We start from the raw sequence: 144,179 nt of genomic DNA on the forward strand, positions 1-144,179 counted from the left end.
ACACAATGCTGAGGAGACAACAACTTTCACCCCTCAGCACCTCTTTATAGCACCATCCTGGGCATAGGTACCCCTTTGAATCCATTGCTTCCTCCTTCAGGTCTTCCACCTACCTCTCCTCTTTCTTGAGTGACCTTCTTGAGCTTTGCTGCAGCTTTGGCATGTTTCTCCCTGTCCCCAGGGGTTGCCATGGCTGATCAAGGCATGTCACTGACACCTCATCCCACACCAGCACTGACCACCATGTCCTGGCCAGTGTCAGAGCCACAGTGATAACTGCTTCCTCTGATGTTGGTGAGGTGTCTGCAGCCGCATCTCGAATGTGTACTTGCAAAAAGCCTGCCAAAAAAGGTAACTTAGTTATGTCAGGCAGTTCTTCTTTTCAGCTGGTTCACTGGTTTGTTCAAAGACTTGCATGAAAGCCAGAAATGTGGTTTCCTTTTGCAGAATCTCTGCAGGTTGCACCTCTGAGCAGTTGTACCCATGTAAGCTTCATGGCCAATTCTCCTAATTTGCTAGGCATTGCATTCATTTGCATGCATGTCAAAGAGACCTGTAATTCTCCAAATCAGCCCAAGAGCTGATAAAAATGTGAGTAAAACATTCTCTTTTTTTTTAATGTGTGTGTGAGGCTCTTTTTTCTTCAATGAGAGAAATATTTCTTTTTGAGATATGGCCCTTTCATCCTCATGCTCCCCAAGACCTCTTGGCTGTACACCATCATTACCTGGAAGCTTAATGATACTTACTGGTTGCTCCAGCTCCTCCTCTCTCAGTCTCTGGTGCTCTTTGCTCCTGGTGCAGAAAAGGGCAAGATCTGAGTAAGCACCTCCAGAGCCATCTTCATAGTGGATACTGATGTGAAGGAATTATTCAGCCCTTCAAGAACATATTTAGCTTCCTTAATTGCTCTATTTTAAGTACAGGTGACTCACTCCTCAAATATTTAAGCAGCCTTCCCAATATATAGGTTACTTGGGAAATCAGTGTTTTTACACTTCTAACTTTCTGTATGCTAAAACTCATTTTGATCTTCTAAGACTGGGAAAAAATGTTGTCCAGTGAAGAGCATGAAAAGCTTGGTCTGAGTTGTCCAAAACCAGTTGTGAGATGCTTTGAGCAAGTGCTTTCAGAACAGTCTAAGGATCTGGTGGAGAAAAGTAAAAGAAGATTCAGTGACTGGGGAAGTTAGAGTCAGAAAAGCCATGTGCTCATAGCTGGGGAAGGTAATTATGCACTGCAGTTCACTCCAAGAGGAGGGCTGGAGACTCTCCATCTTACCTTCTCCATCACTGCAACATTATTGAGCCCAACACAAGGTATCCAAGTGAAAAGCCAGAACATTTTGGCAGCTTTGCAAGGCTAACCAAGACCCAAAAGCTGCGAGCTCTCGGCACAAGCTTTCAAACCCAGAGAGATGTGACATGTGGCCTGGTAAAAGGCTGGGCAAACAACCACAATGCTGAGCTGCCTGTCAGGTGGCAGCTGCAATCCCACCACAAGTGACAGCTGCTGGTGGTGGCAGTCAGTGGCACTGGGTCTCAGTCTAAGCTGCTCTCCAGCTCCTGGCACAGGCAGCTGCCAAAGCTGGCCAGCCCAGTGGCCGGGTGACGAGCCCCCAAGCAGCACTGTGGTGCCCAGACATGTCCAGGGGTAAGAGGTGTTGGACACCAGCCCAGGGGACACAGGATTTCTGCCTGGCAGGGCAATAACCACGTGTGTTGTGAGCCCAGCCACAGTGAGAGCCAGGGGCTGTGCTGCAGGATGGAGAGCGTGCCTCACGCTGTTCCCCCCCTGACCTAGAGGAGCTTTCTCTGAGCTCTGGGGTGAGCAGATGCTCTTCCAGGCCTAGACAGAGCCCTGCCCAAGGCCAACAAAACACTTCATTCTTGTGCTTGCTCATGAGGCTGGAGGCAATACTGATTTTTAGATATGAAGCCCTTCAGCCTGTCAGGTTCCTGCTGATAATAATGTTGCTTTTGACCACCAGACCAAAAGCTCATTGATTCTTTCAGATGGTGATTTCTCCTAGTTCTGTCATGGTTTGGTGATTCTCAGCATCTTGAAGCAACAAACCATGGTTTTAATTTGAGTTTCTTGTAAATCTCCCTGCAGCCTTCCTCTCCATTTCTTAACCAGACACCACAAAAAGGCCCTCATTTCCTTGGATCTCTCCTTACTGCTCTGTGGTTCACGGCTCTGGGGCCACTGCCACAGGTCTCCAAATCCCCCTTCTTCACTTCCTCCTGAACAAGATTCAAAAACAGAGGCTCACCCTCTTTCATGTCAAAGGAAAGGGTGGGATTAAAGAGCCAACTGAGCTGTTAACAGCTCTTGGACTTCAGGTGGAAGTGTGGCACTCCTCCCTGCCCCCCATCCTACCTCTTGGTAGGGGGAGGTTGCATTCCCCAAAATCTCACTGCAGAGTCCAAGCATTGCTTCCATCAGGTGATAGGTGTCCAATGGACTCTGCTTCCCCTCTGTCTGCAGAAGAGGAGCAGGACAGTTCTCAATTCAGCCACAGCCTACTGGATGTTGTGGGATGTGCCTACATTTCCAACAGCACTTCTCACTTTCCGTGTTGCCTTTGCAGGCAAATTTATCTACTGCCAGATGTTGCTTACCTTGCTGAGTCTGCAGCTCATGCAGGTGCCAGAGTTTCACATGGATTTGTAGCAAAAAAGTTGACAAGCCTTTTGCAGGTTTGCTGTTGCTGGCAGGGTGCTGAGTGGCAGCAAGGGAAACAGGAAGGCTCTTGTTCTGCTCACTCCCATGATGCATGGAAACCTAAGAAAAAAGCCAGGCAGGCAGGAAAGTGATGGCTCCATATGGAGGCTTAGGATGCCAGGGGTCAGCTCTGCCACTCAGAGACATGGAAGATGGGGGATTTTGAAAAGAAAAATGGCGTTTTACAAGCATCAGGAAAATGCTTTCCAAATGCCCATGCCAGCTGGACAGAGCCTTGCCTGGAAGATGTGTGGATAGAGGGCCTGCAGCACAGGCAGCAGATTTGCAAGACAGCAGCCACAGGGCAGCTCCCAGGGTTGGAGGGATGGTGGTGGTGGTTACCAAATGTGTGTGTACACATTCCCACTGCCCAAAATGCCCTGCCTGAATTTGGAAGCAGTCCCCCTCCAGCTCAGCAAGGAACATTTCTACACTGGAGCTTCTGACCTCTGTCATATCAACAGGCACCAGATGTGGGGATATTGTTCCAGATGCTTCATCCCACACTGTGGCATCTGCAAATGGGAGGGAGACAGAAATGTCTGATCCCAACCTGAACCAACTGCCTCAATGGTTCAGAACAAGGTTTTGGTCTTAACCCATTACAAAAAGCTGGACAGTCCAGAGTGCCTTTACCAGCCTGCTAATGAAGCAAGAGCACCAAGGAGAGAAATATGAATCCCGTTTCTGTGCCAAAAGTGAATTCAGTTTTGGAGAGAAACTGCATAATCAGTGCAGTGCATCCAGTGATCTCTCAGCTCCAGTCTGCTCTTTTCCCTCCCTAACAGGATTTTCCCAGCACTACTTACCTCATCAGCCTTTCCTTGGGACTAAGCCAGGAATCCCAGACAATCTGTCCTGTTGCCTCCAAACAACTTTCTATCTGTCACTAACAGGTCTGCAGCATCCATATGTCCTGCAGCCTTTAGTGCTAAAAACAGTCTTAATCTCCTTCCTCAGCACCAGTTATCAGAATATCTGAGGCAGAAATAGATGTTAAATTTCAGATCATTAGCAGAAAACAGAACCAATTATGAAAAAAATAGCCAAGAGTAAGAGATCTTGCACTGGATTAAAAATAGATTGGTTTTATCCATTCTCAGTGCTTCAGCTGAGCGTGCAAACTGCAGGCTCTGCAAGTTCAAAGGGGAAATGTGTCTGGCTTGGGGGCCAGCAAAGCTGCTCTGTGTGGGGATGTACTCACCTGGCTCGGGTCTGAAGCACAGAGGAAGGTGTGTGCACAGCACAGTTTGTGTTGTGGGCCTGGCATGGCTGGCAGGGGACACCTGGGCAAGCCTGGCTGGGGAGTGGGCAGGGCTGGCTTCTGCACTGGGTGCCCATCTCTGCTGGGCATGTGGGGCCACAGGTCTGAGAAGGCAGCAAAAGGGGAGCAAAAGTTGCTTTTCCCATGCAAATCTGTTCAACATTTTGGTCTCTGACACAGGTCATGGCCTCCTCAGGGATTTGAAATCATCAGAGAAGAAAAGCTGCCCATTAGGCTCCCCTCAGTGGTTTTGCTGCAGGAATGTAATATCCTCTGACAGCATCCTTCCCTCACACCTTGCAAAGCTTGGAGCTGAAAACCACCACCAAAGGAGAGGCATAACTTCTGCCACCACTGACGTGCCCTTTTGATTGCACCAGCGTGGCAGGCACTGACTAAACAAAAATCTGTCCCAAAGCAGGGAGGAGGAGGAGGAGGAGGAGGGGAGGATGCCAGGAAAGCAAACACAAGGAACAACCAAGTCTCCAGGAGATGAGGTGTGTCTTCCATCTCCCTGTCAGGGGAAATTTTGAGAAAGAATGCTTTCCAGCTGTAAGGGAACACTGAAGCTCAGTGGTGCTAGGGGACAGTTTCAGCTGCTGCTGTTCCCCTGCTAAGGATTTGGGCTCCAGCACCAGGTTCACCATCTGTGACCATCACCACCCCAGGGCAGGCAAGAACCCCCTGCAGCCACAGCTGGCCTGGTGGGTGACAAGCAGGGGGAAATAGTTCATCTGGACCCAAACAAGTCAAGAGCTTCCAATGTTAAGATGGAACACTGACATGAATATTATGTGAAGATGGATTATTTAAATGCCTTGAGAGTTTATTTTGGCTGGGACAAGCACAAGGGCTCAGAGAAGGGAACAAAAAAAAAAATAGAATACAGTTTCCATGAGGGTTATTTGTTCTGCATCATCTCAACAGAGTCCCAAAGCACTATTAACACTAGGCTTAAGTTCATTTTTTGGGTTCTGTAGTGCTGCTGGGAAATGGTTTGGAGGGTGTCTACAAATATACACCTCCCCAAATAAAAAGCTGGAAGACATGAAATAAGGAGGAATATGTGAAATAAAGAGGGAATAAGAACATGGAAAGTTTGCATGAAGAAGAGTAGCTGCAGCTTGGCTACACAAGAGCTTAATCTATTCCAAGTACAGTAAATGAAAATAAAACTCTGAGTCAAACCTTATTTGTCCTGTTAATTCAGCTAAGAATAAAGTCACAACACAGAGGGGAGAAAAAGATATACAAAACAGATTTAAATAGCTTAAACTAAACCAAATCATTTAGCAGTACACACTTACAATAAAAGCAATTAGCATGCAAAATATTAAGAACCTATCCTGTCTTTAAAATATCTATGGGCCACAAATAGAGGTGCACAAAAGACAGATTATGAGCAAATCTCAACCTCTTATACCATCACTTCTCAAATTAATTATCTGATAATCACCATGGCATTCATTTACAGAATAAGTATCCCATTTAAAATTAAACCTGCACGTAAATAGGAAAAAAAGTTAATTAACAAAACAATAAAGTACCCAGCAATGCAAAAGCTCTGCTGACTCCACTCCCCAGCAGTGGCAAGAGTCTGATGGAACTTTGTGCTGAACTCTCAGATTGAGGCACTGGGGCCTACACTTCTGGCAGCAAAGCAACGCATGCTGCCATAAAAAATAAGTTGCAAGTTTGTCAGTGACAGGGAAGCACAAGAAAACCTGGATCCCACTTCAGTGCAGCTTATCCTTATTTCTACCTCCATCAAATAAAGCACATAAGCCTCCATGGAAATCACACACTTGCATCTTGAACTGAATAGGGATAAGCAAAGAACATGCTTAAATATTTTGCAGAATTAGATCCACAATCTTAATTTCATACTGCAGTAATTCATTCTCTGAAAAATCTGTTTCTATGGAAACTTATTTTGGATCCAGCAGAGAGATTTTTCCCTTTGATTCTCACTATTAGAGTCAGTCTTTTCTCTTGTCTCTTTCTCTAGAGATATTCTAAAAAAACAGATTTCCTATTTCTTTGCCTGTTTCACAGCAAACCCCTATCTCTAAGTTCCCTCATTTGTTAAGCAGAAAAAATTCTCAACTATCTTATTGTGATAGTGTGAAGTCTTTGAATGCTGTAGAAAAAGAAAGGATAATGGATAATCTAAAAGCTTCATCTTGCCTAGTGGCCTACAGATTAACATGATTTACTGTACTGAAAGGGAATTCTAATGCTTTTAAAAGCATATTTAGGAAAAAACCCAAAACTGTTTGCCAGCCCTCCCTTTGCCCTGGCTAGGTGTGCTGTCCTTTGTGGAGGAGGAGCAACAGCCCTCCATGGAAGGTGTGAATGCTCCCCAGGTGTACACAGCAGCAAAATTATGGTTTTGTCTTTATTTCCTGATAACTCACTCCTCTTTTTGCTGTCTTGGCTGCTCTGATCATTGTGCAGCTGTTACATGCACCTGGCTATTCTCACATGAAGGTTTTGCTTCTGAACGACAGCGGTCAGCTCAGACCCCATAGTTTCATACGTGAAGCTAAGACTGGTTAATTTTTGCCACCATGTCTCACTTTACAGTCTCCTACACAAAAGTCATCTCCTGTTTAGTTACCCAGCCATTCAGCCTCATAGCACCCTGTGAATTTCATCAGAGTCAGCCCTTGCTGCTAATGCCTTGATTAACTTAATATTATCTTTCTTTGTTTAGCAATCATCCTCTTTTCCAGCCCATTTCTGCGTTCCTTGAGCAGCACGGGTCTCATCGCTGGTGACCTCCCTTTTCTGTCAGAACCACTTACCTTCTTTTCTGCCTGGTATTTTTAACAAATAGCTTAGCCCTGCAAGGAGCTGCCAGTTTTGTCCTATCATTACTTAGCTTCTGTAATAGCCATGGACATTGTGGAGCCTCTTTTGGCTCCACACAGACTACAGCCACGAGATTTTCCCCATTCGCATGCTGACTCCTTCAAAGAACCTAACAGATTTGTGAGCCTTTTTCAAAAGCCAGACCATTTCTTTGCTTAGTGCAGAGGTCAATCCTCCCTGCAGGTGCCTGCAGGTCCCTCAGATTTCTCATGTCTGCCTGGTCAATGGCAGCATCTTGTAGAGACATCCAAACCTCTGAATACCCACAGGAGGCATACAACAAACTCCAGCCTCATCCTAGACCCAAAAGCCTTGTGTTAGTGAAGACTATAATAAATATAAATATAATAAATATTCAGACATTCTTTCTTCAAGATAATTCAGGTCTTTCCCCAAAAGAATCTCAAGAAGATGCCATTGTCCAGTATCAGCTACCAGGCTCCCAGGTCACTGCCTCTGGATTAAGGACTCCATTGCAAGGAGCCTCTGGGTCTGTCCCAGAATATCTGTCAGTTGTGTCTTGCTCGAGTTCAATTAAACACCCAAATGATAGCACAAAATCTAACCTCCCATACCTTTACCTCACCTGGAGAATGCCCCAAATTGACGTTCATGTTCTGAGACCAAAGAGCAGGATGACCTTGCAGGATGTGCGCCTCCAAACGTGGCCATGTGACACCAGGACAGCCTCCCAAGGACAGAAAGCAGGGGACACCGTGCCACACAGAGTTACCCTTGCTCGCTGTCTCTTTAGCCCTTCAGTAATTCCTCTCTGAATTGCCTGCCTCTCCTAACATTACCAGGCAGCAGCGCACGTCCCACTCCATTAAGCCTGTAAGCCACTGGCTGGATGGTATCTGACTCGCATCCGTTTGCAATTTCAAACGGGCATTTGCTTCAGATCAAAGCAGCAGCGGCAGCAGGAGCAGAAATTAGCATCTCGCAGCCTCTCTCTCCCTGGTTTCATTGCCACAGTGTGTCTCCTTCATTACCAGGGAAATGAAATGTCTTTACAGTTCAGGCTGCCTCTCTGCCTTTTTATCCCGCGGCCACCGCGTGAGGTATTGCCGCCGCATTTAACATCGATTGGTCATGGCCCTTCTCTTTCAAATGGGACAGTGGACCTCTCCTCCCTATTAGCATCCCACGAGGGGGCTGGGAGGAGTCACAGCCCCTCCTGGTATGCCATACTGCTTCCAGCATTCACCCATTAATTCCCTCATGCCTAAAATAATGATAAAACCCCTGTTCTCCCTCCAGCAGGTCAATTTTCACACTTAGTCGACAGCCCTAGAAATGAAAGTTCCTCTCACCCCTACAAGGAGTAGGTACAGCAGAGGTACACACATTAATCTTGTCAGTCCCACACCACCACAAGCGGAATCTTTTCTGGGGAGTGCAGCTGGCTAAGAGGACACTGAGCTGGTTCCTCTTGCCTGCTGTGGCAGCAAACTGAGACACATTCCACCCTACCACCTCTCATCCATCCTTCTCACCTCCAGCCTCACAGCCGTGCTGCTTCTGCTCTGCAAGGAATTATTCCTTTCCTGCCCTGTGCAACTGCAACTATAACAATAATTACATAATGCCATATTATCCTCTGGAAGAAAAGAGAGAGGAGCAGGTGATTTGAGAAGGACCAAAAAAATCCAGCAGCAGGAAGATCCAATGCAGCAGTTTCTAAATGGCTAAGGAAGGTTCAGAGTTCTGTGAGTGCTTCTGCTTTGTCTAAGTTGCCAAAGACCAAGGCCAAAGGATACACAAAACAGGCAGGAGCTGCAGGAACCAGCTGGAATGCAAAATGGCATCAAGTGAGACCAAAGCACATAATGAAAACTGCTTCTTTTACTTCCAGTTTTTAAATATTTTATCACAGGAAGAAAACTGAATGTCAGATTTCCAAACCAACTCAGAGTTAATACGAAGTAATTAAGAGATGCTGCTTGAGAGGGGGCATCCCAGGACAACTCCAGGTCATTTGTTTGGAATAATTTATCAAAAGTTTGGCAACCTTTCTCAGCAGCCTTGCCCTGGCAGTCCAGGACAGCACGCTGCTCTTGTGCCCTCTGCCCCAGAGCAGCAGGGCAGGCCAGGAAACCCTGAGCCATCAGCCACAAACTACCTCCTTGCTTGCAAACCACTTCCCTCCGCTCCTGCACGGCAACCAGCTCATCACCCACCCTCCCTCTTGCCAAAAAAGGTCCTCAGTGCAGGTGAGTCACTGGTATGATCCTTTGTCCCATTGTACATTGGATAAATCACTGAGCACGGGCTTTTTCCCTGCCCAAATGCAAGGTGCCATAAGAGCATTCCAGGAAGGACACACAATGCAGGGGTTATAGTCCCATCCATCCTGCCCTTACATCATCCATCCAAGCTGCAGCAGTGTGCTGCTCTCCCCTTGCCTTACATTTTCCATACCTCCCTCTGAAAACCTTCCATACACAGCACAAAACTTCTGTTTTTATAGCTCCACGCAACCACTTCCCAGTGGATTAATTCCTCATGGACCGAGCCCTCCATTGCCCTGTAACCCTTTTAAACTGCTTTAAAAAACTGTGAAAGGACCCTGCATCTCCCTGCCACATGTTGCCCTCACACAGAACATTCATTCCCTGGGCAAGGGCACATGTGGGGGACAGGCACTGCTGTGCTGCTGCACCATTTCCTCCCCTTCAGGTGGGGAATGTAACAGCTAAATATATATTTTATCAGCTGTTCTAATTTATATCACAAGCTGAATTTGAACAAAAGGTGTTGATGGGGGTGGGTGAAGATTGTCAAGAGCCTCAGCAGCAAAATCAACATCCTCCCCCTGTCCCACATCTCTCTCCCTTCTCATGCATTTACCACAGCTGAAAGAATTGTTGTCTTTAAAAAGAATTGTTGTCTTTAAAAACAGGACAGTTTTGGAGTTTTACTGTGATAAGTTACAATTCTAAGTTCCCTCATGGAAAAAAAAAGACATCTTAAACATTTAGCTGAAAGGTTTGGCAGTGACCCAGCAAAGCCAGAAGAAAAAATAGGGGGAAAAGCCCACTGCTGCAAAAACACACATTCTCCTTGCAGACCCTTTCATCGAAGCCCTAGGCACACTTACAAACTTAAATTAACACCTGGATGAATGGGAAGCTGCTACTTGTGGAGCTCTGGTTAACTGAGCTCTGGTTTGATGTCTACATGCTCTGGTTAACTGAGCAAAAATGGCACAGAAGAAGAAAGCGCCCTCTTGATGGAGAAACCTCCCTCTCTCTGCCCACCTTTTTCTCTCAGTCCACCAGACACGACAATCTCGTGTTGCAGCTTTTTGTGTGCAAATCAGATGGCAGAAAAGATCCCTCCACAGACCCATCATGGGCTCCTGAGGTGGCTGAGTGAGGGGGACAGCACAATTCTGGGGGGTGCACCAAACTCAGGTCACTCAGACAGCTCACACAGAGCTCTTTTGGAGATTGACCCACACATTTGACTGCTACAGTAGGGTAGGGGCTGTCCCCAGCACTCTGGTAATGAGTAGCAACCTAAATAATTCAGATTTTTGACTAGAAAGATGGTTTTATGAGGTTCATCCTAGGCCACATAAAGAATGGGCTGTCAAGCCATCTATTAGTAGTTTGCTGTGGTAATATCTAAGGAGGTGTGAGATACCAAGTTAAACGAATAGGGCAAAATTATATTTAAAAAGAAGTGGAAACTGAGCACCATCTTTTTAACTATAATCCCCAGGGAGACACAGGGACAAAGTACTTAAAAGTACTAAAAAGAATGCAAGAAAAAAACGAACCCACTACTTTTTTGTTTGTTTTGAACAAAACCAAAGCAGACCTACCTATCTCCCTTGCAATAAGACTGAAAACCTTGTGGGAAGGGATAAGCAGCAGGCATCATAGATTCTTGACTTCACCAAGGTTTGTAGGCTCCCAAGGTATTCTTGGGCAAACTAAGGAAACAATCCAAATGAAAACCTGGATAAACAGCACAAAATTAGCAGATAAGCTACGTGCATAGATTTATTGTTAACAGTTGATAGAGAAAAGCAGTTCTTTCTTTCCTTCCCTGCGCCCTTACACATCTACATCTCCTTTCCATATCCCCTAAACACAAACTAGGCACCAGGTGGCCAGCTCACACTGCAGCCTTCCCTTGGTGGCCTGCCTCCTCTCCTTCATCCACCTACCACTTCCCATGAAACCTGTAGGAGTTTAATATCCCAGGAGCATCTGCTTCTCTGTCAAACAGACGGAAACCGGCCTATGAGTTAAAGCTTTACCAAGGCAGGGCTAAGACAGACAGCAGGATCTTCCACAAACTGGTGCCAAAAGCTGTTCAACACCCCCATGAAAATGGGGCTGCAGTTAGACAGGAAAAGCCAACAGCCTGAGCACACAGTGGAGACACAACCTGCTAGACAGCAAATCTGCAGGACAGGAGCCTGATAGTCACGAGCCAAGCGCAAACAGCGCCGCGCCGTCACACGCAAAGAGGAAATCAAACATCCTACTGGGATGTGTAAACAGGACATAACCCACAAGGCAGGGGGGAAACCTCTGCAGAGAGCCCCACATGCAGCTCTGAGCCCTCACGCTGTGGGAGAGGCAGCTGGGGTCAGGGCAGCAAAGGGAAAAGCTGCACGGGGTCCAGAAAACATCCTGCAGGGAAAGACTGAGCGAGCTGGAAGCAGCCAGCACTGACAGAGGTGGCTGAACAGGGAAACAGGAGCAGATGTGTGCAAAAACTGCATCTTCAAAGGACTGAAGCACCTGCCAGTTCTTCAGGATAAAGTCAGGCAGCTTTCCTAATTGCAAAGAAAGTGAAAGAACGGGTCATCTAGAGGGGCTGTGGTGTCTCCAAATCCCTCTGTGGTCGCAGGAAGCAGGTCTGTGTCTGCTGTGGTTTCTATAAAGCTACTTTGGTCTGAGGACAGTGCTCAGAGTGTTGCCCTGATACCTGACCTTACAGCTCCCTGGGACCATTCCCAATACCAGATATTTTTCAGGTAGCAGAGTTCCTCAGCCTTGAAAAGGTGAGCCCAAGCTGGATAACAGGGTATAGAGGAGCTGCCCCACAAGCACACACATGGCTTTTTTTATTATATGGGACAACCTGGATGTGTCTAATACCAGACCCCAGATGTGCAACTTCCTGACCCACAGATAGCCCAGGTGCCAGGGGCTGGATGCTGTCTTCTCCTGCAGCAGAAGCAAAGGAAGGAACTGGAACTTTGTAGGCTCACGTCTGAGATGGTTTGATGTCTACATCTTCCTTCTGGGATCCAAGACTCCATTCCAGTCCTTTACTAGGTCAACAGGATTTGGTTTTTTGTGGATGGCTGTGATGCCTCTGCTCTGGACTTTCTTCATGCCCAGCTAGCCTTGCTCAGTCCTCATGTTCCTGTGACAGGTTTTGGGATGAAGACACATGTAATTTTGGAGAGGTGATGCTCTTTGGACGCAGGCACTCTCAGGATGTGAAAAGAGCAGTGTCCAAGAGCTTCCCCAGCAAAGAGTGGGCAAAGGCAAGGGTGATGACTGAAATGGGACACCAATATTCCACTTCCTGTTCTACCACTGGTTTTTAGCCTGGATACCACATAGATTTTGTCAAGACACCTAAAATTAGTAGAAATGTGGTACTTTTGTGTCACAGCACAGAAAGAGCTGTTTTTCCCCTTATTCCTGCAGAGGAATAACACCACTTCCATCCACTGTGGGAGATGCATATTGCAAGGGCCTCCAAATGTACCACAACAAACAGAGCAGGAAATGGCTGAGTACCTAACCTAAAAGACAGAAACACTCGTTATGAAAACCCTATTTGCTTAATAATTCCAAAGCTGCCTCATTCCACCAAAAGCAAACACACAATTTTAAGGATTTATTGCAAGAGCTACTACAAAACAATAAAAAGCCCCTCTGCAAGTACTCAGTCCTCCCCAGCTGTCCAGCTCTGCTCCTCCAAGTTACACCTGCCTCCACAGACCAGCTAAGTTTTCTTGGCCTCTTCATTCCCTTCCAGTTCCATCATCCATCCAGTGATGTTGCTCTTCTTGCTTTTCCTGAATTTGCAGTACCAGCAGAAGACAGCAAGGGCCAGCAGAAGGATCAGAACCAGTGGTAAGTATAAGATGAAGTTCAGCAGTGGTGGGGATGAGCAGATCCTAGACAAAACAGTTGATTCTGAAGGAAAAAAGAAAGAAAAAGTGAGGCCCCAAGCTAGTTTGAGTTTCTCACTCCTAAGTGCTATTTTCTTAACACTTTTCCCTCAATCTTCAACAGCTACAAATTTTTAAGAATTCATACAGGCTACCTGAGGAGAAGGGAGAGAGAAACCAGGTAATTTGCCTCAATTTCTTGTCTGGGGAGGTCAGATAAGGCCCTGGCTTGTTCATCTGAAACATCCCAACAGAAACAGCCCAGTTCTTCTGCTAACTCATTCCAGACTGGGCTCAGTGAGGAAAAGCAACACACCCTGCCTGACATCAGTGACCGTGGGATGAGGTAGAAGTCTGTCAGAGGCTGCACCACTGAGCAAGATGGGATAAGAGGAAAGCAAAGAACACCAAATCAGGAGGTGCCTGTCCCCCCCAGACATCTGCCCCTCCTTGTTACTGCTGATCTGCTATCGTATTTCATCCCCAGCGAGCTGCAGGCAGCTGTGAGCACCATCCTCATCCCTGGCAGCTCCTGCAGAACAGCTCCCCAGCAGAGGTGAAGGCTCCTGGGTACTTCAAAGATACCTGCATCACTGGAGGAACACACATGCACACACATGGCCACCCAAAAAAAAAATTAAAAAGAGAGAGAGAAAGAAAAAATACCCAGCTAAGATTTTTGCCTTTTGTGAAAACCATGAAAACCACTTGGCAAAAACACTTATTCAAAAATTGGAGGAGAATTTACTACCAGTTACTGAGCAATTTTAGCAATGCTTTTTCCACCAGTAATGGGTAACAAGAGATAGAGGGAGCTGATGAAGGAGAAATCTTGCGTGCTAGAGAGCTGTGATGGATACCAGCAGCAACACGACAGCAGGGGGGATGAAGTGCTGTCAGTCCCTCTCTGTGCAATTAAATCCAGATTAGCTCTGCTGTAGGTGCAAAGTCATGAGAGCAGGCCTGTTTCTGGCTGTGGGAGCAGCAGGCAGAGGGAAGGGCTCTGCAGGGTCACTCTCTCCATGCTGCTCAGTTCTGGGAATTGCTGCAGAAGCCAGAACTCGTGTAGGCACCCAGGCTGGCTTCAGGCATGGCAGCTCCAGAGCTGAAGGCAAGCACAAGAGCAAGATCCTCTCAGCTGGGTGCCTCATGATTGATTTCACAGTTTAGATTTTTTCCTCCATGTGGGTGATCTGAGCCTCCTATTTTCCCAAAGCAGCAACAACTCCTGCCTATTACCTTCCTAAAAACCCTGCGTGCACCTGACTGAAACCTGTGCTTTTATTTACTTAAACTTCTGCATGCAGAATCCAGTCCTACCTTGTGATATATATCTTATATTAAAACTATACTAAAAAAATAGAAGAAAGGATTTCATCAGAAGGCTAGCTAAGAATAGAAAAGGAATGATAACAAAGGCTTGTGACTGACCGAGACAGCTGGGCTGTGATTGGCCATTAATTAGAAACAATCACATGAGACCAATCACAGTTCCACCTGTTGCATTCCACAGCAGCAGATAATCAATGTTTACATTTTGTTCCTGAGGCCTCTCAGCTTCTCAGGAGAAAAAAATCCTAAGGAAAGGATTTTTCATAAAACATGTCTGTGACACCACCTTTGCACCCAGCAGGTGCCCCCACTCACCCCAAAGTGAAGTTTAGAGAGACCTCAGTCTAGACAGACTTCCCAGAGAAGTCACACCAAGAATTTTCCCCCCAAAACACTTAGGTCCTGGCCGCAGCACGGCTCTGGGGAGAGGAGGTGATCAGCCCCTGGCACCCAGCAGCGTTACCTGGCGGGATGGTGATGAGCTGGGTGTGCCCTGAGCGTGCCAAGGCCTGCAGAGCCCAGTCCTTCCCCTCGCCCTGCTGCTGCCATTCCTGCAGCTGGCAGTAATATGCCCCAGCATCTCCCCTCTCCACGCCGCTCAGCGTCAGGCTGAAGTCGCGGGCGGAGGCGCGGCGCAGGAACAGCCTCGCTGCCAGGCGCCCCTCGGGGTACTGCACGGTGCCATCGCGCTGCAGGGACAGCAGGGCACTGTCACGGCCGCTGCCCTTCGCCTGGAACCAGGTGGCTGAGAGCTGTGAGCGGGGCGGGAGGGCGCTCTGCAGCCGGCAGGGCAGCGTGGCCTCCTCGCCCTCCCGCGCGGAGATGCTGCCGTTGGTTTTCTCCATCTGCAGCTTGAGCTCTGTGGGGGAAGAGGGAGAGCAGAAAGAGATGTTGCGGTGTTGTACAGCTGTAAAAACACTTCTGCCTGCACCCACAGGCTGACAGGAACCTTCTGGAGCAAAGTGTGAGGGATTGGAATGGCCTCCCACAGGCCCCTTGCTGCTGTGACTCATTCTCCCTGGGGTGTTGTGTCCCCCACCTTGCCCATCATCTCTGCCCCCTGTGCAGTAGTACTTCCTACCCCCTCCAAATAAGTGATAAAGGCATCTTTTGGACCAAAAGCTATTTAGGAAGCTGGTATTCTCTGATCCACTTTATTTAGGGCTGGAGAGAGGCTGATTGAGGGAAGAACTGAGCCAGAGAGATCCACCATGCACCCCAGAGGGGCAGTGATTAAGGTGAGAGCAGCTGAACCTCCAGTCTTGTTCCTTAGCAGCAATGTGCTGCAGGGTAAGGAAAACCTGGGGTTTTCCTTCAGAATGCTCAGCAGCACCAGGTAAGGGCAGCTTCTCTATTCACAGCATTGCACAACCACCCAAGTGCACCAGGTGTTGGAGGGAAAAGAGAAAGGCCAAAATTCACTTTGTTATGAAGCATTCCACTACATCTGCCAGTAATAAAAATAGCAGCTCGGTTGGCTTGGGAGGATGTGGTAAATCTTCCTAATTCCCTATTTCCCTTTGAGAGGCACTGACAACTCCTGCATCCCTAAGCCTCTGATCCAACACAAGAGCTGCTGCTTTTCCTAAGCCCTGCCAGCTTAGGAGAGGCCTGGCAGGGGCCTGTCATAAGTTGACCCAACCTCCTCCAGCAGCACTACACAAGGGATAACACCTGCTCACCTGAGAGTTTGAACTTCAGCGTGGTCCTTCCCGATGTTCTCTCTCCGAGCTTGTACCAGCCATCCACCAGCCAGAGCCATTCCTCCACCACACAGTAGTAGCTGCCCTCGTCCCCCACGTTTGCAGAGAGAATCTGCAGCTGGAATAGGCTGCTGGACACCCTCTGGCTCAGGAATCGTGACTTTAGTGCAGGAGAGCTGAATTCAGACCCGTACTCCAGTACGCTGGTGTAGTTGGCCCTGAGGATTTGCAGGGGTTTTGTGTCTGCCAGAGGAGGCAGGAGGTACCAGGTAACAGCAAACTGTGAATTTTCCTGGGCAAACACAATCCTGCACTGAATGGCTGCGTTACCGCTGGCAATCTCCACAGAGCTGTCTTTCGTATCAACCTGAAGCTTGCTCCCTAAAATGGAGAAACAAAACAGTCATGCCAGATGCAGCTGCCAGTACAGGATACTGACAAGGAGGGGAATAAAGCTGAGAGAAACACGCTGGAAGAGGAGTAAGGAAGAGGGCACACAGAGGACAAAGGCTCATTAGGGGATGCTGGAGCAGAGGGTGGAGGGAGGAGGGAAAGAGCAAATCCACACACCCTTGTGTGTACACACAATAGCAGGGAATCACAGCTGGGTGTTAGTGGGCAGGAGAGCAGCAGAGGAGGTGCCTTGGAGACCACGGAGCAGGAATGGGGGATGGAGGCAGCCATTGTGTTGGAGCTGGGAGGCAAAGCCTCTGTCTGAAGCCAATGTGTCTGTCTACCACTGCTCCCATCAGCAGGCTCACACATATGTGACAAAAGCAGCCCACAGCTTTGGAGACTGTGAACAAGTGTCTTTTATCACAGAGTGACTACAGAGCCTCTGTGGGTTTCACTAACAGTTGCCATGTCAGGTGTTTGCTGTGGTTATTAACCCAAAACCACACAACAGAGTCCTGCACACCCCTGTGATCACACCCAGTGATTGTTCAGTGCTGTGCACTTGAGGAGAGCAGAGGGATGGTGCTGCCTTGGGCAGAGGGAAATCCTGATCCTGATGTGTCTGTGCTGCTCTGAGGGAACCTCTTCCCACAGCACATCACCTGTTGCTGGAACCTCTCCTCCAGCAATGAAAATGCTGCAAATCCATATCTTTAAAGGTTCTCCAGCCACCTGCATTTCCCCTCCATGCTCAGCAGTCAGGGGAAGGAATACACACAGGTATCCACCCTTGGGTAGGGAGAAATTACTCACCAGGAGACACCATCAGGGTTTTAAGGGACTGTAGGCTGAGTTTCCATTCTTAGCACTTTCCTTGCCTATGAGCTGAGCAGCAGGACACCCTCTGCCACAGAGGCTGGGGACAACTGAGCAACCTTAAGGCTCAGCCCCTGGGCGCTGGTCTGGGGACAGGCAGCAGAGTTCACACTGAGATGGTCCCTCAGAATGTCTCAGACCCCTGCCCTTGTTCACAGGCTCAGCAGGGCACTCTCCCTCCCAGTCCCAAGGGATGTGATTGCAGCAGGTGGTGGAGAGGGCTTTGGGACAGGAGGGAGCTGTGGCTTCTCCCACAGGGGCTGAGGGGGAAGGAGGACACTGCAGGAAAAAGCTTTCACATTTCCCCTTCCTTCAAGTATTTCTTCTCAAAACTCAAGCAATCCACTTCAGAGCCCTTGACTACCTCTCTTGAGACTGGTCAAAGCAAAATATCCCAACTGGTATCTCTTTACATCCCTGTAGAGCCTCTGCTTCTGTGAAATCTGCCAACAAAACCTCCCTGCTTATTCTTTTCTCTTTGCACCCCATTACTCTTCCTTCTCTCTACAGACAAACACATTTTCACCAAAAGGTTGGCAGTCTCCTCCAGAGAGGCACTTGCACAAGTCCCAGTATCTGCTTATTGTCTCAATTCAGTGATGAGGATTTCCACAGCAACACTCACTGGGATGAATGGGAGGTGGATGTTCCCAAGGGATCACAGTGCTGTCCTGCATTTCACAGTGTGCATTTGCTGCTCTGAAGAAACAGGCGTGGGCAAAAAGCAGAAGAGAGGGGACAGCAGTCACCCTAATTAGGACACTGCGCAAATTTATCAGATCCACCACGAAAACCACACTGACTTGAGCACACCTGGGAAATAGATGCCAGTTGATGTCTTACACTTGAGTATTTAAAAGCACACTTATCCCAGAGCTGGCTCTCTGGAAGCACAAATGTTCAGAGGGGGATGCTGAAGATACCCCAAAGCCATCTAGAGAGGGTTCTGGGCAGCCTGCTCTAGGGGGCCCTGCTTGCACAGGGAGATGGACCAGGTCACCTCCAAAAGTCCCTGCCAATCTCCACCATCCTGTGTTTCTGTGACAGGTGAACTGACCGCACTGGAAAAAATAAGACACTTAATTCTGAACTTCATCTGCTCAGCACCAAGGATACCCCTCAGCCAGTCAGTGAAGTGCCAGGGAACAAAGGGGCAGGCAGGGTCTTGCTTGAGTATGGCCTAGCCTGGCACCCACTCATGGGCAGAGAATGCTCCAGAGAAGGAAAAGCTACGAGATCTCAGAGAGGAGGCACAGGAACCAAGCCTTGAGTGCTTGATTTTGTGGAGGAAAATTGCTGTTACACTTTCAGAGATCGCCTCAAGAGGAAGCAGAGCGTTTGCTGCAAAGCCCCTTTGTTTTAACTCCAGGTCTCCTCTCTCTCTGCTGCTAAAGATCATTTACCAAAAGGGCAGAGGAACTGCCTGCCTCTTCCTTTCTCACATAAAAGCCATGATGCTGTTCTCCCTTTCATTTTCAATTTAATTAACCAAGCTGAGCACCTCAGCACCCATCTCCCTGTGAACCTTGCCTGCTGACTCTTGGCTTGCTCCTAGCCCAGGAGCAATGGAGCAGGCAGAGGAACACAGCCCACGTGGGCTGCTGGCCTGGGGGACACGAGGTGAAAATGCCCACTCCAGCTCCACTGGAGAAAAACGAAAAAGCCCACTCAGCTGCACTGAGAGGATCATGGAGCACTGATTATGAGATCCCACCTTAGATACTGAAAATTGAAAAGATCTGTCCTCCTTCCCTGTCTGCTATAATCTTTCATGGATGTCCTTCCTGGCTGAAGATGGTCTCTGGACCACAGCAACATGTAAACTCCTAAAGCACCAACTGACATCAAGTAGTAAACAAAGTGCTGAAGCAAAAAGTCAAGCACTCCAGTATCTCTGCAGGCTCCAGCTATAAGGTTTTATATGAGGAGAAGCAGGCTGGTGATTTTCATGATTTGCAGCTTCATTTTCTGCCGCTTCCCCTCAACCCTATTGCTGCCTGAGCCAGCTTCCTCCCCAGACTTCCCAGCCTTCCCAAATATCCTCCACTGGCTCGTGCTGCCTTTCCAAGAGAGGTGGCACTAGAGGCAGCAGGAACCTCCCACTGTGCATCACCCTCTCCCAGTTCCCACCATTCTTTATGGAGTCACAGTCTCCAGCAGCAGCTGCAACACATTTGGAGCCAAATGTTGTAGTCTCATGCTGCTGCCATCTCCTCTGTGTAGATGCTCTGCAATTACACCTGCTCATTGCCATTTACACTAGAGATGTGTGCCCAAAGACGCTGATTATTGTCACCCCTTTGCCTCAGTGCCACCCTGCCCCAGCTGGTTGTAGCTCCAGAGCATCCCAGCAGTCAGCTCCACAGGGGTGAGGAATCAGTAACAGTGGAACAGGAGAGAGCACCAGAGAAAAGAGCCCAGACAGGGTAGGGAATGTATTAGCCTATGCCACAGTAAACCCATCAGTTAAAATACACGAAAAATGCATAATTTCAGTTCACTGGGCTGTGATTCCAAAAATCCAAGGATTTTGGAGGAAGGAGCACTTAATGCAAGGAAAAAAAAAAAAAAAGAGCAAGAGCTCTCCTTTGCTGGCAGAACAGACACGAGGGCAAAAAACCAAACCAGCCCATGTTCTCACACCTGCCTGCAGAGGCTCACTCAGAGGCTTTGGCCAGGACAAACCCTGCAGTTCCTGCAGCAGCCCCAGCTGTGAGCAGGGCACGCTGGCTCCGTGGTGCTGCCTTGGGGGCTGGGGTCTGTCTGCTTGCAACATCTCTCTTCCATAAGAGGATGAGGCTCCCAGCGGGATGCTGGCAGGAGGGATGGCAGCGCAGCCCCGGCCTGCAGGGGTGGCCATAAAAGGGAAGCCTGGGCAGGGCCCTGGCTGTGCAGCCCAGCTGTGCCTGGCAGGAGATGCCTCCCCACGGAGTCCCGGCACCCTGAGGCTCAGTGCTGGCTCCCAGCCCGGCCGAGAGGCCTGGTGCTCTCTCAGCATGCCTTCAATATTCTGGTCAGCGAACACAGGCATACCCCAGCATCAGCTTCAGGGGCTGGTCTCTCTCCACTGCCTCCCAGAAACCCACACTATGGGGGTGTACCTTGCACCCCAAACATTCAGCTGGGCTTCTCGGGGGGCTCTGCTTCTTCCCAGAAACCAGGCTCAAAATCCTAGTGGCAAGGCTGATCCCTATTTGCTTGGTGTAATCTGCAAACAAAGAGATACTGCCACTTGCCCACACCAAATTTGCCTCCAAGGTTTTGTCAGGTGCCGAGGAAGCACCAGAACAGGCAGCACCATCTCCTGCGGCCCTGGGGTCGCCCCAGACATCAGGGGCCCTGGTTGCCCCTGGTGACATTTATTGGATTTAAAGTTGCAGGAGAGACCTCTGCTGAAGGGTCTGCTTACCTGGCAGCACCACTTTTATTCCCACGGCATTGGAGCTGGTGCTGGCTGCCGGCCGCCCCAGGGGCAGGACGTTCCTCCTCCAGACCTCCACCTCGCACTGGTACGTCCCCTCGTTGGCAGGCAAGGCGCTGTGGATGTGCAGCCTGAAGGAGCTGTCAGTCTTCGCCAGCTGGGCTTTCCCCTGGAAGCGTGGCTGTGCTGCCCCCCAGAGCACGGTGCCATTGGGAAGGACCTGGACCAGCTCCTCTAAGGGACTCGTGGGCGGGTTGGGCTGGAAACGCCACCGCACAGACACCGGCACCTCCTCCAGGGCGTAGCTGGCACCCACCTGGCAGAAGAGCTCAAAACTCTGCCCGTAACTGACCGTAGCAATTCGGCTTCTCAGTGTGGCCTGCAGACCCAGACCTGCTCGGGAGGAGAGAGCCCTTGGCTTGGGGACACAAATCCTGCCCTTGGCATGGGGACCCAAGTCCTGCCCTGTGCCACCCCACTGCCACCCTTCCCTTCCCAAGAAGGAAGGCCATGGTCACTGCACACCATGGAGATGAGCAGCTCTGCACTCAGAGGGCAGGAGAAGCAATCAGAGGCCAGCACCAGGGGGTATCTCTGATAAATGCCACCAGACAATTCAGCAAGTAGCTTTGTGGAACTTAATTACTGCAAGTAATTATGCTGCTAGAACAGATATTTTGTATTCCAGCTTGAGGAGACATGCCTGCTGGGCAAGATACTGCCCCTCAGGTCTCTAAGCATTTTAGCCATTGTCTCCTGCTGGTCTCTCCCAAAACACACCATGGAGGACTCTGGCATCTTGGTAGAAATGGGGAAATTGAAGTACTGCAGGGCCAAGTGGTCAGCCCTAGGTCACCCTTCAGCAGCAGAGCTCAGAGCAAGCAGGCCCATGTTCCACTGATGTGTCCACCTGTTGGAACCCAGGAAATTCCTCTGACTACCCTGGAGGACTCGAGCCCCTGCCCGGGGGCTCAGAGACCTTGTCACAGAGCCCAAGACCCCTGTGCCTTTGATTTTGACCCATGGAAAAACAATTACCAAAGAGAGTTTAAGTAGGATAATAGTTTGTCACAGGGTGAAAAATAGATTTTTTTGGGTTTTAGAATGGGGCTCGAGGTCCCAAGATGGAGGAATTTGGACGTACCCTGTCCTCCTTCCTTCTTCTTTTTAGCCTCCATGTTCTGGGTGATGGTGGCACTTTTGGATTGGTTTAAGGTAGAAACTCACTGTCTAACATAGGTGATAGGTATTGGGAAGTTATTGTAAATAACGCACACGTAGTTTTTAGTATAAGAAGATAACACCACCTCTGAGGGCAGCCAGTGTGCCTTAACCCAACCTGCCAGACAAACCTTGGTGGGTCGGAGAAAGAATGTTAGAGATAAGAAATAATAAACAGCCTTGAGAATGAGAATAGAAGAATCCTGACTCCTTAGTTGACTCAGAGTCACTCTGACCAGCAGAGAACCTGAGATCCACCCACTTCTCCCACCCAGAAACAGGGACAGCCAAACTCACCTATGGAGCTGACCATCACCGCTGCCTCCCCCTTGCCTGTCCAGTTCCGGCCTCGGGACCACTGCGTGGCTTCACACCGGTACTGCCCGCCATCATCCTCATCCAGCGTGCTGGGGATCACCAGGGTGAAGGTGCCAGAGCTCTCTTTCTGCAGCCTGAGGCTCCCCCGAGCCCCTCCATGCCGGTAGGCGCTGCCCAGGTTCAGGGCACCATCCTGCTCCATGGCGGCCACCAGCTCCCTGTGCCCCGGCTGCTGCGGTGGCAGGTGCCACCAGCGCAGGGACACGGGGCCGGTGGCTCCCTGCACCTCACAGTGCAGGACCAGGGCGTCTCCTGCTGTCACCCGTGGGGTGCTGGTGGACACAGACAGGCGCAGGTGGATCTCTGCAAATGACAGTGACCGCGTTGGGATGCTGTGCTCCTTAGGAAAAGCCAGAGATACTCTAGCGTTACATGGAAGACCAGATCTTGATTTTGGAAAAGAAGAGGAGTTGGGGTGTAGTAATTACATATCCTCTGAACAGAGAGAGACTTGCTTCTCCCAGGAAAATCCTGGGAGGCTGTGTAGAAGCTGTGAGAAACTTAGAGGAAATAATTCAAACAATTATTATCTCTCTTTCTGTAACCATTGTTTATAGATATGGTTCTCCAGAATGTGCTATTCATAGTTCACCAATAGGGTGAGAGAAGATTCCTAAAGGCCAATCAGGTCTTAAGTCCACCATTGTTTCTATAAGAACTGTAGATTTCTAATAAAAAAGTGGTTTTGCATGCCTTCTGATGATAGAGTCTCTGTATCACCTTTAGCTGTCCCCAATACCCCTTCACTGATATTGGAGAATTGCCTGAAATTTTCAACCAGCCTTTTCATATAAATTTGGAGAAAGCATTGTGGTTGCAGTTTTTTGGTTTTGTTTTTGTTTTGTTTGTTTTTCTTTTTTTTGTTTTTTTTTGTTTTTTTTTTTTTTTTCTTTCTGTTTTATGTCTTGGGACACAGATACATAAAGAATGAGTTAAGAAACAGAGTCCCAGCAGGCAGCTCCTGCTACATCAGAATAACCATTATCTAGCTATGACAAGGAAACCAAGAGCCTCCTACACACTTTCCTTAGAGTGGTTTCTCACAAATCATCCATCCAAAACAGTGAGAGTACCCTGATGGAAATGGCAATGATCCCCCCTCCCCAGACATGCCAGTTCTGCTGGGTTTTCCTGTGATTTTCAGGAGTAGCAGCAGATGTTGCTCACAGTTTTCAGTACAAGAGGACCCAGACTCCTCAGAATTCTACCCATTTGCCCCAGAACTTACTGTGAAGAGATTGGACTAAAGGTTTACACTTTGTTGACAGCTAATGTGTCTGTCATGCTAATATGTGCTAAAGCAAATGCTTTTCCCATTATCTATCAAAAACTATGGCATATTTACACTCTTGCTGCCCTTGTCAAGATGAGGCCAGACCTAAAGCATTTCCCAGTCAAGGATCCTGCAGACTTCACCCAGCAGAGCAGCTGTTAGGCTTTACTAACCTACTGGCTTCACGTCGACTTGGATGCCTGATGACACAACAGTCTGGATGCTCTGCAAGTCCCCAGGAGTCTTCATTTCTGACACAGAGCACTGGTAGGTACCCTTGTCCTCCAGCCCCACCTCAGAGATGGTGAGGACATAAACTGTGTTGCTTGGCTTGAATGCTCGGAGCTGCCCCAGCCTGGCTCTCTCCTGGTATTCTTCCTCCCAGGTCAACACCCCGTGGGGGTCAACCCTGGCCACTTCCTTGTTGTTGAGGAGCCAGACCACTTTGAAGTTGCTGCTCTTTGGGGCTTCCACCACACAACTGAGCTGCAAGCTGTCCCCTTCAGAAAGGGAGGGTTCAGCGGCAGTGAGGTCCACGGAGAGGTCTGTGCCTGTGGGCAACCAAAAAACAAGGAGGGTGGTGGGTGGCCCTGCCCATGCTTCCCTCCTGCCTGGCAGCGCCAGTGGCCTTGCAGAGGGCAGCAGGAGGGAATTCTCTGTTAAAATGTGGGGGTTTTTTTCATAAGAAAAGTGATCAGGATGGAAAACTTGGACCCTGGGGAGAGGGTTGCCAGCTCTGGGCACTAAGCAGCAGTTGCAGGTGGAGGAAGAGCCAGAGCCCTGGGGAGCTGAGCTCCCCCCTTAAGAGCAGATAAACCCAACAGAGCACTCACTGGGACAGCCTTTGGCCACAGCCTCCCGCTGCTCAGCTCAGACATCCAAACTGAGGGCTGCCCTAACTCAGAGGCATCAGCTTTTGCAGGTGCTGCTCTGCCTCACCTCCTGGAGCTGTTTTACCTCATGGAACACCTATCCTGTAAGCCAGAAAGGGGCACAAAGGGCTTTTATCACAGTGGTGGTTTTAACTATGCTGCTTGTGATAGAAAAAGGTATATGAAGGGCTGGCTTTCAAGTGGCTTGTCCGAATCTACTGTGGCTCTTCCTGCATGCTGAAACCCCCAGTGGCTACTGTGGATTGTGGGCAAGAGATGCTCTCCAAGCTGGAGAGGACTTAAGTTCCTACAGAAAGCAGAAATTTCAAGACTTATCACATCATGGGGAGGCAGGAAGGAAAAAAGAGAAGGCGGATCCTGCTCCCCATACCAATTAGCAGTAGGTGCTGAGCCAAGAAGGCAGTGACAGGGGGAACCTGAAGTCATCTTCCCCTTGGCAGACCTTCTTGGGCAGTCAGTCAGCTGTGTCTGAGGTAGGGACCCCATCTCTGGGTCCTATGGTAGCATTCACCTTCCTCACTGGGCATTCACCTTCCTCCCCAGGCACTCCTGGCACCAACCTGGCTGGACAGTGGCTGCAAGCAGGAGACCCACTGAATACCCCAAAACCATGACCCCACAAAGCACTGGCTTGGCCAAAAACCTGGAGGAAGGACTGAGCCCCCGTTCCCTGGCTCACACCACTGTGTCCCTGGGTCACTGTGGTGCCCCATGAGTCTCAAAACACGGGAAAGGTTATGTGCTGTAGTTTGGAAGGAAAACAGAGCAGCTCCCAAACCACAACTGGAAGGGCTCAAATAATTTACCTAAAGCACAGCACCCTGTGAATTTAAACACTGGTTCATAAACAGTTTGGGAACAGGAATCCCAGCTGCTGCAGATATGTTTGGCATTCCTAAACATTTGCTGCAGAGTTTATAGAAGCCCCTGGAGCAGCTAGCCATGGTCAGAGTGGCTGATGGCTCTCAGAGTGATGGGGTGCTCAGCCCTGGGTTCCCCCACTGGGTGCTGGAGGAGGAAAGCAGCCCTGCAAATTTGATGGAGGGCTTGCACACCCACTGCTGTCCCACCATGGCAATACCAGGAGCACCAACTCTGCCACCATGAGGTCCTCTCACCACCCTTTAACACTTACCACAGGACAAATATCAAACTCTGACAGGGTTTCTAAATAATCCCATGGCACTCATGCCTGAATCCACACACTACCAGTCATGACAAGCCCTCCTCAACAAGAGGATGCACAGAAGTGCACTGACTGCCATTGCTCCCCAGGCAGCAGCAGGCTTGGAAACCTTTGCTGCAAACAGTGCACAATGAGGGGAATAAAGCTTACCCACTCAGGTTTCAGGAGACAAAGTGACAAGAGAGCACACTTCCCTCCCCCTCCTCCTGATACCTTGCTCCCCTGAGGCACATTCAGAGTGCTGAGTTCTCACCCGTCTGTTCTTTGGTTTCCTGATCTGACTCACTGCCCTCCCACAGGACATCAGTTCCCCTCACTGCCCCAGCTCTGCTCTGAGGCCTCCTCCACCCACCGTGAGCAGTGGGGACAGGGTACACCACCTCCACAGGCAGGGCTTCAGTGGGAGACTTGCTCCCATTTTACTGCACCCTGTGTTAAAGGGCACCAACTAGCCACAGCCTTGTCTTGGCAGCTTTGAGCTAAAGCTTACTGGTGAGAGAGAGAGAGAGAGAGATTCTCCCTTCCCCTGGGCATGGCTACTCACACACATCTGGGGGAAGAGCAGGGTGAGGGAGCACAGCCAGCAGAGGCTGTGGCAGCAGGGACAGACAAGCCACCCCCAACAAGAGCTGTGCAGCACACACAGCCCATCCCTGGGTCCCTCCATGCCTCTGCTGAGGCACAGTGACAAGCAGCTGACTTTTTTAAGGCCACAAGAGCCTCGAGGCAGTGTAACAACCCTGTTTTCCACACTCTGGAGTTAGGACTGCCAAGGATCCATCCAGGCTGCTGTGGGCACACGCTGTGCCCTCTGCTAACACCTCACACGGGTCTGTGAGGCTGTGGCCTTGCTGCTGGCATCGGGGATTCGGCTGCATGAGGAGCCAAAACACCAGCAGCTCCTGAGTCAGGGCTGCCATGGCCCTGAGCTCAGCCCAGCCCACCCCCTCAGTGCCCAGCCAGACCCACCAGTGTGTCCCTGGGCTGCGGCACGGGCAGGTGAAGGGGCACTGAAATCTGCTGCTGTAGAGCCTGGAATGCACAGGGGAGCTGGAGCCAACAGGTGAGTTAGTTTGTAAAAGGTCTTACCCCGGCTCAAAACTGCCAGCCAAGTCCTCTGAGTTTGGTTGCGGGAGATGTCCTTCCATGTCTTGTCAGGATCCTCAATCCACTCAGCTGCCTCACAGTACAGCTGCCCCTGGTCAGATGGCTTCACTCCCCTGATGATGAGCTTGTACGTGGTGTTCCCAACCTTGTTCAGCTGCACATTCCCCTCCAGAAACCTCTGCTCATAAGAGGGCCCTGGCTTCAGGATGAAGTCCTTGGAGAGGGTGAGGATCTCCTTGGCAGGCTGCTCTCCTGCTCCCTGAAGAAGGTACCAGCCAACTGAGAGATGGGTGTGCTGGGCAGTGGCCTTGGACACCTCACAGGTCAGCTCCACCACATCCCCTTCCATGTGACTGAGGGCCTGGGGTGCCATGGAAGCCGAGAGTGTGTCTGGAATCACTGAGCATGGGGAGAAACACAGAATCACAGAATATCCTGAGCTGAAAGGAACCCATGAGAATCACTGAGTCCAGCTCCTGTCCCTGCATAGGACAACTCCCAAGAATCTGCAACCAGGGCCTAAGGGATGTGACAGCACAGGAGAAGAATCTGTAGCTGACTGACAAGGCTTCCATCACCTTGTGTTGAGGTGTGAAGGGACTAAAACCTCAGCAAACAAGAAAGAAACAGTCAATCTCTTTACAGTGCCCTCTTCATTAGGCAACCCCAAGGAGATTAGAACCCATCCCCTCATTGTCCCAAATGCAGACTGGTGCAACACCAAGATGAAGGAGAAAACAGGGCTGAACACCAAGTGGAAGCACCATACCACCGTGTAGACTCAGTGGGCTCACAGCTGGGCCTTTCCCTCTGTATCTCCACCCCATTGCCTTCCCTCCCCAGTGCTCTGCAGGAGCTGCTACTTCCCTCCACCTGTGAGTATCCTACTTGGGTCAATTCCCATACCCACAGAGCCTGGGAACTCCTGCCTTCCCAAGCACTCAGCTGCAAGACGCTGTGTCTGTGTCAGGAGCTGAAGTCAGGCCATGGGAGAGCAGAGGCTTCCTTTTCCTCCCCTTGCTCTGGCTGGGAGGCAATAACCACAGAATCACAGAATAATGAGGTCGGAAGAGACCTCTAAGATCATTGAGTCCAACCTATGCCCTAACACCTCAACTAGACTATAGCACCAAGAGCCATATCCAGTCTTTTTTTAAACACATCCAGAGATGGTGATTCTACCACCTCCCTGGGGAGAGCATTCCGGTACTTTATTATTCTTTCAGTGAAAATTTTTTCCTAATACCCAACCTATACCTTCCCTGACGCAGCTTGAGACTGTGTCCTCTGGTTCTCTCAGTTGCTGCCCGGTGGGATAGACCGACTGTCAGAATTCAGGACATCCCTCTGGCTGTCCTGGATTGCCAGGATCCCTGCCAGGGGGCTCAGACACCCTGGTACAGAGCCCAAGACGCCTGTGTCTTTGATTATGACTCATGGAGCAAATTACCAACCTTATATGAAGATCTACAAGCCAAGAAAGTATAAGTAGAATAATAATTAGTTTGTCACAGGGTGGAAAAATAGATTTTTTTGGGGTTTTTAGAATGGGGGTTCAGGGGGCAAGATGGAGGGATCTGGGCGTGTCCAGCCTTTCTCCTTCTTCTTGGCCTCCATGTTCTGCTGTGATGTTGGCACTTTTAGATTGGTTTAGAGTAGAAGCTCACTGTCTAACATAGGGGATAGGTATTGGAAAGTAATTGTAAATATTGTACATGTTGTTTTTAGTATAAAAAGATAACACCGCCCCGGGGGCAGGCAGAGTGCCTCTGTCTCTGAGCAGATCTTGGCAGGCCAGGAGAAAGAATTTTATAGATAAGAAACAAAAAACAACCTTGAGACCGAGAACTGAAGAGTTCTGACTCCTTCTTCAACCGCTGGGCTGGGAAAAGAGACTTTCTAATGCATCTCAGGGTCACTCTGACCAGCTAAAGCCCCGAGAACTGACCTGTCTACAACCTCCCTTCAGGAAGTTGTAGAGAGCAATAAGGTCACCTCTAAGCCTCCTCTTCTCCAGGCTAAACAGCCCCAGCTCCTTCAAACGTTCCTCAAACCAGAGAACACGCAAGGTGATGGATATCTTGACATAGCTACCTCAGCCCCACTCATCACCCCTTTCCCCAGTGTCCCTCTGACAGATGAGATGTCCCTGTGGGGACAGCAGTGACCTGTCCCAGCGGGAGCAGGGCTCTCACTCTGGGCCCACCTGTGAGGTTGGTCTTGGCGCTGTAGCTGCCCAAGTACCTCTCGTCGGTGTTGGGCGTGTGGCACTCGTACTGGCCGGCGTCGCGCTCCTGCAGCTCGGTGATGTGCAGCAGCACGGCGTCCCCCTGCAGCCGCTCCACGAAGATGCCGCGGCCGCGCACGCGCTGTGTGTAGATGGCGTAGGGGAACGAGGGGTCCACGGTGCTGACGATCTGCACCTCCCGCTCGGGGGCCGAGGGCAGGTAGATGGACCACTGGAAGTTCTGCTCCGCCGGGCCCTGGTAGCCGCTCACCTTGCACCACAGGGTGACGTGGGAGCCCTCCGTGCGGTACAGGGGGCCCTCCTGCACTGTCACTTGCCGCTGGGCACTGGTCAGACCTGTCAGCACACACGGTGTTTGCAGGGGGGCAGTTACAGGAACAAGCCCTGTTACAACAGAGCCCTGAAATTTGTCTCCTGTCACACTTGTTTCCTGTCTCTTCTCTCTCTTACACTAGGGGGGTCACACAACAGAGGCCAGAGCATCATGGCCAGAGGGCTGCCAAGCCTGTTCTTGCCTGAAGAGCCTGTCTCAGGCAGCACTGCAGGGGAAGCAGCAATCAGGCTGAGAGCACTGGAGGAAGCTTGTGGTGCGTTAAAATGAAGAGGGCCAAGCTCTCGGGTCCTGCACAAAGTGTGGGGGACAGGGAGCATGGGGGACAGGGAGCAGGGGTGCAGAGCTGGTCACTGTCAGAGGAGGAGATGCAACACAGAAGCTGAGGCACACGGGACAGTGGAGGTCAGCAGCAGGCTGGATGCTGCAGAGATGCTCCATAGGCAGAAATGGAGGAGAGCACAGGAGAGGGGGTCAGAAAGAACTCTCCTCTGAAGGCAGGGGGCACAAGGAAGCATCAAGAGCTCCCTCCATTTCTGCTTGCAGAGGGTCTGGGGATTGCCACCCACAGACCCTCCCCTTCCATATAGCACCCAGCAGTGACATTCACTCTGGAGCTCAGCATGCACACCAAGCAGAATGCCCACAAGACATGGGTCCTGAGTCAAAAAAACAACTGTGGTGGCCAGGGAAGAGAGCTGGTGACAGGGCTGCCTAGGAAACCTTCAGAAATTTCCTGGAAGAGGGAGTGAGGTAACACCCTCCGCACACTGCAATCAGCCACTCAACAGGGACGTGCATGTCCCCTCACTGAAACCCTCTTAGGGTTTGGGCTCTCATTTTGGAGTGAAAACACAAAGCAAAAGGAGCACGTGCTGATGCACCTCTTCCCATGGCAACGGAGCCAGAGCAGCACTGGCTGAGCCCCCCAGGCCCTGCTTTCCCCACAACACTTCCCAGAAAGCTCCAGCCACTGGGCAGGGCACTCACCCAGGAAGAGGAGGAGGAAGAGGAAGGCAGCTGCCAGGCACTGTGCCAGCCCCATGGGAATCCTCTCTGCTTGGATCCTCTCCCAGAGGGGCGCTGGTGGGTTCTCATGGGCGATGGCGGCAGCCACGCCGCTATTTAGAGAGAGGCTGGGAGGAAACTGTCTCTCAGTGGTGGTTTCCTCTGCTCAGAAAGGCAGGGAGAAGTCACGGAACGGGGTGCATCAGCAAAGCAACACCCTCTGGGAGGTGACAGCCTGCACCCTGTCCCCAGGCCACCTGGGCAAGTGTGACAATGCCCAAAGCCCCTTCTGCCACTGCATCCATGCCAGATGCCCACCTGTGGGCACCACTGGCTGTGGCTTTGCTGTCCAACAGCAGCTCATGGGCTAAACCTCTGTCTCACTCCTTCCCTTTTATTGCATGGAGTAGCTTGCTCCCTGCTGACAGTGAGGAGGGGACAAGGGGCTGGATTCCAGGGAGGGATGGAAGCAGATTTCTAGGGATGGATGAAGGCTCCTCCAGCTATTTATTTCCCATGGCTGCAGCCAGCAGCATGATGCCTTAGGTAGGGGCTAGAGTGGCACAGTGTTCCTTGCAGATGGCTGATCAAGCTCTCCCCACTCCAGTGTCCCCAGTGGGGCGTCCTTCCCACCAGTCCATCCACCACATGGTCAGGAGGATCATAGCAGCCAGTCCAGCCAGCTCGTTGGTTCTTGAAGGACCACCACAGAGCCAGGAATTGGCCAGGAACTCTATCCTGTATGCAGATCCCATGGATGTGGGAGATCCTGGCCCAACACTTCTGGCAGCAGCAATGGGACCATGGGGAGCTGCACTGGAGGGCTGAGGTCAGGAGGCTCCAGTGCAGTCCCAGGGGCTCTGGCACATTCCCAGAGACAGGTGCTGTGGCTGCATTGCCTGGGACATGCTGCTGGCTCCTGCTGGCAGGTGCCAGGGGAGTCCTGGGACATGGTGGGTCATCCAGGGCCACATCCTGGGCAGGGAAAACCCAGTCTCTGAGGCATGTAGCCAAAACACTAGAGATGGGCTCAGAGGCACTGCTGAAATTATTTGTTTGGTGGTTTTTGTTTGGTGAGGGTTTTTTGGTTTTGGGGATTTTTGGGGGTGGGGTTGTTTTCTTTGTTTTGGGGTTGTTGGGCTTTTTTTCCCCAGGTGGCACAAAGCATTTATCCCTGAGCCATGCTGCTCCTGCTGCTGCCAGAGGGATTGACTGAATGACTTAATTAGCTCAGGGATTCACAAGCAAAATCCAACCATAAAACAGCTCCTCTTGCTAGATCCCAGGGGGCTTCCAGAAGGAATGAGATTCATGTAACAACCCAAAACAAACACCAGGTCCCTCCTTTCCCCATTTATAAAACCAACTCATATGACAGGCTGGGAGGTGGAGGCAGAGGCCTCTTGCTGCAAGGCTCAACCCTCCATCAGCCAGCTCCTCACCAGCTCCTCAGAAAACCATATCCAGAGCAGGGGACAGGCTGTGTCAGCAGGCAGAGGTCCCTGCAGGATCCCACCTGTACCCTGAGGAGGGTCTGTGCCCTGTGGCAGCAGGACAGAGCCATAACTCTGTGGTAGGCTTACATTCCGTGCTGCAGGATTAAACCTCCCCATTTCAGAAGGAAAGGGATGGAGAGGTTTGCTTTCCAAGAGCAACCTACTGCCAGCACTGCCCTGGGGGATCATCCTGTTGACAGTAAGCCAACCCACTTACCACTTTGGAGGAGGGAAAAGCATCAAAAGCATCTCTGCTACAGTGACAGAGTAAATGGAAAGGAAACTTGGAGTTCAACCTCAGTGAGCTTCCGACAGCCAGTGTGCAGATAAACACACGCTTGGGGACAGTTTAACTCCAAGCTTGCAGCTCTAATGATGCATGAGTCGCAGTTCACATTTGCAGTAGAGAAACTGGGGAGAATAGGACTGCCTGGCCAAACTGTATCCCTGGCAATAATGATGCTCTGTGGACAAAACCAACAGTTCCTTCTTCCTGGGGCTGCACAGTCTAAAACTCACTCTCTTCCTCTCTGGGAAATCAGAGCAACCAGACATACAGCAGGGCAGGGTGAAAGGAGGGGATCAGAGAATTCTTTACAAAGACAGCACTGCCATTAGAAGCCACATCAGGGAGTCCAAATCCATGGGGAGAAAGATTCCCTTGCCCTATTTTCCCAGGCATGACACCAGACAGGAAATATGATCCTTGGATAGCAGAGGGTCCCTGCCTGTGCCTACACAGAGCAGAGGACTTTTCTCCTCTGAGCCAGGTGCTGCATGTGCCCAGGGCCCCACCTGGTGAACTGAAGTGCTGCACAGTCCCATAGGGATTAAACACTCTTGGCCTCTGGCTCCTGGGACAGCCTGGCTACTGCCAGCACCACAGCAGGGCCACCTCTCAGTGCACTTCAGCAGGGTACAGCTATGTACCAGAGCATAAAGTTGGAAATTGGGTTGCCCAGACCACTGGCTTTGTCTTTCACACTGGTGATGACCATCTTCAATTGCATGCCTTCATTCTCCTGCCTCTCCCTGGATCCCTTCGAAGGTGCCCTCACTGGATGTTGCTCAGCCATTTTGGGTCCAAGCTTTACAGAAAAACGCCACCAAAAGCACAGCATGGAAGGTTACCAAGCTACCATGGAAAGTTACCAAGCAAGGTGGAGGCTCTGCTAAAAGAGCAGAGCAGCCATCAGCAACATCCGCAGTGACTCGGAAACCTCTTGGCTAGACAAGTGCTGACATTCACCTTACACACTGCAGTGAGCCTGGGGAGAGATGGAAATAAGGCAGGCTCAGCCCCACATCAGGGCAGAAAGGCTGTGGAGGAAGCTGTTGAGGGTGAAGGAGGTGACTCAGTAATCAGTGTTTATTTTTAGGGGGAGGAGTCTGTTGAGACCCAGAAGTGGTTAGGCAAGCACAGGGGAAAGGCTGTAACCCAGATCCCAGTCTGGCTGTATGATCCCTCACCCCATTTGGGCGCCTGGGGTTAGGGAAGCTGTGGTTTCCTGCGCCTGCAGCCATCCACTGAAAAGTCACAACAAACACCACCATCCAAAGGAAATCAGACCTCAAACCATGTTGCAGGCAAGTCCAGCTTTGCACAGGAGGGGTTTTCAGCCTGTGTGGTTGTAAACACCTCTGTGCCTTGCAAAGAGCAGCTGCAGAGAGCTCCCCACATTTCAGGCTGCTCTTGTGACCAAATGGGGTGGGGGAATACGGCCAGGTACAGGCTGTAGGCAAGCTCTCCAAAAACGCTGCCTCTGCCTCAAAACTAATTAGATTGACAGGTCTCTGGAGCTCTGTCTCCCACCCAGAAATGCCACTGCTGTCTGCCCACAGTGATGTGGAGAGGCAGGAGGACAGGGAGGGATGGAAGCTGCACCTTTGAAAGCAGGAGGCTGGCGCCAGGCAGGGTTGGAGAGACAGAGGGAAGAGCACAGCATTAGCCGGGATAATCTGGCAGTCTTGGGGGACGCGCCAGAAGCCTACAGATAATCAGGGGAGCTGGTGCAACAGACTTTGAAGTCTGCCATCAGGTTTTCTCAGCCCGGCTCAGACATCAAAGGCAGCTGGTTGCTGCCCCCAATTACAGAGCGAGCCGGCCTGCTGCCTGCCTTCCCCAAGGCCGGCGGCTCAGCCGCGCTCCCCCGGGCACGCGCTCACGGCCAGAAACCTCCTGACAAAGCAGAAATGCCCAAATTCCCTGCAGCTCCTGCTGGAGCCAGGCTCACTTTGCTGGGAGCTCGCCTGGCTGCCACGTGGCTTTCACCTTGGGCTGTGGGAGCCAAGTGAGATCTCGGTGGATACAGATCTGCCCACTGATGTGCTGTGGGGCCTCTCAGTCCCAGGAAAACCAGACAGCCACAAAAAAAGGGGAAGACTAACAAAAGAGAAGAAAATAACAACCTTTTCTCATTGTGGTGGGAAAGTTGCTGCCTTCAGTCAAATCTTGCGTGGCCCTCGTGGGACATGGCTCCAATGCAGGGCAAGGTCAGGGTCTTCATGAGCAAAACACTCCAGCAACACAGAGAGGCTGTTGGGGTCAGTTTGCACTGAAAAAACACAACACAGTACAGCAAGTGAAAGCAAATAATTAAAACCACAAACAAAACAAGAGAAATTGAAATCTAAGAGCAGAAGTGGCTGAGAAGCAGAGAAAAACCTGTCTTGTACCAGCTGCAGCTTCTAAGGAGTCTGGCCACGCTGAGTAGCAAACAGCCAAGAACACACACAACTCTTCTTCAATGAACCGGTGTTTGCTCTTATTTGCACCATCATTTCTACTGGGAAACAAAAAAAAAAACAAAAAAAAAACAAAAAAAAAACCAAAACCAAAAAAAAAAACCAACCCAACAAATCAAAGAAGAGAAGAAGAGAGCAGCCTGCCCTCCATGAATCCTGGTGATCCCCTCTGCAGCACACACAGGGCCTGATCACGTCACAGTGAAGTCTCCAAGTGCAGCCCCCCTGCCCAGCCCGGCTTCTGCGCAGCACCAGGAGCCGCCCCCGGCCCGCTCTGCGCTGGCATCTGAAGCAGCATCAGCATCTTTTACACAAGCAGCATCATGAAAGGCTCTTTGAAGCACAGCAGCAGTGGGATGAGCCTGGTTGTTTCAGTTCCCCATGGACAAGAGCCTGGGCAGAGGCCGGGGAAGAGAGGAGGGAGGTTAACAGAGGGATAGGAGAGCAGTTGCATTGGAGTTTCTGGGGGGGAGCACAGGACGGTGGTGTTACGTGTTGGGAGAGAAACTAGGTTTTCATATTAAGCTGCTTATTTAGGTCTCTAAGTTATGGAGATTCTGCACTTCAAAACTAATTAGATTGACAGAGCTTGGATTCGATTACAGGATTTCCAGAAGCAAGAGGGTTTGAAAAAAATCAAATTAAATAGCTAGCCTGGAAATGCTTGCAAGAGAATTAAACACCCATTGCTGCAACCAATTGTTAAATGCATCTAGGCTGGGAAAATGACAACTCCTATTCCCAAAACCCACTGCACCAGTGGCTGCAGCAGGGAGGTGCCCTCCTAACAAACCCAAGTGGAATATGGACAAAACCATGTTTCCCAGTCCTAGAGGTAGGCAGAGGGTCCCAAGGCACTTCAGGAAGCACATGCCTCTCCAGTGGCAGTGTGTGAATTTTTCCCCGCCCTGAGGCTACTGCAGCGAGCAGAGCATCCAGGAGCTGTAGGCGGGCAACTGCAGGACTGGGGCTGAAGAGGGAGGAGCTGGAGGTCCCACGGAGCAGCACTAGGGCTTGCAGGGGAAACCTCACCACATAAAACCCGACCACCTACATAGACAGAAAGTCCCATCCTTACTAGCCAGGACACCAAAGTGTTTTCTGCACCAGAAGAGTGGGGCTGGCCCAGCACTGCCAACAACATGGGACCATCTCACAGCTGTGCTCCTGAAATGACAAAGCAAGGGAGCAATGGCAGAGCTACACTTACACCTCACCTACCATCAAAAGCTTTGCTCATCTGCCTGAAAGAACTCCCTCTTTCCCACTCCTCTGAGATCACAGGAATAGCAGTGGCTTTTAAGGCCCAACAGCAGAGCCAGAGTGGCCTTTTTTAAAATCCCAGAACTGCCAGCTTCAGTTCCTCTTGAAGCTCCAAAAGCATATTTTCTCTCTTTTCTTCAAGCATCCACATGCAGGTGTCCAAAGAAAGTCAGCTTGGGGCCTGAGGGGCTGCCAGGGGAACTTTGCCTCCCAGTGTAGGATGGGCTGGGTGTGTTTAGCTACCTGGCCATGCAGTAGATGCTCTGTTTCCTATATGTCACCTTTTCACCCTCCTTAGGTTTGGGTAGAGCACTCTGGACAGCATCATCCCACACTGTCACACCAGCACCACAAGGCAGAGCACATTGTAGGCAATACTGAGGCTGCTGCTGCTGCTCTCCCCCATTTGCACTACAGAACTGGCATCTTGGCTATCGTCACAGAAAGGCTAAGTTGTGTTTACTCTGAGCCAAACAAATTCCCTTCAAACAAAAGGCAGGAGCTGCAGTGAACTCCAGGGAAAGCCTGCAGGGTACACTGCTTTGATTAAACAGAGATGGCAGGAAGAGTTGCAAATGTACACAGTACATCTCACTTGTTTGTGCTCGGGTTGCCAGTCTCAGTGTGAAAGCAACTCCCCCTTCAACGTTGCCACTGAAGGGCTTGATAAAGGATGTGCTCAGGACTGCAACACAGCAGCAGCAGCAGCTATCTTCCTTTTGCCTGACACCTTCCACACAAGACAGCCTGCAGAACTCCCCTGCTCCTCACAGGGACTTGGAGAACACCTCTCACCACCAAAATGTGTGTCTCAGCCAAGCTGGGAAGAGGTGACACTCTGGGAACATGCTGCTGCCACCAGTGACACGAGGTAAAGGAGGGTTTAAAGACAGCAGCGCCATGCCCAAGGGTCCTGAGAGCTGTCTTGTTAACACTGTACACAGTCGGGTCGAGGAAAGGGAATTTAATGAATAGCAACTCACAAAAGACCTTTATAGACCTTTTCTGAAAAGACCTTTTCTGCATTCATCCATGCAGGGAACTGTAGGAGACAGAAAGAAGAGAGGGGCAAAAAAAAGATAATGGCACAAGGCAAAGACATCTCAGCACGGACCTGAAAGGCCACAGGAAAAGCCATCAACTTCAAAAGGACCTTAACATCTTATTTCTAATGAAATGGATTATTCTACCAGTCCGAGCTCTCTGAGCTGAAGGGCTCTCCCTGAAAAACCTGAGACGGACATTTCTGAGCTAGAGGAAGGGGCCATGCTTTTGTCAGCCTACAGTGATGGGGGCAGGGGAGAGAGTGGACAGTGCCAAAAACCAGCTAGTAAGGTCTGTCCCTGCAGAAGCCAAAACCACAATAAAGTAGAAAAATACTTTTTTTTTTTTTTTTTTTTTTTTACTGGAAGACTCACCTTAAGGCAATGATTTTCCTCTAAATGCTCCAAGAAGCTTGGTTACTCACTGTTGACACAGCCACTAGGAAAAACACCTTCAGAGGGACTGGACACTGTGGATAACACACCAGGGACTTCAGTATGAGGCAGGGTTGGCTCCAGTAGCCACAGAGCAGAAAAGCTGCCTGGCTGAAGCCCAGGAACCTGCAAAAGGATAAAAAACACAGAGTAGACTGCATTCATCCTGATAACCATCATCCAAGGGCTGTTGCACAGAGGTGTTATACAAGTAACAAAATGGAGATCAGAATCCATCCTGGAAATGTTTTCATGGATATATAAGCTATGTTTGGAGAGAACCTGAGGACCCGTCACCTGTCTGTGGGTTGAACAATGACCACTGCTCCCTGCTGGGACTTCTTCCCTCCTTCCCAGTCCATCACTTGATGGAGCTGCCATTACCTCATTTCTCTCAGCCCCTACCTGTCTGCCCAATACTTTTATACAGGTATCTTGCCTAATTCTCATGTCTTGGGAGAGCTGTGATTTCCTCTACAGCAATAGTGAGAAACAAGTGTCTACAGTTCTTATTCTGAGATGTGTATCTCAGATAAATTACATTCTTTAATTACCTGTTTCTCAAGTCCAGGGTAGCTATCCTGGGTGTTAACAATGAATCATGTTGTTGTTATTCTGAAAAATGAAAATGTTCAGCACAGTGGTCGCTTGTCTGGAGCTCCTAGACACCGAGCAGAATTTGTGTTATGATAGCAAGCAGATGGAGAAAAAAGGCTAAACCATCTTTCTTAGAAAGAAAAACTGTCCCTTCTGCTTTGGCAAAGGGAATATAAATGTCTCTTTGGAGTCACATCAGAAATCCTTACTTTCCTTGCATATTGCCTGGAGTCCTCATGAGGGAAGTGGCTACAAAACATTTGTGTGTATGTGCACAGGGTGCCAGCCTTGCAGGTGATTCTGCAGTGGGCACTGGGCTGCAGTTCTGCAGCCTGAGCTCTCAGCAGATGATTCAAGATCACACTATAACAATGGATTCAAGAACACTGTGACAACGTACCCCTGCTCTCCTCCAGAGAGTGAAGCACAAAAGGCCATCGTCCTTGAGATGCAGAGAGACAAAGGCAAGAAAAGGCCCCTGAAATGAAGCATGAAAAACAGAAGAGATAAGGCAGAAGGAAGAAAACACAGATTAAATCAGCAAACAAGTTTCAGCACACTAAAAGGATGTACCTGAACACCAAAGGGGAGGTTACAACTACTGCACTTGCATTCAGAACATGCATTTGGCTGTAACCACACACAGCTTTCACACATCCAGGCAGATGCTAAGCAGCATGGATATTTTCTCTTTTTACCACAGTCCTAGCATCCCAACAATTGCACATTATCCCAGGGCCTTTGTAGAGCTAAGTCAGCACAGAGGCAACAAGAGCTACAGAGGCAACACCAGTCCTGTCCTCTCAGGCATCTCTGGGTTCTCAGGTGCCCAGGTATGTTCATATTGCCAGCTCTGCTGCAGGAGCTCTGGAAGCACATCCTCCCTTCTCTCCTAGCTCCACCCTTTAGGAAACTTTTAGGAACTTAGTGTCTTTGGCACTCCTTACCATCCATTAAGTATGTCAAACTATTGCCAGGATCATAGAAGCAAGGAACTAGAGGGCATAAGCCAGGTTTAAGTTGCTAAGAAGAAACAGAACTTTGTGCCCATTTGTTCTGCAGCTTCATCACTCACCTCTGATGACAACAGACTGAGTCTGTGGTCTAGTCTAAGGAATAAAATGTAATATATTGCTAACTTGCTTTCCCAAAGCCTGTATTGCAAAGTCCTGCCTCTCTACCCCCTTGGCAGAGGTGGAAGCTCTTACGCTTCTGGCACTTGATGGAATGCAACTCTGCTGCCAGGGAGAGGAGAACAGCTTGTGTCTATGGCAGCTCTCCTGAGGGACCTGGAAATCCACAGGGCCTGCTTTCCTCCATAACCCAGGATCAGTCATCTGCTGGCTACAGCACAATGCCATTTTCCTCAGTAGCAGAAGGAGACCCCTGGCAAAAGGCTGTCTGACTGAAAGCTACACGTGGCATTTGAGGTGTATTTGGCACAAGGATGAGAAGTGGTTTTTCCTTCAGTTAGCACATCCCACAGCTTCAATCAGTCACTAAAGACTCTCTCTTGAAACACCATTTGTCCTGATACCTGCTGTGCAGACCTCAGCCCCCTGCAGCCACAGAAGTGTGGGAAGTCCCACAGGAAAGGCTAAAGCCACACATTTCCTTGGAAGATTTGCATGGCAGGGCTTCAGCTTCACATGACAAAGAGGAGGCAGGTCTCCTCATGCATCCTGCTTGACACCAGTCAGTTCCAGCCCAGAGAGGGTTTTTGGACTGGCCCTGACCTGAGCAGGGCAGTCAGCCAGAGCCACAGCAGCACCAATAGGGTCTGTCAGAGAAAAAGGACAGCCAAGCATGTTGCCTGAGCCTGCTGTTATGAAAGCAACTAAACTCTCAGGCTCTGGCACAAAAGTGCTTTTCAGACTGCCCCCATGGCAGCAGGCCATACCCCCATCAGCAGCTGGGAGAGCTGAGTCCATGGCAGGTACAAGGCAGTGTTAGAGACCTGACACCTCCCATCACTCACTGCAACACCCAGGCACTTACTTACCAGTACCCCCTTGCATTTCCAGACTTATATTTTTCAGCTTTCCTTCTTATAACAAAATCCAAGCACGTTTACAACAATGGTATTAAGACCCAGGTCATCCCAGGGGGTGGGGGAGGCAAGTGAATTCCATAAAAGCTCATCCAAACTTACCTGTGAGCTGTAACCTGCACAGCTCGAGGCCAAGGACTGCTGTCCCACGAGCACACCACTCCTTCCTGCTGGCCCTGTGTCAGAGGCTCTGCTGAGGGACCATTTGTGACATTCCTACATCTCGGCTGATGGCTCCTGCTGCTCCTTAAGGATTTAGAGCTTGGTGCCACCTCCCAGCTTCCTGCAAGCAGACTCTGCAGAGCACACCTTTCCATCTAGAAAGAAGCCAAAGGTACAAAGGTACACACTTTGCTGTCACCTGGCCGGCACTGCAGCCTGTCAGACACAGCACACACCACTCTGAACACAAACTCACCTTGCCAAAGCCTGCCTTGGCCTCCCAAAACCACTGCTGCCTCAAACAACTTCCTGCTGGAAAGGACATGTGCTGCTTTTGGCTGGAATAAAGTTCATTTTCTTCACAGTATCCAGCATGGGGCAGTGTTTTGGATTTGTGCTGGAAGCAGTGCTGATAATGCAGGGATATTTTCCTTACTGCTGGGCAGAGCCTGCACAGAGCCAAGGCCTTTTCTGCCTCTCTCCCCACCCCAGCAGCGAGTGGGAGCACAAGAAGGTGGGAGGGGACACAGCCAGGACAGGTGACCCCAAGTTACCCCAGGGATATCCCAGAGCAGACAGTGCCATGCTGGGCATATAAAAGTGGTGGGAGGAGGAGGAAGGGGGAACATGCAGAACACAGGTGTTTGCCTTCCCAAGTCACTGCTACGTGTGACAGAGCCCTGCTCTCCTGGGGATGGCTGAGCACCTGCCTGCCCAGGGGAAACAGGGAATGAATTCCTTTGTTTCCATCTATGGCTTTTTCTTTCCCTATTAAACTGTCTCTATCTCAACACATGTATTTTTCTCACTTTCACCATTCCAATTCTCTCCTCCATCCCACTAGTGGGGGAGTGAGCAAGTGGGGGGCTGTGTGGGGCTTGGCTGCCAGCTGGGATCAAACCATGACAGCAAGTCACCTCCTTGCTGTATGATTTCAGTGTCTTTGCATGGTTGCTGGGGGTAAAAAAACATCCCAAACTCAGCCACTGGCAAAGAAAGCATGAAGTTTTCTTCCAACACTATTGATTTTCCTCCTGGTATTCTGGAAATGAGAAGCCTCATGAAGGGGTCAAGGAAGACTCAACATCTAACACCAGGTTTTACAGCAGATATTAAATATACACTCCCAACTGTGACTCTTGTCCTTAGCTAATCAAAATAAAACTCTTCCAACAAAAAGGGTGACTTACAGTGGGGTAGAAACACAATAGACTCAGAAAATAATTATGCTTCCCAATTCATCCCAGAAATGTAGGCAAATATTTAAAACTTACTGTAAAAATAGGTTCCTGCTTATTTTACAGGGTAAACACTGCTGGAAACAGGACTGTGAGGTTTACATTTTATACCTTCAACAATAGTGTCTGCATACATGCAGGGAACAAGGAAAGAACTGCCCCCTAGCTCAAACATCCAGACCCACAGCACAGACATAATCAAAAAGGACATAATCTTTATTTTAAACATAAAAAGAAACATTTTACACGGCATTGTTAGAACTATTCGGTACCTGCATTCCAGAATTGTGCCCAAAACTTTATTTTATAATTTTGAAATTAAAACAAAAGAAAGAAAATATCTTGCCCTTCTGCTGTATGATGTTCAAGGTTGCCCTGGATCGAAATTCCAAGTGCCTGGAGGAATTTACCAGCTTAACCAGGAGACACGGCAATGCAAACAGAGGAAGATCAATGTGAGCCCTTAGGATACTTTGACAATACCACAGGTTGCAGCAGGGAGGATATGGATGCTTGTACTGCACCACAGGCAGCTTACTCTTCTGACACTCTGCAGGTTTAATACACAACCAGATGCACACACACCTCCACTCACACAAACCCTGGTCACACACAAAATAATAATAATAATAATAACAATAAAAAACATGAAAAGTGACCTAGATTTTTTTTTCCCTTAGAGAGAAGATTCACACTCTATTTTTAAAAAAGGGGATAATACAAAATTGGCACAAGTAGAAGGAAACCTGGGGGCTAGGTCTAGCCCATCAGCTTCTAGCCTTCCAACTACAGCAAATACAGGGTGGGATGGGATGCAGCATTGCCTTCCAAGGGGCTGTCAGCAGTACAAGCTAGTGGCAAAGCTTCCTTCACTTGGAGTGACAAAGTTGTTTTTTGTGGGCTGTGGAGGAAGGTCAGCATTAGCTAAGGACACGGGGACCTTTCACTAGAGAAGAAGGGAGCCCTGACCAAAATAACCCTGAGTTTTTTTCCAGCAGGGAGGAAGTGTGCTATATTGTGTGTTTGGGAAGAGCTGGCTCATCCATTCCCTAATTATTGCCCTGCTCATCCATTCCCTAATTATTGCATTACGGTCACGATCCTCTCCCCCTAAAACTTAACCAAGGGCATAGATAGACAAGGAGTCAGTCTGCCAGGACAAAAAGTGACTGATGCTGTGCTTAGAACTTCACCACCACTTCCACCCCTCCCAAGATGCCCCAATGCCACAACCTTCTGAGAAGAAAGCAGATGTTAATGCAGGAAAGAATCTGCTAGATCAGCCAGCATCCCAAACATCAGAATAGTGTTTCATAACATCCCAGGAAAAAGCAAGATTTCACAACAGTAGAGACAGGAGAGGAAGAAAAATTCTTGCTGTCAAAGTAGTATCTGAGTGAATCCTTTCCTCAACTCCCTTCCTTTGGAAAGCATTGCTACAGATTTCTGGGCTTTCACAGTGGAAGCTGGAGACTGCTTCTGCCCTGTTCTTTAGGAAAGGCAGCTAAGTCTGCCTGCAACAGAGGTCTTTTCAGAGCTCTTCCAGAAAGAAAAACATCAGGCCAGAAAGAAAACTTGCTATGTACCTTCAGGACAAAACCTTTCAGAGGTTCATAGGTCTGGGGGTCCCAGTTTTGGAATACTACATGAAATGTCTTAAATAACAACTTGCAAGCCCCAACTCTGCAAATTAAGGCCATTTTGAAGATGTTTCATACTCATCTTTCAAAACTCCCTGGACACCTCTAAGCATACAGATGTGACTGCATGCATGTTCACACACAGGACACAGAGCAGCCTTCTGGAAAATCCCTTCACATCGGCCTCAGAACAAAGGTCACAATGCAAGACAGAAAAAAACAACCCACACTAAGAAAACTTAGCACAAAAAGCCTTCATAGGCCAGATACCAGACCTGCAGCTCCCCTGGAATATGCAGTGGGATGAGCTATTAGAGAAGCAGATTGTCTAAGACATAACTAATGTCTAATCAGGCAACAGCACACCACAGCCACTACCTTCCGTGGATGTTCTTCTTTACCACCTTTTAAAAGCCATGGTAAGGATTGAGCCCTGGCCTCACCTCTGCATTTCTCACCCTTCTTGATGCAAGCCAAACCACGGCTGTGACATCAGACTGTGGTGAAGTCCTACTTCCTCGTTGGTTTGTACACAGTATCTTTATTCTGACCCTTATTGCTTAGAACACCAGCCGTGCTGGGAAGACAGAACTGCCTGGCAAAGATGCTGCTCCCTCTCAGGAGCCAGGTCAGTGTATTTGGAAGACCAAAGCAGGAGTTCCATACTATAGCACCGAGGCATAGGTCTCAAGCCCAGGGGGAAAGCCCTGCTGAAAGGCTCATGCTCAAGACCAGGGCCCTTGGAGCCTGAAGGATTCTTGCTGCCCTCTTGGGCTTGCTCTTATTCCTATCCTGAGCTGCACTGCAGCTACTGCAGATCTCAGATTCTGCTCACAGGTTTGAGGGTTACCAGTGAGTGACTGGCAGAAGCAGCACTGAAGTCTGGTCTGTGCATTTGGTAATACATAGTTTAGGAGTCTCTAAACATGATCAGTTGGCCAACTGCAGATGAAGACCCCTATTTTCATAGGTCACACCATCACCTGGGGAGCAAGGTCTCCAACCTCCCTGCTGAGGCCAGCAGAAGGCTGAGCCCTGTCCCTAGATACCACGTGCCCCCCTGCCACAAGCAGAACAGGGTCTCAGGCACGATGTGAGCAGCTGTAGTGGGGAGAAGAGAAGGTGGAAGGGTGTGGGAGAAGGTGGCCCTAGGCAGACATCCAACAAATGCTTGTCTGAGAATCGACTCTTCAAGTTAGTTCCTACTCACCATAGCTAAGAGATTTGAGCACTGAAAATAAAAGGTTTAAAAAAAGTGCTTCAAAGACCTCCACCAGGCAAGGTACATGTCAGGATTAACTGCAATCTCTTGGAAAGCCAAGGAAGAGAAGGCATGCTGACAACCATAAAACAATTCTTTGCTGGAACAGCCTTATGATGGCTCCAGTACAGGAACCTTCCCCAGCCTTCAACCCAACACAGAGAAGTCTCTGAGATACCAAGGTGGAAAGAGAAAGGGAACAGGATGGTGTGATGGGGACAGAGGGGAAAGGTAGATTGGTTAATACAGTGAAAGTCTAACACTTACCAGCCTCTTTCCCATTCATCATCCTGCCCACCTTGCCTTCATACAGGGACATCTTTCCAAAACCACGAGGGGGGGAAAAACCAATGAACCAACAAACAAAACATTAATGAATTTTGTCACAGGGCCCTGCTGAAAGAAGGCTCAACAGTTTGCACATTAGAAGGACATGATCCCTATGCAGAAAGTGCTGCTGGAAAAGGAGAACTCCCAAGTTGCTAAATATGGCCTGATTGTTCTCAGGACATGATGTGTAACAAGGAGAAGCTGAGGTCCAGGCTGAAACCAGAGAGCAAACGCACTGTCTTGTCTGGGCCTGTGAGCAAGTGTCTCAGCACAGTCCAGGAGCCCTGTGAGTCTCTCCTGAAATGCAGTGTGCCCAGCTGGGTGCTCAGTCCATCTCCATCGACATGAGCCGGCGCCGCTCGCGCCGCGTTTCCTGCACCTCCTTCTTGCAGCACCAGCGGGAGCTGCAGTAGCCAATAAGGCAGGATAGGAGTCCAATGGCCGTGGCCAGGCCGACGCCGATCAACAGGGGGTACTTGAAAGCATTCAGAACTGAAAAAAGGAAGGCAGAGCCATTAGATATCGCTGAGAAACTCAGACATCCCCTTTATTTCTGCTTGACTGAAAAAGGAGAGAATTCCACATTATTCAGTCAGGGACAGATTAATTATTTCAGAAAGAAATTACGCTAATTTTCCTTCTTGATTTTCATCTTCCCAGGTTTGAAAAATTGGTCTTTTAGTCTCTCCCTTTCCTCTTCACCCTAATTCTTCCTCTATAATTTCAAAGCCTTGAAGAGGCTGGAAGCACCAGAAGAGCCCTGGAGTAAGACAGCCAAGTAGAGTTTATTTCAAAAATTATCCTCTCACGCATTTCTCCAAACAAAATATTGGATTGTTTCCCCATCAGAGGAAGAGTGTGGCTGCATTCTTTGTAATTTCCAAAAAGCAAGGAGTGGACTCCTCTGTGCTTTGAATTATTAGAATTACTATATATTTACCCTATCTAATCAACCTTCAAAGCTAGTGCCTAAACAAAAAAAAAAAAAAAAAGACAGATTTTGAAGTACCTACTGTTCAGTTAAAAGGCAGTAAGAACTGAAAGGGGTTTGGAAAGCACAGTTATAATAGTTATCAGCACAGTGGGGAGAACAAAAGCTTCTTGTTCATTTCAAGTTCATGGAACTTCCAAAAATGACCTCTCCTAGAAATATCAAGAAAGCAACTAGTTCAAAACCCCTCCTGTATTCATTTTACTCCTTAGCTGAATTCTGAGTGCAGTATCTAGTGTGCAACTTCCTGCTCATGAAGTCTAGCAACACTTGCAACTCTGGGTGGAAAGCAGACAAGGCATAAAGTGCAGGGAGCAACATGTCTTGTCATCAGAGAGGGAGGAAAGAGGCAGAGGTCTGATTTTTCTCTTCTCAGCTTTGACACTAACCACAATGTGACTAATTCACACAGCCCATCTGCAAACCAAGGCCTCCTCCAGCAGGCAGCAGAAGGGTTAACACCTGGAGAGAATGCTGTGCCCTTGACTAGAAGATGCCTCAGCTATGGAAAACATCACCAGGAGGTGATCAGGAAAGAAAATGCTCCAGTCTTGTATCTATCAACTGTTTAGGCAGAACAGATTCTTCTCCTCTGAAGAATCTTGAATCAGAAATTGCTGACCATCAAAAAAAAAAAAAAGACAAAATCTACTGAGGCACCTTTAAAAGCAGTTATGGGGGATGTTTGCCACAAAAGGACATAATAAGGTGTTAAAACCTAAGTGTTTCAGTGTCTCACCATCCATTTTCACAGAGAGGAAGATGGGTTTGGCTCTGATGTCGGGCTCCCGCTGCCACACGCCCGTGGCAGACCGCACCCAGGGGGTCACCAGGCAGTAGTGGTTCCCGAAGTCGTGGTCCTCGCAGCCGTGCACGCGCAGCCGGAATTCCAGAGGGCTGATCCGCTCCAGGCTCAGCTCGCTGCTCCCGTTCCTCCTGCCCTGGGTCACAATCCCCCTCCTGTCCAGAGAGGCCAGCAAGATGGGCTCTCTGTCCAGGGCAAAGGAGCGCACGGCAAACCAGGAGACATCAAAGGACATGTCATCTGTGTGGGGGGGACAAAGAAGAGTTCAGGTGTGCTGGTGAGTCCTGAAAAGCATCCACAGTGCCATTTCTCAGCAGAAAGGTTAATTTGTAAGCAGCATGGCCAGCACTGGTCTGACAGCAGAGGGGAAAAAAAAAAAAAAGAAACCAGAAAGAAAAAGAGACAGTCCCCTGAACATGTCCTTTCTAGGAAGATTCAAGCAGTGAACTGCAATGAAATGCATTGACAGGAAGAATGGAGTTGTACAGAAAGGGTGACTTACCACAGGGATGACACTAAAGTGATTTCTTGCCTTTCTGCCTGCTATTCTGATATTTGTATTAAACTCTGATCTAAGTTTTTACCAAGCAGGCTTAGCATCATAAGAAGTTCTACAGTTATACTGCATCTATAGCGAAAGGGAGTGGGAGTGCTAGATATTTGCTAGCAGAGAGTGATTTGCAGTCACTGTCTTCATGAGGGCCTTACACAAGCACTCAAGATCAGAAGGCTCTATCCTGAAGGCCCCTTCCTTACATTTAGATTTTGCCTAAATGAATACATATTCTGCACAGTGCACAAAAAATTACCTGTAACAGTACAAAACATTCAGGAGCAAAGCCTGACTGTGCTGCTTTTATACACTTTTCCCAGAGTTGTGGGTTACTGTGACACATCAGACATGATGCCTTGTGCAAGTTTCACCACCCAAAGACACAGTCTATAATATGGATTTGCAGGAACTCACACTTTTGACACAGCTGCCCCGCAGTCAGAGTCCATCAGCACACCCAGCTCGCTGTGCGTTCATGCAAGGTCCTATTGATCTCATTAGCAAATCTCAGTCCTAAGCCTATTAGGCAGATGTAGCTGAGTATCTACTTTCAAAATCACCACTATTCTTTGCTATCACGAGCCCAGCAACACCTGTCAGAGTCTGAAACCTGGCATGACCCACAGCACAGGCAGGAAAGCCTGCTCACCTGTTTCCTCACAGGTCCTCCTCCCTGGCACATCAGCAAACCAATGGACACAAAGTGGAAACAGAAGTTACTATTTCTGTCCTGAGTTTGGAGTACTGATACAGTGTGTGCACACCTAAGGCAGTCCCAGTGATTCTTGGCAATGTAGCAAACCTCCATTTTCTAGTATTGAGAGCTCTGAAAAATACAGTACCAGCAATCTGAAATTTGAAACTGATCTTTTGGCTAAATGAGTTTTTTTTCTCTTAAACTTTTACATTTGACCTTCAGGCTAATGGAAGCCCTAAGCCTGCTGTTGTACTGAAATTGTTTACAGATCTAAGTGAAGATGATTTTTAAGTCTATCAGGCAAGCTAGCACTTTGGAAAAGAAGGGAACTTCCATATTTTAAAGTAAAAGGAAGAAAAGAGAGTCTCAGCTCTTTTACCTAAAGTATATTATCAGCTGGCCATGTGGGACATTCCTCCTCACTGCAGAAAAAAAGCCAAACAAACCAGTGTTTGAGGTATAATTAATTCCTTCCTAAGGTGCACTGGTTTTACACATACCTACAGAAACAAAACAAAAATATGAGAAAGCACATGTTCCTAGGAGAGACAGTGTCTGACCAAAGTGTTTTGGGACACCAGCCAGTTTCCTGCCCCAGCCTGGTGCTCTGGGCAATGCACAGACCCTCAGGAGAGCACCTGGCCTGCTCTGCAGCTGGAGCAAGTGTCCCAGCCCTACACAGGGGGGTTCAGCACAGGTCACACGGACCAGCAGCCCTCAGAGCAATCCCTCTTGCCTCTCATCCTGCAAATGCTACAGGAGTTACTTGGCAAAGCACTTGGACCACTTCCCTTGAAACCAAAGTTAATAAAAATTACCATAAACACATGTTCAGTCAAAGAGACCAAACTTTGACCTCTGCTTTGTGCACTCATCCAAATGTCTATGGGACACAGGGCCTCTGCTGGAGAGAGCTCTGTTTATAGAAACCACTCTTCATCCCTGCTGTCTGTTTATGCCAAATATAGTAATAGCACTGGTCCACAGGCAGCACGTTGGGAATGACCAATTCCTTCCAAAGATCCAAGACTGACGCTTGCTTTTGTGTTTCCAGGTGCTGTAGGAGCATATGGACACCTTTCAGGCTAAGTGAACACACCACTGACCTTCCTCAAGCAATAAATTTAGATATTAAAAGATAATAATAATAATCTAATCTTCAGATCCTCAGGCAGCTTTGAAGAATTCCTTCTTTTGCATCTCAGATAATTTGAGGTTCCTGTCCCTTCACATGAGTACAGGCACTTGCTGTCATTTTGAAATATTTGAATCTATCTTCTGTAATTACAACGTGGGACAACATTATTATGCCAACATATTTTATTAGCCAGTATACAGTTTGCAATTAGTGACTCACTACAGACAGTCAGAGGGAGGCTTTGGCTCCGAGCACTCTGTCACTATCCTCCTTGAAATAGCTTAATACAGCAAAGTCATCTGATTCATTTCTCTCTATCTCTGGGTTTCATGCAATAAAAACACAGACAAATATAGCAAAGCCAGGACATAAATCAGGTGCTCTCTAAATATCAGAGATGAACATACCTACCAGCTCCCAAGTGCTAATAAATATGTAGATTCACTGACATAAAACAGGTCACACACTAGGCATCTGCCTCATTCCACACACCTTGCATTGATGTTGACGAGCCATTCTCAATTTTTGACCCAAATGTACAAAAACTCCACTTCAAGAACCACGCTCCCACTCACCAAAGGTTTCTTTTCCTGGCTCTGTCTGTGCCACAGTTAGTAGTGTGGAACACCTGGCCAAGCTGCCCCACAGTGAAGCGTCACACCCCAGTGCCCACAAGGCCATCAAGGACCTCAGTGCCACCAGGACATGCACCCTTCTAAAGGAACAGAGAGCACTGGGAGCTGCCCTTGAGAGCTCTGGGAGCAGAGTTAGCAGTGCTGCTGTGCTTCCTCCCCTCCTCAGCCAGTGAGGATCATCAACATGTAAAGCACATCTTTAGGCACATTTCGATTTGACACACAGGGCTAAGCTGTCTGGGTCTTAGCTACTTCCCTGACCAATCACCCCTCAAAAGAGGGAATCCTATTTCTAGACCAGCTTCTTAGGAACCATACACTTCCACTGCTTAGAATGGAGCTCTCTCAACATCCTGTTACAGTGTTGAATCACAATTTTGAGACCCTTTTTGTTTACTACATTTAAATGAGGTTGAATAGGGCTTCCTAGAGAGCTGAGCAAACCACTTCAAGCCATATAAGGGGTAAACAAGCTGGTTTTGTTAAATTCTCCAGAGTGCCCATTGGGTCTGGCTGGAGCAGATAAAAAAACCCCACATCTCCTTTCAGACACAGTAAGTAATACTTTTAAATCCCTAAGCACACAGCCCAAGAATGGGTGATCTGGGAAGTCTAGAGAGATCATTTGTGAAAATGTGTATTCAACAGAAGTATCAGAAGCAGCTTTTATATCTTCAGGGCACAGAAGAACTACTATTCCCCACTGACACACACACATATTCCCCTCGTACCAATTCAAAACACCAACCACTGCTGCCAAAGCAAAGGAGCACTTCTTTAGAGGAGCAGTTGCTGCCATGTACTGGGCTTAGTAACACACACTCGATTTCAGCAGGGTCTCAAAGAAGCAGAGGAAATTAAAGCATGTAGCAGTCACGCCAAAACCTTTTCTACCCTTTGAAAATTTCCCACAGGGTGGATACACACAAACACACACTGAAAGCATTGTGAGCTGCCTCCACCAGAAAAAGGTTCAAACCATAAGTGATGCCTCTAGAATAAAAAATAAAAAAAAAGGATCAATCTAACTAACAAATGGCACTGACAAACAACTGGTCATTTAGCTTTTCTTCAGCTCCTTGGAAGTACTTTATTTTTCTAACTGTGCATACAGAGAGGGAGAAGAGGTGGCCCCTGACACCAATGTACTACAGGAGGCATACATACTAATGCACATGCATGCCTGCAAAGTTGAGTGTGCACAAGAGCAGAGCTGGCTGCCATACCAAATACATCCAAAGGATGTGCATCTAACAGGATATCTTAGGAAACATCCTGCTCCTCCTCTGCTCACAGGGGATCCCACACCACAGCCCTGCAGCAGGTCTGACACAAGAAGCACAGATGGCCTTGAAAGCCGCCACACCCCTCAGAAGGGAGTCAAATGCATTTGCTCTTTTCTCCTTTCTCATCACATTCCCAAATGGAATGACCATGTCTGTACTGCAGTCATCTGTTTTCTTCCAGAAGATGCTGATAACTCTTGCCTTGTTTCTCTAAATGCCAGGTGTAGGCTTTCCCTAACAGCGTGCCTCATGTCCCCAGTGGGATGAGACAGCCCTGTATTTTCACAGTCTGTCTAACATTTGGCACTAATTTAAAAAGCAAGTCCTCCATTCCAATTGTGAATTAAATTGTGATACTGACACAGCATAAAGACAGATCAGAAATGGGACACAGAGGAATAAGGCTACCAGTAAGGAACTACATGTTTGCTACCATACAAGCCCTCAATCCCTTCCTCTAACCTGCTCCATTAGCCCCCTCCAGCTCCCAAGGCCAGGAAGGGAGATGGATGAGGAAAGTCTGCACACCCTGCATTAATTCCAGCTGTTCCCTACAGTTCTTCTGCCAGCCTCATCCAGAGGACCAGCAAGGACTGTGTTTCATCACACAGCATGACTGGTTAGGCCCCAAATCCTGCTCATCCTGCAACTGGAGGCTCAGAGCATGGACTGAAAAGTCCCCTCAAAGCCTGCCACAATGCCACATTTTACTCCACTCTAGGTTTACTCGTCTGGGCCTCATCTGCCCCACTACAGATTGAAAAAGAAAGAAACCAAACAAACCACTAACATGAAAGAAAGAAGATAAAAAAACACCACAGAGGTCTGCCATGTCCAAGACGACATTACCCAGCTATGGAACAGATTACAGTGCTGACATTTAAGACTCTGCTCTGGTTGCCCATGACTGCTGGAAACAGCATCATCTCCAGCTCCAGGGATCATCTATCAATTCAACAGACACCCACAAACCCTTGTGAAGTTGCCAAGTTAAAACTTAACTGTGCTGCTATGAGCAGCTCCCTAAAAGGCAACACCTTTTTACTTCAACCTTTTTGATTATCCTTATACTGTCCGTGTTCCTCCCAATCTTGAGGTACCAAATACACATAAAACCATCCCAAACCCAACTGTGAAGCTCTTACAGGAGAGCCCCACTGCTACTAAGTGGCCTCTTTTCACAGCATGGTTGAGGCTGGAAGGGACCACTGGAGGTCATCTGGTCCAACCTCCCTGCTCAGGAGTTATCCTCGAGCACACGACACGGGATTCTGTCCTGAGGGCTTTTGAATCTCTCCAGAGAAGGAGCCTCCACAACATCTTTGGGCACCCTGTTCCAGTGTGTGGTCACCCTTACAGTAAAGAAGCTCCTCCTCATATTCAGGTGGAACTTGTTGTGTTCCAGTTTTCAAGTTTTAAGTGAGTCAGGGATGCTGAGGCCTCTTTCACAAGGCTACGCTGAGCTCATTTAGGCTGTCGAGCACCAGCAGAAGCAGCAGCTGCTCCCTGTCAGCAATTATTGCTTTGGAAAGGAAGGCAGCTGCTCTGAGTACTGCCTCACAACAATACCTCTAAGAGCTTGAGCACACCTCAACGTGCAAGAGGCTTCCTGCTGAGCAGAAGCCACAGCACAGGCTGAGGTAGATGCACAGGCACACGTTGCTGCTTGCTGTGCCCAATATCCCAGGCTGTGAGTCTTTTGACAGCAATAAAGTTTACTCAGCTTTTCCTCCCTACCAAGCATTTCAATAATACAATCTACAGACTTCTATCATTTTTTCACAGGCAGCACACGACTGTAATCTGGCAAATTGCTTCCCTGCCACGCTCAGATTTAATGTAGAACAGACATCTTGTAATTTCAAAGTGATGGGCCTTTACTAAGCCTGGTACCTCATCTCATCAGCCACTACATCATAAGTAATATTTTCTGCACAGCACCTCTTTTGTAGTGGTTTATGTGTAGGCTTTTAAGTTTGGCATAAATCATGACAACTTTATATTTAGATATATTCACATATATTTATATTTACATATATATTAGTAGATTTATTTTAAAGAGATGCTTATATCCATATACATAATGACTCAACTGACTCCAAACCCAAATTTTGGGTATAAGAAAGAGAGCTACTCTCACAGCATTTTGATGAAAAGCAGCTCAGACAATGCTTGGCAAGCAGCTAGGTTTTGAGCAATTCTCTGAACTTTTCAGCTCTCCATAAAAATTTGCTTTTGTGTCTGCTACTCTTCCCACAGGAACTAGGTACTGTATTTCTTTCTTCCACATAAAAAAAGGATGCTCAACTCTGAAGGCAATGAACATTCATTTTGGCATTTAGGCTGCAGCAGTCAATTATTATGATTTTTAGATTTACTTTAAGCCTTAAATTCACTCTGAAGTGAGAAGCTGACTGGCCAGGAGTCTAGGATTTCTTTACAGATGACCATTTTCTTCTAAATGGTTTAGCCAATGGAACTCCTTTGCATTTAAAGGGAATAGGAATAGTTTTCATGGCCCATCTGATGGTTGCAGGTTGAGATTACCTGCAATGGGGTCAGTTGGTGGGGACAGCAGAGGGGGATTTGATGGTAAGAACACTTTTTCCCTCTCCCCTCAGGAGGGGAAAAAAACACTTGCTTTAAATTGAGCTGTGTAAAAGCAAGCATACTGTCCTGCTTTTATCTAGTTCTACAGAACTGTTGGTTCTCAGCTCTCCAGCCTCACTCCAAGGACATAGGGCTGTCACTTCTGAAGGCAAATGAGTTACGGGTGAAATAATTTTGCTGAAATACCTGGCTCGAGTGGCATTCCTTCCATTGTGACGATGCACAGCAAATCTGCCACCTCACCCTGGTAAATCGTTGGGCTGTCAGAGTGCACCGAGACATTGAACACAGGACCTAGAAAAGAGTAACCACAATTATTCATGCAATTATTCATGACAAGCTTTACTGCACTGTCCAACACCTTTCTTGCACATTTTTGAAGTATCCTCCCCTAGTTTGTGGAGACAGAGCTCTGAAGTAGGGACAAGCAGCCATTAAAGTTTGTTGTAAAATACTTTTTCATTTTTAGCCATTTAATTCTGTACTAAGACAAAGTACCTAAACCATCAGACCTTTCTCCCAACACAGAGGCTGCTGCCCAAATCTGCCTTCTGCTCTCCAGCACAAAAGCAGCTGGTCTTCCACTAGTGACTCCTTTAAAAGCATGGGAGTTCAGATCTTCAGGCTAATCCAGAATGGATCTCTTTGTTGAGGCTGTCAATAAGAATTCCAGTTAAAGCAAAACAGTATCTTAACAATACCAATGGTTCTACACTGGAACAGACAATACAAGAAGTGCATCTGATAATACTTTTCTGTGGGTTTTCCTTCAGGCTCTGCCACAGATAGCTTCTTCTGAAGATGTCTCAAAGCCCAAGGGTACAGTAACTCCTTCAGCTGCAAAGTGGTGATGATATCAATGAAAACCATTAGGCTGTTTTGAAATACTCAGATACCATGACAACACTGTGATGTTTTAAAAGACTTCTGACATACATAGGTTAAAATCCCCAAAACTTCTCCAAATTTTGACAACAGCTGCATCTTCTAGTGCAAAAGTAACAAAATCACAATTCCTCAGATATGCAAGCACTGTTAATGCTCTCTATTTCACAGGGCAGAAACTGAAGAATGTAACAAAATACCTCTGTGACTTCTCTTACTAACCAAGGAGTGAACAGAAGGAAAGCTGATCCCAACAGTGACCCCCAGGATGACTTTGGGGGACAGAGCCAGGGAAGCAAAGAAGAAACCTGGGACTCAGTTTAAGAAGTAACCCTTTTGACACTCCCTAGACTGCCATGATTACCTGGCTCACCTACTTCTGGCACAGCAGCAGCAACAACAAGCAGAGAAGGGTGGCTTGGGAGGAAAGAAAAAGCTGTTTATTTCCTCTCCTCCACTCTTAGCTGCTACTCTTTTAGTACAAGAACCCTAAATTTCAAATCCCCTGAAGATCAGTGGCAAACAATGCTTTTAATGAAGAACACTGCAGGAAATCATCCAAAAAAACCACTTGTGCCTTGCCCTCTCAACATGTTTCTACACTGATAGCTCACCACATGGCACAGACAACATGATTCCCAAACTGAGGTTCTGGAAAGAAACTTGGATGTATCGTGAAGCTAGAGCTATAATTTTTGGTGCAACTTTTCTAGAGTACAAGGGCCTGGCTTGTTTTGGTCAACAGAAAACACAGAGCACGCTAAGAAATTAATTCCAACTACAGTGCAATAATTACTTCTCCAGCTTTCAAAATCCCCTCTCCCCCAGTTTCCACCAGCCCTCTCCTCTGCCCCAGAAGCAGCTGCACTTTTGCACACAAGGGTAGTATGCAGACATACAATCTGAGAGTTTGACACCCATTTTGAAACTAGAAGATCTTTCTTAAAATTAACACTGCAAATTACCCCCCCAAACAAGGATAAAAGGGTGGTAGAGATGCAATAGAGGTTATACATGGATTACCAACCAAGACTCCTACGTGTTTATGCTAGAACACATTTAAGGAAACAAGAGACCCAATATACTGAGATCAGCTGCTCAGGTAGTGACTGCACAAGCAGGCTGCAGCCCTAACTTAAGCTCAGCATGATGGGATCCTTTTCCTAGGAGATGAACAGAGATTACTCTGAATGCTTCCTCAGCATCTGTCTCAACTGGTTTTGTGTGAATTCAATTTGTTTCCTGACATTCACACGTGCACACCAAACTATATTCCCCTTGCAGCCTATTTGATTATTTGATAAATCAAGACATTTCCATCCTCTTGCTCAGAGTTGGGCAGACAGAAGTTCCAGGTCCTGGGGATTAAAGGCAGCATGGATCAGGGCACTCCAGCCAACTAAAAGCAGAAAAATCTCAAGCTGTGTGTGAACTGTCAGAGAAAAGAAATAAAGAGACTGTCAAAATCTGCTGGGAATGTCCCTGCATTCCCAGCACAGTCCCTCTGCTGCACTGATCAAAGGCAGAACAGCACCATAATAATCCTGGTACTGTCCATAGCTCAGAGTCTATCCTCAGTCCATCCTGCAGCAGGTGAGGTAACATCACATCAGGAATGCAGGACATGCCCTGCTCCAGCAGACAGGCTGGATGCTGGGAGGAGCTGAGCAAGAGAGATGAACTGCATGCTTCCAACTCTGTCAGGCCAAGGATGGGCCACCTTACCCCTGCCCTGGCAGGTAAACAAGAGGGCACATGGGACTTTTCAGGCCTTATTTCTAGGCTGAAAGTCCAGGTACCTTCTGCATTGAACAGACACTGCCTTCAAACTCCACTGATGTGGAGCAGAGTCAAACCAACAAACCACTGATATGGAGCAGAGTTGGAGCAGAATCAGAGCATTCCTGGCCACTGGATGTCACAAGGGTAAAAGCTGAGCTTGGCTGGTCACTCAGCCAGGAAAGGCTGTGGATCATGGAAATGCAGCACTCCCAAAACACTCCTCAGTTTGGGTCACCAAGCACTTCTCCGCTGGGAGAGCCAAAGCTTCTCAGGCATGAAGGCTCCAAGGCATCAGCTGCATTGGCATTTCAGGATTGTGCTTTCCCTTGGTAAGGCACAAACAGTTCTTTCCCTTCAGGTATTTCCCTAGCAGGTAACATCTCTTGCAAATTGCCTTTTCTACCTCCAGGGAGAAATCACTGTCCTGTGCTAGAACTGGATATCAATACTCAAGAGGTGTGTTGGGGGTTGTGTTCTTCCCTCTTCAGCTGAAGACGGAAAACAACATTTAATTATTTATTAAAACCTAAGCAAGATTAATTGCAGTGAAAGTTCATCAGTTCAGTCTTGAAAACTGTGTGGCTGCAACTTCCTAGGGTTATATATTCTTTGGTTGTATCTCAGGTCTTCTGCCCACATAACCCATGCCCTGGGCCCCAGGCTGCCCTCAGGCATGAAAGGACAGAATAAATCACCTTCAGAGATTTATTGCCTCCCTTAAAAAAATGGGGCACTGAGTGCCCCATTCCCCCAACCCAGTGTTGAAGAGGCTCTGGGTCTGGACCATGCCAAGCAAGGCTCAGAACACAAAACTCAAGTACACTTCTCTCGTTTTTGCCCTCAAAGATAAAACAAACAAATAAAACAAAAACCCCCAAAACAAAAAAACAAAAAAAAAAAACCCAAAAAAAAGAAAACCCAAAAAAACCAAACAAAAAACCACCCAAAAAAGAGGCCAAACATCTCAGTGCCAAGGTTACAGATACAGGCATTGGTAAAACAGGCAGCTCCCAGCAGCAGACACTGATGACACTGGCTCAGGGTCTCAGCTCCGTCACGCTCAAGCACTTGCAGTGTCACTGGGAGGGTTGGGGAGGTGACAGCAACTCTCTCCTTCAGTGAGATATGAGTTCATGCTACATTAACGCCGAGAAAAACAGAACTCTGCAGATAACAGATGATGTGGCTTTGGCCATCTTTGCCACCTGCATTTAACAGTTTGAAATACTGTAATTGGCACCTACTGGTCACTTGGGAGAATAAACAAACCAGAGTTTAGTTTCAATTGCAGGGCTGACAGATCAAGCATGACCTGTAAAACTCATCAAGAACAAGGCAAAGTTAAATGCTGAAAAGCTGTTCATGAGCTTGAAAGCTGAGAAATAACTGGATTTTAATAACTTCAGATTTGAAGATAAGTGTCATTCCTTCAGATAATTTGGAAGCTAAAGAGCACAGATTTACAAAACAAACCAGCACTCCCAGTTCTAAGAGGTAAGCATCATAAATTGCCATGTTCTGCTGAGAACTTTGATTTAAAATAAGCCAAAATATCTGCTCCTCACTATAAATAAGGCCTTATGTAAGCTTAGATAAAACACCTAAAAGAAGTTTTCTTCTTTATAAAGTAATAACAATTTTATATTAAAAAGCATCTGCAGTCAGGATGGTAAAGAGTTTTCAGAGCATTTCTTGACTCTTGAACACTTGAAAAACACTACACAACTTTAAACAGAAAGTGAAGAAATTGAGGTCAGAAGTTTACTAGTACAAATCCAGAAGTGCTTAAGAGAAACCAGGTTCCAGAATCAGGATTTCTTCAGTGTACTTTTCTCTGAATGCTCCCTTTTATAATAGATCTCAATGCTCATACTGTTGATTTCATGTCACCAGGAAGGTAACTCCAGGAGCCAGACACTATATTGATACAGTTTTCAGCTAGAAAGTGCTATGCTCATTCTTCTACACATAAAAATGAAAGGAAAAAGTATTGTTTAATATTTTGTGCTCAATCAGATTCATACTGAAGGGGCTGCAGGGTGGAAACGAGAAGTTCAAGTTGATCGAGGTAATTTACTCAACTTAAGGACTGAGACAAATTCTGAGCCCTCTTTACCTGATGTCACCCCACTTTCTCCCTGCTTTCCTTCCCTGCTCAGTAATCCAAACACTTCAAATCTGCAAGAAAAATGGGAAAAGGAAAGAGAATAGCCAAGAGCCAGTTAAAATCCAGTCTGTAACAGAAGAGGCCCTAATTATCTAGGGTCCTAGGTGATGTTTTGTCTTCTTTGATTATCATTTTACTCTGTACTTCTCTGCAGAAACAAGGTACAGTCTCCCCCCAGACACGAGCTACCTTCATTTCCCAGCCAAGTAGAGAAGAGAAAGGTCAAGTAATCTGATGACAACAGAGACCTGGGGCAGGCTGCTCCCCTCAAGAAGCCCATGCCCAGGCTATTACTGACCAGAGACTGGAATTCCAGCACACAGTTACCCTGCTTCTAATCAGACAGCACCACAGACCACAACGAGGAAAACAACTGATGCAACCCACGAGCTCTGCATCGTCCAAAATATTACTCATCTCTGCCCTGGCACCAAATCCTTCACTCTTCAACTGAGAATTCCATGACCTGCTTTTCTCCAGATAATAAGTTTCTTCACCTTCACTTTTCCAGACCCTTGCCCTTTCCCAGTTTCTTCGTGAAGCCGTTCCCTAACAAGCTTTGCCCCAAGCCTCATAATGGCTGTTACTGGAAGAAGCCCTCAGTAGTTAAGTCTGTGGTTTCTACTTCCAGCTACAAATTAATGCACACAGGCACAAAGGCACACAATGACAAAGCACGTTCCTGCCCATTAAGAGTGGCTGGAAAATACCAGCCTTTCTTGCCAAAGAGTTTCTGCTGCGCTGCTTTTCATTCATTTCCGTGATTAAGCTTTCTTTCCTCTAAGAATCTTTCTATTCGCCCTTCTTGAAATTGAGTATCTCTCGGGGTCATTGCAGGGCATCATTTCATTTTAATTGCAAGCTCAACATCAATACTCAGCTCATATTTCAGCAGCTCTTGGTTTATCTCAGCTTCTTCCAAAGTGAACGATAATACATTGCTGTGCAATGAGCTCACATGCAGATGTAATCCAGAGTTGAAGATTTCATTGAGATATTTCCCTTACAAGTTCTCTTTTATTTTTGCCTCTCCAGAACTTTCTACCCTCTGCTGAATGGCACAGAGCAGAGACAGCTCAGAGCACAGCCAAGCTCCAAATGGATCTCTCACATAACACACTTCTCAACATGAGATTAAAAGCTTCCTTCTCCCTGCTTCCTTCAAGGGAAAGGAAAATAAGTCACTTGTGTGGAAATCCTTGAGAGTGTGTAGTGGGCAAACACATTCTAAACACCAACCTGGGTTTCATGGTGAAAGGGTTTGATTAAAGGACAGATGCCAAAACAGAGTTTATGAAGCTGTCTTCATACACTGGCTTGAGAAGAACACAAGGACAGAAGACTGGTGTGTTCCAGGCTGAAAGGAAGGATCTCTACACATGCACCAACAAATAGCTCAGGAGGAGAGAGGATGCACTGGAGTAGAAAATGTGCAATGAAATTAAGAGAACATTTCAAGACAGGCACTGGCAGCTGCTCTTGTTCATCACATCACTGGGCAACCTTTTAAAAAAGACATGGCAGAACCTCTCTGTCCTACACTGGGAAGATAAACAAAAAGCACTGAGGAATATTAAATTCTTCACATGGGACAGCTTTCCCTGCCCACCAGATAAGCTTATTTTGCTTACAGCAGCTGGACATACAGAAGGCATTCGTTTTATGAAACTGGTCTAGTGATCCATGTTATCCATGAGGTCATACCAGAAGATTCACAAGATCCTCTCTGGTCTTAAAATATATCCAGCGGAGAACAATCTGCCATTGACTGAATATTTGAAAACTAATGGCCTAGTAGGCTCCTCCTTACCACCACACTCCCCCACCCTCACCTCCAGTTCATACGGCCCAGTGGAAAAAAATCCACATTTCCTTTTTTTTTAGTTCAGGGTGTTTCAAACAAATGCCTTTACATTAACATTTCAGATCATTACCAAATTGAATAAATACGCCCCTCTGCAACAGCAAGTGGAGAAAGGAGAGAGGAGATCTCTGTCTGCAGCCAGCAAGTTCTGCCCTGAATGGAAAGAATCTGAGCAAGACATTTTCCACAGATGTTCATGGAACAACATTTCAGAGCACTGCCACATTTCAAGCCCATTGTGGCAGGAAACACTGAAGTTTCACATGTGCAGTCCCCAGCTCACATATGAAAAGCTCACAGGCCTCTGCCCCTCAGAGAGATCACATGGCACAATGTGTATGCACGCTTAAAAACTCCTCTTTGAAACATCACTCAGCTCGGAGAGATCTGGGAGTGAGTCAAATGAGAGAGAAGGATTTCCAGTCCCAGCAAGCCTCACCATCCCCCATCAAAGGGGAATCAATAAAAACAACTGAGAAAGAAATTCCCCCTAGGACTAAAAGCTTCACGTAAAACCCTTTAAGGGCTTCCTTTTGCTGAAAATGCTGCTTCCTTATTGATCCCCTCCCCACTCCAACAGCCATGATGGAAGCTGAAAATGCTGCCCAAGCCCAAGATTTCAAAGTTTGGAGGAGACTGCAATACATCCTATTTTTCAAAATTACACTGCTGTATATATTCCCTCCAGCAGTTATAGATAAGTTGTCTTTCTGTTACACTTTGAGAAATCAGTGCAATTGACTCCTTAACAGTTTTCCTACCAGGGACAAACACTCATAAAAGATACCACACCCCACCCTCCCTACAACTCAGGATTTAGCACACTGGTGCTCCCCAGGTTTTGTTTTGTTTTGCTTTCCCAGTTGCCTGGAAAGCTGCATGCCCCTCTTTTTTCCTGCACTTTTCCTGTTAGTATCTTCCCTCCAATTTTGAGGAAATTTTCCCAACAAATAACTAGCTCCCTCAGCAGTTCTGCCTTTCACCATGCCCATTAGGGAAATTCTGGCACCAACTTATTTTTTCTGAAGAACAAGTTTGACAGCTGCTTGTGCCACAGGATGCAAGAGAAGGGTGTGATATCTGAGCTGTGCTTTCATAGCTGCTCCACAGCTTTGCCATTTACCTCTGGCTCCCTGACTCAGTCTGCATCAAAGACAGGAGGTTTCAGCACACAAAACCAAAGTAACACACCCACAAAACATCTTCTGTCTTGTATACTTAATTCCAGATGATTTCCCAAATAATAATTCCACAGTTAGTCCATTCTAACTGTGCTCATCACATGTTCTCCTTGTGCCCAGAGGTGAATATCCAGCAGGGATATCTGAGTAACAACTGAAGGACACAAAGTTCATCCACCAATTAAAGAAAATTGCAGGTATTTCAAAACAGATTTTGCTACATGCCAAGATTATTTTGGGAAATAGCACTGCAGCAAATTGTGCCTGGGATCTCATTTCTTTCTTCATTCTTTTGTAAAGAATGAAAGGCTGACAGGGCTTCAGGACCATGCCTCCCCCTGCTCCAGCCCTGCTACTGGAATTCACACATTCCCAGGGCACTTCTACACGCTGCCTCCCTTTCTTCACTCCACGCTCCAGAAATCCTATCTGGGTGGAGGGGCTGGGAGGAGAGGCTGGCAGCAAAGAGAAGTCAAGACTACAACACGCACGCTTCCCTCCCTCGCATTGCTCGCAGGTTTCCCTCTGAACCCTGGGTGTCAAAGCATCCCAACAAACTCTCTGGATGGGAGTTCAAAGTGACACAGGACCAGCAATATTGGGAGAGGCACAAACCACCACTTTTGTGCAGGAAAGCCTCCGCATAGGAGCTTGGAGGGGCAGGGTGGGGTTTTGTGCAGATTTCATTCTTGCTGGTTTCTTTTATCACTCCCTTTGCAAATACTACTCTCCCACTGTGTCTGACCCAGATATGAAGAGTAATAAGGCTAAAACTGCAGCCCACTAAACCATCTTGAGAAATTACCTAAAACTGAAAGAAGCTGAGTCAATGTCCTCTGTCTGGCCAGCTTAGATCAAATCTACATCTCAAAGCTTCCTACGAAGCGATGTCTTCGTTGCCAGGCTGTCCTCCTACGATCAGCCCTTGTCCTTTTCCCAGTGTGCCATACAAGCAAGTTCAGATCTTAGGAACCACATCATCTAGAATAATTACCTTAGCTGTGGATGCAGCTGAGAAGTCAGGCTGCTCTTGCCTAGACACAGACACATCTCCTAAATAGGCTACAGCCTGTTACTACCAGCAGAATATGAGCATGAAAGCCCCATCAGCTCAAAACCCCACCAGCTTGGTTTATCAAGTCATGAGAGGAGCCCTTCACTCATATGTGCACCAGTGTTATAAAAACAGCTCCCACTGCACTTCCCAACAATATAACATGACAGAAGTCAGAGTTAATATGCATCTCTGATGATCCAAATCAATGCCATCCATCTCTCCCTCCCTCCAACATATTATCAGGACAGGCACGTTTCTATAGAAAAGTCTCAACAGGCAGGCTTAGTTACAGCTGAAGGTAAGGGTTTCAGCAAGCAATTGAGGAGCAGGATGTCCTTCTGGGTACTGAAATCCCTCCCAATTTGTGGAGCTCTGTAGCTCAGCCGCGAGGGACCTCTAAGGTTTTGCAGCGGCAGGATACACTTACTGAGATGGCTGAAATGTTACCCTGACCTGGCCATTTTCTGCAATTACATCAACAGTGAGGTGTGCTCAGGAAATTTAATGCTATGCTAATAGAGTCTGTTTTGGAACAGAAATCCAGTTTATATTAATGCTCTTCCAGAGCAGCCGCTACTAACAATCTAGTGATACAGCTGGCAAATGCAGCAGCAGTTGCTCCATACTGAGAATGAGCTCTGAGCCTGCAGGACCATAAAAGCTGCATTAGTAGAGAAAAACCCAGGGGTTATGATTACAGCCAATTCATTAAACATTTTTCTGTAAACAATCAATAGCACAAAGGACACAAGTACCACCAAAGAAGACAAGCACAGCTCTCAGCCATCATACCATTTGTTCCAAAGAGTAGATATTTCTGAGACACAGGGAAATCAATGGGAAGGCGTCACAGAATTCCCTCTCTCTCTGGCTTAGACACACGGCTGCCAGGTTCTGTACCAACCTGATGTCTGGAAGTCTATCTGGATAGGGTTGGACAAGCCATTGACCGCTTCACGCCACATGCCCCCGCCACCCGGAGACCAGGCGGTCACCACGCAGCGGTACAGCCCGGCATCCGAGATCTGGGTCTGGTACATCCTGTAGCGGAACTCGTTCTCCTGCACCTTCTCCAGGACCACCCCGTCCACGCGGGTCTGGTCCGTCCAGTCCTCCAGCCGCACCACCGAGTCCTGGTTCAAGGAGATGATGCGAGTGGTCCCGTTGGGACTCGACTGGTCCGTCAGGGGCTTCTCGGCCGTGATGAGGACGGAGTAGCGCGGCGTCTTGATGTTCTTGGAGGACACTTTGCACGTCATCTCAAAGGTGTGGCCTGCTACAAAGAATGGCTTCAATTTCACCGCCTCCACTGTGAGCGTGTAATCTGAAGAGGGAAGGAAATAAAGTGGCAAGAGAGGGTTAACAAACAGGCTCGGGTATTTCTGCAGCACCACTTCAACCTACAAGGTCACAGACAGGCAAAGTTTCTTTTTTGGAGGAACAAATCTCAGCGCATTTATCTGAACACGTGGACAGCCCAGAACGCTACTCAACAGTGCACACACACACAAGTACACAACAGTTTGGGTCAAGATGCACAAATTCAAACAAACACCAAATACTGAACAGATAGAATACACAGCTTGCCACAAGACAGGATCTCCAGGATTGCTTTATTCAAGAATAAAGATATTAGACAAGATTCATGTGACTGTGTTCAAAGGGGTCTTAGGATGAGGGAAGAGACGAGGATCTGACTCCATGTTTCAGAAGGCTTGATTTATTATTTTATGATATATATTATATTAAAACTATACTAAAAGAATAGAAGAAAGGATTTCATCAGAAGGCTGGCTAAGAATAGAATAAGAAAGAATGATAACAAAGGCTTGTGGCTCAGACTCTGTGTCCGAGCCAGCTGGGCTGTGACTGGCCATTAATCAGAAACAACCAACATGGGCCAATCAAAGATCCAGCTGTTGCATTCCACAGCAGCAGATAACCAATGTTTACATTTTGTTCCTGAGGCCTCTCAGCTTCTGAGGAGGAAAAATCCTAAGGAAAGGATTTTTCATAAAAGATGTCTGTGACAGATTCAGTCCCAGTTTTATACTGGCGCTGGAAGAGCACCCTCAGTGACGGGGTAATAAGGGCACTGCTGAAATACTCATGACTAATGACAAAAGCTGCCACTTGCTAAATTGGCAGCACTTAGCGTAGCATCTTTTATTTCCCTTGAAAATCCACCCTAACGGCATTCCTAACGGCAATCCAGACACATTCAGCTGAAAACACGTGACAAAAGTTGGTGTAACAGACGTCTCCACCCCAGGCACCCCCAAACAGATTTACACACACCTCTGCCTCCGTGTCAGTCTTTCCTCCCCTTGCTTCTCATACATTTACTTGCATACAAGCCTACCAGAAGTCTTGACATTTCCTATTCGACATCAAGAATTCCAGCAACACTTACTGCTTAGTTTCCTTCCATTCTCTACTGTCTCCTCAATCCCAAGAATCCCTTAATTACAGGGTTTGGGAAAATTATACATGTCAGAGCACAGCTCCAAGACACACAAAATACAAGCTCACAGTGAGAAACAGAGAAAATGAGGAGTGACTGAAATCAGAATCAGATAAAAGGAAAGGGAGTTGCTAGTTTCCTGGCATTGTGATGAAAAGACACCCTGTACATCGTGGTTCTTCTTAAGGAAGGGGGGGCTGGGGCAGAATACATAGAAGTAACCATCTTGCAAAAAATAGCCAATCCAACTCTCTGGACTTACTTTGCTGCACCATATTCTCCCTTCCCTCCTTTATTAAAAAAAAAAAAAAAAGTGTAGACCTGTTAAAGAACTCCACAGAACTGTTTTATGCAAGACAAAACTTCTCAGGAACATGGAAATAAGCAATGGTGAGATTGAAACATATTTCCCAAAACTGAACTTAAATGCAGTAATATTTATGTCCTCCCCACAAGAGCAACAAGATACTTGTCAAGATTACATTTTGCAGTGTTTTGCCTTCAAGCAGCAGTTTTCACAATGAGTAAACACAGCCCACAAGATGAGAAGCCCGGTATGACAACTTTAAATCAGTACTGTATAAAGCAGATCACAGTACAAAGCTATATAAAGAAACAGCAGGAGCAGTGAAGGCTGAGATGCTTCTAGTGGTCTAGCTGAGCACAGAATTATTTGATACTCCACACCAAACCCCCTCACACTTCCACCCACTAAGCAAGTGACAATACAAGAGTTGCACATTTAGGCACTCAGGGTACAATCACAAATGAAGTTGTATAGCATCAGAGTCATTCTACTCTCCCTTGTGAAAAGACTCATTAGATACCAGATTCCAGACTTCAAATCCATTTTTTTGTCCTCATTCTGTGTCTGTGAGACTCTGATATTTCCTTCTTCATATGCCTGCAGTATTTAGGAGCCCAGCACAGATCAGCTTTTCACATACTTTTAGGAACATAGTAGGCAATTATATTTTGTCCCAAAAGCAGAAGCACAAACAGCTAGTTATACTTTTCTGGCACATATTGTTGCTTTCTAGGCCATATGAGGAGGCTCTGGGCAAAAATCCCTCCTTAGTTAAATGTTCTTTATGTTGTTGATCTTCACATAAGAACACTGGGTCCTAGACACCAGAAAGGAAATCTTACTTTTGGTCTCTGGTATATGTGCTTAAGATTAAACACCCTCACATGCCCAGAGCAGTTCAGCTACAGCTGAGATAACTCTCCCTATTACCTGAGTTTCAAACACCTTAACTTCCACTACTCCCTGAGCCACAGGTCAGACAGCAGCAGAAAGGGCCGTGTGTTGTCCCCAAAAAGGACAGAGCAAATTTTGTCCCTCGACATCCTTTGTTGGTTTTCCATTTGAGGGCAATAGCAAATGCCTTTCCCTAAGTATTTCTGCTAAAGGAAAAGGAGAAAGGAGTGGTGGCAGCATGGGACAACAGCAGAAATTCCACTGGTAGAGCTTGTGGAAGAGAACAACTGAGGCCCAGAGATGCAGCTGGAGAACAGTGATAGAGTTCAGAAGGGTTAGAAATTAGGATCCTGAACAGAGAACAAGGAGATACGTTCTTGTGAAAGTTCTCTCAAAACATTTTTCTACCTTTAAAAACCCCTGAGATCATTAGTTTGGATGAACACACAAAGCAGAGGCACCCCCTCTTGTGTTAGACCATAAGAAATTTAGAACAGAATAGAGAAGGGGACACACAACCCATCACATACAGGTGCTGAATATTTCTTTTTGCAACAGAGTCAAAAAAAGATCAAAGGGATGTTTCTGTATGTGCCATAATATTAGAGACCTGCATATGTAGCAAGGTAAAACAACAACAACAAAAAGGCTCCATAGCCTATCAACTAGAAAAACCATTCTTAATATGCTGGTTCTGTGCCAATATTGTTCTCCTTCAGCAGCAGCAGATGAAATGTAATTAGCACTCCTTCAACCCCTCCTAGAAAAGCATGTAGCTGTCTGTGTGTGTGAGTCCACATTATGAAATAGAGGGCAGCCCAAAGATCTGGCACTTATCTTAGAAATAACAGTAATCTGCACAGAAAAATAAGAGGGAAAGGAAAGTCTCTTCATGTTTCCTATGTTAGCAGAAATTACTCATCAGATCTTGCAGCATAAGATGAGCCAGAGAGGTTAAATGAATGTTTTCTTCCAAGAACTGCAGCCTAAGGTCTCATTTCTAATCTTTTGGGAATTGCCAAGGAAGCAATGTCTGTCTTGACCACTACTCCACACACTTGCCTGTCTGCATACATGTCTGCAGTCCCATGCGGAGTCTAATCTCCTTCTTGTAAAGCTCCATGAATGAAAAGCACAATAAAACACACCCTGCTTGGTCATATACAGGAGGCTGCAATCTGCAGTTTATTCTGGAAAGCAGTAGGGGAAGAGTTCCTAAGTAAACCATACCCAAAGCTTGGGCACTACTCCAAGACAGAGGGCTAGCAACAGAAGAAAACCTAGCCAAATGACTCAAATAAAATTTGAGTAAACTGTACTTTGGAGCCTGGCAGTGCAAGCTTCTGCCTTCCATCACTGGCCAGTCCAAGTGGTTAAGCCACACTGTAATTCTCCTGTTGCTCTTCCACCACAAAATGTGTGCTCAGCTTTAAGAGCACTTCCAGAATAGTGACCAAAACCAGTTTTCACCTAATCTGCACCAGGCAAATTTCTAGAGAAGCCCAACAGCTAAAAGGGCAAGAAGACTTTAGAATAAACAGCAAACACCTTCCCTGCACTGCTTTGACTCCAGCTGGACAAGCAGCACGTTGGCCAGGGCTGACAGCAATGCTGGAGCCTCACAGCGCTGCTCGAGGCTGCTGACAAGAATTTTGGTGTTCATAGAGGCCCCTCCATCCCCCCGTGCACTGATGAGGCTGCAAGTGCAGGGAATGCAGCAGACATTAGGGCAGTGAGAGCTCTGCCATGGCAGGAGGTGGCTGTACAACACCCCGAGGTACAACTGCAGCCCCAGCAGCTCTGGAAGCACAGCAGGCACACCAAAGCCTGCACTGCAGCCTGCACCTGAACACACCTGGCTGCAGGAACCCCTGTCCCTACAGCCAAACTGGCACACACACACTCCAGCTTAGTGCCATGGGCATCTCTGTGCCTTGGGGGAACTGTGTGCCTGTATACATCAGCAATGATATATAAAAGTAGCTGGCAGAAATATTATTTGTTCTCTATTTGCAGGACTGTCTGAAAGATTAAGGCACCCTTGCTCCCAATTAAGTGTGATGGGAGGGCCTAGGCAAACATTTAGGACAAGTAACATTATGTTAAATATAATTATTTTGTAAATTAAAGACAGAAGTATTAACAAAACCCCAAATAATACTACCTTTGGGATTTGGAATTTCAATTAAAAGATAATGTTTTCTTCTGCTAAGTACTCCATGCAGATCCAAAGTTGACAACACTGGTTTACGAAAAAAGCATTGATTTTTTTTTTCAATGTTAGCAGTATCTGTGTTCTAAATGTAACTCATATTCAAAAAAATAAATAAAATTATCCTTTAGAATATCAAACTTTTTTCTGGGTTGAAAATCATTTACAGAGCTAAAAAAGGTTTCACCCCTTTTCACTGACTGGAATTTGTACTCTAAATAAGCAAAACATAATACAACTGGTATTTTTAGTTTCTGAGATGAGACAGAGATGCCTTCTTTGTCACCTTGGCAGGGGAGGAAGTAGAAGGGGGGAAGAAACATATCAGGCAGACTATGTCAAAAACAATGGTGATCTATGATAGCAATTGGCTGCACTTGCAAAGCTGAGTAAGCAGAAAGATGTGAGCATTATTGGCCCCCATAGAATAAAACAGAAAACAGAGACAATAAAACCCCAAGTTCAAATGGGCAAACACACAACTTATTATACACTGCACAAAAAGGGGTTTTTTACATGTTTACACGATGTTTACATTTTGAATAAAGGCTCTGAACACCCATCTTTGCTGAGAGACCCACAGACACAATATAAACCCATTTCTCCTTTCTCAAGAACTCAGAACAATTGTTTTCAAAGTGAGATTTCTCCAACATCCTCCCCCAAAGCAGTGCTCTAAAATCAACAAAGAAGATGCAAGCAATGAAATTGATGGAAGAAAAGTCTCTGTATAGGCATAAGCTATGCAAGGAAGAGGCAAATTTCTGTTCTCTCCTTAGGCAAACACGTGGGAGCCTGGCTGCTGGCTTTTATAAGCACTGGGAGCAGTTAGGGACTCAAATCACCAGAGATACTTGTCAAAACAACTGTCAGAGAGCACAGGCAGCAGCAGATTAACTCCTTCATAGCTGCTGGCTACAGCACTGGGCTCCCAGCAGCCAAGTGTGCAGCTCACAGGAATAGGATGTGGCAGGGGACAGGGCACACAGGGAGAGGCATCTGGGGCTGCACTGCTGAAGGGGGAGTTGAGGGGGGTAGAGAAGGGGAAATCAAACCTGTATTTCACCCTCCCCACCTCATATACATACAACATTCTTTTTCAGGAGGGGAAGGTTTCAGAGGAGAGCTCACTTTCACATAATAAATCCCCCAACCCCGAGCTTTGCCAACAGAACGTACTTTTCAGCACAGGGACTACAACATTTACATTTGTGCTGCAAAATTAGCAGAGTTTCTGGAACAAAACCAGAACCAAGGGAATGTTCACACCTGTCACGGTTTGTTTTCCCTCAGAAATGTCAACACAGGCTGAGACTTTTCAACTCCAGCTGGTCTCTGTAGCTGCTCTGAAGGCGACGATCCATTACACTGGCATGCACATGCACACACTCCGTGTTGTGGCATAACACTGAACTAATTGTGACCAACATCCAGCATTAATGAGAATTCTCAGTCCTGCTGGAGAAGTCAGCTTCAGGGGTAAAAAAAAAATACAAATGAAAAAACACAAAAAAACCCCGCAAACCTTTCCCTGGACCACACATGTGTAGTATTGAGCACCACTTCTGTCTCCACTGAAGCAGAATCACAGCAGAAGATTTCCAATTTGCTGTTCAGGGATTATCCCTAAACAACTTCAAAATTATTTCAAATTGCTTGTCTCTGAAATATAGTTCTCTGCCTGTGGATGCCTAAGCTATACTGTTAAACTAGTCTATCAAGATAAATGCAGCTTAGCTAAGCACAGATTTTTGACAAAGACATTGCAGCCCTTTCTGATGCTCTCCAACAGACCCCTCTTGCACGACTTCACTCTGAGCCAAAAACAGTACCACTCTACAGCACATCCAGGAAACACAGATCCCATTTTAAACCAGAGTTAAGCAACTTCAGGTAACTATTAAGCTTCTAAAAATGCTCCCAGAAGAAGTTAAATACTGACCAGAGCTAGTTTACTTTTCCATAGAAAAAAGGTCAAGATCCAAGCAAACCACGGAATTACTTTGTTCAGCTACCCATTTATTTTTGATACTCTGGTAGTACTATGCCCATGAACTTCCTCAGATATGCCTTTTAAACATGGGCTTGTACAAGAGAAAAATAAAACCACAGCTCCCAAACTGTCAGACAGGGAAGACAAAGTGACATTCCTCTTTTCACCTCAGTACTACCCTATTGTTAGCAGCAAGATGCACCCTAAAGAGACCAAAACACTCCAAGCCACAAAAGTGGGCAATGACCATAGCAGCAACACTGCTGGATGCCACCCCTGCCACTTCCAGCCCAGCTCCTGGAAGTCTCAGCAGCTTGATGGAAATTCTCCTTTGATGGTGTCTCTTCCTTTGTACTTCCACTCCAAACTGTTGCGTAACAGCGGTAGTGATGAAAAATAAAGGAGTAATGTAAAGCAGTTCCCCTCCACAGATAAGAGGCCTTTACACAAGTTGACAGTGCTTTTAAACCTTCATCAACACAGAACCCCATTTCCAAAGCCCATTAGCAGGCCTTCTGGCTGACAAGCCTACTCTCAGCCATCCAGGTGTAAAGTTCCTACCTTGTGTAGCCCAGAAAATGTTGACAGATGCAGAAGCCACATCTTTGCTCTTCACCCAGCTGTTGTTACGGTGCCTACTCCACGCCGAGATGACACAGAAATAATCCCCTCTGTCACTCTCTGAAGTCCACTGGATTCTCAAACTGAAGGTGTCAGCAGACTTTTTAGACAAGATGATTTCCCCATTCTGAATCCGCTCTCTGCCCCTGTCCCCAGGCAGCAGAGCCCAGTCTGCATCCATGGAAGCCAGGAGCTCCTCTGGCACCACGTCGTCACCGGGCAGACGCTGCCTGTAGTACCAGGACACGGTGAAGCGGATGTTTGCCTCGGTGTCCTGGACGTTTGTGATCCTGCAGTTGAGCTCTGTGGGGTCATCTGAAAACTTGGGTGTTTTAGAGGCATTCAGGTACACGTCATAGTCTGGCTCTGCAGGAGAGGAAACGCAGAAGAAACAGGTTAGGAGCTACAAGAAGGGAGAAAACGTCAGACTTAATCAAAAGATATACTAACTTCTAACATCCAGTTTTAGCATCCAAGCTGAGTGCCACGATATGCATTTTTCTTACAAGACCTTGGAACTTTGGTTATCAGACTTGCACCTCTCCGACACAGGTACCCCTAAGCCTGCATTTCCAAACAAGACACTCCATTTCATAGGTCTAGTCGGACCATTTCAGAAAAATCAGGACTAATAGATCTTGTTGAGCAAAATAATTCCCTCCTTTAGGCCTGCCCCCAAGAACCCACCTGTGGGTTCAATTTCAACACAGCCAGACACTTTTGCATCTGTCAAATGCCTGGGGCAGCCTGCAGCAGGACACTGGTTATCCTCTAGCTTTGGACTGACCAGAGCTGTCCCATTTTCCCAATATCTCTCCAGAACAAGAGGCCATCTCCCATCTTGAAAGGCCTTATTTTCCACACTTAACCATCCCATTGTGTCTCTACAACAGTTTAAGAATGGTAAGAAACAGCCAAACAGTTCACCCAAACCAGGGGACACAGAACACCACTGGCACTGGCCAGAGGCAGCACCAAGAGCTGAGCACAGTAAATTTCAGAGGTCAGCGGTTTAAATACTACCTAGGTCAATAAATACTAGGTAGGATGAGAGTTGAAGATGTGTAGATCAGAAAAAAGCTTCACAGTCTGAATAGAGAAGTATGTGCTGTGCAGCTGTGAGGCTGGAATACCTCAGGCTGGAAAATCAGTGCCTGAGTTTCACGGGTTAAGAATGGGGCTGTTGTATTTAAATCTGAAATAGCTGGCTGCCCAAAGCCTAAAAGCGATAAGGGAGCCGCATGACTATTTTCTCTCAGACTACATAGATAGTAAAGGAAAAAGATTACAGCAAGAACCTCACACCACAAAGGAAATACATATTTATTTACTAGTATTAGAATTTTTTTGTCTTACTGTCTACTATAATTCAGAAAAATGACCAGCTTCCCAACTGTTCGGCCAATACTCATCACACGGCTTTTACAGCCTAACCGTATTCAGCACTCCGTATTTATTTCCTGCTTTATGTTTTACTTGGCATTTTGCCCTCCTAGAAACAATTAACTGAAGCTATAATTGGGACAAAGAAGGCAATCCAAGGCTAAAACTTAGGCTTAGCTCACCAACAAGCCATGATAATAAAGCATCTTAATAGAACTGCTGTGGAAACTCTGTGTGCATGTGCACTTTTGGACTTGAGATGCAAAGGATAAAAACAATTGTAGCTACAACTCTGCTGCTTCTATGTCAGCCTGCAGAAAAGATCTCTCACCAGTGTCCTTGCATCCAGCAAGAACAAGGGCAGCAATACACACCAGACCCCAGAGAATCTGGTAATACTGGTGGGGAGTTTCTGTGACACTAGGCAACATAAAATCATAAAAGCACTGCTTACAAAGACTGTGGTACCTACTACCAGTGAGCATGTGGAGATTTCTGCACTTTTTCAGGGCAAGACAAAATAAAAAGAAAATGCACAGAATTTTGCTACAACCAAAGCACAGATTATTAAAGATGGCCAAACCCCAGTTTTGGTGTAAGGCCTCTTAGACCCTATAGCTATACTGCTCTTCTTTTCTCATTCACAAAAGAGTAGTTTACTCCAGGGCCTCATGATGTATTGCTCACACTCTACAACTCTCTTACCATTCCCCCTTTGCCACGCCTTCCCCTTAAAAAGAAGGCATTCAAGACCAACTAATATCTTCATAGCAACAAAGAGAAAGCAGATGCACTTCTCTAGACAGGGGCATAAGAAGGAGAAAGCCACAAGAATCCCAAGTTCTCAGAAAATCGCTTGAGGTTTGTTTTATTTGTGGGCAGGGGAAGGATCCTAAGAAGAGAGTTTCTCTTTGATAGCACCACTCCAGATAGGCGCTTCACCCTGACAGACACTCTAACAGAGGATTTAGAAAGAATAAAAGGCTGGCTGGATAAACCTCATTCCTCCACTCTGTCAGCTGTCAAAGAATAGCCTCACTGACAATTCAACGACTTAATACTCCAGGAGCTCTTAACTTCCATTAAGGAGGAAGAGTTGGTAAATTCTGGATGCAGTTGAAAACCTCAAACACTGAAAATTTATTCTGCTTTCCCTCTCCTTAGCAACCAAGCATCTGCATCTGCTGAAAAGCAGATTTTATTTTCTCCAGTTCCCAAATAATGCTAAATTAGAATGGAAAGAGTAAAGAGAAGTCCTACAGGTAGAGGCACAAAAAGAAAGCACACACATGTGCAAGTGCATCTGTACACACATGGACACATGTACATGACTGCACATGCACACAAGTGGGGAAAGGAGGGAACACTGACAAGTTAAATGTGCAATGTGAATGGCTGAATGAGGACAGGAAATGAAGACATTAATCACTTGTGCACTTTAGTACACATTACAAGTGTACTTGGGGACTGCCACGGCTCAGCTGCTCTGCACAATGCTAAAATGCAACATTTAAAGTCATTGTTGATGGGATTTAACCTTATGGCACAGCTATTTATTGCTGAAAAACAGGCTCTCTATATGCTAGCCTCATTCAGCACTTTCATGTTGGGGGAGTTCTGCCTTTGTAACTGGATAGTACCACCAGTTTCTCATGACAAGAGGATCTGAAAGGGTACATTGAAAGGGTTTGGGCCTGGATGCTTGCTTCCAGTCAGAGCTGGGAACGAGCACCAAGCACTACAGCTCTGCCAGTTCACATCCAGCTTCATTCATGCTTCCAATATCACCAATACCTTGCACAATTTAGCAGGTGCACATACCTTACCTACACCATTCTGCAACAACATCCTGAGTTTCACTGGCTCTAAATTGAAGCTATTATCTCCTCAAGAATAAACTAGAGAACAGATTGGGTAGGCTGACATATCTAGGCCTATCTGTAAAACAACAGGCTTTTTAAGAAGTTTTACTGGAGTTTAATTTTTAGTAATTCTCCCAGGTAACTTTGCTTCTAAGGATATTTGCATAAAGAGAAATATATGTGAGAGAGATGCCTACATATAGATAATAGATGCAAACAAGAGAAACATTTGTGCAGAAGAGATTCTGCAAGGTCCTCTCCCTTTTCTGACGGGGCCAAGGATTGAGGGATACATTACCCATGAAGTCTGACAGCACAATCACTCACCCAGCGCTGTCACCACCACACTGACTGGTGCAGAGGTCCTCTCCACCACCTTATGCCAGCTCCCATTGTGCAGGGGCACCCAGATAGCAGCTTCACAGAAGTAGTAGCCAGAGTCCTCCACATCCACGTCACGCACCAAGAGGCGATAGGAGTTCCTGTCCACATGGCTGAGGCTGATGAGAGTTGAATCACTGACAACAGAATCGTGGTCCATGCTCAGCAACAGCTGAGCATCTGACAAGGTGTCATCAGGTGATGCAGAAAAATACCACATCACCTCTGCTTGGAAAATACCACTTCTATCTGTTGTGATGTTGCATGTAAGATCCAGGGAGTCTCTTTCGGTCACAGACACATTGCTGGTTGAGATGACCACATCTAGAGCTTGGAAAGAGAGACACAAAAATTCAAACAAAAAGTATTTTTTTTTATTTGTTACTTTTAATAAACATAGTTCACTCTCACATTCTATAACAGGAGCTTCTGAAGAGGCTCAGTAGCCCAACCTTCATATGCCTATTGGATATTGAGCCGAGTGATCTATTACAAGGGCAATACACATTATCAGTCAAGCAAGGGATGTGAGATGAGGGCAGAGGGGAGAAAGGGAGGGAGAACAGCATTTTTATAACCCAACAGCAACTGGTCCATGAAGGCTTTGTCTCATCCACAGACTGCACATCACCTTTCCACAGCAGGAAAATGTGTACAGAATTTTTCAGTCTCACAGGAGGGTCAAAATGTTTTGGGACTATGCCTCAGAAGACCAAGCATCTACAGAAATCACTAGGAACTACATTGGAACTCAACATGGCTTCTGCTGACATTTCTGAGCTCCTCAAACAGGGCAGATTTAGATGAGAAGCAGCCATGGCCACATACTGGAGTCCTGACTGACCTCAGGTGTGCTGCAAAAACATGAAATGGAGGCAAACAGAAGGCAGCAGTAACTCCAACACACATTGGGGACTTCAAAGCAACACCAACAGCCACTCCAAACACACTCAGCAACCACTGGCCTGTGAGTACTTCTAATATACATATCACATATGGTCACGGCCAGCATTCAAATAGGACTAGATACAGAATATTAAAAAGAAAACCATGGAAGCACAGTGTCAAGACCAGGCTACCACGTGTCTTCACTTGCTCATTCACTCATTCTACACTGCCTGAAGATTAGATCTGGGTCTCAATGCAGCACCATTCCCACAGTGTGTAATGCAGCTGCTCCCAAAGTCTCCACTGAGGCCAGTGGACAGGGCTGCTACAGCAGTGGCTCTTCTCAGCACAAGCAAGAATAGAAATACCTGCTTTAAACCAGCAGCTGTGTCTCTGCTGAGATTAGTGACTTCTATGTAAAACCATGTTCTACTATATAATAGTTCCCCATCTGCATAAACTTCCTTGGACTATCATCTGGAATGAGACAACACATGAAGGCTAGAGCCAAACTGAGTAGTCAGAACTATTGCCAATGAAACCAAGCAAGGCTCATTCTCACCCCTCACCACCTGATAACACAGAGCAGTCAAACTGGGCAGAGGGTAGCAAGCCCCACCTGAGTGCTGAAATCAAGTCCAGATGAATCTCTCACTGGGACTTGCCTCACTGTCTTATTATGGGATTAAAATCAGTAGGAAAACCTAGCTAATTTAACAGACTAATATCAGAATACAAACTAAGACTCATCTGCAAGGTTAAGAGCAGCAATTCTCCAAGCAACATTTCTGTCTTCATGAAAGTGATGGGCATTCACAATCTGGCAATATATGCACCTAGAGGGACTTGGAGAAAGTTTACCCATAGGCATATAACCATTTACATCTCAAGTTCTTTTAGCATGCAAGTGCAGAGATTTCAGATGTCAGCACAAGATGCTCTTCAAGTCCTTCTACAGGATGTGTATTCTGCATTTTGCTGGAGAATAACCTATCCCCTTTAGCATAACTTTAAAAAGCCTTCATGCCCCTGACAAAGTGCCAGTGCTGCTAATGACTGAGTTTAAAATGAAGGCAAAAAAACCCAAAGAAAAACAAACAAAATCCCCCACAAGAAACAAACCACACACCCAAACCACATCAAAAAACTGTACCACTGCTGGTCTTGGCCAGCCACATGCTGTTTTCAGCCACTGATTAAACCCCACCTACTTAAACCAAACACTGCAAAAGTGTGACAAAATCGACAATTACAGCTCTTAATTAGGCAAGTCCTGTGTCAGCAGAGAGCACCTCCAAGCTTAGGGGTGCAACAGACACCCTCAAAAAGAGGGTGCAGGTTGATCCAGTAAAATTTCACAGGCTAAGTACCACTAAAGACACTAAAACTACATCCAGATGAGCCAATCAAAAAAACACAGACTTTTGAGTTCTCCCTATAGTGATTAAAGGATTACAAAAATAAAAAGGTACCCTTCCTGTCTGAACAGTTCTAAAATACTGTGATAATCTCATATTTCTGAGGGACCATCACTGCCTGTTTTTCCACCTATTGAGTGATAAGGTGTATCACCCCCGCTCTCCCTCCTCCAACCAGCAGTGAGAATGCTGATGCAGTCAAGTGCTTAGTGCATCTAGTCCTGAAATCTCTATGGGCAGGGATATCTGGATATGCTCAGCACAGCTCTGCATGTATTTTTGTCTCCTTAGCCAAGCATGCAATGATATGTTTAACAGAACCATTACTGTCCTAGACCCCTGCCAACAGAGCAATCAGACCAGTGATAAAAAATCATTGGGTAATTTGCCCTGTTAAATTATCACTGCCTTCCTCTTTTCTCTTGATCTTTCCACACTATTTTAATAAACAGCATACAGAAGAGCTCCACATCTATCACTGAATCACAAGCCATTTTCACAGGGGAAGTGCAGCTGTTTAGTGCTATGGAACCCTGTGTTAATAACAGAGCAGAGGGAAGGCTTTGGGGGACCAGGTGTTAAATATAATGTTTATTTAAGAAATATTAAAAAAAATATAAAAAACCATGAGCCCTCTGAAGTGAATGAAGGATGAGATAAAATCTGCATCTAGGCTTCTAAGAGGTTCCAGGATATCATTCCATGCCCTTTTCTCCAAAATAAAGCTAGAAAAATTATGTCACAGATTTAACAGGCGTGAAAAATGTATGTATTTTATGATTGGCTTTTCGCAAATATTAAAATGAATGTTATATGTGTTGTGCTAGAAAGTAATGCTGTATTAATTCTCTTAAGTATTGTGTTAAATATAGTTTTAGCTTATAAAAAATGTTAAAATAGAAACCATGCTATGTAGGAGACTTTTTTTAAAGAAAGGACTCGCAGCAAGATAGCAGCCACAGGACACCCCAATCTTTCAGAGAAAGAGAATTTATTTCCCTCTTATCAGGAGAAACGAACTTCTTCCACCTCGAAGGCGCTGTTAGGATTCGGAGGAAGAAGCTGACCCTGACCAGACAGAATCCTGTGTTTGAATGGAATTTATGCATCATGTATGAGGTGTATGAATATGCAACAGGCTATTGTTTTTAAGGGTTAATTCTTTGTTTATGCGTGTGTCCCTTTCATGGCTCGTGCTGCCCAGAAAAAGGTACCCGGACGTCCGTAACTCTTTGTATTTATTATCTCATACTGTCCTAATTCAATTTGTCCAAATTGTTATTACTCTAATTGTATTACTATTTTTAATAACCATTTTATTACTATTAAACTTTTAAAATTTTAAAAACAAGTGACTGGCGTTTTTCACAACAGGCCAGCTATCCAAACAGCACTCCAGATTCTGCTGGAATGCACCCTCACTTCGTTCAGTGACCCCAAAGCACCAGAGCCTGGTGTAAGAGCCTAAATGAGAGATGCGGGACTCCAGGCAGCTCTCCAAAATGCAGTTTATTCCATCCAAGAGGTTACAGCAGTCCAGGGTGGTGGGTGACAGAGCCTGTGCCTAAGCTGTCAGCTCCAGCTGCAGGCAGGCCTGGAGACCCTTTGGTTTAGGTTACAATGGATTATATACTTTTCTTTGCTGAGCATCTTAATACAGTAGAACCAATCTATAGCTTAACTATTATCTATAGCCTATCATAACTACTATAATTACCATATTCATGTTACTATTCTCCAATCACTAAAAGTTAGTACATTACAGTTTAAGCTAGAAGATGTTTTTCAGTTTTCTTGCAGTGGAAAATTCTGAGACCTTTTTTCTACTTGCAACTTTGCTGACTTGTTTGCCTGTGCTATCTTTCTGCTTGGTAAAAACATTATCTTGTTTGAGGTGGGTTTATCCTTTGCTCTAAGTCATAAAAACCCCTTCTAACTAACACACCCTTTGCCTCCTTGGTTAGCCAGTCAGACTGGCTCAGCAATTCTTTTCTTCTGTATCAAAACTTGCTTCCATCTCTATTCCTTCATCAGACTCTACATTTAAAAATCTTTCTGCTAAGCATACGTATCTGTGAGACTTTCTTGTCAAGCTTTCATCCTTCCCAACAGCCTGGACACAGCACCGTGACCGCAGCCCACCAGGAGCACTCACCGGTCCTCTGGATGGACACAGTGGCGATCTCCACGCTCTTCTCCTGGATCTTCTGCCACGAGCCGTCCGCCCCTCTCACCCACTCGCTCACGAGGCAGCGGTAGGCCCCGCCGTCCGCGGAGGAGGCCTGGGACACGGAGAGCCGGTACGTGTCGTTGGCTCCCGTGTCCAGGCGGATGTCCCCGCTGCGGTAGCGCTCCTCGTAGCCGGGGCCCGGCTGGAACTTGCCCTCGTGAGTCAAAGACAGGACGTCCCGCCAAGAGGAGCCGCTCCTGACCTGCCAGGTGACGTGCAGGTGAGTGTGCTCCGGGGAGGTGGTGGTGGCTGAGCAGCGCAGCTTGAAGGAGTCACCCTCAGACAGCCGGAGAGATGTCGAGGAACGAGCTTTGGAACCGCTCACGGACAAGCCGTCGGAAATCACTATTAGGGGGAAAAAAAAACCCCAAACGATACAAGCATCACAAAACAATCAAGTAGAGAACACCCACGGTGAGCTGTTCAGATGTGAGGCAATAAAACCACCACAGAGCAACACCTTGCCAATCATTCCTTCTCCCACACATAAATATATTCCAGGAAGAAGGAAATTCAGCTGAAAAAGCACTAAAGGAAGTGCTCTGCTTTAAACAAGACAAGACAAGAATTCATTTATCCTTCCACTCACTTTAGTTTCTCATCCAAACATCATCTTTTTGACTATTCCCATACAAAACTAATCTTGATATTCATGTGAATAAAAAATAAGATATGGGAAAAGAAACAGTGTCCAAATTTAATACTGAAAAATGCTAAGTGATAGAGCAAAGCTAGGACAAGACTGTAGTATCAACATGCTATAAAAGAGAAAAGGAAGATTACCTCCATACAGAGAGATCCCTAAATGACACTAAAACTGAGAGAGAAGGCAGCCTGTGGTTTTTACCTGAATGTAGCTTCTCTACCAAGAGGATTAGGGACATGAAATATTTGCAGACATCTTCAGAAAACCCACCACTTAGTGTTTTATTTACATATTTACTAGACAGAAAAAAAAAGTGGTGTTTATAGTAAACAGCCTCTCTTCACTTCTTCACCTCACTTGCCTTTGCTATCATATTTCCCAATTTTAAATTCTGGCTTTAGGAGAATTACAGAGCAATAAGAAGAAGAAGAAAAGAAACGAAAAATCACAATGATCATAAACAACAGAAAATCAACATTCTTAAGGGTACATCTATAATCAATATCAAAAACAAATTTAAAGCACACCTCACTCTTCAGAAATACCTTTCACTTGGACCTCTGCATCATAATTTCCCTGAACGGTGGCATCAGTGCTGGGCGTGGAACATTTGTATCTCCCTTGGTCAGCTGGCTGGATGTTCCTAATCACAAGTTCCACAGCATCGTTGCTGCTCCGTCTCAGTTTGATATCCCCGCGGCCCACGCGTTTTTGGTACTCCTCAGAGGTGAAGGTAGAATCCCAGGTACTCACTATCCGCACGAAGTCAGTGTCCCGGGAGAACTCCCAGTCAAAGTTCTGCTCGCTGGGGCCGTCATAGTCGCTAACGCTGCACGGGATCGCCACCTCCGTGCCCACCACTCGAATGAGGGGACCTTTGGGCACTCTCACAATGCGCCCTCTGCAGAAAGCTGGCCAGGAGAATGGAGAATAGGGCACAGTTAAGGGTAGGCTTCAACCAGGAAAACACCAAAAATTAAACATGCCAAGGTTGGGCATCCCACTCTGCAGAAAGCAAGAGCTAGTAAGAGCAATATTCCCATTAACATTTCAACTCACTGAAGAAGGAGCCTCTAAACACACCATTTTTAGTGTGGGCAATTTTTTTTTTGCTGCTTATCTAATACCACATGAGGCAACAAAATACTAACTGAGAGAAAACTGTAAAGAGAAAAAAAAAAAGAGAATTAGCCATAGATCCAATCGATAACAGTTTCTCTGTTTCTCTACAAGGCAAGTGGTACATAAGATGTCTATACAACACTAATAAGTGGTTTTCATTACTACAATGAGGGCATAATCTAATCAGGAATTTTTATAAGACTTCTGCTGATACCACTAGAGAGTCTGAAGTAGGAAATTAATTCTCCCCTAGATTGAGGGCTATGAGAATTTTAAGGTGACGTTCTCCCAAAATGAGTATAGTCACAGCTGCCCTAAAGGGTCATGGCTTCTCAAACACAGGTGAGATTCCTTGCCCTCCAAATTGATTCAAAAGGAAGAACTGATTATAACGGACACAGTTTGCTTGAGTGGATTTCTGCAACCACAAGTTTGCTCTCTGGTGAAGGCCCAGAAGCTGGGAGCATGAGCAGAGCAGGCTGCCTCCAAAGCAGAGGAACACACAGTGCCCAGACTGTGTTTTCTGGGACCGTCTCACCAGAAGGAAAGGACAACAGCAGTTTTCTGCAGAAGCTGGCAAAGCAGAATTTTATGCTCCAGGCAGAAGTGTGAACCACTTAAACAAGCCAGAGGACCTGGCAGAGACACAGCAAGAGACTCTTCTGGTTGATTTGGCTCTGTAGTCCGGAGAATAACCCCAGCAGCTGCACATGGATTTTGGCAGGTCCTTACTTCTCCAAAGAGCAAACTGCTTTGATTCATAGTTCCAACCAGAGAAATCTCTTAAAAGATGAGTACTACTAAACTCAGCCTCCAAACACAAACAGCTTACTGCATCCCACCACATCCATATCCATAGCAAAATATTTTAACAGCCAGGTAGAACAGAAGCCAGAACACTGAAAGACAGCTCTTGATACAACCAAGAAGACATCTAACAACAACAAAAGAAATTGGACCAAAAAATTGCTCTGAGATACTGCAGAGGAAAAGACAAATTTAAACAAACAACCCCCTAACACACAGAGTACAGCATTCCACATCTGCTACAATTCACCAAGTCCATGGGGAAAGCCACCAGCTAGTGACACGAACACCAATATATTTGCTGAGCCTTTCCCTCCTATCACTCTGCACATCTTCTTGCTGTAGATTAGGACTCCACTTGCTGGCTTAGGCTCATCATGCCAATGGGTGTCCAAGTGTGGGCAAAAGAGTCTTGTGAACAGAAACCCCCACTGGGGAACCTGCTATAAAGCACAGCTTGCCCACTCCAGAGCAGTGTGGAGAAGGATGTGTTAAAGAGTAACATTTCTGTGGGCGTTTAAAAACTACACAAGCAGCTGTACACACTTAGCATGACTGCAAGAGAAAAAGTGTGATTTTATTTGCAGTTATAGTTCAGCAAACAGTTGAACCAAAGACTAAAACTGCCCCGTTCAGAACTCTAACCATGCTCTTTGCTTTGCAGGCTGTTCACGTGTACCGGCTCAGTCATAATAGTCCAATTTCCTCACTGCCATGACCTTCTGTATTCAACATTAGTACTTCATTAAACTTATTTGTAATGCAGACTGGGGTTAATCTCCTACCCCTTCTATCCCTCCCAGAAGACTGTTTTTATATACCTGATCAAGTGATTGACTAGTCCTAATAAGGAAGCTGGACTTTGCTGCACCATTCACATGTGCATTGGAGAGGAAAACCTCCACTGACAATGTACTGTTCCACAGACAGATGTCTTCAAGGACACATCTCCTAACCCAAGCACCATGCTAAAATCCTAAAATCATCCACAGAGAAAAACAATCAACAAAAAATAAAGCAAGCTACAGGGCTCTGATATACTTCCTCACAAAGTCTTAAGTTGCATTCAATCCTTCAACTTATCCTCTTACAGAAAGCAGTAACAGCAGCAGGTAAGCTTTAAAGCCTGACAGCCAAACCAGCTTCCAGCAAACCACTGTGAGAAGTCAGCTCAGGATCCCGACTGAGGGCACTCTTCAAGCACTGACATCTCTCTAGAAAGTACTCTCTGGTGACACTAAAACAAGCAGACAACACTGTTCTGCATGTGTCTTCAGCTGCAGACCCACATACCCTGCACTGCACTAATCCAATCTAGAGGTGACAAAGGCATGACTAATGTGGCAAGGGCTGCGCATTTGTGTTTGAGATTAGCACCGACAGCTCAGTTTCTCTTCTTCCAAGGTCACTAAAGACCCTTTGACACTAAATGAAGGTAGGGGGTGATTAGCACCTTCCTACGAAAAGGCAAACCAAAGTGAAAGACAGGAGCACAGGGAGTCCTCACCAGATCTCTAAAGCCACGACTATCCCCCTCCCCACAGCACAGTCTCACAAGCAATTCCTGCTTAACCCAGGGCTGGAAGGAAGGCAGTGGAACAGACTGCAGGAGAGAAGAGGAATGAGGTGTAACAGAATTTTATACTTTCCAAACAATAGTATTTATTATTGCCAAGATAAATCAGGATTCTGGTAAGGCAGGAGCAGAGGCAACATCACCAAGATTGAGAACTTCCTGCAGAGCAGCTGCTCTGCCCTTCCCACAGTGAGGAGGAGTGTGCACAGGACAGGCACTCCAAGGGTAAGCTGCATTTCTAAGTGACCCAGCAGGCTGTGAATTCAAGGTTCTGCCTTTGGTCCTGCAGCAAGGCTATGCCTAGAGACTAAACAAGCTGTCCTTTGCCGTGCATTAGGGATTAACATTTCATGTAACTGTGGCAGAAGTAGCTACAAACACTGATCTTGGCAAAAGGTGAGCTCCATATTACTCTGGCAGATAAGTGAGGAGCTTTTGCAAATATTTTATTCTTACAGAGTCTTGTGTTAATTACATACACCCCCTCACCTTCCCAGAGCAATCATGATACAAGAGCTCAAAACTACGTAAATTTGTTGGAAACATTTATTTTTCATGACACCAAATATATTTCACTGTTAATATAAAGTGACAGGTTCTTGATGAATTCATCTGAATCCCATTTAACTATAGAAACAGATGGAGGAAGACAAAACAATGTATACGCTAGTGACAGAAAACAACAGAACGTTGACAAATCTGTATTTCTCAGTATCACTGATCCCACCAAAGATGTGAATTTAGTGAGAACTCAGTAATTGGATCTGAGTTGGTGTTGGACATTAAATTTTCTAAAGCCCAAGGTTAACTATTAAATACAAAATTTTATTTTTATTGAGTTACCTGTCCACCAGACAAAATTGCAAAGAACTGTTTTCCAAAACAAAAGGTAATGGAGCCCCTGCAAGGAGGACAGCACACAAACACAAGGCATGGGACATATTCCTTGGGTTTGTGAAACAGGTGACAGCACTACCAGGCAACACTGGTCCTTTTGCAGGGCTGGGCCAGAAATACGCAAATGTAAGACAACCACAGAGCCCTCGTGGGTATTTGTCAAGCACTTGATTAGAGGATTCTCCCACAGGAATGCATTAAATACTTCACCAGAAACATGGACAAAGTGTGGCTCAAGGTAGAATAATAATACAGAGGGGTCTACCATATTAGTAAGACAGGGGCAAGACAGTTCAGACATAGCCAAGGCAGCTTTGAGATAGTATTTTTTCCCTAGCAATGGTTTATAAATTTGACCCACCACTCAGATGCACCATCACCCTGTTGGCATTAAATGAAATCCTTCCAAAAGGAGAACAAGAAAAGCAGATGATTGAATAGATGGGTTGTGAAGTTAATCCAAGTATAAATAGTAACCTGTCATTTTTAGGATAACCGAGAAAACAAGGCAGCAAAATTGTGCAGGACCTACAGAACAGGTAGATGTTTAAACTCTCAACAAGCTACAAAACTCAAGGAAAGGGCTGGTTAAGGATTTCCCCTTGCATTGGGGACATTTGGAAAGTCTTCTAGGAGCTTCATTTTCATATACATTTTGCATCTACGTATCACTTACGAAAGGGCAAGATGAAAAGTAATCTGTGGAGCCATCCACAAGGCTGAGAACGTATTATTGTTGCAAAGAGCACACTTGTGCTTCAGCACTCTCTTTCACAAGGTGCTTCCTCCAGCCTGCACTAGACAGCTCTCTCTAATAAGAAAACATGTTCTCGTAGCAGCCTGGAGAAGGAGGTCGCCTCCACATCCGCCAGCTGAAGGAAAATACAATCTGACATGCAGTAGGAAGCCAATTAAAGTCAAAAAAGTAAGAGCTAACGAATGAGTAAATTGGCTCAGACTAAGCACTCGAGCCTCTGCATCAGAAAGACTTGGAACACACAGTCCAGCTCCTCAACCAAGGCAGTCACAGGAGACACAGCGACAACTTTGCTGACGCCTTTCATCTCAAAAGAGCTTTCCGAACAAAAGGTTGTTTCATTTGCCAACTGAACATTACCATGTCTGGGAAGGAAATACCCAGCAGCCCTTTCAAATTCACAACAGTTTATGACAGGGAAAAAAATACTGCAGCCAACTTTGCAAATGGTGGTAACGATCCTCCCTCCCTGAACTCCTCCATCTATTTCCAGTCGAAGCAACACTTGCTGCAGCACTGGGGGAGTGAGTGAACTGAGCAGGGGCAGCCCCTCTTGTGCCACACTGGAGTGTGAGCAATGGAGCTCCTACCATTAAAGCTATTTCTAGCAAAATCCCAAACCTCTCACTTCTGTACTCAACTGCTTAACTACAGCATTCGGGATGTGTAAAGCCATTTTCCAAACTGAAGAAAAAAAGTTATTTTTGCTAATTTTTTTTTTTTAGCCCACCAGAGTCACGTCCACTCAAATACTCTTCCTACATTTTCAAAAAAGAAATTATCAGGCTCCTGATGGAAAGCATTCAGCAACTTTCCCTAGCGAGCAGGCAGGTGAAGGGACAGGCAGCATGCCACACATTCACAGCCTCTCCTCTTGGGAAGGAGAGCCAAAGCATATCAACACAGGAGATGATAATCCTTATCTCCAATCTGCCCCTCTTCCCCTTGCCTATCCTCCCAGCTTCAATTACAATCAGGCAGCTACACATCAAGAATGTCATCAGTGACTACCCGGGAGAGAAAGAACAAGTTATACCAAACACGCATACAATGCCTGAAAATCTTTCAAAAATTTCAATAATCGTTACAGCAATTATTTTTTTTTTAGTATATAATTAACATGATTTTCCTAGAAGAGGCACATTTAAACAAACATTTTACTGTGGTATTTCCTCCACTTTTTAAATGCAGTCAATTAAATTTTCTACGCTACACTGTGTAGTCTGAGAGGAAAAATCAGAGATTAAGCAGAAAAGGAAAGTTCTTGAAGAACCAGAAAGGCAGCTATCAAAATTTCCATATTAGTTTCAAAAAGAGAAGGAAAAAAACAAAACTAAGTAAGTGAGATCCCTTACCATTCCTGCTTAACACATGACATTATCATACCCTTTTTTCCAGTGCAGACGCACACACAGGAGGGATTGGGATGTATGCTAAATTATGTGGTAGGCTATTCCTATTCTTTCCAAATTACCAAATTCAGATTGCCTTAACCAGCAGAAGCAACCCAGACTTTACAACTGGCCAGCCTTCACAGGGAAGAAACAAGGGGCTCCTTTAAAAAAAAAAACAAATTTGGTTCTTTATGTCAAAGCTGTAATCACCACAGTAGCCTGGGATCATTGGAGGCACACAGAGCTCCCTCCAAACCTTGCAAGAAAACAGTCATGTTACACCTCTCTGACTGTAGAACTGCCTTACCTAAAAAAAGTCTGATGGATTTTTATGGCTTGAAAGATCTGCAGCCTATCATCTGAAGATATCAGAGAAGAGCAAATGAAAGAGTCCGTGAGAGAGACATTTACATTGTTCTTTCCCAGGCGGCTAGGATTCTTTTTTTAGATAATGTAGAGCTCTTATCAAAAGGAATTAGCCTGGGTGTAATTGCTTAAAACCCATTATCTCTATCAGGATGAAGAAACGCATACTGCATCTTAAGTGGAGCCTCAGAAATGCTATCAAACTGCAAGGCTGCTGGATTGCTGTTATCTCCATACCATCTGAGATCTCAGAAAAACCACATCTCCAGCACAGGGTGAAAAAGCAAGTACCTTCCCAGCTGAACTCCATGTACACCATGTGGACTAACGTGAAAGCACAAGTGTTAATTTTGCAGCACAGGAACAACCTGCTTTCTTCACCACTCATCCATCCCCTCACCCACTGCCACCCCAAGCCATGGGATTACAAAAGCACCTGAAAAAACCATGAGGCTTTCACTAGGGCACAGTTCTCAGTTATCACAGAAACACAGAATGGTTTGCATTGGAATGGACTTTTAAAGATCATCTAGTTCCAACACCCTGCCATGGGCAGGGATGTGTTACACTAGACCAAGGTGCTGCAAGTTTCAGCCAACCTGACCTTGAACACTTCAAATAATGGGGCATCCACAGCTTTTCTGGGCAACCTGCTCCAGTGTCTTTCCACCCTCATCATAAAGAATTTCTTCTTAATATCCAACAAAAACCCGCCCTCTTTCAGTTTAAAGCCATTATCCCTTGTCCTGTCACTACATGCCTTGGCCAAATGTCTCTCTCCATCCTTTTTATAAGCCCCTTGAAGTACTGAAAGGCCGTAATATGATCTCCCTGGAGTCTTCTCTTCTCCAGACTTAACATCAGCCTTTCTCCATAGGAAAGAAGTTCAGCCCTGAGAGCAGTCAGAAGATCTTACTGTCCAAAAAAACAGGGACGGTAAGAGAACAACACTTCACCATATGAAACACACTGTGTCATTGCACATAGTCAGCAGTTCATCTGCTCGCTGCCCAAAAAGATTCACTTTGGAAAAACATCACTGAACCATCTCACAAAAATGAAAGCCACCTTCTGTCTCACAAAAATGAAAGCCACCTTCTGTCTCTCTCCCAAGGCAGCTGCAACAGGCAGCATTGTCTCTCCTGCCATCTCAGACTTTTGGGAATGAAGCACTGGTCACCTGTACCAGTTCCTCTCCTCTGAAGACAAGCAGACTAGCATCTTTCACTCCAGCACATCACCCATCTCAATCCTGGGCCAAAACAAGCTACAGGAATTTGCTGCAAGTGTTTCTGTGGATTACCCATGCTACAGTACAAGGAGAAGAGACCAGTAAACTGCAGTGGAAACTGTAAGGCAGAAACCAGGTGCATGTGCAGGTAGAGTTTAAAACACTATCACTGGCTGCAGACAGCACAGATCCCTCTGTATGCCACTAATTCCTGGCCATGGGGAGAGGTTTGCTACTGGAAGGTAGACCAAGGCATATGGCAGGCAGAAGAGAAAGCAGAAGCCATACAAACCTTTCCCAAGTGTGCAAAACAGGAGGCTACCTTGTAAAACAGAGCAGCTCTTGGCAGGCAGAGAACTGTGGTACCATTGGTCCAAAAAAAAAAAAAAAACCAAAAAACGCAAGAAAAACCCTAAAAAACCAAAAAAGCCCCAAAAACCCACCACCAAACCATCTAGCAGGCAAAGATAACACTAAAGATCATGTTTTAGCTTCCCTGGATGTCAAACAACTTCATCACAAATAATCTCTATTCCCTTTCCCTACCACTGACTGACAGTTAAAGATAAAAAGCTGTATCTAAGAACTACTTCTGACAACTCTCTAAAATGCATCTGGGAGTGAAAAAGAAAGGGGATAGGAAAAAAACCCCATGAAATGCCAGAATTAACATGCCACTTATTCCTGGGTCTCACCTGACAAACCTGTCCCTGCTAATGGCCTTCACTTACTGTCCTCCAAATTGTCTCCGTTTCTATCCTGCTCTGACAGAGCAGCCCATTTAGGTTACCTGGTGACATCTGACCCAAAAAGTCCAGGGATTCTGGAAGTGGTATTTAGACTGCCACACAAGACAGGTGATTTTCTGTTGTTCTTCCTCAGAAGCAATTTGTGTTGCAGAGGAAAAGTTCAATATGTTGCATTCTAAAGAAAACAGTTGACAAAGCAGTAAAGCCCACAAGTCAAGGCTTAAGAGCATAGTTGGAAACCAGGCTGCAAATATTTCCAGAAATGCTGTATCTTCACATTTCCTTTAGTGGGGAGGAAAGACACAGGTTAACAAATACCTACTACTAATGGCAACTTGAACAAGAGAAGTATTTTTAAAAAGTCCCCAAACTGGAATATACAGAATTAAAATCAGTGCTGCTCCGCAACATCATTAACTTGCACTTATCTCTTATCTTAAATCTTTCCCAAAGCAGTTGGAACTGAGCAGAGCAGTCCAAATCCATTTGTTCTATACTGCAATTTCCTCTGGGCAGAGACAAACTATTTTCTTTGCTCTGTGTGGAATGCAGCACACCACTAGGATTAAACAGAACTTTTGGGAGATTTAACTGGAGTAAACAATCGAAATAGATAATTTCTAAATCTGCATCTACATTAACTAAAAATCATACATTGAGTGAAAATCCAAGACAAAAAAAATCTAAATCCTAGAAAGATCACATTAAAACTCTATAAGCTACTATGTTTTTTACCAACATATCTTTCAACAGGACATAGCTCATAACAGAGCTGATAAAGCTGGAAAGCTAAGAAAAAGCATTTGTCAAAAGACTTTTTAAAAAGCTGCATGAATAGCAATATCCACGTGTTTCACAAGTCTCTAAAATATATATATTATATGAATTACAAAGGAAATCCTGAAACACTCCCTTCTCTCCTTAAAATAATTTCCATTATCATCACTCTCTTTTTCTCCTAAAGCAGAAAGCATTGATTTTTATTAGCATGAAGTAATCATTTGTTTTCCAAGTCATCTTTAATGCTAGGTAATATACAAAAAAAAAAAACCCTTTAAAAATGCTAACAAATACAAGAAACGCTGAAACCAATGGAAAGTCTCTTACTATTCATTAACAATTACACTAAAACCAAAAAAGCAAAGCAAGAAAAAGCACAAACAGATGTTTGGAGGTTTTTTGGTTTTTATTTTTTTTGGGGGGAGGGGGGGGCGGGTTCTTGAGTGATTGTTTTGCCTTGTTTTTAGATGTGAGCTTTTTATTTTGTGTTTGGGATGAAGGGGGGGGCAGGCTGCAGGAGGTTTTTGTTGTTGGTTTTTTATGTTCTTTACCTGGTTAAATTTCATGGCATTTGTCCACTGCAATTTAACCCAACACCCCACTCACACCAGACAAAGTCCTGTCTAAAGCCAAGTTAAATCCAAAGGGGATGTGGAAATGAAATTTAAAAAGTCAGATACTTTCATAATCCAGATATTACTTATCTTCACCTCCCCAAGAATTATTTAGGGGTTCACTTCAAATCTCCACACCAGGCACTCGTTTCCTAACACGCATTTCACTGGATGAACAAAGGCATCCTGGAGGCTTCAGCAAAAGCAGCAACAGAGGCCCATCACAGAAGTCAGCAGCCACACCACCAAATGACACAACACACACACACACACTTGGGCTCCCAGACTCTCCACCTGGGATGCTGAAGGGCAGCTTCACTCTGCCTGCATCTGCTGTTGTGAGAGATTATGGCACGCGGTGGCTGGGCAGCCAGGCTGCTGGAACGGCTGAGCAAGGCAGCATATGGCACTGGCCCACCTTGGCTCCACGCTTGACAACTGATTTGCAGCCACAGGAGCCAGTGGGGGGATGGAGCTCAGTGTTTTAGAGCAATCCTTTTTGCCTGTAATTTAATTTTCTAACGGTCTCATCTTCACCGTAAATAATCTCCAAGCAAGCAGCCACATTAAAAATGCCAACAGCAGATGCACGCAGAATGAGTGTTATGGCATGGAAATCAGTTCCTGTGCCTTGTAGGACTGTGGAGGTAAGTGCAGTAGCACAGCTTTTGCCAGGTCCTTTTGCAGCAGATCTTCTTGGACAGATTAACCAACTAGACCAAATTAAAAAGCTAGGAACAGATTACAGGCATTCCTGGTTTCAGGCTCAGTGCTCACTGCATCACAGTTTCTTTACATAAAGATGAATGCAAAGAGCCAGGCAAAGATGACATAAGCCAACAGAGAACAGTTACCTAACTTGTGCTCTAGCAGCTGGTGCCCCCAGAGGACTTCACCTGGGCCCCTACACAGCCACCGCATCCATACTGCTGCCTGGAACCTGGAAAACTGGAGGCCAGTGTTTTCCAAGCCCTTCTCTCAAAGCCTACAGATCCAATTAGCACCCAAAAGCCAATTTCAGGTCATGCAGAGCAACAGTGTTTAGTATGTTAATCTCTGTGGAGCCTGCATGGTGTTTTTCTCCTGGACAACAAGGAATTGCACGCATGCGTGCACACAGAGTATGATTTGAGAGACATCAGGGCTCTTCCTCCTTTAAGACAAGATTTACATAACTAATTCTGTAATTGAGAACAGGACTGGAAGGTATTTACACTGCTTGATGCTGCTGAGCTTTTATTATTTGCTATGGGAGAGACAGTAAGAGATTCTCTTGCCCCAGAAAAGATAGGTAGTCTCATCTGTAGCATTAAAAAAAAAAAAGGAGACACATGAAATTACCCATTTCAGGAAGAGATATTTTCCATTACAGAATCATTTCTCTCTTCCAAAGCAGAGGGTCAGTGGTTCAGTGGGAACAAGGGAAGAAAAGAGGTCTGGATAAGAAAAAAGATGAGAGGTCAGGGACATAAAACAACATCTAGAAGGCACACAGGGATTCCAGTCAAGGTCTCTGTGCAACCCCCACGCAGACTGTTAAATAAAATTACCCCCAGATGGGTCTGCAAAACAGCTGGCTTTGAAAACAGGCATGCCACAGCACTCTTCATTATTTGAAAGGGACAAATACCAACACAAGACACTTCTGGAAACACAGGAAAAAGCCTCACAAACAGCATTCAAATCAATATTGCTTGTTTCATTAAGACTCCTGAAAATTCAGAATAAAGTTTTAGGTTAGTAGATGGAACTCAAGATGGCCTCCTTATTTACTTCACTAATATTTAAACAGAAACAAAAAAATCTGCATTACAAAGAAAAATAAGACTACCACAACTATCTACTTTGGCACTAGCACAGTCTTAAAAAACAGAAAAGGCTGCAGAGGGCAGCTGGTGCTAAGTCCCCAAAAATCATACTGCGTCTTTGGGGGGTGGCAGTGTACCAAAAATCCAAGACACCTGAAGCACAGCAGATATGCTCCTGGAGTGACACTTCTGGGTCAGTTACATCCCAAGGAATACTCAGACTGCTTCCCAGGAAAAAGCAAAGTGCAGAAACGGGAACTCACCTCAGAAATTCAGTCCTCGACAACCAAAATGATAATGAAGGTGCAATCTGTGTGCTCATAAAAGATGCTTAAAGGACTGCTCACATTTGAACTTCAATCTTCCCTAAATCACAAGTGTGAGCTAAAGCCATAAACACATGTGTGGCCAGGATTTGAAATCCACCCACACTTCGCAGCATCACTTATGCCTGCTCAACAAATTTAACAGCCAAAACTTCCAAAAAAAGCATGCAAGACTCAAAAATTTCCTGGCATTCAGTGCCTCCAAGGGCTTGAAGGCAAATTAGCTGTGTAATTAGCTGTCTGTGGCCCTGAATCCTACCTCTAGAAAGCTGTTCTCACACGTGAAAGGAAACAGTATTGCATGTGGCTGCTGTTTAATTTCCTGGAAGATTAATTTTACTGGACAGAAGAAGAGGCTTTCTGGAACAGGCGGGCAGGTATGTGCATGTGGGCAACTCAAAAGAGATCCAGAAACCAGCAAAGCATTGAGCAAGCACCTGGTGAAATTCCACTCCAAATTACCCAATCCTGGAGAAAAACAAACATTTCTACTTGTGACTTATAGAGTAAGCAAAAAAAAAAAAAAAAAGAAAAGAAAAAAAAAAGAAAAGAAAAGAAAAGAAAAAAGAAGCACTCTGCTCTTGTGTGACCAAAGCTAGGTAGTTCTTGATATGAAGAGGTTCAATTATCAAAAATGCCTGAGCATTAATCTCCTGGGGAACCAAACCTCCTTTCTAAAGTTCCAGGCTCACAGTCCCAAGCCTTCCATCACCTGTGAAAACCCTGCCCTGAATTCAATGCAGGCACTTTGTTACCTCCAGTAGCAGAACAGCAAGGTTCATCAATTCAGCACCTGGCCAAAGAAGACCAGCAGTCATTTCATGTTCCCCATCACAAATTTAAAGTCTTTTCTCCCTTTAGATTATATGCCAGTAAGTTATCTCTGTTATCTGCTTTGATTAACTTGCAGCATTTGCTGCAGTATCTACTTTTGCCTCAACAATCAATCCTGAACAGCCTCCCTGGTACACACAGGAACAGGTAGCACTGCAGAATGTCACACACATTTAAGCTTCTGGGGAGAATTTGATGCCATTAGACATGAGAAAACCCACATGTAATAAAAGACTATCACAGCATAGCATCATTTGGAGCCTTAGCAAAGTCTGGGGTTCAGCCTTTAGCTACCACTTTCACTTAAGCATGCCCAAATATACATCTTAAAACGCTTCCTGTTATTTCTCTCCAAAGCAGATACTTTGCTGCTGTCATTGGCATGCTATGCATTGGACAGTCAAGTCAACACCAGAGGTGATGAAAGAGAAAGGTAACACAATAAGATTATCTAATAGGTGCCAACACCCAGAACATTTCAGAAACCAGCTTCAGAGGTAGCCAAATGCAACACCCATGAGCCAGCAAATATTTGGGGGAATTAGCCAAGGTTAAGCACATTAAGATGAGGTTGGATGGAGCTCTGAGCAACCTGGTTCAGTGGCAAGTGTTCCTCTCCATGGCAGGTGTCTTGATTTTGCATGGGACCAAAACCACAACAGCAGGGGGGTTGGAACTAGATAATCTGTAAGGTCCCTTCCAACCTAAACCATCCTATGGTTCTATGAGGATACCACCTCTAATTTAGGAAGCTTCCAAGCTACATATGATCATGAAATGGTACACTAGGATAGTAATGTCTTCACTCTACCCTAGGCTGCCACTCATGGCCACTGTCAGAGGCAAGACCTGAGGCTAAATAGGTCTTTGGTGTCAGCCTTCCCCTCTCTTCCACAGCCTCAGGAAGCAGGAGCTTGGAGGCACTGCCCTTTCATCACTGCTGCTCCTCAGTGGAACCCAGGCTGGTGACTAGGCTGGGCCCAGCAGTGAGAACAGAGACAAAAAAAGGAGTGAAAGAACACAGAATTTTCAAGTAACTCCAAAATCAGAAGTGAGGGAATCCTTTTGAGCATGAAACAAGAGTGAGAGGCGTGTAGAGAACCAACATGACATTAAAATAGCAGGAGGAGGAGAATACAATTTTTGAAAGACACCCAGAGGGAAAACGCTTAATTGTTTCTTTTCTGCTCCAGTCTCAATGCAGAACTATTCTAGGTTACACTATTTAACAAGACAACCTATGCACAGAATAAGTAGCTGTTAATATTTGGGTGAAGCTTGGGATATGCTGAAATTATTCTGTAACTAACACTTATAATCAGCTCACATTGAAACAGACAGCAGATTGCATGCACCCCAGGCATCCTCATATTTGCTGCATTGGAAAGAAGAGTTATGTCCCACAGTACATTGTTCAGCAGAACAAAAGACTCTGCATCCCAATGGACAGCACACCAGCCATTTTGTGGGTCCTGCACTGGTGCACACGTGTAGCACATCAACAACAGACAACACCTCCAGTACACATTGCAAAAGCAAAGTGCAGTGCTGACCAAGCCACAGAAGTCTCCACCAACCCCTGCGTTCATGCAAACAAAATTTTAATGTAACTTGAAATTATGTCTAGTGCAAACACAGTAGCTGTCTAACACCATAAGAACAGAAGGGGAAAGTACACCACTGATTTAGAAAAGTCAAGGATGCTAAAATTCACCTGGAGAGCTGTAGATGGATTTGTCCACCAACACTGGCATTAGCAGTCCATGCTTCTAAAGCATGAGGGAAGAGCCTTGGTAGCAGCTTTTAAGTACCTTTGGGATTTCTAGTGAACAGGTGTGTCTCTGAATTGTCCCCTTCACTTGAGGGCAAAGAGCCCTCGGGTAACAAGGGATGCACTCACTGCACAGAGAGCCCATATTGCCCAGAGGTGCTTCTGACTGGGCCCAGAAAATCAAAGCATCAAACACTCCTGTCCAACGAGCAGAGCAAGCCCCGACCCCTGAGCACATCCTGGATGCCATGCCAAGCCACAGACCTGCTCACCAGCCTTAGCACTAGAGACCCCAGGAACTGACATATCCCTCCCAGTGCAAGCACAAAACACAGACCCATATGTAAGAAAACAGAAATGTGACATGCATTTCTACCACACCAACCTAAACTGGAGAGGTGTTCATTTGGCACCTAAGCCCTTAACTCAGACTGTAAAAAAAAAAATTTAACTGAAAGCTTGATCTCATAAGCATTAACAACAACAACAAAAAAAAAACCCAAACAAACAAACAAAAAACCCCAACTTAAAAAAAAAACCCAAAATGACAAACAAGCAAACAAAAAACCCAAATAAAAAGATAAAGTAAGAGACTGAATTCTGTGCAGCACTGAGAAGTTCTCCTTGCTCACATGCCTCATGATAACATCTGAAAAGATAGCATTGTTTAAAAAGTCAGTGCTATATCTAAGCCCCCTTGGGCAAAAGAAAAAGAGTTATGCCTTCGGTAATGTTCAGAAAGAAGCATGGTATACATGTACTCAGATTTCTCAATGGATGGTTTAAAAATAAAGTATCCTCCTCCCAGGTCTGCACCTAGCCATGTCCAATGTCAGCAATACATACCAATAAGCCTGACAAGCCTTTCATAAATAAATACAACAAAACTGTTTATTTCCCTTTTAATTTCTTCACTGTTTATAAATTCACACTTTAAACCTTCTAAGTACTACTTACACGCCCTGCTCAATTTTTATTTTACTACACCACATAACCAACTGGGTTGCTGTCTTGCTGGAATGACAGTCATAAGTCATGCTAACAGCACCACTGTCCTATAGAAAACTTGTTTATTATTAGAGAGCAATCAGTATTACTACTGTTACAAGAAAATAATAAAGTGGCTAAAAGGCACTCCTGTTGCTAGTGAAGATCTAAATGAAGGTACACACAGAATTTACAGGGCTCTAGTTAACTATACAATTCTGCTCTCACCTCCTGCCTCCCCACTTAATTTTTCAGAAAAAATAACAGGTTTTTAGATATTAATAATCTGAAGAGCATTTCCCAGGAGCTTAAACCTGTTCGAATCCACAACACCAAATTATGACATTTCAAAGTATTCAAGCAGAAGAGCACCTGCCTTAATGGAATGTAAGAGCAGCCTACAAATGCCTCCACTGTTTGTAGTTTTATAGCCTAAGCCTACCTGCAGTCAAAATGCAGGGCACAAAGCACACAGCTACATCATGTTTTGCCTTTCCCCAGACAAAACACAGATTATTTCAACATCTTTATTCCTTTCACAAAGAATAAGCAAGCCTTGGACAAGGGATTGCCAGCAAGTCTTAAAGTACAGAAGTCCAGTCTGTCCCTAGATGGAAAAGTAGCAATCTTTGCCTTTATTGTAAAAGGATATCCTCTTTAGCAGAGAGAATTGTGTTTAAAAAAAATCTGTTTAATATTTGAGTAATTATCTTCCCTGGGCAGTTTTAAGGTATTCATAGTTCTGCCTACCCCGCTCAAACTTCACTCTCATCTCTTAACAATTCAATGCAAGAAATTCACTACCTGTCCATCACCTACAATTGCTCAGTACAATCAGTGAGTTCTCCCAGAATTCTCTGAGATCCTATTGAAAAAATCTCTCTACTGATGAAAAGAACCATCTTCATTAATCCACCTGGCAGATGCATTCTTCCCTTCTAATCATTATGTGAGTTTACAAATCTAACAAAGCTGTACTCACATCACATTATTCAGATTACAAATTCTCTGGGAAAAGAAAGCTCGTGGGCATGGTGCTGTAAATCATCAAAACCACTTCTTACTCCTAGCTGATACCCACTTTAAGAAAAGGTATGTACACAGCTGACTGCTAGGGAAGAGTCACAGGCACAGTCAGTCAACTGGCTATCCCTGAAACAAGCATTTGTTAAGCAGCACTACTCAATAATCAGAATATTTTCTGCAGGAAGGACACACATTTATACAGGGCAGCTCAAACTTTGAGTGAAACCTACCCAGAGTATTGTAAGCCAAGGCTGTTAAGTTATCTGCAGAGAGCCTGAAACAACAGCAGAGGCAAAAGCTGCATCCTTGAATGTCAACACTAGAAGCCAATAACAAATTTAACATCGCTACTGTGGATTGTTTCCGGATTTATGTATTTTTATGGAAATGCACAAGAGTTGAATGTTCAATTGCCATTATCACAGTCGGGTTAAGTCCATGAGGCAGTACTGGGGTTACAAGAAACATCCTGCAGGAAAAGCTTAAAATGAGGCTCCCTAGTTTCTGTCAGTAAAAGAGAACAGACTTTAACAACCTAACTTCACAAGCTCCTGCTAAGCCTGGATGTCAGTCAGTTAAATGTTTGTTCCTATTTCATCCTTAAATGCCAGAAATGTTAAAGGAAAAGGAAAGAAAACATTCAGAGAACCACAGAGTATCCCAGGTTGGAAGGGACACATGAGGATCACCAAGTCCAACTCCTGGCCCTAGGCAGGACACCCCAAGGGTCACACCATGTGCCTGAGAGCAGTGTCCAAACACTTCTTGAACTCTGTGAGTCTTGGTGCTGTGACCACTGCCCTGGGGAGCTGTCCCAGTGCCCAACCACCCTCTGGGTGAAAAACATTTTCCTGATATCCCACCTAAACCTCCCCTGACTCATCTTCCTGCCATTCCCATGGGTCCTGTCACTGTCACCACAGAGCAGAGAGCCGTGCCTGCCTCTCCTCTTCCCCTCATCAGGATGTTGAAGACCACAATGAGGTCTCCCCTCAGTCTCCTCTTCTACAGACTGAACAAAACAAGTGACCTCAGCTGCCCTTGTACAGCTTCCCCACCAGTCCCTTCATCATCCTCATAGCCCTAATTCCAATTAGTTTCTATCTCAACATAAAACATTTCTGCAACAATCAGAGGTAGATGGTGCTAAGGAGGGGGTATACAGAAATGGACAGTGGAATTTCTGTATGACCCCCACCATAAATTCAAATAATGTTCTGCCAACTAATTCATTTTTAGAGCTCATTTGGTTTTAAACTCCAGCTTTGTTATTACTTGGGACTTGTGACAGGAGCTTCCATGCAATGCATAACTCAGCATTCATATGGCAAAAATCATCAAAATTACAAGTCACAGAATAACTGTGTAGAAGAGTAGCAGTATTTATGTAACCACAGTAATATAAGGCAATATTCTTTAGAGATCTTTCATTAGACCAGCTCACAGTAAGAAAAGATGGCATACATGTCCTTTTTCTGAAACAGATACAATAAGAAACTTCTGTAAAGTTTCAAAAGCACCAAGGTCCTAGAGAAAAAAAATCTCTCTACTGCTATACCTTGCCTATCATTCTGCCTCAATGAGCTCAAACACAGCTCAGCTCACGTCCCACAGCCTCTCACAGTTCTGCCCATCACAAGTGCACACTCCAGTGCTTCTACTCACAGTGACTTCCCTGCAGAACAAAACACCCAAGATGACCTGACAAAATCCTTGCTGGCATTCACACTTCTGATGCTGCAAAGAAGACTATTTAGGTAGAAGTGGATTCAAATGGAAGAAAAAAAGGCAAAAGGTGACTTCATGCACAGAAACAGATGTTCTGAAAGAGGGCAAGAAAGAGATTCCACTCTCCTAAGAATGCCAACAATATACCACCAGATGAGCAGAATTCTGTCCAAGTGCTATTCAGGTTTCCCAGCAGGTACTCACTGCTCTTCACCTACTTCAACACAAAGCACACATGCCATCTTTTCCAAGGAAAAGCAGACCCTCCTCAGCACAGGCAGGCTAGTTAGGAGACAGTCTGGGGCTCCTCTGGCAGAGGCTGCTGAAGCAGACCCACAGGTGCCCTAAAGCTCCCACCAGCCTTCCAAGCTATGCTTACTGCATGAATCAGGCTTATCCAAGGAATGCCACAGCAGAACAAGAACAAAGGCAAGCCATGCTTCCTCCCCTCTGCACACCTTTAAAGAGTGTCCAAACCCAGCCTGACTTACCCAGACGCATCCCTGCCTCTGAAGATCTGCCTGAAACGTGGTAAATGTATCAAGAGGAAATTTTATATCAAATTACAAGAAAAGGGTACATGAAATTGCCTGTGAGGAACTTAGAGATCCTGCAAAGACACAGAAACAATCATCAGACCATTTCCTGTCATCATCTGGTGCCATACATCCAGGACAATATAGAAGTCTTACAGGTAGGGCATTAATTACCACAAGTTAAAAATCTTCTTGGCTTCATGTATTGAAAACAATTGTCACTTCATGAGCTTTTCAAGTTTCTAATGCATACAAAACCAGCAAATGCTGGGGAGCTGCAGAAGGAAGTGGTGGTGTTAACTAGTGCCAAGAAGCATTCAAATAACTTCGAAGGTCGAAGCTCTTCACTCACCCATGCAAACAAAACAGTGAAAACCAGGGCAGACAGGGCTGTCCCTCCTTGTGCATGTGTCAGCCACAGCCAACACACATCTGGCTGTTTTGTATCAGAAACTGGGTTCTGAGCTCACTCAGGAGCCAACCTCAGCTGCAGAGTTTTAATTCCAAGAAACATCTGTGGACTCGTGAGAGTCACCTGACCAAAGCTCTGCCTTGGACTGCAGTCAAGATCCCACAGCAACAAGGCAACCCTGACACTGGAGGATTAGTGCTGAGCCCAGACTGCCACTCGTGTGAAAGCAGAACTCACGCTGGACTTGGGCCAAACCCACATATGCAAAGCGTGCTCTCACCCCAGTGCACCAATACCAGAAGGGCAACCAAAAGAAGAAAACACAGAAGGAAAGCCAGCACACTACTTTGATGACAAATGCATGTTCTGTCAAAGTCCAGGTAAGGGGACTCATTTCTTATTCTGGGCTGGGAATTGTTAAAGCAATGAAAAGACCCACCTTACAAGTTTGAGTACAGAAGTGCCCTGTGCACTGCCCTGCATCCACCTGTAGGTTACTACCCTTGCCCAGATACACAAAGAGGTTTAAGTGCCTCTACAGCATCAGCCAGGGTGAAAAATCTCTCCATATACATACAAACTAAACGCTGACAGCTCACATCAAGAGGGGGATCAGTGAAAAATACTTCAAACTGCCTTTAACAGCTCCTTCCAAGAAGCTTTGGCCTATCTCTGTTGATCCTTAGAGGTTCATAAGGCAAAGTCCAGAACAGGCACACGCCCTGCAGCCTCTGGTCCTAAGCAGGAACAAGGCTACCATGTGAAGTCTCATTTGTTCTTCAGCTATTTTGGAAGGACATCCCCACCCAGTAACTCTATTCACAGTACTGCAGCCTCCCCCTCAACCCGCCCTTTCAGACTTTAAAGGCAGACACCAGCAACAACTCAGAGGCCACAGCATACCCTGCAGCCACATGCATCACACTTCAGTCCTTGTTTTAAACTCTGCAGGAGTCTACAATTAGATATTCCATTTACCTGCCAGTGGTGAGCAGAAAACTTTGCTTAGGAAACCAGGGTATTTCAAGATTCAACTGCAGAGCTTTGAAAAACCAGCAGTTTTTTACCAATGCTGTTTTGTGGTGATAACTGCCCCAGCACCACCATCTCATGCAGACATACCTTTAACTAATTCTTCCATTTTAAACAAGCTATTCCCTCATTTCCCTTTCTCTGTGGAAAGCATGCCCTGCTCCGGTTATCTCTCCTCCTTTCCTTCTCCCACTTCTAATTTCAAGCAACAGCCATACTTCTGTGCCCAGTGACCCTGGGGGTATACATGCTATTTTCTCAACTTTTTGTTTTAATAGATAAACCTACAGACCTAGGGATGTCAGCAGCTTTGCAACTATTGACAGGTGCCTATCAATAGAGTTTCCAGCAGACAGGGCTCAGTCAATAGCTTTAGTGACCATTCAACCCCGCTTGTGATAAGACAGGGAAGACCCAGCCTTGTTTTACTTCCCACTTCCAAACACCAAGTGATTTTGTCTCTAATAAGCTGTCATGTTCTTTATTTTCTCACTGATGAGGCCACCTCCAAGCACTTAAGCTCTGCTTGCCAAAAGGTACAGCATGCCTTGTCTAGAACCAAGCCCCGAGATCAAACAGGAACAAGGCTGATGTGATACATTTCTTACTCCACATTAACTTAAAGCTCTGTATAAACTGGATGGGAACAAGAACACTGCACACACACACCATAAAGGCTCTTTACACAGACAAACACCATCCACAGACATCACCTCCCCAACACACAGCATATTGCTGGGCTTCTAAAGAACATAACATGTCTTTTGGGGGAAGGTGGATGTTATCTGGGTAAGTATTATGGGTGGTGCTGTGAAAGCACAAAAAAAGTCTGTGGCAAAGGCAAAAGGCAAAGGAAGATACATCACCCCTCCTACCCTCTAGGAAGAGGATTAGAGCGCAGACAGAAAGACTAACGCCTCGCTGCTTATTCTAACAGTTTCCATTAACAAATAATTGCCTATTTTCACCTCAGTATTACTAGCTGCATTCAAGCACAAATACATGTACTGATTAGACATGCATTTCTGAGGGGGAAAATGGGCATTGAGACTTACATTACCATTCACAAACCAAGCAAATTCTGAATTTTTGCTCCAAATAAATACATTTGGTACCCTGAAAACCTAGGAAGCATCCTCCATCAGTTCAGCATCTGTTTCATATTTAGAAGCTATTCTTTGCAAATGCAGGGGTCACACTGCTTTTAAAGCAGCCTCTGCCAATTCCCTTTCGCGGGGCAGATTTAATAGCGAATTCCACTGCTACAGGATTCAGTGTGTAATAATGAAGGGTAGCGTGTCAATAGATGAAACTGCACACATCAATAAGGAGCTGGCAGAGGTCCCCGCGGATGCCTCTCTTGCAACAATCGTTCCAATGCGTGTAGGAGAACAATGCGTTACAGCCCGCTCAAAGATTCCCCACAGCCACACTGCATCAAAGGCCGGCTCAAACACCGCGCTAAAGCTCTGCTCTCGGAGCCAGCCGTGCAACATGCACGGAAACAAAGTCCTTTACACTGGCAATTGTTCTTGTTAACACTGGCAAACCTGAGCAGAGCCAGCTTTCTGTCGGAACTGGACTCTTGCTAACCAACGCGACCCCCGGCAATGGTTCTGCCAAACTCTTTTCAGAGGCTACCGATATGGCAAGGAGAGAGTGACTCAGAGAGCATGAGAACACACAAACTGCAGTCACAAAGCAAGCACCGAGCAGCACAGCTAAACCACGTCTTTAAGAAAGGCAGAAAGGCAAGTCCAGACTAATCAAGCCTGTTAAACAGAAAGAGTGGAATAAGAGCAGCTACAGCAGCAGGAGTTGTTTTACAGCCAGTGTGAAGTAAAGAATGGTGATGGATATCTGGGAAAAAAGCCTGAGAGGAAAACTGAAGCCAGAGAACAAAAGTTAAAAGCAACACAAAGTTTACATTGATTTTTTTTTCCAAGCGACACATAGGAAAGATGATATATATACTTTGTGTGCTACAAGCAGCAGACTCTCACAGCAGCTCTGATCAGCGATCCACACAGAGCAGTACATCAATCCAGCACTGGCCAATTTGGCAAAAGCAGAGAAAAAAAGAACAGAAGTGGGGGGCAGGGGAGTGGGGGGAAAGGCCTTCACACACATTTACAGAAGTCTGAAACTGGAATAAAAAGGAGGGCTCCATTTCTCCACCCCCAACTGCAGTTGTAATCCTTTGACACCTTACAAGCAATGACAGAATGCTTTCTCTAGGGACCTGAGACTAATTCCCTATTAAGCTTTTACAAACTGATGCTTTTCCAAGTCTATAATGTGGCCAAATTTGGACATTTTCCTAAGAACAGCAAAAGCCACATTCTTGATGCAGAGTCAACACTCCAGCCAAATTTCCAGTTCTTGTTCTAAACCACAGCAGGGTTGTGCTAGAACTTCCAAACTTGGCAGCTGAGATTATTATTGGTTCAAGAGTGACAAGGAAGAAATAGCTAGAACCTGCAAGAATCAAAAAAGGAAAAAAAGAATTCACCCTGCTGCCTTCCCAAGTGTAACTACTGGAAATACTGGAGCATTTTAAGAGAAATGAGAAAGCAAGGGGAGCAGTGTTTCCTGGGGGAGGGGGGGAAGTCAACCTGTGGTAGACATCCAGGAAATTTCAGCATGAATGCCTGAAGTCCTGCAGAATAATAAACAATTTAAGAGATGGCACTCATAAAAAACAGTAACAAGCAGATATACTACAGGCATTGCTGCCAGCCCTGCTTATTGGCAGCTGTGACAGATTGCCTGGGAGCTCCAGTCTTTAATTAGTTCTCATTCCTGAAGTTCACAAGTCAATTAATTCTAAAAACCACCCTCAGATTCTTTTTTAAAGGAAATCCTGTCCAAGATTCTCTGCCTTTCTTACCTCTTCTTCCCATAGCTCAGCTAACAGATCCTTTAGAGCATCCATGCAAATTCCATCTGGCCGTGGAGATTATCACTAGTCAAATACTTCAGCTTGCTTCAGCAATTCTTCATATTTCTGCAGCAGGATTTTGCCTCTGCTGCACACAACAGATACTGCTCCCCAGGCTGCTTCTTCAGCCCCTCTTTCCCCACAACTTGCCTCCTCCAGGGTAATGAACAGGAGCACCAAGTCCAACACTCCAGCGCCAGTTTCAAGCAGTCCCCGTGGCAGACACATGGACTCAAATCTACAAGCATTACCACATTGCTTTATAACTTTTTCAAGACTCAACAAAGGCATTTAGCAGTTCTACCTTCTACCTAGCTCACTTTAAATTTGGTCAGAATGCCACAGTTGATTACAGTTTCCACTGGAAACCCAGCTTTGAAACTACTTCCAACTCTGGAAAGAATGGGGAAAAACATCAAAACCAAAAAAACCCATCCTTTTTTTCTGTCTCAGACTTCATTAAGAAGAAATCAGTTATGCTTTACATTTATGAAATCTTACGTGTATATGAATAAACCAGCTTCTGATATGAAACTCAAAAGACCTAAGAAACTTTAAGTTCCTTAATTTCTCTCTTGCTTCTTATCCTATTTTATATATGCTGATCATCTGGAAAGACATTATTGAAGACTTTTGGCACCTTAGCAGCTACCTGTCAATTTATCCAAAAGCAGTTTGGTCTGAAACTGATTTTACACCTTTGCCCCTTGCAAGACACAAGGTGTATTAAAAGTTTCTCATTATTTTTAAAGTCTCTTCTCAATAGATATTTGAATCTTGAAAGGCAACTGAAATTTGAGGCTTTCTATAGAATCAACTGACAAAAAAAAAGGGGAAAATTGAGAACCATTGAGAAACTGGTATCTCCCAGTAAGCTCATTTCGTCTTTAGAACAGGAAATTCTAACAACTTCAAACCTGCTTATGACAGTCTCTCCCTGCCTTGTTCAATACAGTTTTGAGGTACCTTGTGCAGGTTAGGAACTGGGGTCAAGCTGGAAACTGCTTATTATTCTTGGACAGAAATGGAAACATGCCTAGACAATTTCACCTCACAGGTCTCTATAAAACTTTAAAGTCTATAAGACTTTATCACTTACTATCACAGATCTGAGAAAGCAGAACAAATATCAGAGGCCTGGTAACATCTCCAATAAAAGTCAAAAGCAAAGTATTAAACAGATATTTTTATTTGCATTCCAATATACAGACTGACTCTATACTCCATCTAATACCTTTCTTTTGAAAGTACTAGAGACTTTTATAGACACTGACATAACCACTACTTTGACCTAGCTCCTTGTCTTCCTTAAGTTCTTTCCAACTTAACTTTCAATCGACTTCTATACATAATCTGAAAGAATTCACATTGTCAGACAATGTGTCCCCTTTCCCTTCCTTCTAAAACACAGAACTTCACACACCATAAAATATATCACTGAAAGGCATCTAAAACCAGACAACTGAAATGCTCACTTTCTAAAAATACCTTATTCAGATATGTAGCCATTTCCCTTCTAAAAAAAAAAACCATACATTTCTGTTTTGCAGGTTAGTGTTTGACAAGGATTATGGAGATGGGAACAAAAAACCCCCAACCCACAACAACAAGAAACAACCACATAGAAACAAATCAACCCATGAATACATTAGATGTGAAAGCTGAAATCTCAAATGTTCCTGAATGTTTGTTTATATAACTAGAGGGATGGATATATATTCTTTCTTAAGCACATTCCCTTCTAATCAAGCATGTGGCTGCATTTTTAAATGACCCCTACTGCTTACTTCAAATCTTGTTCAGGCAGGTTTATACCTCAGTTCGGGGATTAGAGCCAAACACAACAGAGGCTACCTAAAGAGAGCAAGCTGTTGCTACACTGAAATGTAGCCATCGAGAAACCTGGGGAACAAGGTCAAAGAATTTCAGAAAAAGCACCTAGACTCCCTAAAAAGCAGCCCCAGACAGGCACCTACAAAGATGCAAGAGAGCCAGAGAAGGTGACTAAGCTATCATCTGCCACCCCTAAAGAACACAGGATGTAAAGGAACAAACACTCACTACAGTGCTCACCCCTCGATTCCCACATGTTCCCGCAGCCTACACAGCAAGAAAATACATCAGCATGACAAAGCCACAGGGAAAGAGCTTCCTCCTCAGCAACACCACCTGCCCTTCAGTGCCTCACCAACCCAGTTCCAGTTCACTACATGCTTCTAGTGCATTAGCAGTCTGTAATTCCTTTTTGGAAGCCTTTTTAGCCACCTCCTAAGTCACAGGAGATAGGCAGGTCTAGCTGTAAGCCTTCTCTGAGTACCAGTAAGGATCTGAGCCTGCCTCCTTCCAAGAACAGGCAGGCAAAAGCCTCCAGGGCCAGCCCTGGGCTCACCTGCAGGTGAGCAGGCACCAGAAAGGGAAGAGGGAGCAGATTCCACTTTAACATACCTTGAACACTCCATAGGCAATCATCCTTTCATTGCCTCCCTGCCCTAAACCTTGAGGCTCTCCCTTTCTCTAATGCTCCCCCTTCAGCTGCAAATGCAAGAAAAGATTAAAGCATGCTTTTCCTTGAAGTGCATGATCACAATAACTTACACTAATTACCAAAAGCCTTCTATTGCAGAGCTTGAATTAAACCTTGATTCAAATGACTAATTGTTGTAGCTTCTGAGGAAAAGAAACAAAAAATAATTTCAGACACGAGATGCAGGAAACAACTCCATCCATCTAAACACACAGCTCCTGGGGTTCTGGCACGCTGGAACTGACTTTCATCATAGCAGACAGCGAGTGCCACACAGGTCTGAAAGGTGAGTAAGAAAAAGGCCATCTCTGGAAAACCCATTATCAGTGGTTTTCCCCCAGGATCTACTGAGTACATGCCCTCCTCATGCCCCATAGCATTTAAAGAAAAACCTTTTTTTTTTTTTTCAGATCCACTGAAATTATTACCTTGGACCTCAAACAAGAACCTGGAAAAAAATCCAGGAGGTTGAATGCTTATTGTTTACTTTACTGTCTGAGGCCTGGTAACAATCAGATGCTTGTTTGGTTTTTGGCCGTCTTGTCCTAGGAGAGATGTTTTGGTTTCCAGAGCATTTCACAGGTTGATTAGGTAGATTGGCTGCAGAGTGAAATCACACATGAAACAGACAGAGCACAACGCTCTTATAGTGCCCTCCTTTCTCAGGATCTAACCACACCAGAGGAAGGAAGAAAAGAGAGACTAGATGAAGCCTTAGTATCAGGATCCCACAATCTCCTTACCAAACAGATTATAACTGTACTGGATCAAAAAGAAGGAATGATTAAAACATTCTCATTTGTCACAGCCAAATACTTCAGCCATTTGCATCCTTTTGCTGGATTATTTTGTAAATATCTGAAGAAAACAGTCAAGTCTAAGTACTCACAAGGGATAAACTTGTGTATGCTTCAGCTCCTTCCCTCCACCTCCCTTACACAAGAATTCTTCAACACTTGCAGCAAAAGCTCCAAGCCATCGCTCCATTAAAGAGCTGCTAGAAATGGTTCACAGAAGTGTACTTCTCCCATCCAGAGTGAGAAAATGACTACTTTCCAAACCTCTTAACCTTTGGAATATTTCATAGAAGTGACCAAGTAATGGTATCAAAAGATAGGCACTCTACAACGCACACTACAAATAAGACTACAGTTCAGAGATTTTTCTGCACACAAAAACACTTTCAGTCTTAAAAGCACCATTCTAATTACCAAAAAGAAATCCCCAAGAGACAACTCAGAACATCTAGACAAACCAGATCATGAACAATGGCCACATATCTCTGCATGCACACTTTAAGTTCTTCAAATTATTTCATCTTGATTTAAGAAGAAAACAACTTTCCTGTTGTGCGTCATCCTTAATAGTTTTTACTTTTTGCCGCGTGACCTTGAGCATCTGAGAGTCTTGATTTTCCGCTTGTCCTATTAAACCATCCTCTTGAAAAATCTTATTCCCTTTCTGTTTCTAAACAAAAATACTGAAGGTGAGCTCTCCAGCTCATGACTGTTTCCCCAGCTGGCAGCATGCCTATATTGTAAAGATAAATGAGATGACTAACGTCAGCTGCAAGTAAGAGAAAGCACAGTGGACACTTTTGTCTGGTAGGATCTTGGAGACAGAACACCCTCTGCCCCAACAGCCTGCAAGCAGCCACAGGAAAAAGACCAGGACAAGACCAGGTTTAGGAAACTGATTTTTCAACTGCAACTCTCAGCTCTGCAGACCTGGCTATGAAAGATTCAACATCTAAACAATGAGGAAAGTGCTCTGGCAGATTTAGGGGGAAAAAAAAGTCACAGCAAAGTCAAAAGTACAAACACAAACTAAGTCAGTGAATAGAGTTTTGTTTAAAGAAGAGTGTTGGCATTGTGGGGCTGGGGCACTGTTTAGTTACTCCTTTCCACCTGAAATCTGGAAAAGGTTCCCACTTACTACCTACAATTAATCAAGTGTTCTGAATCATGAACTACATAGAGTAACCTGTGGGACATGCTTGCTCACCTGTACCTGATGTCCTTCTGGCTGCCCAGAGCCGACAAAAAGCCACTAAAATACTACAAGATAGAGCTATCTAACCCGAATGGTCTTCTGGTTCTCTACTTTTACATTCACTGCTACATCTGTAACAGGGTTAGCAACAACGCTACAAGTACAACGTTGGGGGGAAAACAAGGGAAAAAAAGGAAAAATAAAAGAAAAAAAAATCCCACGACAACCTACCACCCACCCTTTTGTGTAGAGCTTGCTTGTCTTTATTCCTGCACGCTGCCTGGCTGGCACTGACACCAGGAAGGAACAATGCCACATGTCACGCTAACGACAGCTACACAATTACCTGAACGCAGCGTAAACCATCACCTACACAATTACACGCTATCTCCTAGCGGGAGAACTTCCCGGCAGAGGCAGCAAACCCCGGGAGCCCGGCAGGAGGGCTCCGGGAAGCGCTGCTTCCCCCGCACCCCGTGCGCCCGGAGAACCCGAGCAGGATGCGGGCCCCGGGGGACAGGCACAAGGAGGGTCCCACCTCAGCCAGCGGCTTCACCTCCGCCAGGTGAGCTCTCGGAGCGAAAGAGCGCTCCCACCTCACCGCCAACACAGCCCCCGCTCCGGCTCCTTTACCAGCAACTACGGCTCCACCGCCACGTTCCGCGGCCGGGGCGCCGCGGGACCCCGGAGCCTGCGGGAGCCCCCGGGCACCACCCCGCAACCCACCCCCGCTCCGGGGAGGCCCCCTAAAGTTTCGGGGAAATGCCCGGCAGCGATCCCCCGGAGGGAGCAGCGGGGACCGGGGGATCCGGGCCGGCCGATTCCGCCCGCTCCGGGGGCCGGCACAGCCCGGCGGGCAGGCGGTACAGCCCGGCCCCGCCGAGGGCAGCGCCCGGCCGGGCTCCGCCGCGCCCCGGGCGGGCACGGCCCCGCGGGCCGCTCCCTCCCTCCCGGCCCCGCCGCGCTACCTGCGGGCAAGGTGGCTGAGCACCCCCGGCCGCCCTCCCCGCCGCCCCCGGCCGCGCACCCCCGGCTCACCGAGCAGCAGCAGGACGAGGAGGAGGAGAGGCAGGCAGGACGCCCTCTTCCCGCGGTGCCCCATGCTGGCAGGGCTGCGCGGCGCCTCTCCCTAGGCGAACGGGACCGCGGGCTCGCAGGCTGGGCTGGCCCGGGGGCACCGGCGGCGGCAGCGCTCCTCGGCCGGCCGCTCGCTGCCCTGCGAGCGCACGGAGCCGCCCGCCCGCCCCGACCGGCCGCGCCGCGCGGCGCAGCCAACCACAGAGACAAACTTTCCCAGCGCCCGCCCCCGCCCGCAGGTAGCGGGGGCGGCGCGGGGTCCGGCCCGGCCCGGCCCCTTCCCCTCAGGCGGGAGAGGGAGGGCGGAGAGCGGGGCCGCGGGGGAGCGCCTCGCCGAGAAGGGCCCAGTGGAGAACGGCGCTGCCCTCACCGCCTCCCTCCCTTCTTCCCTCCCGGGGCCGCCGCCGCCGCGCACACGTGGCTTGGGGAAGCCCCGGTGCGGGGAGGGCGGGCTGGCCCGGCCGGGAGCGTCCCCTGGAGCCCCGGGAGCGGCCCTTGGGCAGCGTGGGGCCGGGACGCTGTTTGGCCTCTCGTTCCTGCCCCGGCTGCGGAGCCCGTCCGGCCCCGCCTCACGGGGTGGGGTCCCCCCGTGTCCGGGGCTCGGCTGTGCCGCCGGTGCTCACATCCCGCGCACGGAGCCACCGCACACGTGTGGAGTCACTGCTGGCCCTGTGCCCATCCTGGGCTGCTCCAGGCACGGCGGGCACTCGTGCCCCATTCCATGCCTGTGTGACCTCAAAAACCAGTGCCGGCTGTGCCCATCGTCTGCCCTACCCTTCCACGGGCAGCATTGGCCTGCCTGTGCTCCAGCGATTCTGTCCTGCTCTCCTGAGGCCTGAGTTAGGAGCAGGAGAGCACAGACCCTCCCAAGTGTGTCTGTACCCCAAGCACTTCGTGGACAAGGCCACGGCTCCCTCGCCCACTGGTGCCAGGCAGCCCCACAAGCGGCATCGCCCTTTTTTGAGACTCGGTTTCTTTCCCCCTGCCTGAGATCCCAGTTTACTTAATAAGGGGCTGCTGCAGCATGGCATTCATGCCACCAACTCCACCACCTTCCTTCCCAGCCTGCTCAGAGATTTTTGTTTGCTCGGGGATTTAATTTCCTGTTTGTTTGTAAAAACAAAGAGCGGAGGCACTGGGCGGCTCTCTAGTAACTCGGACAGTTGTCTGCTCTTTCAGACCCCTTGCCACATTCTCTGGGAAATCTGTGCTCTCCTTGGGCACACCTTGCTGTCTGTTGTCCAGGCTCTGTGGTAGAGAAGGATCTGTGTTATACATTTTCCTGTGGGGAATCTCTGGAGCCTATGCATGGCGTGGGGCAGCTGCTCCTGCTCAAAATGGCTGGTTTAGGTTTTATTCTAGCGTCTCCAGTGCACCTTGCTCTTGAGCATGACTTGGCTTGGGCGAGGTTCAGGAAGTGTGCGCTGTGTTCTTGACTGAGCATGATTATCAGACTGGATTTTAGGCTGGACTTTGTTATTCTGTTATGCTTTACAGGAAGGAGGGTGTTGCCTGATAGGAATGAAATGAGACCCTCCTAAAACTGATGAGAAGAACTTTCACCCTCCAACCACAGTTACCTGAGCTCCTGCAAGGAGTAGATCGACCTCTTTGCAGAGCTGCAGCCACGAGCTCTCTGGAGGACACTTGGTCCTGTGCAGAACTGAAGTTCTCACAGCTCCCAGACAGCAAATGAGGCTGAATCCACAAACATGACTGAGGAAAAGTTGTATGAAAAAAACAAGGCTGTCTTCAAATATATTCAAAATGCCCTCATATCCCTGCTTGTTCTTGCTGCCTGTTCCCAGTCATTCTGCTCTCCTCCTTTAGCCAGCATTTAAACACATTTTTTCTTCACTGGAATATGTCACTTCCATAAACCAAGACGTGTCCCTTACATCAAATTCAGAAAGCAAGTTAGATGTCTCACTCTTACCAGTCAGCTTCCACCGCACTGGGTAAACTCCTGATCCTTCATCAAGCTTTAGTCCTGAAACCCTGCTGTCCTGAGCCCTGGGTTGTGTTCTCAACAAGCACCTCTCACTCTTTTACTTCAGTAAGAACCATTTTCCCCCTACATATAGTCAGACTTCCAGACAGAAGGGCCACTATAACCCATTAATCTGACCCATATACAAAAACCATAGATTTTTTCTTCAGCAGCTGGATCAAAGTGAGTTAGAAAGACAACACGTCTTAAAGTCTCCAAGTAATGGAGTCTTCTTCAGTGGCAACTGCCTTCTTCCACCTACTAATTTATTCCAATGTTTAATTATCCTTGCTGCTAGGAAATTGCTTCTTTCAAGGTTGAATTTGTCTAACTTCAACTTTGAGACATCAGAACTTGTTATGCCTTTGCCTACAAAACTGCATACCCATCCCATTTTCATGGATAAGTAACCATACATGGTGCTTCTAATAACTTCTTGTTTAACTGAATAGATTGTTTCCTTTGAAGCCTCACATTGTAGGATTTAGTTTTGGTCACTGCAGATTTTTTGGACTCCAGTGTTTCTAAGTGTTTTTTTGACTTGCAGGCACCCAGCGTGGGTACAATGTCATTGCGGTCTATACACACATGCTGTGCTCAGAGTAAAAGTAATTTCTCAGTCATTGTTTTCCCCCTTCTCTCATAACTAAAAATGGAAGTAGACCATTTCCTGTGCTGTACAAAAAGCTTGTGGAGTTCATTACCCATGTTGAGTCCCCAAATCTCTTTCTGCATCTGTGTTTTTCCTGAAAGCATCTTTATCCTGCCATTCATCACTATGCTCTTCCCTCCTCAGCACATGGCCTTGCAGCAGGGTGTGTTAAAATACATTCTGTAACATTGTGACAATTTAAGCAGGTGTCTGAGATTGTCTTTCAATTTGAGAGCCGTTTCTCCAAGGCTGGTAAATCGCCAGCACAGATGCCAGAAAGAGCAGGTCTGAAGTTGACCGCTGTGTTAGTCTACCTTCTCCTTCAAAGCCTGTTTTCTTCTCCTTTTTGTGTGTCCTACTTTCAATGGATTGTTACATGTATGTGATTATGTCATTTTTCCCCCTTGCCAATTCCATTTTGTATCGTTCAGCTATGAGAGCCAGTCTGAGCCAGAAGCTTTCTCCAAGTTGAAACAAATATCTTCCTCTGTTTTTGTGCATTTTCAATGTTTATTCATGAGCTGCAGAGTAAATACATGGTCAGTTGTTTGTTTCTCAGGAAGGCATCCCATTTGACTTTCAGTGTTTAGCATGCTGTTGATTTGAGTAGATAGCACGTACTTATTTATTGATGATGCTGTAAAAATGCTTGCTTACGTTTCTTCATACCTACATTTCTGCATAATGTATAGGCTGAAAGTGTCTCTCATTTGGGGGTAACTAGGTTAGCCAGCAGAATTTCGGGGAAGGATCAAGATTGGAGTGTTATATTAAACACACTATTATGCATGCACATGTTCATGAAACATGAACACACCCTGATCCTAAAGAAGCCCACACGCAACCACTCCCTGCTTGCACCACTCCCCCAACATACACTTGCTAGCCTTTGCAGTTTCTCTCTTGGCAAACATGGATAAACAACTCTTGTTCTCCCCACCTTGTTGCCTGAGCAGCAGAGGATCGGGTGAAATGTCTGTGTATGAGGCCCACATCCAACACGGAGTGCAAGAATAAAGAACATTTAGAAGGGATGACCAACAGCAGGAGGACCTGGACTGATGAGGACCCAGCACCTGCTTAGGAGCAGAGATGCAAAAGTGCTCCTCTCATGCAGTGCAGACTGCAGGATGCAAACCTTAAGCAGGGGAGAAACCTTTTGGTGCCATTGCCCGGCGTGTGGCAGCCAGGAGCTCTCCACAACAAACGAGAGGCGTGGGCAGACAGACAGGTAAGGCCATGCTCCACTGCCCCGTCAGCAGCACAGCAGCCTCTAAGGCAGGAAGAGGGCTCTCAGTGGCTTCTAAGCTGTTTGCATGAGAAGCCTGGGGAAAGGCAGCCACAGCACAAACGTTGTCCTGGAGACATCTTGTGCAGGGATGTGCCATCTCATTTAAGGACCTTTTTCTCAAGAGCTAGGGACTTCATCCCCAGCATGCTGGCGAAATTCCACGTTGCTTGATTTCATTCCGCCCCTAGGTTCCCTTTGTGTCTCCAAGCAGGCACAATACTTGTCTTCATTTCCTCTTCTCAACTCTTGTTAAATTTCACCTTGCTCCAGTGAACAGAGTGCGTGTTCCAGCCAACGGGCTGCCCCATCACGGCTGTGGCTGACGTGAGCCCCACGCTCGGTTTTGTGAAATGTTTCTGAGCGTACCTGGATGGAAAATGTATGCCCCCCTGTCATTCCCCTTTAGCAGTTGAACAGAAATATGGGCAATAGTAGAGAGCTCACAAAGAACTGTGAAAAACTCAGCTTAGCCATTTATGTATTATGCATTAAAACCTGTCTCTATTGAGCTGTCCAAGATAAAGTCCTACTGGCATGTGATCAAAAGCGTAGGAAATTACCTTGATTTGTCCTGGCTAGAGCTGGCTGCCTCATGTAAAAGTATTTGTGAATAAATTATTTGCAGATTGATGAGGAAAAAGTGAGTAATTTATTTGATGAATATTGTTCAGCTGGCTCTTGAGCTAACCAAACCATGAGGAAAAAATATTGGTGAATGATTTATTTGAAAATCTAGTTGAAATCTGACAGAAGAAAATGGTCAAACAATCTGCCACAATTATTCAAATTCCGGTAGACCTGGATAATGTTCACACGCTACTAAAGCACACTCTAATGCTTCAAGCCATGGTGGTAAAGCAGATATTGAAATCTGAATTCAAATCTTCAAATCTATACTCACCTTCTCCTCAAAAGAGATTCTCCTCAACCACAGACCCAAAGGTACCTATTAATGAGCATAGACCAGATTCTACAGTTTGCAGTTATTTACTCTTATTTATTATTAAGACACTCTGGAAACTCTCTTGCTTGATAGAACAGCAATGAAAATTGAGTACCTTTTACTCCTCTACAGCCTCCCTTCAGTGGATTTCTGAGCACTTTACAAATTTCAATGGGTTTAATGTTACAGCTGTTCTGTGAAGCAGGAAGGCATAATGAAATCCAGGAAAATAGAAAGCACACCACAGCTACAGGTTTCTTTACAACATAAACTCCAGCTTCATGAACATCTTTAGACTAGATTCCTTTCAACAGAGCACATCTTTCTAAGACTGACAAAATTTCTAAGATTTTCAAATCTGACTTCCTGAGCTTGGGTTCCTGACTACTTAAGCACTCATAAACACTCTATGTGTTGAAATTTGTTGGAGCTTTTGAGCACAAAACACACAAGGAAAACCCCCATGTGTCGTGATATTTCCATGCATACAGATTTACCAGCATATCTCTAGATAACTGATGGTCTCACAGGTTAGAGCCATCACAGCTGCAAAACAGGCAGGTTGCAAAAAGCTGCCTGTGGCTGTGGGTTGCACATCATGTTGCTGTCGCCACATGAGCAAACCACATGCAGAAAGGTTATCCAACCTGTTAAGCAATAAATGACACATCCTCCTACCTCCTGCCTCCCTCTTGCACTTCCAGCAGCAGGGCTGCAATCCCTCTGTTGCTTCTTGGTTGAGATGGTGAATGAAATATGAGGGGCTGCACTTCAAAGTACTGGAGAGATGCTAAAGATCTGATGTTAGATGTTATGGCAGTTCCCACTAGGGCAGGAACAGTAAGGATAAAATCAACACCCTATTCAAACTACTGGACATTTTCTTGTCAACTTGAGTGCAGACAGGATTTGATCTGTAGTACCTAAGCAACCAAAGAATTAGGGAGGATAAAATACATTCTAAAGCAGTATATGACAAAATTATCCCCGGAACAACTTGCACTCTGAACTCCTACAGAAGTAAATAATTAAATAACCAATCTAAAGGATACAATTTTTTTAATAAGGAAGACTGAATATCAAATTAAAAATCTGCTGTCGGCCTTAACACAAATAAACTGTAAAACCAGAAATAAATATTTGTATAATTGCTGTTGATCATTAGAGGCAGTTTAAAATCCGATTTACTCAGTGTGATTTTTATTCTCCTTCCCACTGGCATGTCTCCTCTCTTGAACTAGGAAAAATCAAAAGGACTCAATTTTGCTTTCAGGTTTTCTCTCTTTCTGCGATGTGACTGCAAAAAATCATAGGGGAGGATATTGCTCTGTTTTAAAGGAACAGATTTCATTAGATACAGAGAAGGAAAACAATAGAAACATTTCTCTTGTCATTTATTTGTTTTTATATGAATTCTCCTAGGCAAAATTGAAGTCACGAGAGAGGGGAGTCTCTGTTTATAACGTGGGCAGGTACAATTCCACAATTCTTACCCTGCTCCAGATTCACTCTCATGAGTGTAACTGACCAGTTACAGTCCATTTTGGGAGCTTGCTTTTTTTTCAGTAAGGTCAATCTGAACTTAGCTCTTCATTGTGTTTTTTACCTGTGGGACTGCTGTCTTCCCACATCAGAAACAGGCTCAAATCCTTCTCTGACCTTGATTGCAGGACATCCATGTGATAAGAATAAATCAGATTAAATCAGAAGCAGGAACACTGCATTTCTTTGGCAGGTCCTTGAACTTCACATATTGTTGCCTTCTATTACACAAGGTGTGTAACCCAACCTTAACTTTAGGCCATTCTGAGGCACAGAAATTGTGGAAACAAGAGGCCAGGAGGTCTCTGCCTGTGCTAGACTGAAATGCTACACATAATATACACTGAGCTGTCACCTATTATCCTGAGTTGATTTAAAATAATCTATAATCCAGGGATGAGAAGTGAGCGCCATAGGATGTGGGAAATCCTTCTCATACAGCATGACAGTGCTGTCATTATACCAGACCATGAAAGAAGAAACACACCGTCTCTTCAAAAAAGGACTTCTAATTTCTTGAACACTATGGCTAAAAGAATCTTTTCCAGTCCATTTACATTAACAGGAATTAATTAAGAGATTAGGCTAAGACTGGTGATTAGGGCCCTGTCTGAGAATGTGGGCACACTCTTTATTAACAAGAGCCTAGAAACAGGAAGGAGGCTCCACACCCCCCGTGCATATAAGCTAGTGCAGTCACTGCATTCCAAGGAACTGAGATCTCAGTACAAAGGATGATCCAGAAGTCAGTCTTCTGGGGATCTTCCCTCCCCTTGATGGGACTAGAGGAGATGCTATGAAGAGAGCTTTGTGTTCTCAGACCAAAAAAAAGTCTGGGAAAGTCAGTGAAGTCTCAACGTGTGTTTTTCAGGTTAATTTCTAACTTGCAGTGCCAAGCAAAGAGAATAGAGATGCAAAATACATGCAAAATAAAACCAACATAAAAGTTCAGTGACAACTGGCATATTGAAAACCCTGCTTTTAACAGAGTTCCAAAAACCAACTCAGAGAGCTTAATGCACAAATAATAAAGGAGAGCAAAGCAACCTCTGTACTTATATATTTCCAGTTCTTTTGGCATCCTAATAGTCCAACATCTCCTGCCTATTGCAATTTGCTCTCCTTTCCTCTGTTTTGTTTTCACATTGAATGACCAGCTAACTAGCTATTGAGCCAGCAGAGACAAAAAAAAAAAAGGTCAAAAACTGCAGATGTCTCAGTGTTTGTGCCCAGGGGACATCAGATAACAAGCTGTTACAGTCTGCCTGCAAATCCACTGGTTGACTTGTTATTCTTGAGTGTCTGCGTAAGGCCTCATTGATTCTAGTTTGGCACTGTCCTGTTGACCCTGCAGCGTTTTGAGGAGATCTGCAGTACAAAAGGCTCATCAGCTCATCCAGCACATCTTCTGTGAGTCTTGGATAATGGTCAGAGAAGTAACTCAGAGAAGCTGTGTCTCACCCCAGACCTTCAGCTGACCTGGCAGCTGAGGGCTCCTGTTCTCTGCTGGGACACTCCATACACCTGTGCCTTGGCAAATCTTGCATCCTGGGAGATGGGCACTGTTAGAAGGTGCCCCTGTGTTGGCAGAACAGGGAATATGTCTGCTGATCATGTGGTTCTTCAGGACTCCCCAAAAGCCCCAGAAGTCACAAGGTAAAGCACAGCACAAAGTCCCCTTGCCTACTCTGTGACCGCAGGGACTGCAAGCAAGGAAACACATTCAGATTCAAATCACGATATATGAAACTCTCACTAATTTAGACCCAAGGGACTTCAGAAGAGGGCAGATTTTGGCTCTCTGTGAGAGCACAGTGTGTGCATATAAAGTCACTGGAAAATGTTCAATGAGGCTACACATACTGTGTCCCTCAAAATACACTTCTGTGACGGGGGAGCAGTGGCTGTTATTCATGAACTGCATGTCTTATAGCAGAATAAGAAGGGTTGATAAAAACAGCATGAATAAATCCTATTAGCATTGTTTTAAGGAGACTTCCACTCCAGCCCTCGCACAGATGAGTGAGCAAAGCTGGGCAAGTCTGCACGGGGGCTCTGGCCATTTTCTTGTATCCCTGAGGGAAACAGCATTTCTCTGTTGGTGGAAGGGGTGAGAGCCTGTACATTCCCTGCCCCTCAGACTTCCCATGGGCTTTGAGGTCAGCTCCTCACCCACCACCATGCTGTGGAGTGGTGTTTCATGCAAGCAAGATGACTTCAGAGCAGGGGGGATTGAGGAGCAGGGAAGGACTAGTGCAAAAGGAAGTATCACTGCATTTCCAGAGCTTGTCACGGAGGATCAGGACAGCTGGGTAGCCTTGGAGACAGAAATTGAAGGTGTGTTACGGGGATTTACATGCTGGTTTTGGAAGTCCTGTTTCAATTTAAGATGATTAGCAATATCTGTGAAAGCCCTCAGGAAGCTGACTCCTTTACGTTTCCATAAAGGAATCAGACAAGGCATAGCCCTTTTCTTTTAGGAAGAATTTCCTAGCCAGTGGCTGGAGAAATGTGCTGCTTTTCTCCTTGCTGCGAATAGGCAGCTGCTGTGCTCACTAGATTATAACCCAGGCTGCATGGGAAGATTTGATTTAAGGCAAGCCTGGCTGATGACTCTCTGCATGCAAAACTTCCAAACAAGGAGGAGGGAGCAGCTGCAATTACAGTTTTCAATTGGGAAGTGAGAAAATAGAGATAATTTCCGTTTCTACAGCAATGTGAATAATTATCAAAAAGAAAATGGTCGACTGGCAGCTAGAAGCCTTGCTCCTGCTACCTAGAGCAATGGGCCAGTAGCAGCAGCACAGGAGAAATCCTTGGACAGAGGAGTCCACTTCTAAATTTTAAATCTCCTTTCCCCATTCTCATGTTTGTTTGTTTTTCATTTACACGTACTTGGAATTTACATTTCCCCACCCTGCCCTGAGAACACTGTGTATTACAAGGTTTGCATGTGAATATCGCTTCTGAGATTTCACCTTGCCTCTGCTTACATCTCAGCACCAATCAAACAAGACTGCAAGGCAATCAGGCACTAAGCTTCCATAAAGCATCCCTTTCTAGATTAGAATCAACACTGTTTATTCTCAAGAACGTTTGAAAACCAGCCATGTTTAGCAGGTGATGGGCACTCCCCACGAAGTTGCTTTGACATAGCGCTGGTTTTCAGGGGCTCTCCTGTCTCAGACAGGAATTCCTAGCAAATTTCATGAATCCAGAGACTGGCAAATCCATGGCAATAGCCTTCTGAAGTGCTAATAAAATGCCAAGCCAATTCTGGAATCATACTCTGGCATACGAATGTGGGCTTGTGTATCGAATGTTGTGATGCTTCTGCTGCCAGCTAAAAGAAGGTGGTGCCCCCTGTGAGTAACACTGGCTCAGCTGAGCGACCTGGCCACTGCACAAGAAATCCAGTGGCACTCATCTGGTCTGACTGCAAATGCACTGAAATTCACTTAGCTAGCAACACTGAAAATCCACAGGATCCTAATTAGAATGATCAAGTAGTCAACTTTAAAACATCAGTACTATCTGCTACCGAGCCCACAGGCTCTGTGAAATAATGAGCATTAAAGGAAAAAAACCTCTTCAGAAAGGAAGCTCTCACTGATACCTTAGATAGCAGGTCATGCCTTTTGCATTTCTTGATGAGCTTCTGTAGCCAGTCTTCTCCGACTGCTCCTGCCAGCACATGTTGGAGCACATCTCATGCCTATTCAAACAAACAAAAGAGAATGTCTTGTCTTTCTCCTTCCTCCATACTGTGGGGAATTACTGCTCTTCTCCATTCTGCTTCTCATGTGGAGAGAGTAATTTTTAGTTTTTTATTGCAGTAAAAATAATACAAAGCTTCATGAATGAAGCTGGCAAAATACAGAATTGGGCTTTACTCTTCATGCACAAAGATAAAATGGTAACATAATATTTAATCAGGGAGTGAAAGAAAGAGAAGTGAGTTCATTAACTTTTCCCTTGAGTGAAAACTCCTGTTTTCATTCTTCTTTTATTTTTATTCAAATAATTTCCAAGAGAACACCATCCATATGCAAATGCATATGTGTTCTCAGAATACAGCTTTCTTTTATATAGATGATCATGAACTCACTTTAATAAAGGGAAAAATGTCAGGATTTTTTCATAGAAATAATCGGCCAGGCAGCCAGCAGTAAAATCTCTATTAACCTCCAATTATCTCTCCCACATTCCCAAGAGCTTGTATACTTCAGTGGACAGTGTTTTGCAGTGCTGGACATTACAGATCCAAACTGCTTTTACTCAGTCCTTCTGTGGGAAAAATCACATGCTACTTTTTGGGGTTTGTAGGGGCTTTTTTTCCCCCTAGTCGCTAATGACAGCAGAAGAAGAAGGAGCAACTTTTTCATTGAGTTTTCCATGAAGCAAGATCCATGCTCTTTGGAGGCTCCATAATGCTCTGTGAAGATCCACATCTCCACTTCTGGATGCTGACAGGAGGTTTGGATTTTTGCCAGGAGTGAGCTCAGAGGCAGAACTGCCTGTGACACAGAAGGACAGGGGAAGGGCAAAGACGCTTTGATGTTGAATGATGGGCAAACATAATTCAAAATATGACATTTGAATTGTGCCCTCATGCACCAGAGACCAGGGAATGGGAATGTCATTTGTCCTGGGCAATGGCAGGGAAAAGGCTCAGGGTGACAGCTTCCAGACAAATTTTGAGGGAATGCTGAGCCTTGACACGATTGCCCATCTCTACCCCTTGACCTGTTTAATAAGCACCAGTTGCCAGATCCCTGAATGGGGTCAGGCACCAGCTCTGCCTCTCCTGAGGCATCCACATTACAGGGAGGAGCATTCTTATTGAGGAGACATCCCAGCTAAAAGAAGCCACACAAGAAAGAAAAGGGAAGTTCAGCCCTGGGAGTACCTGCTCAGAGCCCCTGATCTGGACTGTGCCACTGAGCTCCACCCCAGCAGCTTCCCCACCCAGACTCTGCTGGCTGCACACTCCAGTCCTAAAGCACAGAGCACGACAGCACCGAAATAACTGCAGAGTTAACATGTCCTGAAGGTCTCCTACTTTCACAGGAGCATGTGTAATGTCTCTTCCAAATGATCCCTCTTATGGGTGTTGCCCCCAGATACGCCCATTTGGGAAGCAGTTTGGTTGTGCAGAAGTTTTTGAAGAGATGCAAACACGACCATTAAAATAACCGAAGCAATTCCCACACCCCCTCTGTGACATAAAAAACATACTTGTCTCCCATCACCAAGACGTGATTTCTTTATTTTTCCTCCTGTTATTTCCTTTTAGATAACCATGTTATCAGAACCCACTAATTTATGGGGAACAGAGAAAGACCAGGAGAGTTAGTCTCTTCCTTGAAGATGTTACTTCTGTCAGATTAATATGTGAAAAACAGCCAGGAACTTCTCAATGAATCTTTCTGGAATATTTCCTAAGCAGCTGCTGATTCTTTCTGGGTAATAACAGAAAAGAAATCTGAGAGGAGAAACTGCAGCTGCTGCCACAACAGAAAGAGCTTATTATGAGACATTGCGCTCTTTTGTTTTTTCACTTCGTTTGTTTGGGTTTTGTTGAGGTTTTTATTTTTGCCGAAGTGATAAATTGCTAGGGAAAATCCACACCAGGAAATTTTTATATATACATATATACATATACGCCTACCAACAGGCAGGTTCCCATACAGCCACGGATGATGTCAGCTATTTTGGTTAGTAATGACTTCGTCCCCTGTGGTGCTTTGATTCCCTTCCTACAGGACTCAAATTCTGCGCTGGAGGCACTGGGCTGGGATTTGAATGATTTGCCACCAGTGCCTGCCTCTTTCCAGTGCACTCTGGCTCAGGTTTCTTCCATTCACAGTGCACCACAATCCCAATTATCTTCTTATCTGCCTCCATGGTTATTGCGTTCCAATACTAAACCTTTCCAAGAAAGGATCATATCTTCATCAGATTTTTTGCCCCTATTGCAATGCAATAACTGATAAGAGGGAACACCATCTGCAGAAAAATACAATTCCCAAAGCTGCACTTAAGGCAACCTTTCAGTCCTTAATTACCCAACACTGAATCAGAGAGGAAAGAAAGAAAACCAGCTCCAGGCATCTGCTCCCTCAGTCCCTGAGGAGGAAACCTGAGCTGCCAGCCCAGAGTCACCACCATGCAACATTCCTCCTGCTCAGAGAGCACGGGGGTCCTGTGTTTGCCTTATACCCAGAACTGGTAGGAAGCAAGAGATTAGGAAATGTGATGTTGTCAGGGCAGACTCAGCCCAGCACTGCCAAGAAAGGACATTTAGAAGAGCTCAGCATTTTGAAAAGAATCACCAAAGCTTTTTGAGTTCCACAAAATACTACTTTACATTCACATTACAAAACTGCGTGACACCGAGGCCAAGAACCAAAACGAGGGGGAATACCTCATATTGTAACATAGTCAGAATTCAGGTGGCTGTGGGCATGCTACCTGCATGCTAACAGAAGGTGAAGATATTTCTAGTCACCAGCAGGCTTTTCTGAAGCACCTCTGACATCCTCCAACACCCTTCTTTACTGCCAAGCATCAAAATAAAATAAAATAAAATAAAATAAAATAAAATAAAATAAAATAAAATAAAATAAAATAAAATAAAATAAAATAAAATAAATGCTACCATTGAGCAAGTAGGTTATTTACCCTCTTAGGTACTCCATGCCCTCCTCTGGAGGCTGCACACTCTTTTCTCCACTACAGTTCACTTGCTGTGCAAGTTCGGTTTGGCATTTGTCAAATCCTTTCCAAATCTGGAAACACTGATGTGTCACGGAAGTATTTCTTTGTTCAGGGGTTACTGGGTGGATTAATTGCAGTGGCTTCTCAAAGGACAACTTAATCTGCATTAGCAACTCACCTGTTTCTCAGTGCAGCTCCTCTGCACATGTTGGGAAGGATGGATGGGAAATTAGGACATTGAAATAATTTTTGCTGTGTGTTTCTTGATGTGTCTTACCTTACTTGCCTAAATGACTGGCAAGCATTTGCCACAGTACTTACATATCTTATGAAAATGAGTCAACAGAGAACCTCAGGCTGGTTGGGAAATTTTTTAACTTTCTCAGGCAGTCAACTAGATCATATCCTCCTAAGCAGTTGAGTCCCTATATTATTTGTCCATTTAAAAAAAAAATGTAGTTTTAACCAGCAATGTGACTTTGCAAACAGTCCATTGTATGTCTTGGAATCAAAACTGCTCTGTGACACAGACATGTTTCATTATTGATTCAACAAGTTTCAATTCCATATGGCTTCAGTTACAGAATAACTAACTAGAGCCTTTCCTTCCTTGCACAAAAGCATCGTCAGCTAAACCCCAATAACAGAAGCCTTATTTCAGGCATGTGCAAGGGGTGGAAAGAGGCTAATTGAATCTGATCTGATAGTTTTTCCAGTTTTGTGGATTGCCATTTCTTCTAGATGAAGGAGGGGAAAAAACCTAAAAGAGGCCAGATTCTGAGCTGGTGCCCCAGTTGATGAGCTGGTCCCATTTTACAAGTAGGAAAATAGTAGTTCTAGAAGGGTGACTCCCTACAAATAGGACAGGATGGTGTGGGTAAGTAGTGAGGGTTATGGACTAGCATGCAAGTCCTCTGCAGATCAGAAATTAATGGGAACACCACAGCATAGGGGTTTTGCTAAATCCATACCTCTGATTTGGCAGCCACAGTCATTTAGACTTCCTCCTGCAGCTTGTGGTCCTCAGCCAATGCCCACTCAAGTCAACAGAAACTTTTGTTGACTTCAAAGGAAATTTACTTGGCCTTTTTTTGTCAGCCTTTGAGTGCAATTAAAGCCATATTGTGTACAAATGCATGGAGGACACCGTTCCTTGGATGATGCTTTTCTTTCTTCACTGCTTGGTTGGTAGGACTGGTGATGATAATACCAGTAAAAGTGGAATCATTCTGCTTGTGCTGTGAGCCTGCCAGTGGCTCCCAGGTGTTGGGTGACTTGAGGAATCAGGGCTTTGCTTCAGTTCCAGCTTCACAAAGATTCACAAGGAGAGGAGTTTAAACCTTCCCTGCCTCTGGCATCCCTTCACTTAATTGCCCTGTCCCTTTCTTTTCTCTAGGTTGTCCCGCTGCTGCTTGAGCCCTGTAAAGTAGGGCATTGCAAAAAGCTTGGTGCTAGAAGCCAGTTTTGCTGAGATTGACATGATTAGTCAGGGTGGCAGTGGGGTCCTGAGGGAGGGAACTGGGACCCAGAACACTCTGAGAGCCAGACAAAATCTTTCTGTGGGCAGAAGAGAGGTCTGAAGAGCTCCCTACCTACAAGCCCAGTGTCTGCAAGGTTTCACTCCAGCTCTTTTCCTGGTGACCCTTACTGCTTTTGACAAGTCACCAGGCAATTGCAGATCAAAATCACAAGCTCAGCCCCAACTCCAGTTGGCAGTGCCTTAACTGAGACTGGCAGTGGCTGATTTTCAAACCAGTGAAAAGGTATAAGAACCTCACCAATGTATTGCTGGGAAGGACAGGGCTGTGCCTGAGGCTCTGGGCAGCCAGGAAGCATCACAGCTGTACTGCAATGCAGATCCAAGTGTAGACAGACTCATGACCAAGTCCTGCTTTCAGGTACTCCTTCAGTACAGAGCAAACCCTGTGGCAGCTCCTTTCTTCTAACCAAGAGCAAGTGACACTGTCCTGCTTTCCTCCATCAGCCTGCAGGATGGGGTGACAGCCAATCTATGCCTACTGCCTCTTGCTGTCTCATGGCAGAGGCTTCAGGATACTGTTCCCACCCCTGGGGTCTGAGCAGGGCGCCCATTCCCGTGGAAGGACTTCTGATGTGTTGTGTGCTGCACTGTGTCCTCTGCAGGGACTAAATGTTTAGTTATCTCACAGGGTGCATACATTCAGAGCTGAGCTAAAAATGGACTGGATGTGTTTGCTGCATCTTGAACTGCCTGGGTGCAACAAAACATGACAGGCTGTTCCAGTTGTTCAAACTTGTATCTGTGTTTAATCAGCCCAGGTGCCCAGCTGTCTGCTAAAGGAAATCCTTCTGGAAGCCACTGAGATGGGCTTTTCTTTATGAAATCTCATTACTGTGATAGGTGGCAGCAGTGTCTGTTATGCAGGTTGGCATGATCTTCAGTCTCTTCTAACGCTGCCTGACTTTAACTGGCTGGGCTGACATCTTCTGTGAGAGGTCTTGCCTAGGGCTGATGGATTCCTCAGCCTTTTGTAAGACATGCTATTCAAATCTGGTTACTCTGGTCCTGTTAATTTCCTCTTAGGTTCTTCTAGAATACCATTGTAACGCTGAAGTGCTTACAGCAACTCCTGCATTTATAATCACCAGCTCAACTCACCTGGTGAGAAACAGCAGCTATTTCTGACAGCCCCTTTGAGCTACCCAGGGTCTGCCTGCCCAGGGACCAGCCTGCTGGCACAGTGCATGGAGGTTGAGCAGGACTCTCACTGATTTCTCTCACTGCACCCCTGTGATTTCAAGAAGGGCACTGGGCAATGAGAGCACACAGAGGCAGTGATTACCTACAAATGCTTGATGAAGTGATGTCCATGATATCCCACAGGTACACGGCACCACAGGCAGGGAGAAAGTCCAGTTCTCTGGGACAGAACTCTGGTGTCTTCTCAGTGAGACAGGGCCTTCTTTCAGCCTCCACATCAACTGTTACTCACTTTCCATCTTCTCCAAGAAAGGAGCAGAGGTCAGCAGGCAGCAGCCTCCTCTGTCCTCATGCTTTGCTGTTCAGCCCCTCCACAGCTGCAGTCTGTGCACTGAGACAGGCAGGGGCTAAAGGAGCAAGTTGGACACTCATGGGGCCCAAAATCAGATTGCACAAGGCCACCATCATTCTGGCTCTCCTCCACCACCTTCCTGCTTTGTGGAGGGCTTGCTTTCACAATCTTTAGCATTGTGCTTTTAACATCATTTTCCTTGGAGGGGTGGTGGTGGTGGTGGTGGTTAGAAAGATGTCTAACAGAAGCTGACCATCTTTTGGAAAGATTTCTCAGTGGTAGCTCAGGAGATGACAGGGCAAAGCCCCAGTGACATGTACCAGTCCCTTGGGAGGCCTGTCCCTCCTTGGGAAAGCAGGGTGAGGAAATCTCAGCTCTTCTGCCTGTGAAACTCCAGCTGAGGTCAGGCTGCCAGGCCCCAGGTGCCTGGGAGAGGTGCTGCACGCCTTGGATGTGTGCTGTGGTTCTCCTCAGGGTCCTGGCCACCCAAATGAGTGGATCTGACCTGATGCTGGCATGTCCTCCTGCATGGAAATCAGGTGTAAGGAGGTGGAGACCACTGATTACTTCTGACTGAGCAGGTGATACACAGCCAGGATGGGCACTAAATTCAGGTGCCAAAAAGGTCATTGGCTGACATCATACAGATGTAGTGTCTGACACCAGAGATTACATGCCCAGGAGCACTACTATTTATCCATCCTGGCATCAGATCAGGCTGGTTTCGGTATTTAAAACAATGTTTCAAGCCTAAATTCTTCTTGCAGCCATGAAATGCCATAAATTGAGGCTGCTGGCTGACATGCAATCCCTTCCTCCTCTTTCATTTGTGCCATGGCTGGTCATACTTTATCAAGCCTAGCACCTTCCACTGGGAAATGCCAGTCGAGATTTTACATTTATAAAAACGCATCGTAGCGGATCTCGCAGTCTATCAGAGCATGTGGTACTCTGTATGCTGCGAGCCCATCTTCACTGCTGCACTGAGCAAAATGGGCAATTCTCCTTCTGCAAGGCAGCTATTCAGATCCCAAACAGGGCTGGTTATTTTTTTCCTGACTTGCAGTTATTAAAAGCTCTGTCTTTTGCAGGCGCGTTGTTGTGCTGGATCAGAAATAGCGATGCAGGGGCACTGAAGGTTGAGCCCTGTGTTTTGCTAACACTTTGGAAGACGATGCCATCTGCGACATGATTCAGATCAGTGGTTCAGTGAAATTCTGTTGGCAGGGAGTTATTCACCAGATTAATGTTTCAGAAGTTCTCGTGCTTCCAAAACGATGCTTTGCCTTCCATCTCTCTCTGCTGTTTTCTTTCTCATCTCCAAAGGTAAGCCCTGTCAGAGTGCCTCATTAGCATGTCTGGACGAGGCAAGAAATACAATCTTTGCTGGCACAAGCCCATGATGCACAGCTTGAAAGGGTGCACAGAGGTCCTGATGCTTTGAGCAGGTCATGCAGATGCCACCAAAGCCTGCACCATGGGCACACAGCGAGAGTGTCCCCCCCAGACTCCTCTTCCCCACAGCATCCCAACACAGGAGGCATCCCCAGAGCACACGCATAACACAGTGTGGAAAGGAGATTTGGTTCTTTCAAGAAAAATTAATTTTGGCCATCTGAAGACCTCCATGGCAAATCATCATGCGCCTCATTTGTGTGAGCAAGACCAACTTGAAAATGCCTTTGATTTTGATACCCTGTCAGGACTACAGCTCCCTACACACACCAGACTCTGGTTTACAAGCAATCAAAGTATTCTCAATACTCACTTGCAGAGATGGACTTTACAGAGGTCCTCTCAGGCCAGGAAGCCCCATGGCTTTGGGTGCTGCTCAAACACCTCCAAAGCCATTAAAGGGCTCACAGCCCTGTGAAACACCTCACAAACATCCACCAGACAACCTAGACGTGGGAAATAAAATTCTGCAGCACCTCTTGGGCACCTCTCCCCAGCTATTTTCTGAAATACATTTTTCCATAAAGCACCAGCAGTGTCAGACACTTCAGAGTGGCTGCAGCATCCTAAGGATGTGGGGGGTGTTTTGAATTACACCAGACCTTCTCTGGGCAAAATGATCTCCACACAGCATTATTTGTAATTGAAAATGAGAGGTTAGAGTAAATGAATTCTCATCACCATCACAGATCTTCATAAGCTGCCCACTGCCACAGTAATTAGGCACAAAAATTAGGCAATAACAGCAGTTGTTTCTGAAGTATTTTGAACATCATAAAAATAGTTTTAATGGTTAAAACCCAAAGTGCTGGGAGCCATCACTGTGACAGCTCTGTAGATGCGAGCTGCATCCCAGCAGCAAGATGCAGTAAATTTACTCACAGTAAATCTGGATCACTGGAAAAATAGTTAGATAAAACAGAACATTTTCATACCTGTTAGTCTCTGGTTTGCTGTTGATTGGACAGTGTGTCTGATCATTTTGTGCAGCAGAGTGACAAATAACTTACAAAATTATTTCCCTGAAATTGTTTGGAAATATAGCTCTTCTTGCCACATATTTCATCTGGAAGGCAATTTTTTCCTGCCCTTCTGCAGATCAGCCTGGAGTTTCTGTTAGAGAGAAGTGGTAATACAGAGAGACATCAGCATCATTCATTGAATGAAAATACTGAAACAGCAAACAGTTTCTAAAAATAAAAATATAGTGAATATGTCTTTAGGTCTCTAAGGCATTATATGGTGACTAATCAGAGCAGTTTTCCTATGAAAAAGGGACAGAAGCAATAGAGATGGCATCAGATTTAATAGTAGAAAATGCAAGGTCGTGCCCCGAGGGAGTAATAATGAGAATTTCTGCTACCAGCTGGGAGCTCATCAGTTGGAAGTGACAGAGGAGGAGAAAGACCTGAGCGCACGAGCTGATCAAATGTCTGTAAGCTGGCAGCAGCATGCAGATGTGAGAAAGACAAATGTGAGCCTAAGACATGTCAGATGAGGGATTTCTAATAGAAATAGCAAGATTTTAATGCCATCACAGAAGTACAGAATATTGTATGTCCATATAAAAGATGAATTAATTTCAAATTGCCTTTTTTTGTGCCTTTCTCTCTTGTCATGACCTGGGAGGAGAGAGCTTTCTTCCACAAGAAGAGACTAAATGAGCTTGGTTTCTTGAGTCTAGCAAAATGCAGGCTGGAAAAAGATATATTTGTTGCTTACAAATACCCTGGGGGGAAGTACCAGGAAGAGAGAAGAGCTATTTGAGTGAAAGGGCAGTGCTGGCAGAAGAACAAGTGCCTATAAATTTGCCAGGAATACATTTCAGCTGGAAATTAGAAGAAGGACCTGACTGTCCAAGAAGTGCATCTCTGGGATTGACTTGCAGGAGATTTTATGGGGACAAAAAAACCCAACTTGTTTTAATGCAGAAGTGAGGCAGCTCTTTACCACAGCTACACCAAGCAGCAGGGGATTGGACAATATGGTCCAAAAGGTCCCTTTTGGTCCCTATTTTCCACTGTCCTCAGGTGCCTATCTTGTTCAACAACCTCAGGTTTCACACTGATGGTATTCAGCTACCTTTGAGTAGCTGAATAACCAAAAAAATTGGTCTTTCTTATTTTGCTGACTAGAAGAACTCACAGCCAAGGCCTGGTTCTGTCCCTCTGGGTATTTTCTGGCCCATTTTGTTGAAGAAATTGGTGAGGACAATCCCAAGCCTGTTTCTAATGGACACATGCCACATGAGTCAGACCATCCAGCATGTCTGTGGAGAAATGGGCCAAAGGCTCCAAGCTGCCCTTTGCACTGAGATCTGCTCTGCTCCTGCCTGGGGTGGAGAGAGATCACACATTATCCAAATGTTTTAATGCAGAAGTGAGGCATTGCACACAAAGATTTCACTACTGCAATGCAAAGAGCTGCATGGGCACATCATAAATTCCTTTTTTGGTGTCTTTTTGTGACTCTTCTCTGTGTTAAAGAGATAGAGGTGAAGCTTGGGCTTGGAGAAGGGTGGAAAGCCATGATGTGCAAGCGTCGGGTAGGTGATGAGCAGCAGCTCGGGGCAGCTTGCTTGCTAACTGCTCAGCACTTCCTGCAGCACTCACTTTTGTAAGGTCACCTGAAATATGAAGAAGCCCAGCCCAGAAGCAAAAATTCAAGTGAGCAGGTACGGCAGAGGATCAGCTGGATGAGGTTAGGCACGTGACATTGAAGTCCTCACTTAAAGCAGCTTAAATGGAACCATGGGTGGAATTGGCAGGTGGGAGCCTCAGCCTCAGCCTGGAGGAAGTTTGCTAGGTGGTTCTTACCATCAGTATGCTCTGAGCACCCCTGAGGGACAAGGAAGTTTGTCCTTCCTCTGCCTGTAACAGGAGACTCTGGGCAGATGATCTCAGAAAGCATCTGGATGCAAAGCATTATATAAAGACACCTTTTATGTACATTTCTTTGCTTTCAGACTTAATAAAACACTACTGACCTTTGTTTTCTTTACCTCTTCTCCCTGGCATATTATGTCTCTCAGATTGCAGTCCCATCAGGGTGGTTGTTCTCTCCATGTCACACTGTAACTTTACACAGCAATTTGTCACCATAGATAAAACATCTTTGCTGTCCCAGGCTGCGTGCAAGTTAGAACAGGCATGGCATGCAAATCCAACCAAAATTCAGGAGTTCAAGTTCAGAGGAGTCTGGAGGAGAGGAAAGAAGGGGGAGTGCTTTAGGAGGACAGCTTTGCAGAGGGCTGCCAAGGCAGAGCGATAGTGCACTCACAGATGAGAGGAGGGAGGGCTGCCCAGGAACAGGAAACGCAGCACAGAAGGGCAAGAGTGGGAGCAAGGGATGCAAGGAGGGATGTGGAGGAGAAATGCAGAGGAAGGAGCTTGGAGGAAACAATTAGAGAGCTAACACTGCTGTTGTGTGCCCAGAAATGAGCAGGAGCCCAAGGGCACTGTAGATAACAGAGTATGGCTGCTGCATCCCACACCAGAGCCTCCCCTTCATTGCTGGGCAAACGATCAAATGCACACACAGACACACAAAGCCTTTGTAGAGGCTTCAAGGTGAAAGGCACCTATAACAGGAATTACTATTGTTGACATTAAGTAGCTGAGGAAATTTTCACTTGGAAATGCACCTGGGTTTTGTCCCTTCTCAGCACAGTTGTTATTCAACTGCAAACCTGCACAGGAGTTTCTTAAGTGCATATCTTTGTATTTGACTCAGCCAGCTGGTTTGGGTTTGCAGCAGCAGAGAACCTCCTGTGTGTTTGAGCAGCACACACATAAAGCCTTACTCTTACCACAGCAACTGAATGTATATGCTTTGTTCAGTTTGATATTCCAAGCACTGAGTAAACCCTCAACAAATGCTGACTTCAAAAACTGGCCACACACCCACGCCAGTCAAACTTTCCACGGAGTCAGAACCTCAGAAATCCCTCACCAAGAAGGAAGCACTGGCCTGGTCTGAATTCATTTTAGGAGAGGAGGGAACAAAGAGAACACATTCATCAAATTTTGTCTAGGCTAATGATACTGGACTGAAATTCAACCTTCTACTTCTGTTAGATTTTATAGCCTTGACAACCAGCAACATCTTACTCTGAAACCCTACAGGGAAGCAATCTTGGGAGCAAGACTAAAAGGAATAATGCTCTTACTCCATCTTTTTGGGCACAAATGCATCCCTCTACAATGAGCTCTCTGTGCCCCTGAGGAACTGTGGTCTCTGGGGAGCCCAGTTTGTGACACAAAAACTGGGATGAGACAGCCCTTCTCCACAGGGCCTCAGGTTGCGCAAACAGCTCTCCTCCTTCTTCTCCCATGAGAAGGGAATTCATCACAAGAGTTGTGCTGCCCTGCAGCAGGGCAGGAGATGAGGAAGGAGGCAGGCAGAGCATGCTGAGTGAGTCATGTTCTGGACATGGGTGCAGGAGTAGGGAGGGAGCCATGGGGCAGCAATGCAAGCAGCTCTCTGACTGCACATGGCTTTTTACACCCAATGAGCCCAAAAATCCTTTAAGGGGGTAGCCAGGGACAGCCTGGTGAGCAGAGCAGGAGCTTGTGCTGCTCCATCCCTCTCCTGCACTTATGACTCCAGGCTGGTTGGGAAATAAAGTTATCTTTAGGCTGAGGAGAGGACTGTACTAATGCCTAGCTGTTGATGCTATCCCCTGGAGAGCCCCCTGTGCCCTTGGACAGGCCTCAGCTCTCCAGGGAAGGCAAGTTTCTGCTGCCAAGGGGCTGTGCGAGGGCACAGAGCTGTGTCGGCAGGCAGGCTGTGTTTGAGTGATGCAGTGCACAGCAGATGTCCCAGAGACAGCCAAGAGGTGGGACTGAGGCAAGGCACAGGGAATGAGTCACCCACAGCTGAAGCCAAGCAAGGCCTGAGCGTTGAGACAAATTGTCTAAGATGAGAACAGGGCCAGAGCCAAGTGGGAAAGAGAAGAAGTCTTCCCATCAGGGAAACAGCCAGAGAGATGGAATAAGGAGGATGAAGAAAATCAGAGAACCACGGAAGTGCGGGGTGTAATAAGGAGCACCCTTCACCAGACTGGTGAGCATCCAGCTTGGTACACTGTCTGCAGCAGGGGCCAGGAGCAGATGTCCAAGGAAAAAGTGCAGAAAAGCCACAACAGGCGTGGAGTGTGACTTTCCCCAGAGGACCCTCCCAGCCTCTGGCACTCCACAGAGTAGCAACTCCCCGAGCCAGAGGCTGTGCCTGCAATGTTCATAGCCTTCAGGGAGTTTTCTCCTCTGAACCTGATTGCTTTGCAATCCCCTCTGTGCTCTTGGCCTCTGTCCGAATTGGCAGGAGCGAGCTCCACAGCCTGAGGGTGCACAGGGGAGGGAGAGAGGGAGGGATGGAGGAAAGCTGCTAAGTGAGGGAGGATGGAGGGGAACCTTCTGGGAAAGGACCCATTGCATCAGCCTGTCCAGCCATTTGCAGAACCCTCCTAAAATGGCAAATTGAGGTCACATCATTGTGGCGCACTCCTAAAGCTCTTGTGTCAGCCCCTTGGAGGGTCCAAGACATCAGCAGTGCATTTGAGTGGACTGCCCCAAGCGTAGCTCTGTCAAAAGGGAAACTGTTTCTGAGAAAGAAAATGCCAAAACCAATGACTTCAGCACCAAGAAGTTTGTTTTCCCTCCCAAGGAGACTGCAGTCCCCACGAGGCCAGTTCCTCTTCAAGAGAAGAGCTCCAGGTACTTGGACAGCCTGCATTGGTTCTCCTTCCTGGACACCTCTGTGCCAATCTGTTGGAGAGACAAACTTGCTCTGGGCACAGCAAGAGGATAGGACAAAGGCTTTTTTCCCCCCCAAATAGTAGAGCATTTCTTTTTTCCTCCAGGAAAGGGGCAGAAAACGAAGGTATTATGCCGATTAAAAGAGGGGAGGGGGCAGGATTTGAGTTACAAAAGAAACCAGCACATTACAGCAAGGGAAGCTGCAAGGTACAAGGCCACACTGTAAAAGAAAAAAAAAGAAAAGGCATTCAAACCCTCTCCAGCATCCATCAAAGCGATAACGTTATTGCATGGTACGTTTATAGTTCCCTTGCAGCTGCGGCAGCAGCTTTTCAGTGGGGCTGGGCTTAAAACGAGACCAGAGCCGGTTCTCTGCTGCTCCAGCACCAGCAGACAGGCCTTTTCCACCCCCTCCTCCATGCACAGACATGCACAGCCTGTAGCAGTCACTCCAAAATTCATTTCACCCTTTAATTGGATTTCATGGAGGAGAGCGAGGCGCGGAGGGGGAACGGCCGGGGCTGCGGGGGTCCCTGGTGCCTGGTGGGACAGTGACAGTGCAGAGAAGGACAGGGTTGGGACAGGGCTGCTGGGACAGGGTCCTGCCCCGTGCAGAACCCACCAAACACAGTGTGGGCCGGACGAGCAGCAAACAATCTATTTCTGGTGTCAATTTTCAGCGAGTGCGAGTCGCTTCCATTTCATCGCACTCAAAAACGTCTGGGCTTAACTAGGTCACATTTCCTAACTGTATCAGAGGCAGAGGCTTCTCTTGCTTGAGTGATTTAACTAACCACCCTGGAAGAATTTTACTGAGAGGTGCCACGAGTGTCCATGATGAGAGATGACTCCCCCTGCCTTGCTCTGGAGGAGTGAAGACAACCTGTTCAAGGGACTAAATGCTGTTTACAGCCCCACTGCTTTAAGATCCTGGGTGAGAAGCAGCTCCTTTTCAGCAGTATGAATAGATGGTCTCTGGGACAAGCTATTTCCAACTTGCATTTTTACCCCATTAGGTGCCAAGGCACAACTTTTGTACGCTGTGTTTATCCTGCAGACAATGGCACTAAGCAGTGAAAGCTATGGGGCAAAGAGATTCTGTACCCCTGGTGCAGCTGGAAGACCAAACCTCAGCCCTGGGTGCCAATGAATAGGTAAGGAGAGGCAAGAATTGGCAGACATTTCAATGTAAACCCCAATCTCCTCTGCCTCTTTCCCCCGCTGCTGTGGGTGCCCAGCACCTCAGCCCTCTTTTGTGAAGAAATCAGATAGGTCCCACATGTTGGCTGATTGTTTCACCCTGCTGGGGGGACCCCTCACCTTCCCTCCCAGCTCAGCATCACCTTGGCACTGTGACCACTGCCATGCCTCAGGGAAGAGCTGCAGGGAGCCTCAAGGGCAGCCCTCTGGAGCTACAGCCCAGTCAACCTGCCCTGCCAAAATCCTAACCCCAGCACAAAACAGGAATGATTGTGATTCACCTGCATGTACAGCCCTACCCTGAATCATGCTGGACTCTTGGTGTGCACAGTGTATCCTGCACTCTCATCCCCCAGGTGTAGCTACACAGCTGAGAAGAATCCATCCTTTTGCCCACATTAGCCATTTTGGCCATCAGTGTCCATGGATGTCTCTTTGATTGTGCCTCATTTAGGGGGATAAACTGATTTGTCTTTGTTTTTCAAACACTTCACCTCAATCCTCCTGATACAGGTGGGAACAAGACAGTCGCTATTTCCAGCTTCTCTGCATCCATCACTTTCTCTGCTCAATTTTTCTCCACATCCTTCATCTGTTACTCATGCAACAAGAGAATGTCTCCAGTCCATAATTCACCTGCTCTGCCTAGACAGCAGAAAGGTGGTATTTTCAGCATGGCTTTTTTTTTTTTTTTCTGCCTTTTTTTTTTTTTTAATGCTGTTCTTTATATAGCCAGCCATTTTGTTCTCTCCTGAGCCAGCTGCTGCAGACTGAGCAGATGTTCCCAGTGAGCTGTGTGTGGTGACACCCAGCCTCCCCCCACCATCACCCAGGCAGCTGTGGTGGATTGAGGAACCAGAGAGGTGGCAGTGCCATCGAGGCAGCCTTCCCCACCGTGTGTGTCAGCAGCAAGGGTCACCTGCCCCTTACCTTGGGTAAGTCCCACTGGGTGCCTGCACAGTCTTCCCTAGCCTAAATTATTCCATGCCATCTGCAAAACTTGCTGCTTCACTGCTTCCCCCACTTCTCCAAGTCGTTAATAAATATTAAGCACCAGCAGTGTGCTCACAGCTCACTGCCCAGTCTCCATCCCTGGAGGGAGAGTGCATCCCTTCCCCCTTTGCCACCAGTGAGACCCCCAGCATTCCCTCCCATCTACCCCCCCATCGTCCCCACCTGGCTGCAAGGGGCTCCAGCCCACACAGAGCAGCTTTGGTGGCCTGCAGGGGTGTTTTTATCCCTGGTCAGCCCCTGTTTCTAAAAATGGAGCACAGGTTGCCCGACCTCAGCTGACTCACTCGGCTCCTCCACATTGCAAAGCACTCAATAATTCACAATGCTAAATGGCCCCTTTGGTTCAGGCTGAGCTTCCCATCCCAGGGGATGACAGACACGGCACCGCCAGCTCCTGTTACCCTCTCTGTCCTGCAGCCAGAGCAGCACCTACAGAGGCCCCCAGGCTGACCTCCCACAGGCCCTGAGGTGCTGCTCAGCCCTCTGAGGATGCTGCACCCCTGCCCATGGGGGAAGGAGCACGCAGTGGGCTGTGGAAGGGAAGCAGTCAAGAGATCCAGAAAGACTGGCTCTAGTAGGGATTTCTCTGCTGACTTATTGGGCAGGAAAAATGTGAAACTGGCAAAAACGTCACTGAGGGCACCCACCTTCCCTCCCCACACACCTCTGCATACAGCCCAAGAGATTGTGACAGTCCCCCCCCTTGTCATACCCAAAAAATCCCTTTGTGGGGCTTGAGACTCTCGTCCCTCTTGCCCAGGGGCTGGTGATGGCCACCTGCACAAAGCTGCTGTCTCTGGGGAGCTGCATCCAATATTTCATCTCTAGTTTGAAAGGAAGGGACGGCTTGTTTTAATTTTGTTGATTATCTATTTTAAAGAAAAACATAGGGAAAGGAGGAACTTTGGTCTGCATGTCTCTAAAGCACTGCTGCATACTAGAAGTAGCTGTGGACATCACGTCTGTTTGCCCAAGGATATCCCTAATATTTCACCACATCCCAGAGCTTTGGCTTTTGTATGTCTTGTCCACCTCACATCCTTCCTTCCAATACCTAAAGGGAGCCCACAAGAAAGATGTAAGGGAACTTTGTACAAGAGCATGTAGTGACAGAAGAAGGAGGAATGGATTCAAACTGAAAAAGAGCAGGTTTACATTAGATATTAGAAAGAAATTTTTTACTGTGAGGGTGGTGAAGGACTAGAACAGGTCACCCAGAGAAGAAGTGATCTCATCCCTGGGAGCTCCACCAAGGAGCTGCAGTGCAGGGTCTTCTGCCCCTCTCCAACCTTGGGTCAGGCTGGGGCTCTGTCTGCATTTTGCTCAGCCCACGATACATTTAACCAGACTTGTCACTGTGCAGGGAAATCAGCCACTCATGCAGACTGCAAAGCCTTGTTCAGATGCTCACTTTGAGAGCTTAGCCACCAAAAAAAGTACAGTGCATGCACAGTACATGACTTTAAAGCAATCAAAATGTGCTCAAGAAAAAGTCAACTTTAAAGACATAAGCTGAGAGAGATCTTCATTGCAGAGGTTACTTCCCTGCCTAATTTCAGCCTTCCATTCTCTGGGGTTTTGGCCAAAAATCTGCTAAGAACATCACTACTTTCTTCCTAATTGGTAAAACCACATTTCTTTTCCAGAGAAAGCCTCCTTCCCTCACAGACCCAGGCTGGAATAATCACCACTGCTTGAAAGACAAGCATTTTGAGCAACTGGGGAACAGGGGATTGAAGAGAAAACGAGTGCCCTGGCTGCCCCTCAGCAACCCCCATGGTCTGGTGCTGTGTCCTCACAGCCTGCCTGTCCTGCAGCAGGGCACTTCCCTCCCTCCTTGGCAGAGCTGTGGATGCCTGCAGTGGCAAAGCCTGTTTTCCCTAAACACAGAAGGAAACAAAAGAGAGATTTCCCAGCCACTCTTTCAGGATTGCTTCCCCTAAAACTCTCTAAAGCAGTGCTGCAAGCCCTTCTTTGATGTTTGCTTACATCCTCCTTTATCTGCTTCTGTGACACTTTTGTGGCTTTTCTGCACGAAGCGATGCAGTTCCCTCCCTGCTCTGCAGTGGCCTCCTGTGCTTGCACTCAGTCACTCTCTCCTCTGGTCACACCTCTCCTGACCCACTGTGTGCACCGCTGGCAATTTGGATAGCAGCTCCTACCATTTCAGCTGTATGTTTCACAAAGGGAATCTGTATGGGGGGTTTTATATGTATCTTGAAAGAGAGTAGCTTTTAACAACAGCTTTTGCTGACCTCTCTGCTGCATCCAATTCATTTTCATATAACTCATCTAGAAGGACTAAAATCTATACAAAATATCACATGCTATCCATTCCTGAACGTTTTTGCCTAAGGCTTTCTGTTACTTTGAGGTTTTTTTTCTCATGTAGGGTCAGGAATGGCAGTACTGAGAGAGGGTTTATAGATATTGTGCTATTTGTATTATACTACAAATCAAACAGAGGAGAGGAGGATAGAGGGAGAGAGAATGAGTAAAAACTCTTTTTTTTTTCCATATCAGCCTGTATTGAAAAGGCAATTATTATTTCAGGGTAGTCTCCTTCTCTCAGACCTCTCCATCAAACTTTTCCTATACACATTCCTCCTCATTTGGTTAGTATTCATTACTATGAGCCTGATCACAGACTTCATGGTGCTCCTTGAAGAAATTCATGCCCTCATCCCATGACGTCTCCTTGATCACTTGACTCTGCACTTGAATACAACTGGCAATGCTTTTTTCTGACACATATGCAGAGCTGATGGCACCAAAATCTTCATGACTTGTCACAGCCTGGATAGGTTGATATTTAAAAAAAAAAAAAAGGAAATAAAGAAAAAGGAGGAGAGGGATGACCAAGCAACTCTTCAGGCAGCCAAAAGATTTCATTTCAGTATTGTCAAAATGAAACATTCAGAACAATTTTTCATTTCTTTCTAAGCCAGAAGGTCTTAAATCCTCATAGATGGAATAAAGAAAATGAAATACATGGCTTTGCCTCTTTGCTTTGCCATGTTTAAAGTTAGACTGTGTTTTCTTAATTTATTGTCCTGCCATGGAGTTGCCAGGAATTGCCAGTCACTACAGATTGCTGAGTTTCCAGAGCAGAGGAATGAATTGCTCACAGCTTCCCCACCCATGGACTCTGCTGCAGTCCCCACTGCCCCATCCAGGCAGCCACCCAGCTTCCTAGAAATGTTTCTGCCTTAAGAGAGGTATTCTTAATATTCTGTTAATATCTCCATGCAGGTGCTCTCTGCATCACCAAGCACCTTTGACCAGTGCTGTGCTGCACAGCAAACTGCTTCCTGGGTCTGAGCAAGGCAGGCTCCTCTCCTGCACTTTGCCAACAGGTTATTCCCACTGGAATGCTCTTCCAGCCTAGCACTTTGCTGGCCTTCCCTCCAGAAATGCTCAGCAGTTTGTCAATACAGAGCTGGCCTTGGCATGCCTGAAGGGCAACAGCGTTGTAGTCGCTGCCCGTAAACGCCATCCTCGCTTGCCCACTGCAGCAGAGTCCTCCTGTGCCCTCTCCAGAGCCCATAATCACCGAGTGATGCTGCCAAGCATCTCAATTGCAAGTTTACAGCCCAGCTAAATTGCCCTGTGCTCCCCACAGTTCTCATTCAGCATTTCCGCCGTCACCCTCTCACTGGATATCTGGTTCAGATTAATTGGCCTGAAGATGGGGCAGCCTGCATTTGTCTGGATTGTTTCCTGCCCGAGCTGCTAACCTCAATAGATATAATTTTTTGAAAAGGAACGCATTGGCAGACCATCAGAAAGGAAAACTCCCTGACAGTGCAATTATAGTTTAATGTGTAATAGCCATCTGGGAGATGCTGGGAAAGCCCAGGCATTTTGGGCGTATGGAAATACAACTTGCTGCTACGCATGGAAAAAAAATGAAAAACCCACTGAAGAGGACTTTGCAATAGCCAGGGGTGAACAAACTCTGTGTGAACCAATAGCTCATTTTCATCTCCACCCCTGATACCATGGCCAGGGAAGGCTCACAGAGAGAAATGTAGGCCATGCAGGAAAGGTGGGATCACCTGCGGCCAGGGAGAGCCATTCCTGCTGGTGATGGGCTAAGTGAGAAAACAACACCAACTTGCCCTGATCTTCGGTTCAGTGACATTGATGGAGGGATTAATTCAAACTGATTGACCACAACTCCAGACCTCACATTGCTGTCACATATGATTAAAGCTGATCAAGTTGCTCACTGCAGATAAATCCTGTGACAAACGCAGCGCCGCTATCTGTCCCCGCGTTATCAGCCGGCAGCCTGGCTGCTCACGGGCGGGCTCGCTTCTCCAGTGGCTGTGACAAGTGCTTTGTGTGAAGGCATTTTAACATATGGCTGAGCTGAGACCCTTCTGCTGAAAATATCCTACTCCTCACTCAGCATTTATGTTGTGCCATTGGTCATGTAATTCATCCTAAGTCGCCTCTGGTTAGGTGACATCCCCTCCTCGTCGCGAGTTATTTGCAATCACGCCGGATTGTTCCACGAGCCTATTATGCCACTGATAGGGCTCTTCAGCCTGGCTTTGAGAATAAACACCAGCCTGAGAATTCAATTATATTTATTCACATTACTCCAAAAGATAGCTTGCTTTCGTGAACATCTTTGCGGGTAGAAAATTCTTTTGCAGCACAGTGTTTGGGAATAAAATGGGTCACAATCGCTAAGGAAGACAGGCTGCATGTTTTATTCACAAGCACATTTTGTGAACGTTTATTGCTACATACGCCCAGCTCTAGTGAAGATGGACATCTCTAGTTTTCCTTCTCATTTGCCCTCCCTTAGTTCTTATTTTTGTCTCCAGGTATTAACTACATCCTATTGACATTTTCAGCTACCAACTGAAGGGGGAGGGGGAAAAAAAGTCATTCTGGGAAACTATGCAAAAAAAAAATTTTACTCCCTCCTAAACCTTTTCCTTAAATTCAATTATATCACTCTCATCTGCAACAGTCTAATGGCCATTTACAGAGTCCATATCAGATGCAGCCACACGGTTTCTGCTGAGCAAAAATTTCTCTGGCAAAATGCCACTTCATTTACTGGTGAGCTGGTTTGCTCAGCACATCTCAGCTTTGACAGATTTTCACCAGCTACAGCACAGGATTGCAGGATGAGTTCAGCCACAGTGCTGACCCCTCAGGGGGTGCCAGGGACCCTCTTTTGCTCTCTTGGCCCCAGAACCTCTCCCAGACATTTATTTTCCCAGGCCAGGTAGCAGCAGTAGCTGGGGTTTTATGGAAATTTCTGTGTGGAGTGCTCACACTTCCAGCTTTTCAGGCCATGCTGAAATGGGGGGAGACACAGTCTCTGACCAAATGCACACACCACTGGTCACAGTCCAGCTCAGCCACTCTGCTTTTCAGGTGGGTTTGGGCACCAGGAGAGCTTCTTACAACCCCTACCACTGAAGACTGGAGATGACTTCCTGTGTTACAGGAGCCCAGACTTTCATTCCTGAACCGTCTTGAACCTCAAGCTGATCTCATCAGTGTGTTTGGCTCAGCAGAAATAAAGAGACCAAGAAAACATCAACCAACACAGGGAGGGACTCTGTGTGTGTGTTAGAGCCTGCCAACTAGGAAGCAGACAGGAGCCCATCTCCTTCTTCTATAGAAATCAACACCAAGAGTGAAGGATGGAGGGAATGAAGACACAGTGGCCTGGCTGAGGAGGAAGAAGAGAAGGCAGAAAGGGTTTCTGGCTTAAACAGCTCTCTTCTCTAAAGGCTGTTCCTTTCATCTGCCTCAGAAAGGTCAGTGTGGAAAAGGAAAATCATTTTTTAAAGCCAGCTCTAAGATAAAGATAAGTTCGGCAAAATAAAAACTCACACATAAAAAAAATAAGGAGGAGCAAGAGGAAAAAATAAACAAAGAGATTCTTGGCTTTCACTTTATGTTACTATCTGTGGAAATTTCCTATCTTCCAAGATGCCTTTTTTCCATACTACTCATTTCTCTTGGAGCAAGCATTTGATGTAGACCACGCATGTGCAAGGATGGCTGCATGGGAAGGATCCAGTTTTCCTCACAACCACTGAGAAACAGACACAGATGGCTACAGGGATAGAGAAACCATCCAACAGCTCCCTGGGTGGGACTGATCTTGCCCCAAGTAGTGTCACCACAAGGGCTCTGGGGCAGCCACTGTGCAGATGGACACAGACGGGTGACTCTGCTGCAATGTCCCCATCTGGTACAGCAGGGCCCCCAGAGGTCCCTGTGTGGTCAGGGGCCACTGTGCTCCAATGCCTGCCATCCCAACAGGCCACCCAGCTTCTCCTTCCCACTGGGAGCAAGGGAAGAAGACAGACTGGCAATGCTCCTGCCTCTAAAACTCACTAAAACACTCCCCTGCCACCCCTCCTGCAAGAATGTCTGTGAGCGTTACACAAACCAACTTGTTAAGCAAGGCCTGCTGCCCTTCCTTGAGGTACTGAATTAATATTTCCATTTTGCAGGCAGGGAAACAAGGATGGAGAGAGTGAGGGTGTTTGTGTGAGATCCCATATGTTCTCCATTACAGGCCATGGCGCTTCCTGGCTGCAGCACGACCTGACTGAAGCGCTAAATAACAGCCAACATTTGTTCCTTTCATAAGTCCACACCAACCAGTAGCAGGAAGCACAGTTGCAAACTCATGGAAACCTGGGAGGTCTGGGGAAGGGTTTGGGCTCCAAGCCTATGTGCTCTGGGATCCAGAGAGCAGAAATGCTGGATGCATTAACCTTCTCTGCAATGAGATGCACCTCCTACCAAGGGCCAGACAGGACACAACTGCTTCTAGCTAGCTGGAGCATTTGCTTTGCAAAGAGGAAGGTTTCTAAGCACTCTCCTTTCCTCTCCCTGGGAGGAGAGGTGCCAGGACACCACCAGGAGAAGGGAGCAGCAACAGCAAAGCAAAACCACCACCCATGCAAAGCCACAGAACATCAGTGGTGGCCTCCGCACAGCTTCCATGTCCAGACGTGCCTGCCCCACACACCACCTTCCTACCATCCTTTCATCAGGAGGTCAAAGCAGCAGGTGATGGATGCAGCTCTTGTGCCTCCTGCACTGCACTGCCACACAGTAACCACCACAGAGGGGCAAAGAGGCCATTATTTATCCAGCCCAAGCCAGGAAAGCACAGCCTGGCTGATGGCACAGAGCACACTGTCCCAGACAGACATAGCTGAGAGGGGTGCAGGCAGCAGAATTATTGATAACAAACTGAGGGATTATGCTTGGACCAGCATCACCACAGTTCTGGAGGGTGACTTGGACCTACAAGAGTCTGGATGTGATCCTCAGCCAGCCAAACCTCTGGCCCCTCTTATATTACTACGTAAGTCGCACTTAACCCCAATTAGCCAGGATTTATTTTCAAAGTTTCTCTACTCAGAAATATGATGATGCCTTACAGTCTACCCCCTGCATTTGGGGTTCATTGGGGATTGGACTAAATCACCTCCAGGGGGTCTCTTTCAGCCTAAATTAATCTTTGATCCTACAGCTCTCCAATTTTGAGGGAAGAGGTCTGAGCCAAAGCACCGCTCAAGCGACAGCACTGGTCTTTACCGCATAGTCACTTTTATCCTCAGTGCATCTTTGAGGGAATTGTTCTTGGTTTCAGCTTGTAAAAACAACATCCCTGTGGAGACACAGCTGCAGCTGTGTTAACATGGCTGGTCACCCAGAAACTTCTGAAGGGAAGCTGAACCATTTCAACTCACTTCACAAAGAGGATGCTGCCTCACCCTCTGCTTTGAGCCTCAGAGCCATGGCAGTGGTATGAGGGAGGCTTTCAGTGTGTGAACCAGATTACCCCCAAAACACACATGCAGAGCCTAACTGGATTTCCTAAGGAGGCTAAAAAGCTACGGCCTCCCCTTTAGCCCAGAAAATCACCCTGTTTAACATATGTGTTTCACAGCACCCACAGTCACATGCAACCAGGACCCTAGAAGAAAGATTATGTTAGAAACAACCTTTCAAATCTGAGGATGCAAGGGGCTGTACAGAAGAGATTTTCTCTCCTTGGGTAGCTGAATGCTTTTCTGTCCCACAATGCCAGTCCAGAGGCAAAGGGAGGAGCTGTACACCAGACAGCAATTGCAGCTGCCCAGGTACTGGGTTTGTATCTTTCCCCCTGAACTAAAAAGTGCAGGTGACAGGAAACCCGTGCAAAGACTCAGCTAATGGTTAAAACAGCAACATGCTGCCTCATGGGCCTCCTGTGGGCTTTGCAACATCCTTTTGCCAAGACCTGACATCTACAGCTCTTTCAGCTTGCCTTGAAGGTCCCTCCACAAAACACAGCCGAGCACCACTGACGCCCATCCAGCCCAAGGCACTCATCTCCTTGGCCACAAGACAAATAAAGTGCTCCAGCTCTGGCTTGGCTTTCTGCTCTGCATCATCTGGGCTAGCCTCTGGCCTTCCCACACAGAACAGCTGGCTCCATGCAGGCTCATGTGTGTCCTAAGGACCTTCTGGGGGCTGCACCAATTTTCCACTAACGCTGCTCTTTGTTTATGCCCAGAGGTCTCCAGGTCAGCAAGCTGCAGGGGGTGGGGAGCCAGAGCCATTGTTTTAGTGTACACAAGAAAGGAGAGGCAGAGCAAAGCCAGCTGAAGAGTCTCCCCATCGTGGTAGCACCAGCTGCCATCGCCTGACTGAGCAGATGAGAGAGCTCACTAAAAAATAAAACAGCTTATGCAAAACCTGGCTCTGTTAGACATAAATACAACTGTTGTGACTCACCATTAGGTTGGGACAAAGGCATGAAAAGAGGGATAGAACTGGAAGTTGCACTGGTGTCACTTCTCTGAGGAAGCTGTCCTGAGGAGATCATGAAGGATGCACAGTACATCTTGCTTCTTGCTTCATGTCTGTTATGAAGAGAAAAGAATAAATATAAAAAGGCAGAAAAAGGTGAAGAGCACATGACCAATTCAGGACCTTAACCCCAGTGAGACACCCAGCAGGCTGAGACCAGTAGGGGAGGAAATTGGGTTGAGCACCAAGGGTGCTGCTGGCACAGCACTGCAGGGACAAGCCAGTACCTTTGAATGCATTTTACTCAAAGGCTCTTCCCCAGTATCACTCTCATGGTGAAAATGTTGCTTAGCACAAGATGCTACCACCCTTAGGGGCAGCACAGAGCCTGGCTGTGCCTTCCCCAGAGGAGTCAGAGACATCCTCAGACTCAGAACTCCCTCCCACACCACATCACATTGCACCACATCCCTTTCAGGTCAGTTAATATCTGTTCATCTGCTTCGGTGGAGCCTCTCATGACACATGGATGCATTTGGGGTCAGCACAGACTGGAAAGAGTGATAGAGACACTTGGCACAGCTCTTTTTGCTTCATGTTGCCTTAGCATTGGGACAGGTCACCACTGCTGTTCATGTATGCAAAGCCATAAGCTGGCTTTGCACAAGTCAAATCCATAAAGCCAGCACTTCTCAGTGTCCTCCACATACCTCCTCACAGGTCTGGTCTCTCAGTCAGAGGCAATTCACTCTGAGCAGCAGGAAGCTGTTGTTTAAATGCAGAGCACAGCTGGGGGAGTAGCTGAGCTCTGGGTGGAGCTGATGCCCTTTGCCCAGGGCTCAGGCCCTGCCCCTCTGCAGAGACTGGCAGCTCTGGGCAGGGACACTCCATCACTTGCAAAAGCC

At 46.4% G+C, this 144,179-nt stretch overlaps 2 protein-coding genes across 3 annotated transcripts; both read right to left on the reverse strand.

Moving 5' to 3' along the window:
- Positions 1-12,724: 12,724 nt before the first annotated feature.
- On the reverse strand, positions 12,725-30,524 carry CD101 (CD101 molecule). The gene is made up of 9 exons (XM_054654915.2): positions 30,372-30,524; positions 29,009-29,386; positions 26,785-27,201; positions 23,790-24,167; positions 22,263-22,646; positions 20,733-21,137; positions 16,031-16,432; positions 14,812-15,207; positions 12,725-13,041 (listed from the first exon to the last, which is right to left on the reverse strand). The coding sequence occupies exons 1-9, from the start codon at positions 30,424-30,426 to the stop codon at positions 12,848-12,850; spliced, it is 3,009 nt and encodes a 1,002-aa protein (XP_054510890.2). The 5' UTR covers positions 30,427-30,524; the 3' UTR covers positions 12,725-12,847.
- Positions 30,525-41,613: 11,089 nt separating this feature from the next.
- PTGFRN (prostaglandin F2 receptor inhibitor) lies at positions 41,614-109,076 on the reverse strand. Of its 2 annotated transcripts, XM_054628210.2 has the most exons (9): positions 108,848-109,076; positions 80,145-80,510; positions 78,879-79,298; positions 74,364-74,747; positions 70,732-71,157; positions 63,205-63,624; positions 53,551-53,658; positions 46,380-46,685; positions 41,614-45,141 (listed from the first exon to the last, which is right to left on the reverse strand). In XM_054628210.2, the coding sequence occupies exons 1-9, from the start codon at positions 108,909-108,911 to the stop codon at positions 44,975-44,977; spliced, it is 2,661 nt and encodes an 886-aa protein (XP_054484185.2). In that variant the 5' UTR covers positions 108,912-109,076; the 3' UTR covers positions 41,614-44,974. The 2 variants fall into 2 exon arrangements, with proteins under 2 accessions (XP_054484185.2, XP_077030671.1); XM_077174556.1 differs by lacking the exon at positions 108,848-109,076 and having other exon boundaries at positions 80,353-80,458.
- Positions 109,077-144,179: the final 35,103 nt, after the last annotated feature.

Source organism: Agelaius phoeniceus, chromosome 2, assembly GCF_051311805.1.
Source record: "Agelaius phoeniceus isolate bAgePho1 chromosome 2, bAgePho1.hap1, whole genome shotgun sequence".
NCBI lineage: Eukaryota > Metazoa > Chordata > Aves > Passeriformes > Icteridae > Agelaius > Agelaius phoeniceus.

Excerpts from the sequence above, each read along its gene's own strand:
- CD101 (XM_054654915.2), bottom strand. The coding sequence starts at position 30,426 with ATGGGGCTGGCACAGTGCCTGGCAGCTGCCTTCCTCTTCCTCCTCCTC. Across the intron at positions 29,387-30,371 it reads CTTCCTCCTCCTCTTCCTGG|GTCTGACCAGTGCCCAGCGG; the intron begins GTGAGTGCCCTG and ends GTGTGCTGACAG. Across the intron at positions 27,202-29,008 it reads CGCCAAGACCAACCTCACAG|TGATTCCAGACACACTCTCG; the intron begins GTGGGCCCAGAG and ends CCCCATGCTCAG.
- PTGFRN (XM_054628210.2), bottom strand. The coding sequence starts at position 108,911 with ATGGGGCACCGCGGGAAGAGGGCGTCCTGCCTGCCTCTCCTCCTCCTC. Across the intron at positions 80,511-108,847 it reads CCTCGTCCTGCTGCTGCTCG|CTTTCTGCAGAGGGCGCATT; the intron begins GTGAGCCGGGGG and ends TCTCCTGGCCAG. Across the intron at positions 53,659-63,204 it reads GATAGACTTCCAGACATCAG|GTCCTGTGTTCAATGTCTCG; the intron begins GTTGGTACAGAA and ends ACTCTTTTCTAG.